Source organism: Microtus pennsylvanicus, chromosome 9 (assembly GCF_037038515.1).
Source record: "Microtus pennsylvanicus isolate mMicPen1 chromosome 9, mMicPen1.hap1, whole genome shotgun sequence".
Lineage (NCBI taxonomy): Eukaryota > Metazoa > Chordata > Mammalia > Rodentia > Cricetidae > Microtus > Microtus pennsylvanicus.
In genome coordinates, this window is record NC_134587.1 from 68,787,621 (window position 1) to 68,911,578 (window position 123,958).

A 123,958-nucleotide genomic window follows, 5' to 3' on the forward strand; every position below is an offset into this window, starting at 1 on the left:
TGCTCTTCCCATTGTTCTCAGACATGACTCGTCTTGTGCCATATCGGGGGATATTTTTAAATAATTTTTTAATTTTAGTTTTATGTGCATTGGTGTTTTGCCTGCATGTATGTCTGTGTGAGGATGTCAGATCTTGGGAGCTATTGACAGCTGTGAGCTGTCATGTGGGTGCTGGGAATTGAACCCAGGTCCTCTAGAAGAGCAGCCAGTGCTCTTAACTGCTGAGCCATCTCTCCAGCCCCAAGGCTAGAATTTTAAGAACCTAGGGAGACAGACTCCTATTTTTATGCGGCAAGTGCAGAGCTATCTCCCCAGCCCCCAGATGCCCAGCATTATTAGGTAAAATGCATCAGAGGCTAAGCTGCTCTAGCATCTCTTCATCTAATTCATTACATCCAAACCTGGTCTCAAACAGGTCACATTATGAAATACTGTCGAGTTTGGACTTGAGCATACGAAGGGAGGTGGGCATAAGACTCCTTGGGTTCCCAGAACCCACGTGGTGGAAGGAGAGAATCAAACCCTACAGGTTGTCCTCTGATCTCCACATGTATACTGTAGTGTGGGCTCATGCACACATGCACACAAACACAATTGTTTTTTAATTTTTGTTATTTTGAGACAGGGTCTTTCTGCGTAGACCAGGCTGGCCTTGAACTCACAGAGTTCAGCTTGCCTCCACCTCCTGAGTGATGGAATTAAAGTCGTGCACCACTATGCCTGGCTCATGTTCACACAATTTTTAAATGTAAAAAATAAATAAATTGACTTAAAAGGAAATTGCTTGCCCATTTTTCCCTGTCTCATGGGCTCTACCAACATGGCACTGAACAGCTTTGGCGACATGAATGCTTTAAGAGGTAGCGTTAAATGCTTTAGAGGTAGCAGAGAAATAACCGAAAGTCCCTGGGCCTCCAAGGAACTCCACAAAGCAGAACCAGCCCACTAGCCTAGACTATTGGAACTGAGCGGCAAACACACCTCTGTCTTGTCTCATCAACTGTATTTGCACCTTTTCTTTCACCTTCTTGCAGTCATCAGGGCTTAGTCTTTACCTTGCCCCACTTTTGAATATTTGCATCTTTCTCAAGAACTCATGGCTCAGTCTGCTGCGGGGAGTGATGGGTACCTGTTCTCTCAGCACTGGGGAGGCCGAGAAGGACGGTCAAGAAATTCAGCGTCATCCTTGGCTACATAGCCAATTTGAGGCTAGCCTGGTTATGTGAGACAATGTATCAAAAAACAAGATAAAAAGGAAGAAATGGAGGGAGGGAAAGAGGGAGGAAGAAAGGGAATATTGAAATGTTGCCTCTTTTCTGTTTTGTGTTACTTTGTTTGTTTTAAGATAGGGTCTCACTATGTAAGCCTTGGCAGTCCTGGAGCTTGCTGTGTAGACCAGGCTCACCTCAAACTCAAGAGATCCCCTTGCCTTTGCCTCAGAGTACTGGAATTAGACGTGTGTGCCTTCATGTTCAGCACTAGTTTCCTTCTCTGTCACTACGATGAAACACTCTGACCAAAAGCCACCCAAGGGAGGAAAGGGCTTATTTAGTTTCCAGTCACAGTGCATCGCCACGAGAAGTCAGAACAGGAACTGAATGAAGCAAAACCATGGAGGAAAGCGTTTATGGCTCAGGACCTCGCCAGACGGCTTATATGAACTCGCCCAGAGACGCTGCCACCCGCAGTGGGCGGGGCCCTCCCACATCAATCATCTGTGAAGACCTCTCTCACAGCCACAGTCATAGGCCACTCTTATCAAAGCAATTCTTCACGTGACGTTCCTTCTTCCCAGTCACTGGACTTTGTGCCCAGTTGACAATAGAGGCAGGCAGATCTGTGGCTTCATGGCCAGCCGGGTCTCCAGAATGAGTTCCAGGCCAGCCCAGGCTACAAAGTGAGACCCTGTCTCAAAAACACCATCTTAGTTGGGGTTCCTATTGCTGTGATGAAACACCATGACCAAAGCTACTTGGGAAGGAAAAGGTTTACTTAGCTTATACAACATCATGTTCATCATCAAAGAAGTCAGGACAGGAACCTGGAGGCAGGAGCTGACGCAGAGTCAATAGAGAAATGCTGTTTACTGCCTTGCTCAGCCTGCTTTCTTATAGTCTCTGGGACCACCAACCCAGGAGTAGCACCACCCACAATGCACAGGGCCCTCCCCATCAGTTACTAATTACGAAAATGCTCTACAGCTGGGTCATATGGAGGCCTTGCTTTCAATTGAGGCTCCCTTCTTTCAGAGGACTTCAACATAAAACTAGCCAGGACAATTGACCTCATGTCAACTGGACACACAGACATATCACTGTTAAACCATAACCTTCCCTTTCTTGTTCATCCCCAAGATCACACATTAATATCAACATCACACTATAAAACACTTTACAAACTTAAAAAGACCCACAGTCTTTACAAATTCAAATACTTTAAAAGTCCAAAGTCTCTTTGAAACCTAAAAATCTTTTAAAACGTCAGCCTTTCGGGCTGGATAGATGATGCAGTGGTTAAGAGCGCTGGCTGCTCTTCTAGAGGACCCGGGGTTCAATTCCCAGTACCTACACAATGGCAGCTCACAACTGTCTGACTCCAGTTCCAGGGGGTCTGACAGCTTCACACAAACATACATGCAGCCTAAACACTACTGCACATAAAATAAATAATTTTTTAAATTTAGTCTCTCAACTGTGGGCTCCTGTAAAATCAAAAATACTTTCTTACTTCAAGAGGGAAGAACCAGAGCACAAAAATTCCAGAAGTGTAAATAATTCAATATCCAATTATCTGGGATTCACTCACGATTTTCTGGGCTTCTCCCTGACTCTGCCCTCTGCAGCACACAGAGACGGTCTCCCAGGCTCAGGTCAGCTCCATGCCACACCTGCTGCTGTGGGTCTCTAACTGATCTGCACGGTCACCAACAGCCTCCCCAGGCTCTCTTCAGGGACTCCGGCCCTGCCACACAGTGCCAAGCCTCAGTGCCTTTCCACGACCCTTTCACGCCTTCAAAACCAGTACCACCTGGGAGACTCACACACTACCAAGTTCAGCTCCCAAAGGAGGTACAACCTTGGCTGCTTCTGGGACACAGCTTCTGTGTGCAGGCCCTGAAGAAACACTTTCCAGAAATTTCACCTCAGCGATGTTGGTCCCTCCTTAATCACAACTGTTTCTTCGAAAGCCCCAGCTGACCAGCTTGCATTATCCCAGGAAAGTCAAAGATTTCACCTTAGTGGTTGTAGTATCTTGTTCATCACGGCTGATTCTTCACTCCCCAGCTAACCAGAACTACAGATTCACTCAAATACCCTGGGGGAGTCTCTGCTTCCCTCTGAAACTTCACAAGCCAGGCCTCCGTTGTCTGCATTCTGCAACACTCTTACCTCCCAGGCTCCAACAGAACAGCTCACTGAGCTCTCAACACTCAAGGGCTTTTATAGTCCAAAGTTCCAAAGTCCTTCCACAATCCACCCCAAAACCAACACGGTCAGGTCTGCCACAGCAACACCCCATTATTCCAGTACCGACTTGTTAGGGTAACTATTGCTGTGATGAAACACCACGACCAAAGCAACCTGGGGAGGAAAGGGCTGATTTGGCTTCACTTCCACACTGTAGTCCAACACTGAAGGAAGTCAGGGCAGGAACTCAAGCAGGGCAGAGACCTGGAGGCGGGAACTGATGCAGAGACCATGGTGGGGTGCTGCTTAATGGCTTGCTCCTCCTAGCTTGCTCAGCCTGCTTTCTTAGAGAAAAAGAACCTCCAGCCAAGGGATGGCACCACCTACAATGGGCTTGCCCCTCCCCAACCAATAACTAATTAAGAAAATGCCCTTGTGTTTTCTCTCCCCTAAAGCAAGCTTGTTTGACCCATCTGCACCAGAAGTGCTTGATCACTGTGGGCAGGAGGTTCACGGGCAGGAAATACATCAGGACTACTCTTGCCCTTGATTGGGTGTAGGCTGGAGATTCGCTGTGACGTATGCTTGCCCCTAACTGGACCTGATAGCAAATACTTTAGCTGCTGTAAATCGTGACTCAGGGCCATTTCCTGGAAACCCAGAGATGGACCTGGTCAGAGCCCATCCACCTAACTGGTAGTTAATTAAAACTTGCTTCTAATTGGCTTTAAATTGTGGTAGTGATCTTATTCTCAGCTGGTGGGATTAACCTGATAAGTGCTCTAAACCACTCTAGTTCCTGGAGGCATTTACTCAATGGAGGGGGCCTCTTCTCAAAGGACTCTAGCTGTGTCAAGTTGACATAAAAATGAGCAACACACAGCTCCTTTACAAGAATTTAAACCAAAGAGCTTCTAGCTCATTTCCTGATCGAGTCTTTAGTCTCATTTGACATCTCATGAGCAAAGTCATGCAACACACATTACTGAAGGCATCCCTCATGGTCATCTAGCTCTGACCAGAATGCCTCATGAAGCTCAGCTTTCAGGATGCTAGGATATCTCTAGCCCACCACTCCAAAGTCTTCCATAGTCTCCTCCACATGAACCAATTCCAAAGGCCCGAGGACCACACAGAAAGATGTGTCACAACAATGCTGCTTCCCAGCGCAGTTGTCTGTATCCGTTTGCTCTTCTTGTTAATGTGACCAAGAACCTGATAAGAAGCGCCTCTGGGCAGGGAGTGTAGCTCCATGAAAGGTGCTTGCGTAGTCTGCAGGCGGCCATCAAGGAAGAAGAGCTTTGGCTCATACTTAAGGGGACATTGTCCGTCATGGTGGAGAAACAACAGCAGGTAGCTCCTCAACAGTGGGGACACGCATCTGAGAGGAAAGAGAGGCTGAGAAGGGAGAATGCTGGCTCTCAGGTGGCTGAGGGACCAGCCACCTTCCCCTGCCCGCTCCCCTTAGTGTCAATCCTCTCTGGAAATGCCCTCACAAATGAAGGGCCCTTACAGACCTGAGTGTGGCAGACACAGTCCTGACCATGGCAAATATGGCCCTGGCAGGTCTTGCCCTTCCTCATTCCCTCTGCCTTGCTAAACATTCCTAAAGCTGGTCACCAAGGTGTAGTCCCTTATTTAGCTACTTCCTCCTCCTGAGGCTGACTACCAAGATCAAGCTATCAAAGTATTGAAGCCCAGCAATCAAAAGCCCTCTTTGGCTACCCTAATTAACATGCCCAATCAAAATTAACCAACTATCCTAACACAGGGTTTTCCCTTTTCCCTTTATAAACTGCCATTCGCCTGTGGGCCACTCTGTCCCCTCTCTATCCACAGGCCCTTTGTCCCTCGGGGCAAATATCCCTTTCCCCTCTCCCTTGCCCCTCTTCTCCATTCTCCTTTGTCTCCTATCCCCTATCTTTGTCCCTCTGGGGCAAATAAATCTCCTTTGTGTTGAGAACTTGGTCTTGTGTGCTCTGACCATGCTGATCCTGTCAACAGTCATGCTTAAAGGTGTACCTCAATAATACCATGGGTGTTTCTTAATCCAGTCAAGAAGACAATCAATATTAACTATCACAGATACTGTACAAACCATTCTGAGGAAGAAGGGCCATTCGGGATGTAGTACACAGAGGGTCTCCAGTTGTATCTGTAATTCCTTTTTTTCCTCTCCTCCTCCCTCCCTCCCTCTTTCACCTCTTGCTTTGTTTTGCATAGTACTCTTTCTATGCAGACCAGATTGGCCTTAAATCTGATATACGACCCACATGGACCTTGAACTCATGATGATCCTCTTGCCTCAGCCTCCCCAGTTCTGGGATTAAAGATGTGTGCCTCCATGCCCAACTGCTTTGCCTTCTCCTTCACTTCCTTCTTCCTTCCCTTCGTTTATTTATTTTTAAACATTGATTTGCTGTGGGATAATGCTCTTATACACTGTAAAGATTCATTGTCATTCATATTGGTTTGATAAAATGCTGATTGGCCAGTAGCCAGGCAGGAAGTATAGGTGGAGTGACAAGACTAGGAGAGTTCTGGGAAGAGGAAAGGCAGAGACGCAGTTGCAAGTCAGACACAGAGGAGGCAAGATAAGAATGCCTCACTGAGGAAAGGTACCAAGCCACATGGTTAAATATAGATAAGAATTATGGGTTAATTTAAGTTATAAGAGCTAGTTAGTAATAAGCCTGAGCAATAGGCCAGACAGTTTAAAATTAATATAAACCTCTGTATGTTTATTTGGGACTGAATGGCTACAGGACCAGGCAGGACAGAAACTTCTATCTACATTTATTTATTATTTATTTGCTTGTTTATTTGACACAGGGTGTTATTGTGCATCCCTGGCTGGCCTGGGACTAGAAATATAGAGTAGGTGGGCCTTGAACTTACAGAGTTCTGCCTGCCTCTGCCTCCCTAGAGTTAGGATTAAAGGTATGGTTCCACCACACCCAGCTTCTCTTTTTTTTTTTCTATTTTTTAAAAAAACTAAATCAGTGAGGGGGATGTCTTAGTGAGTAAAGATCTGCTTGACAACTACACAGCCTGAGTTCTGATCCACAACACTCACATAAAAACCAAGCAGTTCCCAGAGTGCCTAAAACTGTGTGCAGCATTGGGGAGCGGAGACAGGGAAGTCCTGGGGGCTCATCCACCATTCAGTCTAGCTGAGACAAGCAGCTCCAGACTAACCAGTGAGAGGCCCATCTCAAAACTACAGTGGAATGTGATCAAGGAGGATACCCTGACATCAGCCTCTGGCCTCCATGTACTTACACGCACAAGCATGTACACTTGTGCATACACATGTACACTGTGTATGTACAACACACACACTTACACTTTTTAAAGATTTATTTTCATTAATGTCTTTGTGTCTATATGTGGATATGTGCATATATAAGCATACATGGCCTTGAAGGCCATGTCATTTTGTTCAGAGTTCTGAAGGTTCTGGTACACGTTCTGGTGACCCCATTGGTTGGTACTTATGGTAGCAGGAGAGGCATTGTGCCAGGATCCCATCACAGAGGAAGTGTATGGCAGAGCAAGCTGACCCATGATGAGCCAGGAAGCAAAGACAAGGAGGGGATGAGGGTCCTGTACTCCCTCTTCATGATCACATCCTCAGTGACCTGAGGACCTGCTATTAGGTCCCACCTCCTCATCATTCTCTATTCCTCTAGTACCAGTGTGGGGATCAAGCCTTTGAAGGATGGCCCTTGGAATACCACTCAACATCCAAACCATAACAAAATTCCTTATGGTTATATTTATTTATTTATTTATTTATTCATTCATTCATTCATTCATTTGTTCATTTATTTATTTATTTAGGTTTCTTGAGACAGGGTTTCTCTATGTATCTTTGACTGTCCTGGAACTCACTCTGTAGACCAGCCTGGCCTTGAACTCACTGCGATCCATTTGCCTCTGCTTCTGGAGTGCTGGGATTAAAGGCTGTGCCCCCATGTCGGTGTATATTAGTTTATTGTTATTGTTCCTTATCTTCTAAAACTCAGTTGTGGTCTCTACAATGTCCTCTTCAAATTGCTCCAAGTCTCATCCATCCACCAGGCCCAGGCAGGGAGAACAGGCATGCATCCTGGCTTTTTAACCCCACTTAACTGTGTAGCTGACCTGTTCGTCCCAACTCTCCTGTTTTCTTACTTATTTTTCTATCCCAAATGACTAACAATTATAGAATGTCAGAATCAGTATAGATAGTCAAAGATCAAACAAGAGAATGAAGAAATGGACAACCCCTTTGTACCAGTAAACCGGGGGGGGGTGGTGATTTCTCTTATTGTGTCTCCCTCCCCTGGACCCTGGACCCTACAGATTGCCCTATGTTCTTCTAACCACAGATGAAACGCAAGACAGAGCAAAGACTCAGAACAAATATTATTCTTTGGCAATAGAAGATGCTCATCTTAGGAGACAAGCTTACAATAGGATCATCTAATGGCAGATTACACACACACACACACACATACAGACACACACAGACACACACAGGGTAAAGGCTGCGGCAAGGCTAGAGCTCTGAGGAAAGGCAGTGAGTGTTCTCAGAAAAAGTTGTGCTTGAGGCGCTTTGAAAAACACAAATCATATTTTGAATGAGTAAAAGAATGTTTTTAATTTACTAGAGAAGCTAGCTTGTTTAGATCCTATTGTGTCTTATTTCTTAAGACTGGAGTAAGGAATTCTTTTGTTAAGTAAATATTCAGGCCCTTCCTTGCCAAAAGCTTTTGAAATCCCTGCTGTAATTATGCTGATGTCTTCTATGTTTATATGTTAAATGCCTAGAGCTTAATTGTTTAATGGGTAAATAAGAAGCCACTAAGGCCTTGCCAAAAGAGGCCCAATAGCTGAGCTTGGAGAACAATGGCTCTGCAGGACCCCTAGAGAGGGTGTCAGGCAATGAGAGGGAATGGCAGCCAGGGTAGGCTTTGCTTCCAGTGGTCACTGCCCCTGGAAGGGCCAAGGAAGAGGCCTAGCTGAGGTGGGGACAAAGGCTACTTGTTAGTAGAAGACCTGGGACGGGACAGAGGTGTCACGCAGACCTGTGGCCCATTTCATGGCTCTGTAGGTCATGGGTGACCACTTCCTGATAGTCTAGGAGGCTGGGAGGCTGACAACCGGAGAAAAGGGCTCTGTGGGCACTTACCAGTGGGGCCAGGCTGGGCCAAGACTAACCACCAGGGGGGCTGGAGAGATGGCATGCAGGGGCTCCACACTCGCCTCTGGGGCTGCACTGGGTCATCTGACCGTATTCCTCAGTATCCTCCACAGCAAGGCAGACACCTTTAAACCCAGAGAGATAGAGGCCAGAGGATCTCTGAGTTGGAGGCCAGCCTGATCTACAGAGTGAGTTCCAGGACAGTCAGGGCTCCACCACGGAGAAACCCTGTCTTGAAATACACATGCACACACAAAGAGTGCCTACTTCATAAGGGTTTTATGAAAACTAAGTACAGCAATATTGTAGGAAAGTGCTTAGATAGTAAGTTAGCAGAGAAGCGAGTTAAATAAACGCCGTGTTAGATTTCCATGTGTCAAGTTTATCTGGACCAGAGGTGCCAGTCCCATTTTACAAGGATAAGGGGCAGTACCGGGGGTTCCAGGCCCAGTACTGCAGGAAGCAACAGCAGAAAAGCCATCCTAGAGTTGTGGAACTTTGCCAGTTCTTTATACCTGGTATGTCTGAGATGTAAGCTGGCCTTCCTCCACATCCGCGCATATTTAAATAGAGTACGTAGCTTTTCTCATTGCTGTATCACTTCTACAAGGAGACTCAGCATGGAGGAGCTTGTGGAGAAACTGCCGCATGCTTCCAGAGAGCGCATCTTTATTCATCTGGATCAGCCTCGTCTGTCAATGTCCCCCAGACAAGGAGCCTCTCTACCTCCGGGATTGGAAGCCCCAGGGTCTTGATGGAAGCAGGATGCGTCTTGCTGAGTCTGCCAGGCAATGTCCAAGGTGCTCTGTGCTATTCTAGACAAAGCGATCTTGAACCTAAGTCAACAGCAGATCAGCTGCAGGAAGCCTTGACTGGAAATCCGCCCCCACTGTGTTGGCTGCTGACAGGGAAAGGGAGCTCCGCAAAGGCAAGATGGCTCCTTTTTGATTCTAGCTCCGCAGTGCGGCTCAAAGGTAATCAAAGATAATATTCTCCAAATGAGCGGAAGGAAGGAAGAGAGTGTGACGGAGACCTCCCAGGCTCAAAACTTTCGAGTTGAAAGGGGCATTTCAATAAGCAGCTAGCATGAGCATGCCCGTGTTTCTAGGCATAGAGCATCCATGGGGCAGACGAACCAGACTCCTGCCATGCACCACTTCCTGGCCAGGATTCCTGTGTGGCCAGCCCACTCCTGCTCCCAGGACATCACAGCCTAGCGCCGTCTGGGCTAGGGGAAGGTATCGGCAGGACTTTGGGACTCGTAGGCAAGCACATGTCCTTAGCATCTTTCCATACTTTCTCCTGTGTATTACTCTGTGTCCCACAACACAGGTCTTATCTGCTCCCATAATCACGTCCTTAAGAAAGGACAGAAAGAGATCCATGGGCATTCGATAACCAAAGGGACAGGCTCAGTTGCGTAACCGCTCAACTACAGGGGCTACAGGGTTTTTAGGTTGAGATGAGTGAAGAATGTAGTTTGGCGGTACAGTAGTAATCCAGGATTAGCACTGGTAGTAACCCAGCATGCTCTAGTACCGAATGGGGGGGGGGAGGAGCAGGGGCAGGAAAATATGGGAGAAACAGACCAAGGCCAAAGCACCTGGCCACAACTGGCCTATTCCCTCACTCCTCTCTGAGGTCACTTTTCTTTTGTGACACCCCGTGGGAGAGAAGAAAAACAGAACACCCACAGCATCAGGACTTTGACCTTCAACTGGAGCCTCCTCAAGGGTAGGGCCATGCAGGAGCTGAGGCCCCTAGCCTGTCCATCATATGCGCTCCTCTCTCTGACCTTCATAAAAATCTGGTATTGCTCAGTCTGGACCTCTGGGAAGAGAGGAGGCCCTCGGAGGCCCTCAGACCTGCTGACCACCCTCCGTCGAAATACCTAAGCTCTCTATCATCGGTGTGACCAACTCACCCTCAGTGCCCCGCCCCTTTTGAAAGGAACCACTCAAACGGCATGGATTCTGGGTGCAGACTTTCCCAGCAAGGGCTCTGGGAAGCCACGCAGAGGTCTCCAGGTCAAGGAGAGCTGAGACCCTGCGGGGGAAAGGACCCCTCATACAATGCTAAGAAGTTTCTTAGAAACAAAAGCCGCTTTGGCTGGTCCGCGGCTATGGGATTGCCTGCTAAGTTCCAAACCCAGCCAGGAAGGGGAACGAGGTAAGGAAAGGGTTGAGCCATAAACACGAGACAAAGAACAGGCAGTTCCAAGGAGCCAAGAATGCAAATCATCTGCAGGCCTCTGTGAGATGCTCAACCATGGACCCCGTGTGGGAGGTGGGAGGGCCTGCCGCCGCTGCACAGGCAGTGTGTGCGCAACCCCCCCTCCGGCAGTGAGTGTGAGCCGGCCTGTGAGGGTCCCTGCTGAGTCACCCTGTGTGTGTGCGCTGATGGATCAGCAGTGAGTCACAGAGCGTATGTCAGAGTCTGCCGGTGCCCGTGGAGGCTCCGGCGCAAAAGTGTCTAAGGTTTGCCTGTGGGAGAGTGACTGAGAGCCAGCGAGCCGGGCAGAGCGGAGCACACGGGGAGGCTGTGTTTAAAGGGCACCACACTTCGTTCACGCTGTATATCGCGCGCCACATTTCTGAACACAGTCCAGCAGAAGCCATCTGTCCCTTCTTCCTGCTGAACACTCCCCCTCCCCCGACTGTGGAGCAGCAGTGCTGAATTTCTTCAGGCAGCAGGAGATGACTCCTGGAATCCTACAATCCAGTCCCTGCCTTCTGCAAAAGGAACCCTAGCAAAAGCCACGGCCGGCCGTGGTCTAGGAGAGCGAAGGGTAGCTGAAGATGTCTGAGCATACAGCGGGTCCTTTCTCTCCCAGCAGGGACGTGATGACGTCCCTTCTAAAATGTACTCAGATCAGCCCCACGCACGAAAGTCCTGTCTTAAACGCTAGAATGGATGAATAACCTAGAAGGCAGACCCGCGTCAGGCAGCCCTAGACTACGACTCATTTAACGTCTTTCCCTAGATCCCTGCTCTTGCTCCATCCAGCTCAGAAGTCTCTGGCCGCATCGGCCCAGCCCTTTGGCAGCGCTGACCTGAGTGATTCAGATGCTGCTTCTGAGACATCGCAGACGTCTGATCTCAAGGGATTGCTGATGCGTCCCTCAGCCACCCGTCTTGGTGGCCACTTCACAGCTCAATTTCCATGAAAATGAAACCAATAAAAAAAGGGGGGTGACTTTAACAGTTCCAGGAAAAAAAGGGGGGGAGGTAAAGCGCCTGGACCTATTAATTCTTAGGATCAGATTTGAGATTGTGTACCGGTTTCGGTTGCCTGGTCCATTCATCCTCACATGGCTCAGAGCTGACCCACACTTCAGAGAGGCTTCTGGCACAGTATTGATTATTTTTATTTCATATTAACTAAGCAGTTACTACCCACACAGCCCTGCTGAGGTCATTCAATAGTCTCACACCCTTTCCCGCATCCCTGGAGAGCAGAGATTTATTATCTCACTTATCTAGAGACTTCAAAGGCTCTTCACCCCAGTAACACCTTGTCACTGATGAAGGAGGCTGCTGAGATGCTCAGGGCATCAAGGCAGAGGAAAGAGGAAGGGCAGAGCAAAGGATCCGGATCTGGAGCTAGGCTCCTTTCTGTCTATTCTGTGTTCAGTAGAGCTGTCAGAAACATGCCTTAGAGTGGGTGCCTTGCACACCTTCATTCAGGTGGCAGAGGCAGGCTGATCACTGTGAGTTCCAGGCTAGCCTGGTCTACAGAGAAAGTTCCAGAACAGCCATGGCTACACAGAGAAACTCTGTCTCAAAACAAAACAAACAAAAACAAGCCCTAGAAAGGGGTCAGGAAGATGTCTTGTGTAGCTGGAAGACCGACACAGGAGATGTTGACAGGAATTGGTCCTTTGGGTGCAGTATATGAACCACAAGAGTTGAACTACCAAATATTTCCCTGAACATAAACGGATACATTTATAGTTATTTATTTTAGTATTACATGTAATAAGCATCAAAAAAAGCTATAAACCACCTGGAAAAACTCATTGATTAATTAGAGAAAAAAGGTATGCCCACAAATAGAAGATGGTATCAATGAACAGTGACTCCAAAATGGTAATTATTAGCTTTAAAAATGTACAAGCTGGGTGTGGTGGCATTCCACAGTGCTCAGAAGGCAGTGACAAACAGATCTCTGTGAGTTCCAGGCTGGTCTGGGCTAATTCTCTTCCTCAAAAAAAAAAAATAGTATTTTTGTATTAAAAATTAAAAGGGGTAGCCTATATTTTAAAATCTTGGATAATGTGTACATGAAAAAGTATAGAAAAATACACAAATTTAGTTACATTGCTTATTGAAAAAAGCAGGCTGGAGTAGGAAAAAAACAATTTTTTATTCATCTATATTGACCGATCAGAACGATTTTCTACAAATTCAATAAAGTTAAAATGTATTGCAGAAATAAAAAGGAAGAAACAAAAAACAAGCTCATAGATGCTTCCTGGCCGCCGTCAGTACAGGCACTTGCTCCCATGCGAAACGCCTGTTATGACATTTGAAGAGTTGGCAGCCATCACCAGAGAGAACATGGCACATTTGGCCTCTGCTGCAGCATCCGGAACAAAACAAGGACTAGGGCTGTCAGCGCAAAGACAAATACTGATTTGCATAAACATGTGACATAAAGTTATTCAGTGAGTGAGATATCTCACTCTAGCAGATGAAGTCAATTAAAGCTAGGGCAAATTTCTGGCAACTCTGCCCTCTGTTATTTCTCTAGGATGCTGGAAGTTCAAAGATCCTTAAGTCACACAGAGTCAGGGAAGGGAAAAAACACGTGGGGCCAAGCTGCACAGGGTAAGTGCCTACACTAACCTTAAAGCTAAGAAAAAGAAGAACACACAAGCTCATGTACACACACACATGCACACATATGTGCACATACATGCATGCACACACTTGTACACACATATGCACAGGCACACACACATACACACACATACACAAAACAAGACAAACGTAACCAGGCAAGCTTTGGTAGACTAGTTAAAGCCCAGAAGATAAACAGCCAGGGCTCTTAGCAACCAGAGTAGCCACATCACAGTCTCTTTACACATTTGCCCACGAGGCTGGCTGCTAAGGCCCCTGCCTGGATGCACTGAGGCTCTGAAGCTCTGGGAAGTGAGGGCTAAGACGGGAAAGAAGCCAGTTTAATTAGGACCCGTCATTGCGATGACTGAACAAACCCTGAATCAAACCGGCAAGAAGAAAAATGACTTCTTTAGTTCTCAAAACTAAAACGTTCGGGAGTAGATGTGTTCTGGCTCAGGGAGATAAAGGCTAAACTGACGTCAGCCAAGACTCTGCCCCCTGTCTTCCCTTCTTCTGACAGGATCACTGAGCAGGGCAGCAAAACTCCCCAGAAATCCCACGTCACAGGATTCCCCAGAACTCGCCAGTCCAGTGAGAAGAAAATTATGCATTATTCATTTTTTTCCTTTTCCCCCCACTATTCTCACCTCTCCAGTGCTGAGGCCACAGGCAAATGCACCACACATGGCTTTTGAAGAACTAGGGATCAAGCCCAGGTCTCCGGGCAAGCTGGGCCAGTAGTCTACCAAGCGAGCTATACCTTCAGTGCAGGAAAACACTTTTCCCGAAAGTTTCAACATTGTATTGAGTTTCAGGAGCCTGACTCAGGTCAGGTGCTTATTTTTGAACTATCCTTGCAATCTCTGTGGTCAGATTGGGCCGGTCCCTTCCAGATCATGCGCGACACTAGTCAGTTTTCCATACCTCTACAAAACACCTGAGGTGATCACCTAATAAGGAAGAAAGATTCATTCTGGCTCCATTTCGGAGGTTCCATCCCAAGATTAGCATCTGGGAGTGAGGCGCCAGAGGACAAGAAGCTGGGGGGCGGGGGGGGGCGCAGTGGCACATAACCATCGGTTAGCGCACAGAGGGAGCTGAGCGGACTGGGGCTCCACAATCCTCTTCAGCGGCATCCACCCTATCCAAGTGACCTAAGGGCTCCTAGCGGGCCCACCTCTCCAAGGTTCCACCTGGGACTTAAACCTACACACACACACACACACACACACACACACACACACACACACGGCCCTCGAGGGCACATGACATTCAAACGTTAGAGAATGAGCTAGAAATGGGGGTGGACACCTCTTCCAAACTTGGAAGAAAAGTACCAAAGGAAGAAGGTTAGGGTCTAGGGTTAGGGGTCTAGGGTTAGGGTTAGGGAAGGTTGCTGAGTAAGTAGATGACAGACACCTATCACAACACTACAGAGAGACATAGAAACCAACCAACTAACTGTACACAATGAGAAACAGATCACAGAACTGTCACTGTGGAGCAACCACGAGTCCTTGGAAATTGTGCCACAGTGATAGAAGTTCTAAAGAATCCTAGGGACCTTTTCTCCCATTGTTGAAGGCAAGACCCGAAGGGAGACGTGTAAGAACTCTCTGAGAATTCTGTCAGTGAACAGCAGGTAACATCCAAGCATCCATTCCTGATTCCTGCATAAACTTTGAGAAGTACCAGCTGCCTAAAGTACTGTGATGACAGCAGGGCCTTGACGGACAGCTGGAAAAGCCTTTTTTGGGGTGGGGGGGGAGGGCAGGGTTGAGACAGGTCTTTCTCTGCATCCAGACTGTCCTGGAAAGCATTCTGTAGACCTGGTTGCCCTCAAATTCACAGAAATCTTCCTGCCTCCTGAGTTTTGAGTTTGAGATTAAGGAGATTAAGGCATGTACCATCATGCTTGGAAAATCCTTGGGAAGATCCTTCAGTACCAAAAAAAAAAAAAAAATTGTCTTGGTTGAATAACTCTCACCTTTCTTTATTCATTAAAATAAATGAACAGATGGATAAATAGCAAGCTAAAGAATAACAACACAGCTAGCAGCCAAATCTGTGATATTTTAAGAAATAAAGGATAATAGTAATGGGTTTCCTTCACCGACTTTAGAAACTACTTCTTTGGGATTCCAGCATACACAGAAGACCAGCTGAGACATCCAGTCTCATGACCTGAACAGCTACTGGATTCTTGGACATTTTGTTCACAGCCAACCATAGTCAGATTAGCAGGACCACAGCCTGTAAGCCATTCTAGTAAAGGCCTTTTTAATGTATATAGAGAGACTCATCCTATAAATTCTGTTACTCTAGATAATCCTAACTAATACAGACACACTAATGATAACAATGAAAAATTTTAAAGTAAATGCCTTTGCTAGTTTCCTGTTGTGCTATGACACCATGGCCAAAGCTACTTATTCCAAAGAGCATTTGGAGGAAAAGGGAGGGGAAATGATATGCTATAATCTCAAAAAAGAAAAGAAAAAAATAATTTTTAAAAAATAAATAAAGCATATTATTTGGGGCTTAGAATTCCAGAGGGTTAGCATCTATGACCATCGCGGCAGGGAGCATGGCTGCAGGCCAGCAAGTGTGGCATTGGAGCAGTAGCTGAGGGCTCACATCTAGGTATATAATCACAAGACAGAGAGAGCCAACTGGGAATTGCATTGGCTTTTGAAGCCTCCAAACCCACACACACAGTGGCACAATTAATCCCACAAGGCCACACCTCCTAATCCTTCGCAGAACCTTTCACAAACTGGGGCTGAAGGATTCAAATATCTGAGCCTGTGGGGGCCATTCTCATTCAAACAGCCACATTCCACTTCCTGAGGTCCCTGGGCTTTTGGCTAAAGCACACTGCAAAATCCATTTAATCCAAAGTCTCTTCTGACACCCAAAGCAGTCTCTTAACAGAACCCCCTGTAAAAGGCACGTTACATACTTCCAACATGCGGTGTCACGGGATATGCGCTACCATTCCAAAAGTGAGGAATGCGAGCATAAAGAGGAAATACTGGTCAGAAACAAGATCAAAACCCAACAAGGGAAACTCCAAATCCTATCGCTCCGTGTCAGATTTGTCAGCTGTAACACATTTCTCTCTCTTAAGCTGGTTCCACTCCCTATATGCAGACATCCCCGGCTCCCGCATCTCCAACATTCTGGGGTCCCCAACACCACCAGGCTCCACCTTCACAGCTTCACTAAATGATCTCTGGGTCTCCATACATGAAGACCTGCCACACACTGCCTGGCCTCAGCAGCTCTCTTTAATCATGGAGGAAAATTCCACAGCCCCTCTAGCCCAAACAGGATGCTCCTGTGTCCTATATGATTCCAAAGCCAGAACCATGTGGCTGAAACAGACTATCCGCCATCTTGGGATGGGACGTGGCCTCCTCCTTGAGTTATATTTGTCTAGGCTTTCCTTTGTTGAAGATTTTTTAGGAGCCGAAAATTCCTTAGTCATTTCATTCGTTGCAAGTTAGAGGCTAAGCTGGGTGGGGTCTTGCCTTATTCCTTTCAAATCATGCCTCTCCTTATTTCTTTTAACAAAAGCCTCCAAAGCCACAGAGAAACCCTATCTCAAAAAACAAAAAAAAAAACAACAAAAAAAAAAAAGCCTTGGCTCAAACATTTAATTTCCTAGTGATCATTTTGTATCTTTTTTAACCTACTTGTTCTTTCACACGGTAGACCTGAGTAAGAGTTACTACTAATAACTACATGAAACAGTCATTATTAGGCTGTCTTGATTTTTCAAATAATATTTTTACATTCATTTATTTTGTGTTTGAGCACAGGCATGATGAACACGTATGCCACAGAAGTATACAGTTGGAGGGCAGAGAACAACTTTTTTAAAAAATATGTTAGTTGTTGAAAATATTTTTTTTCTGCTGGGCATTGTGATGCACGCCTCTAATTCCAGCACAAAGGAGGCAGAGGCAAGTGGAGATCTGAGTTCAAGGCCAGCTTCCAAGTTTCAAAAGCAAGTTCCAGGACAGCCAGAGTTACCCAGAAAACCCATCTTGAAGAATACCAAGCCCCCCCCAAAATATATCCTGATCAGTTTCTACTCCCCCAATTCTTCCCAGATCCTCCCCAACTCCCTACTGTTCCATCCATGCCCTCCTCTCTCTAGAAAACAAACAGGCAAAAAAAAAAAAAAAAAGACAAGAATTTGAAAAGAAAAAAAAAACAATGAAACACACAAATACACACAAAAACCAATACCTATAAAAACAGAAACTATAATACACTAGCAAAAGACCCATAAGACAAAAAAAAATGCCCAAACAAAGCAATATGAGACAAAATCTATCAAAATAACATTGAGTTCATTTTGTGTTGGTCATCTACCACTGGCCATGAGGCCTACCCTTAAGTTTGTTTTGCATACCCAGCAAAACAACCTTGGAGAAAACTAATATTTTCTTCAAACATATGTCAATTGGAGACATCTGGCTTGACCTTATGTAGGCCTAGGCAAGCCAAGGCAAGGCCTTGACAGCTTTTCAACCAAGGAAATTAATGCAATACTTTTTAATTTAGCTTCAGATAAAGGCAGGACAAAGGCAAAAAGCAGCCATAATCTTTAAAAATATCGCAAGAGTGGTCTCGAGCCCAGTTGGTAATATTGTTCCACCCTGAAGCTTTTTGAGCTGGGCCTCCACCGTTTCTACTGCTCCCAACACTGCTGTCTTCCAAGCTCTGCTAGGATGGCCCACTAAGCCCTGACTACAGAAATAACTACTTTCCTAGTCCAAAGTCACAAAATCTTCCACATTATTCCAAAAGGCAGCATGGCCAGGCCGTCACAGCCATGTCCCAGTCCCTGGTACCAACTTCCGTCTTAGGAACTTTTCTGTTGCTGTAGTAACAAGTTGCCATGATGGGCATGGTAGCACATGACTTCATTCTCAACTCTTAGGAAGCAGAGGCAGGTGTATCTCTGAGTTCGAGGCCAATCTGGTCTACAAAGTTCCAGGACAGCCAGGGCTACACAGAAAAACTTGGTCTCAAAAAAACAAAATAAAGTAAAAAGAAAGATAAGTTGTAGTGATTTGAAAGAAGATGGCCCCCATAGGCCCATAGGGATTGGCATTGTTAGGAAGTGTGGCCTTGTTGGAGGAGGTGTGTCACTAGGGAGTGGGCTGTGTTGTCTCAGAAGCTCAAGCCTGGCCATTGTGTCACTGCCACTTCCTGCTGCTATGGATCTAGATATAGAACTTGTAGCTACCTCTCCAGCCCCATGTCTGCTTCATGCTGCTATGTTTCCCACCATGATGATGATGGACTAAACCTCTGAACTGTAAGCCACCCCAATTAAATGTTTTCTGTTATAAGAGTTGCCATGGTCATGATATCTCTTCACAGCAATAAAACCCTAAATAAGAGTTAGGGGCACGTGAAACACAGAGGAGAGCTAGGAAGCAGTCAGTCTAAAGCAGAGTAAAGAGACCTGGAGTGTGGCTCAACAGCAGAGGGCTTGACAAGGATGCTCAAGGCCCTGAGTTCTATCATCAACCCTGCAAAAATTAAAAATTATGACATGGCATAAAAACAGAGAAGTCGACCAATGGAATCAAATAGAAGACCCTGACTTTAACCCACAACCCTATGAACATCTGATTTTCGATAAAGGAGCTAAAAGTATACAATGGAAAAAAGAGAGCATCTTCAACAAATTGTGCTGGCAAAACTGGATGTCAATCTGTAGAAGAATGAAAATAGATCCATATCTATCACCATGCACAAAACTCAAGTCCAAATGGGTTAAAGACCTCAATATCAGTCCAAATACACTGAACCTGATAGAAGAGAAAGTGGGAAGTACTCTACAACACATGGGCACAGGAGACCACTTCCTACGTATAACCCCAGCAGCACAGACATTAAGGGCCTCATTGAATAAATGGGACCTCCTGAGACTGAGAAGCTTCTGTAAAGCAAAGGACACTGTCACTAAGACAAAAAGGCAACCCACTGACTGGGAGAAGATCTTCATCAACCCCGCAACTGACAAAGGTCTGATCTCCAAAATATATAAAGAACTCAAGAAACTAGATCATAAAAGGCTAATCAACCCATTTATAAAATGGGGCACTGAGCTGAACAGAGAATTTTCAACAGAAGTTCAAATGGCCAAAAGACACTTAAGGTCATGCTCAACTTCCTTAGCGATCAGGGAAATGCAAATAAAGACAACTTTAAGATACCATCTTACACCTGTCAGAATGGCTAAAATAAAAAACACCAATGATAGCCTTTGCTGGAGAGGTTGTGGAGAAAGGGGTACACTCATCCATTGCTGGTGGGAATGCAAACTTGTGCAACCACTTTGGAAAGCAGTGTGGCGGTTTCTCAGGAAATTCGGGATCAACCTACCCCTGGACCCAGCAATACCACTCTTGGGAATATACCCAAGAGAGGCCTTATCATACAACAAAAGTATATGCTCTACTATGTTCATAGCAGCATTGTTTGTAATAGCCAGAACCTGGAAACAACCTAGATGCCCTTCAATGGAAGAATGGATGAAGGAAGTATGGAATATATACATATTAGAGTACTACTCAGCAGTAAAAAACAAGGACTTCTTGAATTTTGCATACAAATGGAGGATGGAAATAGAAAACACTATCCTGAGTGAGGTAAGCCAGACCAAAAAAGAGGAACATGGGATGTACTCACTCATATTTGGTTTCTAGCCATAAATAAAGGACATTGAGCCTATAATTAGAGATCCTAGAGAAGCTAAATAAGAAGAAGAACCCAAAGAAAAACATATAGGCATCCTCCTGAATATTAACCTTCATCAGGCGATGAAAGGAGACAGAGACAGAGACCCACATTGGAGCACCGGACAGAAATCTCAAGGTTCAAATCAGGAGCAGAAGGAGAGGGAGCACGAGCAAGGAACTCAGGACCGCGAGGGGTGCACCCACACACTGAGACAATGGGGATGTTCTATCGGGAACTCACCAAGGCCAGCTGGCCTGGGTCTGAAAAAGCCTGGGATAAAACCAGACTCGCTGAACATAGTGGACAATGAGGACTACTGAGAACCCAAGAACAATGGCAATGGGTTTTGATCCTACTGCACGCACTGGCTTTGTGGGAGCCTAGGCAGTTTGGATGCTCACCTTACTAGACCTGGATGGAGGTGGGTGGTCCTTGGACTTTCCACAGGGCAGGGTGATGGAGGAAGGTCATTGGTTAAAATAAAAGAAACTGCTTGGCTCTCATTGGTTAGGAGATAGGTGGGAGGAGTAAACAGAACAGAATGCCGGGAGGAAGAGGAAGTGAGGTCAGACTCCACAGCTCTCCTCTTGGGAGCAGACGTCCGCCATGCTCCCGGCTCCTGGGCAGACACACGCGATGAAGCTCTGAAGCTCCAACCCAGGATGGACTTAGGCTAGAATCTTCCCGGTAAGACCGGTGCTACACAGATGATAAGAAATGGGCTAGTCCAGGTGGGAGAGTTAGCCTAGAAGATGCTAGGTAGAAATGGGTCAAGCAGTGTTTAAAAGAATACAGTGTCTGTGTAATTATTTCGGGCATAAGCTAGCCGAGCCGGGCAGGCGGCTGGGGATTTGGGGACGCAGCCCTGCCGCCGCCCCATATTACTACAGCAGGGAACCCTGATTGCTCTTTGAGCTGATGAGGGAGGGGGACTTGACTGGGGGAGGAGGAGGGAAATGGGAGGCGGTGGCGGGGAAGAGACAGAAAACTTTAATAAATAAATAAATAAAAATTATGACAGAAGAGAGACAATGAAGATTATATGTAGTGTGTGATCCTGGCAGTGCATTCTGAACAAGGGAAAAAAATTAGTTACCAAGGACATTGTTGGAAATGAAGGCTAGAATAAAAATGAGGGTGACATGTACAATAACAGAAGCCTGGCAGGGGCCTAAGGGGCGTGTGAGCCAAGTCTCAGCTCAGAAGCAAACTCCATAGCCTAAGGCTATGGCATCCTGCCCTCCAAAGCCGTGGAGCCCAAGACCTTCATTTCCTGTCTCTCTCTCTCTCTGAGATCTGATGCTGTCATTGCAAGGGTCTTCTGGTCTGGCCTGTCACAGCAGCCCCTTGTACCTACTTCTGTCTACTCTTCTATTCCTGTGAAGAGACGCCATGACCAAGGCAACTTATAAAAGAAAGCATTTAATGGGAAGCTTGGCTGCAGTTTCAGAGGTTAGACCATTACCATGGTGGGGAGCATGACAACATGCATGTCCAACTGGAGAATTAGTAGAGAGTTCAATACCCAGATCCACAGGCAGCAGAGACAGACAGTGAGAGACTGGGCCTGACTGGGGCTTCTGGAAATTTCAAAGCCCACCCCCAGTGACACGGGTCCTCCAATGTCACACTTCCTGCTCCTTCTCAAGGAGTAGTGCTCCTTTATGACTAAGCATTCAAACACATGACCCTACGGGGGGCCATCCTTACTCAAACCACCACGGCCCTTTGAATTTGCCATACTCAAATGAATCACATGGCAGAAAGTAGCTTGTTTCTTAGGTTTTCTGCATTTGGGGTTTTGTCATTGTTGTTGTTGCTCTAGTTGTTTTCATATGGAACACAAAAGGCCTCCGGGGCCGTTCCTAGGAGAGTCCTTTTTCTACTCTGAAACCTTGGGAGTCACCACACTTCTGTTGACATTTTGGTCTTCCATGTCCCCACCAGGATGGCCCACTAAGCTGTACTTACGGCACTACAGGGATTCTCTAGCCTACAGCTCCAAACTCCTCTACAACTCCCATACTCAGGTCCAAAAACAGTAGGAGCCACTATGGCCACTCTCAGTCCCAGGTTTTTTTTATATTATTATTATTAATAGTTACATTTCTCATGGCTGTCACCAAATACCCCACAAAGAGTAATTTAAAGGCATACCGGGTCAAATGTTTTGGCTCACAGTTTGAAAGGATCCAGTTCCTCATGGTAGAGAAGGCATGGTTCATAGCGGCAGGAGCACGTGGTTGGGACTGCTTATACCTTGGTGGGCTAGTAACCCGAGAAAGGGAATACCAACCCTGTCTGTGATATTTTTGAACTTTAATTTTTAAAAAGTATTTGCCATGCCTGGAGAGAGATGGTACAGTGGTTAAACGCCCTGGCAGCTCTTCCAGAGGACCTAGATTTGATTCCCAGCACCCACAAGGCAGCTTGCACCCATCTTTATGTAACTCAGGTTCCAGGGGATCTGATGCCCTCTTATGACTTCCATGGGCTCCAGGCACACGTGTGATGCACAGACATACATACAGGCTAACCTCCCCCCCCCCCCCCGAACTCTTAGAGACCAGCTTCCTTCTCCTCCACACTTTGAACCTGATGTATACACTTCCAGGGTCTTCTGTGTCTTAGCCACAGGGAGCCAGGGAGAGTGAGACTGGGAACACAGGAGTGTCCTCAGCACTGGCCACTGCAGATGGTGCTTAGGAAAGTCTGTGCTGGGCACAGCCACAGCTACCATAACTGGCCATTCAAGGTACCTAGTGGGGGAAGGACTGAAAGATGGCTCAGTGGTTTGAGGGACTTGTTGCTCTTACAGAGGACTTGGGTTAGCTTCCTAGCACCCATGTGGTAGCTTACAACTGTCCATACTCGACTTCGGGGAATCCAGTGCCCTCTAGTGACCTCCACAGATGCTGGACATGCATGTGGTATACAGACATGTATGTGGGCAAAACGTTTGCACAGATCAAAAAACAAATCTTAAAAAATTAAAGCAAAAGTACGCATTGGTGTACTATGACAAATTTTACTTAACAAACAGGGAGTCATTTTCAGCTTTACAGAGAGCTACCATACTGACACACAGAAATGCCAACACCCTTCCCATTAACTTTGGAGACATAAATATAGCTGTAGATGTATGTATTCAGCCCATTAGAAAAGCCAGACCTAGAAGGCGCCATTCTGAGAAGTTCTGCCATTTTCTAACCAGCAGAGGCTGGGGGACACCGAGTCTGTCCTGTATCTCAAGGAAAATGAGACCCAAAGCCACTGAGACCTACAGAGTCTGGGGGCTCCTTCAAAGACACCACAGCCCACACCAAACTCTTTTTTCTTTTATTATTATCACATTTTGATCTGCATCAAGAATTTAAAAATTAAGCCCAGCATGGTGGCACATGCCTTTAATCCCAGCACAAATCAGGAGGCAGAGGCAAGCAGAACGCTCTGAGCTCCAGAGCCAGTTCAAGGACATCCAAAACTACGTAGAGAAACCCTGTCTCAGGGGGTAAAAAAAATTTAGGAGCCGGACATTGTGGCCCACGCCTTTAATAAGAGCACTCGGGAAGCAGAGGCCTGTGGATCTCTGAGTTTGAGGCCATCCTGGTCTACAGAACAAGTTCCAGGACAGCCTGGGCTACACAGAGAAACCCTGTCTCAAAAACAAAAGCAAATTATTTAAAACACAATCACTCCCAAGAATCGTCTTCTTCTTCTTTTTTTTTTTTTTTTTTTTTTTGATACTGGAATTTCAGTGTCTGGGATGCAGGTTTGGGGGATAATTGTTGTACCCCTCTCAGCCCCTACCATCTGTTCAGCAGGCAGCATTTCCCAAAGGTTGGGGTCAGCCCTCCCTTGGGAACTCTACCTGGGCAAGAGAGGCACTCTGATGACCCAGCAGATCAAAGATAAAGCCCTAAGTGTTTACAGTATCAGCTTTCCCTCCCTAGGGGAAGGCTGTATCTCTGTGGCTGTGTGTCTTTGTGAACAACTGGCCCTGTTGGCACCTCGAGGCCCAGGAACCCAGCTGCTGCCCCAGCCCAGCCTGAAAGGAGCGAGGCTGCAGGACAGGAGGCCCTTCCTGAGAACAAAACTATCTGCCTATCTTTGAAGGTCAGCAGCCCGGCCCTCACACCTGCCAGGTGGGGCCTTCTCTATAGAGCTAGCATCTTTGTCCACCTAGTTCAGCTCCAGGCAAGCGCGAGAGACCCTCCTGTCAGGCTCCTGGCTGTTCACAGCACAGCTTTCTGAGAAATTTGCAATGAGCAGATAGCACTGGGGACCTGGGGTGGGGCTCTGGGGTTGATATCAAGGCCCCAAGTTTTATCTCCGCACTGAAAATCAAATTGAATCAAAACAACAACAAAAAGCAGATAATTAAACAGTAATAGTCGTGCAACCTCAGGGTTGTTCCCCAGGCCTAAGGTGGTGAGGAGGAGCAGAATGTGGGTGTGGTTGAAGCTGGGCGCTCTGCTCCTTAGGCCTACTTCCTTACGGAAAAATATGACCATGACTTCTCTGCTCTGTTCTCCTTACCAGCATTAGACTGGAACAGCTCCTATTTCAGGGACCGGTAGGAGGAGTAAATAAAATAATATTTTAAAGTCACAGTGCAGAACTGGCGTGTAATGAATTTCAGCCGACCCCTCCTCCACGGAAGAAGAGATAGAGAGGCAGGTGCAGTGGCTCCTGGAATCCCCACTCTCTGGAAGCTGAGGCAGGAAGATGATATGGATCCTAACGTTTGAGATCAAGCCAAATGGTGGTGGTGCACACCTTTGATCCCAGCACTCAGGAGGCAGAGCAAGGCAGACTCCTGAGTTCGAGGGCAGCCAGGTCTACACTGAGCTCCAGGACAGCTAGAGCTAGCTACACAGAGGAAAAGAAAAGACATTTGAGATCAGCCTGGGTAGCATAACCAGACCCTGTCTGTATGGTAGTGCACACTTTCAACCCCGGCTCTGTCTCAAGTGGCAGAGACAATCAATGCCAGCCTGGTCTACGCGGGAAACAAGGCTACATAGTGAGATCCTGTCTCAAACAACAAAAGAGCTTACAGTGTTGATAAGGCTGAAAAGAACCCCATGAAATGACACTAGCAAAAAACTAACCCCCCCCAAACTTCAACCACACCCGTGAGTATATGTCGGTCCTCCCGCTGTTTCTCGTGCCCTGCCACCTGTCCCGTCTTCTGCTCTTTATCATTTACTGGAGTCACCCCCCTCATCCCCCCGACACCCGTCTACCACTCGGCTACACTCTCCAGACTTGCTTTTATGGCCTTGAACCCTCCTAGCTGTTCCCCTCTCGTCTTTTCTGTCCTTTCTGCTCAGGCAAGTGGGTTCTTTCCAAGCCCAGCCTGAGCATGTTGTAAGAACTGACTAGAGGTACAAGTGTCTCCCTGCGGAAGCTCCTGGAACAGGGCTACCAGGCTAGACACCTCCCCCAACCTTGTTTCTTTGGGTGGCTCTTCCCTCTGGGAGGAATACATTCTCCTACCTTGCAGGAGAATCTCAATTTGTGACCAGCTGTGCTTTCTCTGTGTTATTTTGTTAGAAATAAAGAATTTGTACCTTTACGAGGCCAGTTTGAAACAGCCACCCTACAGGAACATGTTCTAGATGGAGTCAGATCTAGGGCCTGGAAGCCATTTCAGAAACAGAAACCAGGGATGCCAGAGGCCTTGAAAGTGGAGATAAAGTAACTCACTTGGGGGACATCTAGCACCTACTTGAAGAGTAGAAATGCTAAAAATGCCAGAACGCTTGCACGGTAATCTCAATAGTAGTTAAATACAGATTTAAATAATAAGCTTGATTATAAGCAAAATAGTCCCAGGAGATAGAACAAAAGAAAATCTAGAGAGATATACCTGAGACACTTGGAGTTTTGCCTGCATCTGTGTGTCTTGTAGAACTGAGACTTGACGGGGGCCTAACCTGTGCGAGGCAAGTACTCTAGCTCCGAGTTTTGTCTCCAGCTCTTTTGCTTTTTACCCTTTGGAACAGGGTCTTGTTAAGTAGCCGAGGCAAGCTTTGAACCTTCCATCCGGGCATGAGCCACCAGGCCCAGCTGGGAGTTCCCTTTTTAAGCTATCTCACTATATTTTATAAAAAATATCGAAGTCCTCCCATTGATGGCTGTTGTTTGCTGGTGCATAGATCATTCATTGTAAACACATTCTTAGAGTCTGCACCTCCAGGCAGACACCTCCACTCATGTTGACAAACAGTCGCTTCTTTCCAGGAAAGGGTAAAGCTCCACAGGTGTGTTTCACACAAGGTCACAAAACCAGCAGAGCAGCCCCGGGCTGGGTGGGTCCTGAGCTGGCTGGGTCCTCTACCTCCAGACCACTTCTAAGGGAATAATGCAATTGTGAAGGGCCAAGAAGCCATAAATAGAACAAAGGGAGGAAAAGAAAAATCAATAGCAATAAAGAGAAAGAGCTTTGCGGTGGTTGACATCAGAATCTTGTTCAGCCAAGGCAACATGAGGCTGAAGTGGCCGGGCCCTTATATCCCAGGCCTTGCTCCTAGCATAGATTGGGTTAAATGAACAGTACTCTCCCAAAACACTTTCAGGCAGGTCCTAGGATCCACCTTCCGCTTGTGGGGAACGGAGGGTCGGGAGAGATTACATAACTTGCACGCAAGCACATTATATATAAATAAAAACATGGAGATTTAAACCCAGAGTCCTGATCCCTTCCTGAGCCCCCACCCCCCAGCTGCGTAATCCCAAAGGGTGCTCCCTGAATGTGAGCTGAGTGGGCTTTGGAGCAAGGAGGACCACTCTACCTGTGCTCCTGAAACTGGTTCCCCAAGGCTGACTTACCTGGGAAACAGCCCCTGGGGAAACTTGACTCCCTTCTCTCCTGGCCCAGTGCAGACTGATGCCTATCTCTGCCCAGTTGCTGTGGCCTCCACAGAGCCTTGAAAAAGGCCCACCTCTCCTCTCCTTGGGATTTTCTCATAAGTAGCTCGCAGGGGACACTCCCACACACCAGGGAATGACAGCCTTGGGGCTCCTGATGAGTTCTCCCCAGAGAAGATAGGGACTCCCCTTATTGCTCCATACTCTGAGCCCCAGGGACCTGGGATCGCCCTATCCTTCCCTCCCGCTCTGGAGCGTTTTCATTGGGTACTATAAGAGAACTCGATAAATCAAAGTGGTTTCCCCAGCAACAGCAGGAGAAGCAGGTTTACTTATGCCAGGTAAATAATGCATGAGCCAAAGCTGAGAAATACAGCAACCAAGTTCATGTTACGAACAGGTTCACTGAACTGCCCAGCTGTGTCTCTGAGCTGCAGTCCCAGGGGGTTAAGGTTGCAGCTCCCCACTGGCCTCTCCTTTCCAATGGAATCCTGTCGGTATGCAGGGGTTTTGTTTGATTAGTTTTTGCTTTGTTTTGTTTTTGAGCCTCCTCTTCCTCCCCTTCCTCCTCTCCTTCTGCTCCTCTTCCTCTTCTTCCTCCCGTCCTCCTCCTTTCCCTTCCCCTTCTCCTTTTCTGGTCTCTCTGCCCGCGCATCTAGCCGGCAAATCCAGTCATCCCTGCTGTGAAGCCCATGGGTCTCGGCGCCCATCTATGCGGCTTCTCCCAGCCATTGCACACCACGTGATGAAAGGCTGTTTGGGGTTTTTTTTTGTTTTTGTTTTTTGTTTTGTTTTGTTTTTTTGCGAAGTCAGGGAACGAAGCAGAGACCCGCACCAGCCTGCTCCCTCGTCTGCCAGAAAACGGTTCACTTCCAAATCCATTAGGTAGACCTGACAGGCCAGCCAGGTCTCTGCGCTCCCCGGCAAGATGGGCCTTGCCAAAAAGAAATGTGAACTGAACCAAACTGTGCGAGAACAACCTGCGATAAAGCCTGTTGGCTCCTCCCTCACCCCTGGGAAAACCGATACAGAGTCAACATCTCCCAACCTCCCAGGAGGGGTTCACGCTCTGATCTGCACTTAAAAGTATTAGGTCCTTTTCCTTTTGGTTTTGTAAATAGCAGATTATAGTATAAAATAGAAAAATCTTTTCAAACGGCGGAGCCCCAGTTTGACACACTCTCCCTACCCCACTCTGAAGAGAATCATTTATTTCCGGAACTGAAAACGCTTCGATATAAAGAGAAGCTGAGACAATAATTGTTAAAAAACTGGAAGGTTTAACCAATCTCTCCTCTTCTCTCTCTCTCTCTCTCTCTCTCTCTCTCTCTCTCTCTCTCTCTCTCTCTGTGTGTGTGTGTGTGTGTGTGTGTGTGTGTGTGTGTGTGTGTGTGAAGATTTAGTCCCTGCCCTCAAAAGGCTTTCAACCTTATAGGCTGCCCCAGGAGAGTCACAATTCCCCAACAGTCCTTTCTCTTCAAAGGAATCTTTTCTGGGTCTTTCAGGCTCTTTTGTTGTTTGTTTTGTTTTGGAGCTAGGTTTCTAAAGCTGAGTGAGATGAAACCCTTCCAGTGCTCTATCCTTCCCCCAACACCCCCCCCACACACATACACACACACACACACACACACACACATCTCAGCAGGGGCAAAGAGAGTGTCTGGGCCTCTGTTTACCCTACCCCTCTCATGGCCCTGCACCTTGAGATGAGTAGGAGAATAAGGAGGAGCAGGGAGAACAGCAAACACCATAGGCAAGATTAAGAAGTGAAGCCAGGCATGATGGTGTGCACCTGTAATCCAGCTCTCAAAAGGCTGAGGCAGGAGAATCAAGAAGCAAGGTTAGCCTGTGAGCAACACAAGACTGAGTCTCAGGGAGAGGGGAGAGGGAGGAGGGAGAGAGGAGGGGAGAGGAGGAAAGGAGAAGAGAGTAGAGGAGAGGGGAGAAGAAAAGGAGAGGGGAGAGGGGAAGGGAGGGGAGGGAAGAGGAGAAGGGAAAGGAGGAGGGGGGAAAGGAGAGGGGAGGACAAGAGAAAGAGGAGGGGTGGGAAGGGGAGGGAAGAGGGGAGGGGAGGAAAGAGGAGAGGGGAGAGGAGGAGGGAAAGGGGAGGAGAGGAGGAGGGAAGAGGGGAGAGGAGGAAGGGAGACGGAGGGGAGGAGAGGGGAGGGGAGGGCAAGGATGTTAGGTAATGGTCACCATTTGTCATGATATCCTAACACAGTGACAATGCACAAAACGTCAGAGGGCTAAGGAACAATGATCTACACACTGCTCCTCTGAAAGCCTCCCCGGGTAGAAAGGAAATAAGTCACACTGACAACAGAGTGGTCTGTGACTGCGCAATGAGGCGGGTCTATGTGAGTGGTGAGTGAATATCCTAGCAACCTAGTTGGTCTGTAGAAATTACAGTGACCTGAAAATTGACCAGCCAGATCTGTAAGTAAAAGTATGCGGAGGGGAGCCAATAGCAAACGCAAACAGAGTGGATGAACCCTCCTGACCCTGGAGTCAGAGAGATGGCTCGGTGGATTAAAGCTCTTTTCTCACCTGAGTTCAATACCTAGGACCTGCACAAAGATGGAGGGAGGGAATTGACTCTGCAAAGTTGTCCTCTGACCTCTACATGGGCACCATGGCATGTGGGCATGCACGCACGCACGCACACACACACACACACACACACACACACACACCATATACACAATAATAATAAAACTTTAAAATACCTAAAGCATCTTAGATAGAATCATGACTAAAGAAATTGCTAGTGCCAGGAGGTGGTGGCACATGCCTTTAATCCCAGCACTCGGGAGGCAGAGGCAGGTGGGTCTCTGTGAGTTCAAGGCCAGCCTGGTCTACAAGAGCTAGTTCCAGGACAGGCTCTAAAACTACAGGAAAACCCTGTTTCAAAAAAAAACAAAAAGGAAGGAAGGAAGGAAGGAAGGAAGGAAAGAAGGAAGGAAGGAAAGAAGGAAGGAAGGAATTGCTAGCCTGTGATCTAAGAATGTGAAGTGCCTGGTCAAGACTGAACATTCCTTTGGTTGCCTTGGAATCATCTGCTCACTACTCCACATTTTAACTCCTGAGAGATGAAAACTTGCACAATTAACCACAGAACGGAAGTTGTAATCAGAGGCCAGGCCGCCCTGTCAGCTGCAGACCATACCAGACTACACAGCGGTAGTCAGGCCACATCTGGTGTAATAGGATAGGACAAACTGAAGAACACTTTGGGAAACAGCCACCCCAGAATGTCCTGGGACTGAGCTGTGGCCGCAGATCAACCCATCCTGTCTAACCGAGCAAATCGTCTGTCCGGAAAGAATGATTTCCGTTGAGGTTATTGACCGAGTCACAGACAGCAGCCCACCTGCTTACAAAATAGTCGGGTGTGGGAGAGCACACCTATAATCCAGCACTCAGAAGGCTGAGGCAGGAGGATCGCTGTGAGCTCAAGGCCAGCCTGAGCTATATAGTAAGACCCTGCCTCAAGGCACAAATACACCTGGCTGGGTTGTGGTTCAACTAGTTGAGTGCTTGCCTAGCCTGTAGGAGGGTTAACACTGAATGAAACCAGGTGTGATAATCTTGGGTGATGGTGGGAAGCAGGAAGATCAGAAACTCAAGGTCATCCTGGGGGTCAAGAGACTATCTCAAAATAGCAATAATAGCAACCCCCCCCCCCCCCGCCCAAAAAATGTCTGACACAATACAGCCCTGGCAGGATAATGCTAGAACAACCGTGAAACCTGAAGAAGACCTGGGTTGAAAGCCCCTGTCCCTCTCCAGCATCTCAAGATATATTGCTCAGGCTTGGGGACCTAGTATGATTTGGCATCAATTCAAAAGACTAGATGTTCAAAATTCAAAATTGTCTAGATGTGGACATCTATTTGCCCTATCAGTGTGACATCCTGACCCAAAGGCACATTATTGCCCAGCTACAGGACAATTACAGTAAGCTATGCACGTTCAATAACCTCTTAGACCTTCACCGGCACTTAGGACTTGCAAAACACTCCAGGAACGCGTGGTATACCTTCATTCACAGACCATCTGCTCGGTATGCAGACTCAGCCCCCAACACCTCCCCAAGAACAAGACAGAAAGTTTTTTTAAAAAAATGCATTTGCACCTTTTATATTTGTTTGTTTTATTTTGTTTTTCAAGACAGGGTTTCTCTGCGCAGCCCTGGCTCTCCTGGAACTCACTTTGTAGACAAGGATAGCCTCAACTCAGAGATCCACCTGCCTCTGCCTCCCAAGTGCTAAGATTAAAGGTGTGTGCCATCCCTGCCTGTTTGCACCTTTTATTGAACTTACATGCCTCCCATTTTGCCCTGCCCCCCCCCTCCGAAAATGATGGGACTTCGAGAAATATATAGGCAGTGGCAGTGCATGCCTTTAATTCCAGCACTCGGGTGGTAGAGGCAGGGGAACTTCTGAGTGCCAGCCTGGTCTACAAAGTCAGTTCCAAAATAGCCAGGGCTACACAGAGAAACACAACACAAAACAAAAAACAAAGAAAACTGAAGTATAGCCACACGGTCTTCTACCTGAGGTGGTTTGGCAGTGTCGGCTCTGTGGCAGCGCCTGTCTCACCAACAGCTGTAGCCATACCGGGACATCCATCCCCTCCAGATTAAGACATATTACCAAATGATGTCCTCCCTGCCTGTCCCAGCTTGCTGCACTGCTTCCCTCATGGTTGAGAGGAAAACTGGAGAACATTTAGGGTGCTAGTGTGCTAGACAGTTCACTTCTGTTAATATCATATGACATGTGCAGTCTGGAACGGGCGTACTGTCAAATGCCTGTAATCCTAGCACTCGAGAGGCTGAGGCAGGAGAATTACTGAGAGACTAAGGCCAGCCTGAGTTGCACAGTATCAGGCAACAGGATGAATCTGAGAGTTGAGAAACTAACCCTGCCCCAAGCCCTACCGTGCCATACCACCGAGGCCATGCTCATTCCGCCCCCCCCACAAGCAGCTGGGCCTCGGGCTGACTCACCTGACCACAGCCTCTGACCTCTCCACAAACGGCAGGGAGTTAGGGATGTCTGGGAGCACCAGCTGACCTGGCTACAGGATGGCCTCATAGAACCGTGACGTTTGTGTGGGACCTGAGTCAGGGCTGTGGGGAAAACAGAACACAGGAGAGAGGCCAGTGGCCAGCAAAACAGAGCTTGTGGGACTTGGGTAGAGCCCACAAAGGAGCTTGATCCTAGAGAAGAGACAGAAGGCCCCCCACAAGAACATCTTCAGCTAAGACCCAGGGACAGGTTGGGGTGCAGCTGTCTAGCATGGCTGCCTAACAAGTGCAAGGCCCTGGGTTCCATCTCCAGCGCTGCAAAGTAGAAAAAAAACAAAAAGCTGGGAATGACCTGGGTGTGGACTGTGGCCTAAGCCTCAGGTCGGAGCCAGACCCTCCTCCAGGGGATTTCATTCCACCTCCCCCATGCCTGGCTCATCTTCCAGTTTTTCCAGAATTCTTTTCTGCTCTTAAAATACCAAGAGCTCCAATTTAGCTGTACTGACCACTGCCTAGGCTCCTCCCCACCTAGACTTCTCTGTCCAGAAAGGAAACCAAAGGACACCCAGCTGAGGCCCCAGTTGGCTGCCCCAACTGCTATTGCCACCAACTTGACTGCAGGGGAAGTCTGGGGTGTGGAGGGAGGAGAAGGGCTCCTTCTTGTCTTGCCCCTCCCCTAAACATCTCTAACTACAGTCCAGAGCCAGTCCCACCTCCTAACTTAGCATTGCCTCAGGGGCTCCAAGAGACCCTCCTTGGTTTACAGCACTGTGAGGGCTCCAGGCTACAACTCCAAGCTCCTAAAGGCTCTGCGGGGCAGACAGTATTTCCTTTCCTGGTCAGAAAACGGAGGTGCAGAATGATTAGGTACATAAGCTAGACAGTGGCTGTCTTAGGGAAAAGCCGAGCCACAGTGATCCTGGTCACATGTCCCAGCTCTGAGAGGAGAACTCTACAACATAACTGGACCTATCGACCGTGTATCTCTCCACGGTCCCCAGTTGTCAGGAGAAGCCTGTGTCCTTTTCAGGTGCCATTTACATCTTTGGAAACTGAGGCACACACTATTCTCCCTATTCTTGACTTACAACAGGACCATGGATGTTCATGACAGCAGCCTTGGAAATCTGGTCTTGTCTATAACAAGCCTGGGGACACCAAACATGCTTAAAGTCACTAAAGTCACTGGAGCTTCTGAGAGGACATGAAGGGACAGCCCTGTGCCCTAAACTTGCCTCATGAGCCCAGGCACCTCTCCTTCTCTGACAGAGGCTTGAGTTGTACTTCGGGGCCTCTGAGACCTCAGCCATTTAATGGAATGCAAATTGGGATCCGCTTCCATAAAGATGTATAATGCATGGACTCTCTATTCGATTCACTTGAGAGCTCATCATCCATCACCTCGGCAGAGCCTGCGCCACCTCAGGCCTGTGTCAGCAGTTTCTTGCCATTTGGTGTCTGCTGCCAAATTCATCTCCTTGGGCCGTGGGGTCTAGGAGACACCAAACGTTTTGAGCATGGTTGGCCCTGCCCCTGGTATTAGAAGACTGGACAATGATGAAGAGGGCAGGGAGTGACCTTCCTCATGGAGCTGTCTTCGGTAGGAGCTGAAGTGCCATGACCTCTTGGCCATATGTCCAAGTGCCCACTGGACTGCAAAGGACTCATTGGTGTTTAAAGGGATAACTTTAGACGGGAGAGAGGAGAGAAAGTTCTCCCCACCCCAGGATCCAGTCCTGACTCTCCACCCAGAATTAGGCTGGAGAACTTTTGGTTTGGTTTGGTTTTCAAGATAGGGTTTCTCTGTGTAGCCCTGACTGTCCTGGAACCTGCTCTGTAGACCAGGCTGGCCTCCAATTCAGAGATGCCCTGCCTCTTTCTCCTGAGTGCTGGGATTAAAGGTATGTGCCACCATTATCCGGCCATCTTTCTTATCTCCTGTATAGACACTTGCACACACTCATACCCTGGCACACCCACACATACACGAGCAGCCATGACTCTATTCCTCTGCACAGACTCAGCTTTTACTCACATACACAAACCATACACCTACACTCACACACACACACGCATACATACACGTAACACTACAACACACAAGACACGTGGGTGTATATAGAACTCACATACATACACACTGACATCCGTTATCATCTTCACACAATATACAACGCCATATCACACCCACACACATTCAGAAAGATTCACGTCCCAATATTACCTCACAGGCCACAGACAGACTGGGGCTGTAAGCTCCCAGAGTCGCTAGGATACAGACTGTGTAGGCGTTTCGGATCTGTGATAGACAAGTTCCCAAGCTCTGTGGGAGCAGCAGTGATTGAAGAGGTGGGAGCTGTGTTCCCTTCTAAAGAATCTTTCCATCAATGGAAAGGGGGCTGGGCAAGAAAGGACGAGAGAAGACTCAGTCAGGAGTCGGAGATATGAAACCTGCCAGGCAAAGATGGAAGGCTCCAGCCTTTGAAGACCGAGGAGCCCATATGCTCACCCCTGTGGACTGGACAGACATACACTAAAGCTAGGATCGAGCTGAGGGGAAGGAGATCCAGGCTTGCTTGCCCTGGAAAAATCCCAAGCCAATTCACAAAATATAACTTACAGTCCGGGGCAGAGTACAGCCTACCAGACAAGGCTTTTAAACTAACTCACCAGTCTGGCAGCCAAAACGGCAAAGCTACCAAGGCTGCAGGGACCAGGTTCCCAGAAAGGAGGAGCAAGCAGACGGACAGAGCTGAGATCAAACAGTAAGGCAAGAAGAGCCCAGCTTCAAGACCTGCGTGTTGAGGGCCTGATCCCTGAGCTTCAGTGAATGAGGAGCCTGTTTTGCAGCTCATACTTGCCTCCTCTGAAGGGGAAAAAGATCTGTGGTTATCATTCAGAGACTCATGTAGGTTCATTTCTTCCAGGAATTCACCCATGATGTCCCCTCCTTAGAGCCCAGCCTGTTTGTTACCTTTTGAAGGTTTATCCGTTCCTTTTTATAGGCGTTTTGTCTCCATGGATGTCTACACACCAGAACAGAGCATCAACTCCTAGGGAACTATAGTTAGAGAGGGTTGGAAGCCGCTATGTAGGTGCCGGGAACTGAACTCAGGACCTCTGTGAGAGTGGCCAGTGCTCCTTAACCACTGAACCATCTCTCCAGTCCAAGACCTTGAGTTTGTGACCCCAGACTTTTAAAAACAGCAGCGGGTGTTTTCAGAAGAACTCGTCGACCAAGAGTAGCATCCCTGTACACCAGAGCAAGTCACGTATGCTTAGCATTACTAGCAAGCCATGTGGAGTGAACGGCATGCCGTGACACAGAGGGTCGAAAGGGTTCCCGGGGGACTGACCAGATACCTAGCAACAGCTTCAGGGACGAAATAGGATGTGAATGGTGCTGGGGAATAGGGGTCACTTCCCAGACGTCTTTATTCCTTGCCATGCTGGGTGTAGACCGAGGCCTTCGTTTCCCTCTTATCTGTTATCTTGTCCATTCACGCAGCCTGTCCACTTGTTTTCTTCTGTGTTCATTGATGATGCGTCTAAAAGCCTCCCCTGGGAAAAGAGGGGTCTATAGGTCTATATCCAGCCCACTCCGAACCCCGAGCTCCTGTCATTTTCAGGGAAGGTTGGAAGGACTCCCCAGTAGCCCTTTGACTGCTGTACTCCATTGGCCAGAGTGCAGTAACAAAATGCATCTGAACTGTAGAACCAGGGCCTCTGAGATGTGACTCGGTGTCCCCCTCTCATACCCAGGGAGCTAGAGATAGTAAATGGCGAGGGAAAGTCCTAACGATGACCCAGGGAGAATGAATTAGAAGCGTTCTTTCTGTTTGCCGTGGCCCACTCAGAAGGCGGAGATGGTAAACCTTCAACTCAAGCCCAGCTTGAGCTACACGATGGGACCCTGCCTCAGAACACCACCCCCCAGCAAAACCCAAAGGGCAAGTTGTTTGCTTTGTTTTGTTTTTGTCTTCTGCATGGCCTGGTAGTGGGTAACCCTAACCCGTGCTGCAGTTCATCAGCCATGTGACCCAGGTGAACACCAACATGACAAGTCTCGCTGATGCTGGGGCCTCACTTTTCTTCCTCCCCCGCCCCTTTTTTTAGACAAGGTCTCATTTTTGCCCTCAGTTGGCATGGAACTCACTATGCAACCCAGGCTAGTCTTGAACTCATGGCAATCTTTCTGCCTCAGCTTCCCAAGTGCTAGGATTACAGATATGTGCCACTATGCCTGGCTATTTCTAAACATATAAACAAATACTTTGTGTGTGTGCATGTGTGTGTGTGTACAGGGTCTCATGTAACTCAGACTGGCTTCAAACCTGCTGCTTAGACAAAGACAGTGTGTGCTATCACTGATGTTTTATGTGTTGCTAGGGATCAAACTCAGGGCTTCATGCATGCAAGGTAAGCAGTCTAAGAATTCAGTTAGATTCCCAGCCTCAAAAAATTAGTGTGTGTGTGTGTGTGTGTGTGTGTGTGTGTGTGTGTGTGTGTGCACATGCAAACAAATGCATGTAGAAGCTAGAGGTAGATGCTGGGCATTTACCCCAATCATTTTCTCCATCTTGGTTTTTTTTTCATTCTTGTGGCTTTTGTTTTATTTTTCAGTTTTATTTTTATGTGCACGAGTGTTTTGCCTGCATGTATGTATGTGTACCATGTGTGTGCATGGGGCCCGTGAAGGCCAGAAGAGAGTGATGGATGCCCAGGAGCGGGAGTTACGGATGGTTGTGAGGTACCATGTGGGTGCTGGGAACCCCGGTCCTCTGCAAGAGCAGCCAGTGTTCCTTACTGCAGCGCCATCTCTCCAGTTCCTTTGTGTCTTTCACACAGGGTGCTCACTGAACTTGGGTCCACCAGTTGTTTAGACTAGTCAATGACCCCCTGGAACTGCCTGTCTCCAGCATCACACCCCAGCATCGGATGGGGTTTCAGACAGAAGGCCACATTCTGCTTTCTAGAGGTGCAGTGTTTCCGAACTCAGGTCTACAAGCTTGCTCAGCAAGCACTTTTCTCCTGAACCATTTCTCCAGGACATGGGAAACAAACAAACAAAAAAATGTTTGAGAAAAAGTGTTGTGTGAGGACTGGAGAAATGGCTCAGTGGTAGCAGGGCTTGTTGTAGAACAATGAGAGCTGTGGTTTAGATCCCAGCATCTACTTAACAAGCCAGGTGTCCCCAATACACCTGTAACTCCAGTTCCCAGAGATTCAACACCCTCTTCTGACCTCCCAGAGTTAGTTCTCTCTCTCTCTCTCCCTTCCTCCCTCCCTCCCTCTCTCCCTCTCTCTTTCTCTCTCTCGCACACGCGCGTGCGTGCGCGCACACACACACAGAGCTAAATACGCTTTTTTTTTTTAACTCCATGGGTTTCAAAACAGAAAACCACTCTGGCAAAACTGCTTGTTGTTGACGTTAATAGCAGACTCCCCGCCCAGTGGTCATCCTGTCTTGCATGTGGCTACTCCATGAAAGATGTCTGTGCTTTTCTTGGTTCTAACAGTTTAGCCAGCATTTCTTACTGTTGACTACTGTTGGCAGTTTGGATTTGTTTTTTTTTTTTTTTTGAGACTGGATCTCTTGTTCTCCAGGCTGGCCTTGAACTCCTAACTCTCCTGTTCTACCTCCTGATTGCTGGAATTTCAGGTGTGCACCATCAACCTCCACTTGGTGTTGATTTAAAAAGAACTGGGGTCAGGTTTGACCCTCCTGTGGCATTCACAGGGGATTACTTTCAGAATGGCAAGACCTGAAGGTTTTGTGTATTTAGTTATATTTCCATAAAAACTGTCCACACTCATACCTTCTTATATTCTTTTTGTTTGTTTTGTTTTTTGTTTTTCAAGACAGGGTCCCTCTGTGTAGCCTTGGCTGTTCTGGAACCATGGAGCCCATAGATCTGAGACTACTCTGTCGTCTGGGCTAGGGAGAATGGGCCACCACCTCCCCTCTGCCATAAAAAGTCCTGTGTCAGGAACAGCTGAGGGGCCAGTGTAGGAAAAGCTGAGCTTGGAGTGAGTGTGTCATGTGTTCAGAAAACAAGCCCTAGCATCCTGGCTCTGCCTGGCTGGGATGATGCTTCTCCTAGCTCTGCCTTGTCCTGCAGGGTCACCCTCCAGGGAAGCAGAGCTGAAGAAGGGGAGAGCACTGGCTGGAGAGTAGATATTCCAGATGCTAATTCTCTGCTCACATCTACTAGAGCCAATCCAAGAACCGGGTCCTTCCTTCTCACACAAGTTCAGTGGCCCATGGGGACCAATGAGACTGTGGATGCTGGGGCCTTCGAGAAGTTGCCTTGACAACCTATTCTCTCAGGTGTGGGAGGAAAGGGAGGGCACCTGCAGGAGGACAGGATTCTGGGATGCCGAGCTGCCTCTAGGCATATTGGCATCTTTACGGTCCTCTGTACCCTCTCGTTATACAATTTCCTAGGCTTGATTCTCAGTGACCAATCTCTCCTTCCAGAACTCGGGCCTGATGCGGGGGAGGCAGCACTGGAGACTGAACTGTGTGGGCTTGACAGAGCTGGCAGGCATACTCAGCATGCTAAATGCAGTGGACCATTCAAGATGTCTAGACAGGAAGCCAGGCTGGGAGAAAAGCAAAGACACTCCCCTCAACACACACTAGAGCCCAAACCGCCTATACCACTGCCCCAAGAGCCCAGAGGATGGGTCCTTGGCGTTACGAGTGCCAGTTTATAGCATATTTTCACGGGATTAGAGGGTGTACCCTCACTGGCCTGAGTGCAAGTGGGAGCGTGCACGGTGTGGCAGACAAACCACCACCAGTTGTAGGATTAGGTTAGAGTGGCCCAGAACGACCTTAAGGCTAGGAGAATAAAACTAGCCCTGGTGGAAACAAGAAACAAACAAACAAACCTTGTTGCTGGTGGGTGCCTGACTTTAATTCAAGCGCTTGGGAGACAGAGATTGGTAGATCTCTTTGAATTCAATGCCAGCCTAATCTGCGTACTGAGTTCCAGACCATCCTGAGGGCTACATAAAGAGATCCCCGTCTACCCTCGCCCCCCCCCCCCAAAAAAAACAAAGAGACAAAAACCCCACAAGAAACAATTAGTATCAGGGCTTCAGAACCCGAACCAGTACTGGGCATGCTCACAATAACACTCAACATCCAACTGGGAGTAGAGAGAGTGGAGCCTTTGAGTCAGTTTCTTAGCTTCCACCTTCGTAAGATGGTTTAATACACACCTGCCCTACCTGCCCCATGGGTTACAATGAGACACAGTCAGGCAGGTGTGACTATAAATAATGTTTACACAGTGCAGCTCTGAGGCTGCTTGGTTCTATGGCCTGGAAGACTTGTTTCTTTTGGCAATCAGTGACTGAACTGCTTAGACTAGGAAGAGCTCCCCTGCCCCACCCTCTCCAACACGGTCTTTCTCTACCTAGCACAGCAGTAGATCCAGGCCTCTGGTCCCCACACACAGCTCTGTGCCTCCTGATCTGCTTCTGTTTCGGCCAGGACCACTTCATTGGGTTCCAGTCTTTTGGTCTCACCTGACACCAAGGGTGCTGAATTCTTCACTGGCATTCTGGTGTCTGCTCCCCACCCCCAGATTTGAGATCTTGAAGGAGATAAAAAAAAAAAAAAGACACAACAGGAGGATGAGACCCCAGCACACCGTCAGATCTGACATCGTGGGTTGTTACTTGCCTAAAACACCTGCTTATAGTCCATTCAGCAGTCTGATTCTCTCCCTCATTTAAGTGGCTCTGAAAGCCATCTCCTCCAGGAAGCCTTCCCGGATCAGCTAAGCCCCTGGCAGCTCCTTAGGCTGCATCTGAACCACACCCTTTTCCTGGATGCTGCTCACCTCCCTTCTACCTAAAGATCAGTGGTTTCAGCTGCGGAGCCTCTCCTGGCACAGGTACCAGCACACCTTTCCCTACCTCGCTGGTACGCCACGCTGTCCTGATCCCATCGTGCACTTGACATACATTTGATGTGAATACCTACTTGTCATTTGATGGATTTGCTTCCTGCTCTCGTTTGGCTTTGAGTGTGACCTCTTTTCCACAGCTTCACAGTTTGTCTGAGACATTTACAGCTCAGGTCAAAAAAGAATCGTCTGCCTCTGCCCTTCCGTTGACTCAGTGGGATGTGACTGGACTCCTGTCCTTAGAACATTAAATAGGTCCAAATTCCACGTCTCACCATCTTTGGCTCTCCAACTGAATCCACTTCTGAGGTTTTGGGGTTTTGTTTGTTTTTGTTTCTTTGTCTCCTCCAAAAAAATGGTCTTTTTATTTAAAAAGATAACAAAAGAGAAGAGGATATTGCTATGTAGCCCCAGCTGACTTTAAACTTACTATGTAGTCCAGTAGTCTAGGCTGGCTGTAAGCACATGATCCTCCTGCCTCAGCCGCCTGGGTGTTGGGATAACGGCAAGCACTGTTATATTCTGCTTTAGGTTGTTTTCATTATTGTTTTGGTTTGTTTCTTCAAACTTCTGTACAGACAGACAAATCCATTTTCTGAGACTTACTGCTGGCTCTGTCTTGACTTCCTGATGACAGTGTTGTTTAAAAACAGCCAACAGAGCTGGGAGGTGACGGGAGGCAGAGGCGGGTGGATCTCTGAGTTTGAGGCCAGCCTCGAACAGAGTGAGTTCTGGGACAGGCACAGCTACACAGAGAAACTCTGTCTCAAAAAAACAAAAAACGAAAAGCAAAACAAAACAAAACAATCCACAGAGCTAGGTGCATTAGCGAATGCCCTTAATCCCAGCACTGCAAAGGCAGAGGCAGGGTACATCTTTGTGAGTTCAAGGTCAGCCTGGGCTACTTAGTGAGACCCTGTCTCAAAAAAAAAAAAGGTTCACAGAAAAAGCAGAATAGATACAAATACATTTATTCCTCCTCTCAAGAACAGTCCATCTCTAAGGTTAGCAAGATAGTAAATGTCCCTGCCACCAAGCCTGATAACCTAAGTTCCATCCCTGAAACTCATACAGTGGAACAGAAGAATCAGCTCCTGCAAGTTTGTTCTCTGACCTCAAGCATGCATGCATACACATGTACACACACACGTACACACACACACACAAATAAATAAATGTAATTCAAAATAATGTACCTCTAACAGATATAAATATAAATTGTTCTGTAATATACACAATCCCCGAACTAACACACACAAAAATCTGAAAAATGTCATTTACCTTTGGAGAGCAATTTATGTACCTTTTCAACTTTTAAAATACTGTCAGAGCTAAAGATATAGCTGAGTTGGTAAGGTGCTGGCCTAGCTTGCAGAAAGCCCTGGGTTCAATCTGCATAATACAGATGTAGTGGATCATGCCTGTAATCCAGCAGTCTCGAGGTAGAGCCAGGAATATTGCAAGTTCAAGGTTATCCTCAGCTACACAGCAAGTTCCAAACCAACCTATGATACAGGAGCCCTTGTTCCAAAAGCAAACAAATTATGGGACTGGAGAGAAGCCTCGGGTGTTTAAGAGTACTTGTTGCTCTTTCAGAGAACCTGGGTTCAGTTCCCAGCATATACATGGTGTCTCACAACCATCCTTAACTACAATCCCAGAGGCTCTGACCTCTGAGGGCACCAGGCATGCAGGTAGTATACATACATACAAACAGGCAAAACACTCATACACATAAAGAATGAAAATTTAAAAAATCTAAAATATTCTCAGCTGTTTAAAAAAGAAAAAAATCATCCCGAGTGGTGGTAACCAGCACTCAGGAGGCAGAGGCAGATGGATCGCTGTGAGTTTGAGGCCAGCCTGGTCTGCAAGAGCTAGTTCCAGGGCATGTAGGACTGCTACACAGAGAAACCCTGTCTCAAAAAACCAAAAAGAAAAAAGAAAAAGAATCATGAAATTTGCAGGCAAACAGATGGAACCTGGAAAAAAATCATCCCGAGTGAGGTAACCCAGACCCAGAGAGATAAACATGGCGTGCATTTGCTTACACATAGAAGTTAGCCATTGAGTCTTCAATAAGCAGGCTACATTCCGTATAATCACAGAAGTTAGTTATAGAGTAAGGGACCAGAGGGGAGGAAAGGAGCTCTAGGAAGGGAAAATAGAATAGGTTGTTAAGCGTGGACGCAGGGAGTGGGGTAGGGGGATGGAGGTTGAAATAGGAGGAGCATGGAGGGAGGAGGAGGGGAAGGAAGGAAATAGGGGAAGGCACAGCTAAAACTAAGGGCCATTTGGGGAGTCATGAATACATTATACAGTAGAGGCTTGTTAAAATATCTACATATATGAAAGAAATCTAAACAGAATCACCAAATGATGGGTTGAGACAAAACCCCAACCAGACATCTCTCGCCACTAAATAAAACCTCCAGTGCTGGGAATGGGTTACATCTACTCAAACCGTTGGCCAAAGGGGCGACATGAAAACCTCTAAGCAATCACGTAGGCTGTTGGTTGCTCTCTACGAACTGATGGTTTGTCCCTATTCCTGAAGACAGCGCCTAGATAACTCATTGAACACAGAGAAGCCAAGTTGGTAAAGAGGCTTCACCCCCATGATACTCGAGGGCACTCTACATGATACCAGAGGAGAATAGACATCAACCCAGCTACAAACCCTTCACTCTACAAAGGGACCTGCCCGCAAGACATGCTGGTGCCATAGTGGCACAAAGATAATTGAATTTAAGGCTTACTCTGTGAGATGGAACCCGTGCCCAACACTGCTCCAGTGGCCACGGACTGAGGGGAAAACCAAAACCGAGTGTCTGCTAAAGGACCACAGCTATAAAGCTCCTAACGATGTTCTTCTGTATCCATAGATCAGTGTCTGACTCAGCCATCAGAGACGCATCCTCCTGCTGTGGATGGGAACAAATACAGAGACTTACAACTGGACAACGTGTAAAAGAATGGGAGACCTTGGAACGCTCAGTCCTAAGTGGAATGTCCCCATCAAATCCCTTCTCTCAAGGCTGAGAGAACTGTAGTCAGAGACTGCTCTTTCTTTCCCTGCTGCTCAGACCCGAATAATCACACAGAAACTATATCAATTACAATACTACTTGACCAATGACTCAGGCATATTTTTAGCTATCTCTTATATCTTGAATTAATCCATTTCTATTAATCTGTGTATCACCACGAGGCTATGGCCTACCAGTATGCTTCTGGTGTCTGTCTCCTCTGCAGCTATGTGGTGTTTCCTTGACTTTGCCTACTCTCTATATCTCTTCTAACCTGTCTATATTCTGCCCTGCCATAGGCCAAAGCAGATTTATTCATTAACTAATAAAAGCAACACAGATACAGAAGGACATCACACATCAGGGAGCTCTGAAGAAAAGGAGGTGGAAGGATTATAAGGGCCAGTGGGGATATAGGACGCCAAGGAAACACTGCATGATACTAGAGGGGGCCTTCTAGACACACATGAACCCACAGAGACTGCAGCAGCATGCACAGAGCCTGCTCTAAACCAGGTGGGGTACCAGTGCTGAGAGGGGAAGTAGACACAAGCCCCACTCCCTAATCCAGAAGCTACCTCCAATTTTTTCACTTGCAAAGGAAAAATTAATTTTCTCCAATGAAGTCCCATTGAGTATACAAACCACTCTATGGGCAGGCCCCACGCCCAGCAGTAGATGGCCAACACACAATGATTCAATGGTATTTTGGTAGGTTTATTTGTTTTTTGTTTGTTTGTTTGTTTATTATTTTTGTCTACTAATGCTTTGTCTGAGATTTTTTTTCATCTTTAACACTACGGGTCTTTTGCTTATATATTATTGTTTCCTATAGTGATATTTCATTTGTATTTTAATAAATGAAGCTTGCCTGAAGATCAGAGAGTAAAACAGCTGCCCTGGTTAGTCTTACAGACCAGGCAGTGGTGGCACACACCTTTAATCCCAGTAGCCACACTAGTTTGCCATAGAAACTGAGCAGTACATGCCTTTAATCCAAGCCTTAGAGAGGATTATAAAACAGGAGGAGACAGCTCTCAGACAGTATCATTCTGAGATTCCTGGAGGCAGGATCACCATTTCGGACTGAGGTAGAGGTAAGAGCCAGTGGCTGGCTGTTTTGCTTTCCTGGTCTTCAGGTTGAACCCCAATTTCTGTCTCTGGATTTTTATTAATTGTACTACCACTCCCAATTTTGTTTTTATGGGAATTTTGTGTATCAGAAGGTATGTGTCTCCACGCTTGTGTGTGTTTCTTGTGTGTGTATCAGAAGGTATGTGTCTCCACGCTTGTGTGTGTTTCTTGTGCTTTGTCTTTGACTCTTTTTTTTCTGTTTGTTCATTTTCATTTATTTTTTTAGATGCCTGATGGTTTTCTAATAGAAGAGAGAAAAGAAAGTGTGTGGATTTGGGTGGGTGGGGAAGTGAAGAAGATCTGGGAGGAATCGGATAATCAGAATAAGTTGTATGAAAAAATCTAATTTCAATAAAAATACCTAAAACCAAAAACAAATCTAACCTTTTTACAATGAATTATCTGATAGATAGAAAGACTATCTAAATAAAAATATGTATTTAAATATGATAAATCTTTCTTTTTTAATTTTTAAAATTCCCAGGGGTGTGTGTGAGAGATGTGTTGGCTCATGCCAAGGTGTGCAAGTCTGGTCAACAGAGAACTCTGAAGTTGGTCCCCATCTGCGGGTTCTGGGAATCAAACTCAGGTTATCAGGTTTGGTACCAAGCGCTTTTACATGCTGAGCCAGCCCAATAAGAATTATTTCTGCCTCTTGGAAATAGTTATCCATTGTGGGTGTTTGAACCTGAAATGTATCCCACAGGCTCATGTTACAAAGCTAACAAACTGGCGGCACTATTTTGGGAACTAGCTATAGAAAGTGAGTCTTGGGGCTGGAAAGCTGACTCAGCAGTTAAGGGCACTGACTCTTTTCCCAAAAGACCTGGTTCAAATCCCAGCACCCACATGACAGCTCACGTCTGTCTGTAACTCCAAGATCTGATGCTCTTACACAGATTTACCTGTAGACAAAACATCAATGCACATAAAATAAAAGTAATTTTAAAAAAAAGAAAAGAAAGGAAGGAAGAAGATGGGTCCTCAGGGGAAGGCCTTTGAAGGTAACTGGACCCTGATTTTACCTTTGCTCTCCATTCCCTGGCTTTGATCTAAAGGGTGTCTATCACCTCTCCATCCACCCTTAACTGAGCTGCTCTGCCCCTTGACCCAGATGGACCAAAACCCTCTGAAACCCTGAGCCCAACTAACTCTTTCCTTAAACCGCTTCTTTCAGGGACTGTACCCGCAGTTAAATTCAACCCGAAATGAACAGAGTTAACACATCACCCGTCTTCAGAAATGGAGCATCCCCTATGGTGCTGAATGTCGCTGTAGCTCTTCTTTAACACTACAGAGGGACCCACTGGCCTGGCTTAAGTCATGTTGTCCTGGGCTGGGGTGTAGAGTTTATTACAATGTATATTTCCTTGACCAACATGTTACTTCATTGTACTTGCTTTAAGGAATAGTATCACTCTGTATTTTTTTTTTGTGGCTAGCTGGTTTCTCTCCCTATACTTTTAAGATCTATGCTGATAATTTCAATTTTTTTTCATTGTTGAGCAGTATCTCATGAGTGAACGGAACTGCTTTGTTGGTCCATTTTCTTGGCAATGAGCATTGGATTATTTCCTGTTGTGGCTGCTCTAAGGCCTTCTTTGTGCTCCCTGCCCTGGCTACCATACACACAGGTCCAAGAATTCTTCAGGATTTGCTCCCATGGGAGAATAACCACAAACTTCTGGCTTTTAGGTCATTTGCCAAACAGTTTCTGATACAGTTGTGCCAATTCCTACCAGCGGCATGAAAAGCTATTTCCCTTTACACCCCAACTAACCAGTGTTTAGTTAGGCATGGTGGCTCATGTCTAGAATTCCATCTTTTGGGAAATAGAGGCAGAAGTTGTGACTTAGAGGCAAACCTGGACTGCACAGAGAATTTGAAGCTAGCCTGTGCTACATACCAAGACTGCTGTGAGGTAGTGCTCTTGTATACTATAAAGATTTGTCACTCATATTGGTTTAATAAGATACAGATTGGCCAGTAGCCAAGCAAGAAGTATAGGCAGAGTGACCAGACTAGGAGAATGCTGGAAAGAGGAAAGGCAGAGACACAGTTGCAAATCAGATACAGAGGAAGCAAGATGAGAACGCCACACTGAGAACAGGTATCAAGCCACGTGGCTAAACATAGATAAGAATCATGGGTTAATTTGATTGTGAGAGCTGGTTAATAATAAGCCTGAGCTAATAGGCCAAACAGCTTATAATTAATATAAGCCTCTGTGTGTTTATTTGGAACTGAATGGCAGCAGGACAGAAACTTCCATTTACACATTTCTTTGAGACCCTGTCTCAAAGAAAAAAATATATATATAACTGTTCTCAGAATGGCTGTCATTAAGAAAATAGATAATAACAAATATTGATGAGATATATGGGAAGGAGAACTTTAATCTACTGCTGGTGGGAATTGGTGTTACTCCAGTCACTATGGAAACCCGTACAGAAGTTTCTCAAATGGCAACAAACAATAATCTTACAGATAAAAAAGAATGATTGGACACATAAAGTGAAATTTCAAACCAAGTAAGAATAAAGCCTGTACAGTTTCATCTCAGAGCAGCTTCTCAGAATTGTCCCTTCTTGCTTCCTGCCTTGCATCTGTACTGACAGGGACATCAGACTGCCAGAAAGGGAAAGTGAGTATTTTTCTTCTCTTGTTTCAGAGGTTCCCTGAACTCCCTGTCACCAGGCTCCTGTCATTAGCTTTCACTCATCCAGCCACTCCCTCCTGCACCAAACTCTGGCAGCCTGGCATGGGAGGAATGCAAGAGGCTGCCTCCGCTTGCACTTCCTAGTGCATCCTTGACCCCTGGGGTAAAGAAGAGCTCCAGCGTCAAGTCTCCAGGGCGACCATAGACCGCAAGCATGACTCTCACCCCTGCAGCGGCAATCCCTCCCTTCTATGGGAGCAACTTCCCAGACATCTTGCTCGGTGGCTTTAGACAGTCTTCACCATGACAGTGTTTCCCTTTCTCTTCAGGTGAAATGTCTCTTCCTGGTGTTTCTCCCTATACATCCCAATCCTGTGGTTCTCGCCCTTCACCGTGAACCTGAGAGACGCAGCACAATGCATTATGCTCATTGCAGTGAGAAAATAACTATCTATTGGAATCAAACATGGAGACACAGACATATTTATATTTTATATAGAACATGAAATACATACATATATACATATATATAATTTCATGCATCTATATAAATGCACGATCTAAAAAGGATTGTGATTAAATTCTTTAATTTCAGTTTGTGAATAAAAAACTGCCAGATGCCAAAATCCATTCATGTCTTGTTGTTTATGAGGTATCTGAATATAAGAATTAAATAAATAGGGCCAGCAGGATGGTTCACCTGATAAAGGCATTTTGCAAAACCCTTGTAAAGGTGAAAGGAGACAACTGTGTGTGTGTGTATGCGCACACATGCAAAAGGTAAAGGAAAAGGAAAGCCCCTGGTTTAGTTTGACCATACCTTCAGGCTGGGACAGTAAACGCCAAGCTGGCATTTCCTCCCGACAGTGAGAATGTGGGGGAGGGGGGAAACATGGTCTCTGCTTTCACTTAGGGTCTGGAAGGCTAGGTGAATCTACTTTCCAGTTCAGTAACCCGTCTGAGAGGAAGCTGTGAAGATTCCGGAATGAGAAGGAAATGTAATCTTTCTCACCAGCTCTTCTTCACTTCAGGGTCTTCAAACACCTTCTCCCTTATCCAGGAAAGTTAGAGCCAAGGTCCTTCCCCATTGGGTCATGTCCAAGAACCGAGCTTGGGGGTTTGTGAGGGCCGGGCTTCCCTCTGCCATCTCTCAAACACAGCCTCAAGTGTCGCCCATCTGTCATCTAAACTCCTATCCTCTGTGGCCACCTCCCAGCAGCAGCCAGCAAGCCACACACTTCAGTCTACCTGACCTTTTGTGGAACAAGTAGAAACTCAACTGTATTGTTAAAAAAAAAAAAATTAAGACACAGAGAAGAAACTGTTATCCCCTCCTCCAGAAGCTTAATTTAGATCAGATGAGATTTATGTAAATCAGGTAAATACAAAATGTATGATTCAATATGAGACACAAAAAACATCTAAAGGTAAGACCTGCTGAGTCTGAACCCAGCCCACCTTTGAGAGATGAACTTGCAGAAGGTACTGGCATCTAAAGAGGAACAAGAGAAAGTGTGAGTATGTAGTTGGAGACGGGCTATATAGCACTGATTCCATGTGACAGCAGTCAGGAGGCAGAGTTATGGGCATCTTTGTGAGTTTAAGTCCAGTCTGATCTACTTATACTGAGTTCCAGGCTAGCCAGCGCTACATAGTGAGACCCTGTCTCAGAAAAAAAGAGGGTGGGAGGAGATGGCTCATGAGTTAAGAGCACATACTGCACATACAGGGGGCCAGAGTTTGGTTCTCAGGACCAAGGTCAGACAGTTGATAACTGACTGTAGCTCTAGTTCCCCGGGAACTGATACCCTTCTCTGGTCTCTCTGGGCATCTGTACACGCACGCATGCACACACACACACACACACACACACACACACACACACACACAGAGTAAAGCTGGGCAATGGTGGCATACGCCTTTAATCTCAGCACTCAGGAGGCAAAGGCAGGCAGAGCTCTGTGAGTTCCAGGCCATCCTGATCTACAAATCGAGCTCTAGGACAGCCAAAGTTGTTACATGAAGAAACCTTGTCTTTAAAAAAATCAAATTAAATAAATAAATTAAGTTTTGATAAACTAAATGCAAAGATAAAGAGACAGAAGAATTTAGCATAGAGGAGAGAAAACGTGAGAGGCCGTTTCACTACCAGAGATGTCATTGCTCACACAGCCCACAGATCCATCGCACAAATCCCCAGCATACAGAACTCTGTGGAAACAGACAGACTGCTTAACCTGCCCTGTTGCATGCCTTCAAAAGCACACAGGCTTTTCAAACAGGCTCTCGCCCACTGGAATCCTGAGATTACAGACTTGAGCCACATCCCTAACCAGAACTCACTTTTTGTTTGCTTTGTTTATTTGAGACACGGTTTTTTTTTAGTCCTGTAACTTGCTCTGTAGTTAGACTGGCCCTGAACTCAGAGACCTGCCTGCCTTTGCCTTCCAAGTGCTGAGATTAAAGATGTGTGCTACCACCACCCAGCTGGGATTAAAGGCATGCACCACCATCACCCTGTGGATTTGCAGTTTTACTAGGCCCCATGTCAAGAAGATCTATTAAATTCTAGGCTCTGGACTGTGTAGCAACAGAGCAGCTAGGAGGTAGTGGACATTCGTCCTCGGACCTGTCATTGGCTCATATAATAACGTGGGGCACAGCTCTCCATGTAGCACTAGGAGACCTGGCTACAGAAGCTGCCCAGAGTGTCGTCTGGAGACAACGCAGCCTATGTAACAGGCTCTATCCAGTCTCCTCTGGAATCCCACAACAACCCATCTCAGAGGCTCCCTGAGTAAGTATCTTTCTTCCAATAGCAACAGAGCCTTGCAGCCACCTCCTCTGACACAATTCTAGACACCTTGCATTCTCTCGTCCCCCTTTGACCTCTTCCTTCTCCACGCCCCCATCTTTTCTTCCTTCCACACAGAATTGCCCTTTTCTTTTATTATGCCTTTAGCCCATGCCTGCAGCTCGTATCTCAGCGAGTACTCCTTCCATCACGGACCGACTGTCTCTCCCTCCCCAGCTGTCTCTGCTGCTGGAGTCTGGTGCAGTGAGGAAGTCTTATGGGTGGAAAATAAAAGCCCACACGGGGTAAGTTGACTGTATATGTTGCCGTTCCCCCCAATTTACTGTGAAATTTCCCTTGAAATGGGCAAAGCATTGCTTTTTTTTTCCCACCTGTCGTGAGGATGGATTGCAGAGGTCTACTTCAGAAGATTCTTAGGGCAAAGGTCACTGGTCTTCTGGATCCCACTAGCTTTGCAGTGGCAGTACCCAACCACGACATCCCATACCTAGATTAGCTGTAGGAAGTTCGACTGTTGGGCAGAGTCAGCTTTTCTTCATTCCATCACCCCTCAACCCGCAGGTCCCACCTCCATCCTGTAGGACTCACTGGGGATGAGTGGGGATTAAGGAGCCCTGTGCTTTATAAATGTAATGCAGAAGTACTGAGCTTGGCTCTCTGACAGATTCTCTAGAGAAGACAAGGGTATTGGCAGCATTGCCTACCCTACAAGGGAGAGGCAGGACTGGGGATAGAAACCGAGATTGGGAACACTGGGGATATTCCGTTACTTCAGCTTTGCACCATTTATTGTTGAGGCTCCAGATGTTGAACCACATCATGTATGTGCCCACTGAGATGTCCAGTCCAGTCCCTACATCACCAGGCGTATGCTAGGGTTAGAGGTGGTAGGGTACTTACTTAGCTTGCTTGAAGCATTGGACTCAATCTCCCCCAAAGAAACCCCAAAATGTGAGGACAGAGATAGACAGAGAGAGAGATTACCAAGAAGGCTGTTGAGAAAAATAAATTGAGACCAGTGGTCTGCTTCTTCCCCTTGATTGCTCATTTTCTTTCCCATCTCAGTTTCTAGAACATTGTGCAGTAACTCTGGAAAGGCTGCCTGTGGCTGCAGAACCCTGTCATGTATTGGGCACCACGCAAAGGATTATAGACCGTAGTTTTGTATATCCTTGCAACCCTAGCTAGCTGCTCCACAGCTTTCTATGAGGTATCTTCTAGGGTGAAGATACCATAAGCTGAAAATGCATCAAAGGTATCTTATCTACCAAATGTCCGTCTTATACACATTACACAGTAGAGTACAGTACGGGGTGACTAGTAACGTCAGTGGCCGTGGCCGCCCACACTGCACGTCACTAACCTGAGTAAAATAATCAGAAGCCCCGCCCAGTGGTACACACCTCTAATCCCAGCATTCTGGAGGCAGAGGAGGCAGATCTCTTTGAGTTCCAGGCCAACCAAGGTTACATAGTGAAACCCTGCCTCAAAATTCAAAATTCAATATATGATTGCTACTTAACACATCTGGCGTTTGCACTACTGCAGAGCTGAGAACTCACTAAATCAAACCCCGGAGGGTCGGGGACTCCCTGTCTTACAGCTGAGGAAGTGTGACCCATGAGGGCTCACTGTTCAACCTGCCAAAGTGACAGGAGGAGGAAGACACAAAAGCACTCTGAGTGTTAGGTCGAACAATGCTTTTCCAGTCTCCAGGGGAACACTGGAAGGCCTGTGAAACAAAGGCTAGTCTTGGGTTATTCCGTGTTTTGATTAAGGCCAGTGAAAATCTCATTTGGATTTTTCCAAGGTACTTGAAAGTCAAACACAAATGGCTACCTGAAGCAGAAACTCCCAGGGTCTGGGGCAGGGACAGTGCTGCTTGCTGCCTGGATGAGACGGGGTGAGCATTTACTTTACAGTGTGTTCCATACCGGTTCTCTGCCTGTCATCAATACTCTTCCTTGCTGCCACCAACACATGATAATCTGATCTGAAAGAAAAGAATGAGCAAGGTATCTATAGAAACAAACATCATCAAATGTCCTGGCTCCCTTCCCGGGGCTTCAATAAAAATGCTGGAGAGAAGGAACTGCAGAGCTAGCTGCCTCAGCTAGTCTTCGTCAAGCTGTGAAGACTGGATTTGCTTGCTGATCTCCAGCCTGCTGCTGGAGAGGTGGCAGCCCTCCTGGTGGAAACGCGGGCTGGGCTCAGTGTCAGATACAGAGAGAAGGACGTTATTGGGCACTTGTCTTCCTGGAGTGTATGAATTCTTTCTTTACTTCCACATTTAATGTTCTGCACTAGCTAACTCACTTACTGTTTTAATGACATTTACTGCACTGAAGAGCTGGAGAGATGGCTCAGCGGTTGAAACTACATAATGTTTGCTCTTGTAGAGGGCTCACTGGTTCCCAGGACCCACATCAGGGGGCTCACAAGCACCTGTAACTCCAGTTCCAGGGGGATCTGGTTTTCAAGAGCACCTGCATTCATGTGTGTGCGTGCACACATACACACACACAAACACATAATTTAAAATTTCAAAAGAAAACTTTACTGGATGTGGTGGTGCGTACCTTCAATCCCAGCACTCAGGAGGCAGAGGCAGGAGGATCTCTATGAGTTTGAGGCTGGCCTGGTCTACATAGTGAGTTCTAGGTCAGTCAAGCGAGATTTTGGGTCAAAATAAACAAACAAACAAAACAACCTTGGCTCCTTTTCCGAGTCGCCGCCAAGATGGCCGAAGTGGAGCAGAAGAAGAAGCGGACCTTCCGCAAGTTCACCTACCGCGGGGTGGACCTGGACCAGCGGCTGGACATGTTCTATGAGCAGCTGATGCAGCTCTACTGCGCCCGGCAGAGGCGACGCCTCAACCGCAGCCTGCGGCGCAAGCAGCACTTGCCGCTCAAGCGCCTGAGAAAGGCCAAGAAGAAGGCACCGCCCATGGAGAAGCCCGAGGTGGTGAAGACCCACCTGTGGGACATGATCATCCTGCCCGAGATGGTGGGGAGCATGGTGGGCGTGTACGACGGCAAGACCTTCAACCAGGTGGAGATCAAGCCGGAGATGATTGGCCACTACCTGGGCGAGTTCTCCTCCATAACCTACAAGCCTGTGAAGCACGGCCAGCCTGGCATCGGTGCCACCCACTCCTCCCGCTTCATCCCCCTCAAGTAGCTGTGGCCAATAAAGACTCATGTTCAGTCAAAAAAAAGAAAAAGAAAAAAACAACCTTGGTCATGGTTCAACTCTAATGGTCAGCAGTGACTCACAGTCTGCTCTTAGGAAGCAAAGAGGGTGCTACCGGGCAAGGAGTCCCAACTGCCTTAGCTTCTTGGTGCCTTACAGAGAGAAGGAAACAGAGGCCAACACAGCTTCTGATAACGCGAAACTGACAATGCAATAAAAGACAGAATCATTTTTTTGTTGTTTGTTGAGACAGAGTCTCCTTGTGTAGCTGGGCTGGTGGGAGCCCACTACATAGACCAAGCTGGCCTCAAACTCACAGAGGTCTGCCTGCCTCCTGAGTACTGGCGCCACAATGTTCTGCAAGGCTCTTTATTGAGCTCGGATACTGCCTCTTACCCCTGGACTCAAAACTTTAGAAGACCAAAGTAGATGGAATTAAATGCAGGTGAAGGGGGTGGGGGTGGGGGGAGAGACAAAAATAAACTTGAAACATACATAGCAGAAAGCATACTTGATTTGGAAGAATTTTTCCATCTCAATTCTCCCCGGGGCCTATTCATAACAGAGATACGGTTTCTTAAAATACATTTTCTGCACTGGCTGGGTGAGTCTCCTTAAAAATGCCTGCCATACTTTCCCTGGCCCTGCCTCAGTGAACTCATAATTCCTGACCGGCACCTTCCGTGAGACCAGCTGAATTTGAGCAGCCGGGGTGACCCTGAAACCTGGCTAAGGGCATTCATGCCAACCCAAAGGTGTCAGATACCAGTGGGCTTTTTTTTTTTGCATATGTCTATGATCTGTATGCATGTATGAATGTGTGTGGAGGTGCTTACACACAGTGTGTGTGTGTGTGTGTGTGTGTGTAGATCTGAAGCAGGCTCAAAGTCTGGCGTTGCTAGCATTCCTCAATTGTTCTCCACCTTATTCTGATGCAGGGTCTTAACTGAACCCAGACTCAAGTCTGAGGGACTCCTGGGATCTCCTCTCTCTGTTGTTCCCACAGGGATTACAGGTGGGCCATCAGGCCTGCTCAGTGTATATGTGGATACTAGGAATCTGAACACTCTATCCACTGAGCCATCTTCTCAGCTCCTCAACATTTTTTTAAATTGATTTAGTTAATGTGCACTGGTGTTTTGCCTGCATGCATGTCTGTGTGAGGATGTCAAATCCCCTGGAACTGGCATTACAGACGGGTGTGAGCTGCCATGTGGGTGTTGGGAATTGAACCTGGGTCTTCTGGAAGAGCAGCTAGTGCTTTTAACCTCTCCGGCCCCAACATTTTTTTTCTATTACCCCACTAGTCCCCTCCTCAACACTCATGAGTTCTGTTGCACAAATGTGTAGTCCCCAACAAACATACCCTATCTCACTGATCTGACAGGACTGAGCTGCAATGGATTCAGGTTGGTTAGTACCAACTCCTCTTTAACACCTGCTCAAGCCATTCACAATTCTTTGCCCTTGTCGAAACTATTTTTTTTTTGTAATTGAAGTTTGTAGCACAAATTCTAATTCTTCTTAATAATAAAAACCTGGAATCAGATAATGGGGCAAAAGCTGAGAGATCAGAGAAGCAGAGCAACTGACCACTAGAGAGACCTTTTACCTCTCCTGAATCCCAAGACCAAAATGGTGGTCCTGTCCTCTGACTGTGTGGGTGATCCTCAAAGTGCACTGAGCTCCTGTCTCCTCCTGTGTTCTATCCCTCTCTCCACCCAACCATGCTGGAATTAAAGGCCTGGGATCCCAAGTGCTGGGATCGCCTTTGTGTGAGCTCCGTTTCTCTTAAAGACTGGTTCAATTTCATGTAGCCCAGGGTGGCCTTGAACTAACAGAGATCCATCTCGCAAGTCCTGGGGTTTAAGGTGTGTGCCACCACCGCCTGGCCTCTGGTGGTTTAGCTCTGCACCCTGATCTTCAGGAAAGCTTTATTTGTTAAAACATAAACAAAACATCACTACAGACATTTTAAAGAGAGTAGTTTTAATGCCCCATTAGGAGAGCAGCCTCTTTTCCTGTGGGGAAGGCTTTGCAGTCAAACTGGATGCGCAGGCTTGTTCGTGGGCCTTCCTTTGTATTGTTTAGCCTCTGCAAGTCTCAGTCTTCTGACCTGTGAACTAGGAGTTGCTAACAGCAACCAGCTCATCATCGTGGGGTTTAAATGAGATCGTGGGGCTTTAAATTAAGTGGCGGAAGGGTGTTTTAGTGTGTGGCCGGCACATAGTGAACGTTGTCAAATATTAGCCTCAGAAACAAACACACAAACCCCACACAGGCTCCGGCATAGGAGGGAGGTGCAGAAAGAAACCAGGGCCTGCCGGACCCCTTTCACTTCCTTCCTTTCTCCTCCCAACCTCTAAGGCATCATTGCAGAGTCTGAGCCCAAGTCATTGAAGAGAAACTTCACTCCAACCACAGCAGGTAGCCAGACCTGAGAGAAAGAACAGTAAGCAGCCACTGAAGATACTGGCGAAGCATGAAATCAAATGGACTTAAAGGAACAAGCCAGTGAGGACCATTTGAAAGCAGAAGAGAAATAAGAAGACACTCCACCAGTCATACATTCAAAAGAGGTTAGAAACTGACCACTCAAATGCCAAATTTTTAGATAATATTTTTCTGCTATCCACAAGAAATCTGTACCATGTAAGGAGGAAGGAAGATAAAGAATGACTGGATTACTTGACAGGAGTCAACGGCACAGATTTTGAAGATGTAAGCCACATCCAGGGCTGAAGAGATGGCTCAACAGTTGAGTGTCTGCTACTCTTGCAGAGGAACCAACTGAGTTCTGTCCCAGCAACTGTCAGGGAAGGGGCTATTTAGGATTGTTCTTATCCAAATTGACACCCATCTAGCAGGCCATTTTTCATGATTTTCCTTCTTGCCTAGAGACCATACCATTTATCTTAGGGTTTTTATCGCTGTAATGAAACACCAGGACCAGAAGCAAATTGGGGAGGAATGTAACAGGAGGAGGGCCCACTTGTTCATCCCGGCCACCCATTAGCTCTAACTTCTTAATGGCTAACTCTTACATCTCAGTCTAACCCATTTCTATTAATCTGTATATCGCCATGTGGCAGTGGTTTTCAGGGAAAGATGCCTTTCTTCCTCCCAGCATTCAGTTCTGTCTTCCCCGCCTACCTAAGTTTTACCCTATCAACTAGGCCAAGGCAATTTCTTTATTCATTAACCAATGAAAGCAACACACAAACAGAAGGAACTCGTACACCAATTCACCTTTCTGTTTAAACAAAAAGGAAGGCTTTAACTTTAACATAGTAAAATTACATATAACAAAACAGGTATCAAATGAGAATTACAGTTAATATATTTATATCTACTTTATCTTTTATCATAACTAAGGAAATCTATATTATTACTATCTATTCTTCAACTCCATCAAAGACTCCAGAAGGATATAATATTACTTAAGTAAACAGGAAGTGCATTGTAAACAACTTCCAAAACTCTAGAATTGACAGAGACATCTTGCTGCCTGGACAGTCACCCAAAGTTCTTCTGTACCGTTGGGGCATTCATCTTCAGCCTACAGGCCCATAGTATCCAGCAGACTTTTCCATGACAGAAACTGTATTAATTAAATCACTGCTTGACCCATTAGCTCTAACTTCTTATTGGCTAACTCTTACATTAGAGGAAAGGGTTTGTTTGGCTTCCACATCATAGTCCATCATGGAAGGAAGTCAACAGGACAGGAACCTGGAGGCAGAAGCTGATGCAGGTGCCATGGAGGGGTGCTGTTCACTGGCTCACTCACTGAGGTTTGCTCAGCTTCTTTCTTATAGAACACAGGACTACCAGCCTAGGAATGGCACCACCCACAAGGGCTTGCCTCTCCCCCAACAATCACTAATTAAGAAAAATGTCCTACAACTGGATGTTATGGAGAGGTTTTTTTGATTTTTTTTTCCTCCTTTCAGATGGCTCTAGCTTATATCAAGTTGACATAAAACTAGCCAGGACTCCAGTTAGTGTAGACTGAGGGATTTTGCTTTGTTTGTTGTGTAAATGTGTGTGTGTATGTATGTATTTGTGTATTTGAGCACGACTCTTGCAGTTGTGCATCATGGGTATATGTGCGTGTTCAGAGGCCAGAGGTTAATGTCAAGTGTACTCCTCACTAACTCTCCCCATATTTTTTATGGAAAGGCTTCTCGCTGAAGCTGGCGTTCAAGGCCCTTTTGCCCCAGGAACCCTCCCATTTTCTGCCTTCCCAACACGAGGATTGTAAGACAGCTTTCTGAGCCTGGCTTTTTTATGTGGCTGTGAATTCCAGGTCATCCAGGGCTGCACAGTGAGATTCTGCCTTTTAAAAAATTAAATTAAATTAAAAATAAAAATAATTAAAAAAAAAAAAGCCGGGCGGTGGTGGTGCATGCCTTTAATCCCAGCACTCGGGAGGCAGAGGCAGGCGGATCTCTGGGAGTTCGAGGTCAGTCCGGTCTACAAGAGCTAGTTCCGGGACAGGCACCAAAGCTACAGAGAAACCCTGTCTCGAAAAACCAAAAAAATAAAAAGATAAATAAATAAATAAAAATAATGAAGAGGCCAGGCAGTGGTTGTGCACACCTTTAATCCCAGCACTCTGGCAGAGGAAGCTGAATCTCTGAACTTAAGGCCAGCCTGGTTTGCAGAGTTCCAGGATAGGGATACGCAGGGAAAATCTGTCTCGAAAATCCAAAATAAATAAATCCAATAGATTAAAAAAAGACGTCACATCCCCAAAGATAACCATTACTAGCAGTTGTTGTGAAATATGACTTTAACTATGTGAAGATGTGTTACATTTATTTGTGCTGCAGGTGTTTTAACGATGTAAAGATGTGTTGTTTTGCCTGCCTGATTGGTCTAATAAAAGCTGAATGGCTGGCCAGTAGCTAGATAGTAGACAGATAGGCAGGGTTGGCCGGCAGAGAGAAAAAGTAGGAGAAGGAATCTAGGCTTGACAGAAAAGAGGGAGGGAGGGAGGGAGGGAGAGAGGGAGGGAGGGAGGGAGGGAGGGAGTCGCCTGAGGCCAGCCAGCCAGGCAGCTGTCAGTCAGCCAGACACAGAGTAGAACATACAGAATGAAAGAAAGGTAAAAAGCCCTGAGGCATAGGTAGATAAAGAGATACAGGTTAAATTAAGTTATAAGAGTGAGTGAGAGAAGCATAAGAAAAGGCAGAGCCTTCATAACTAATAATAAATCTCTGTGTCTGGATTTGGGAGCTGGTTGGTGGTCCAAGTAGTTTAGTTAACAGACCACCATCCTTTTATTTCAATAGAATAGGAAAAATAATAATTGGTTCAAGAGAAATTACAGGTATATAGTAAAAATTTATTTAAGTTTAAAATTAAATTCTTTTTAGCTTTATTTTATGTGTGAGTTTTGCTTTCATGTATGTATGTGTACTGGGTATGTACCTGGTGACCTTGGAGGTCAGAAGTCATCTAGGTCCCCTGGATCTAGAGTTATGGATGGTTGTAGGCGATCATGTGGGTAGTGGGAATTGAACCCAGATCCCCTCCAAGAGCAACAAATGCACTTAACCACTGAGCCATCTCTCAAGCTCTTAAAATTGTGTGGTGTGTGTGTGTGTGTGTGTGTGTGTGTGTGTGTGCGCACACGTGCATGCGTGCATTGTATATATGCCTATGCGGCATACGGGCATGTGTGTGTGTGTGTGTGTGTGTGCACGCACACATGTTATATATATGCCTATGTGGCATACGGGCACATATGTACCACAGCATTGTAGGTAGAATTTCTATTGCTATAATAAAAAAGCATGATTGTAAGTAACGTGGGTAGAAAAGGGTCTAGTTTAGCTTATACTTCCAGGTAACAGGAATCCAGCAGTGAGGGAAGTCAGGGCAGGCTTGCTCCAGTGGCTTGCCCAGTCTGCTTTCTAGAATCCAGGACTACCAGACCAGGAGAAGCAGTGCACACTGTCTGCTAGGCCCTCCAACCATCAATCAAGAAAACACACGACAGGCTTGCCTACAGGCCACTCTGGTGGAGGATTTGCCCAGCTGAGGTTCCCTCTTCCAAAATGAATAGCTTGGGTCAAGCTGACACAAAACTAGCCAGTGCGCACACCATACTTATACAGGCTAGGACATCATGGGGAGTTAGTTGCTTCTATCGTGTGGGTCCTGGGGGTTGGACTTGAGTCAGCAAGCATAGCAGCTGGTATCTTTACCTACTAAGCGGTATCATTAGCTCCCAGGGTAAAATGTCTAAAGGACACAGGCTTGCCTACAGGCCACTCTGGTGGAGGATTTGCCCAGCTGAGGTTCCCTCTTCCAAAATGAATAGCTTGGGTCAAGCTGACACAAAACTAGCCAGTGCGCACACCATACTTATACAGGCTAGGACATCATAGGGAGTTAGTTGCTTCTATCGTGTAGACATAATCTAAAGGACATAATCTAAAAACCTCTTTGTTCTCACTCGTCGCTTCGTCCATCAATTTTCCGAGTTTCTTTCCAGATAGTCTCGGTGAACCAATGTGTTCGTTTTCCATATCTAAGGGTTCAGCATCCTTGGATTCAGCCTAGAATGAAAAATATTTTTTTAAAATAGTGTCTACTAAGCATTCACAAACTTTTTTCTCTTCATTATTTCCTAAATAATATCGTATAGCAACATTCACACCACATTTGTATTATATTAAGAAGTATCAGTAGCCAGGTAGTGGTGACGCATGCCTTTAATCCCAGCACTTGGAAGCCAGAGGCAGGTAGCAGATCTCTATGAGTTTGAGCCCAGCCTGGTCTACAGAGAGAATTCCAGGACAGCCAGGACTACACTGAGAAATCCTGTCTCAAAAAAAAAAAATATCAGTAATCTAGAGATGACTTGAAGTATATGGGAAGAAGTGTACTGTTAAGTGCAAATGGTATCCATTTTATGTAAGGCACCCCAGCATCCTTGGATTTTTGATATGGACAGCTGTTGGTGTTCATGAGAAGGTAAAACCGAATTCCCTTAGACACCCATGACAATTTGTCTTATATGTATATAGTACCAACTGTCACCGCATCATTTGTGAGTGAAAAACACTGAACACAGTCACACACGCATCGTCTAACTAGTCCACATGATAAAAAATAAATCCCATTATTTCAGAACTGGGCACCCTCCTCTGGAGAATCCAAGTTCTGTTGCCAGCACCCCTGTCTGGCAGCTCCCAGCCGCCTGGAAGTCCAGATCCAAAGGATCCAACACCCTCTCCTGGCCTTTATTATTATATGAATTATTGAAGCCAAATATTTTGTTTTCTCCCCCACTTAAAGACAAGGCTTCATGTTGGTTTCAAACTCACACAGGCAGAAGGATGACCCAGGACTACTGATTTTCTCTACTGTGTGTCCTAAGTGTTGAATTACAAGCATATGCCAACACGCTCCATTTACTTGGTGTTGGGGAAATCCTGGCTTGTGTCATGCAGGGGATCGAACTCAGGGTTGGTGCATGCTAGGTAGTCATTCTACTGTTAGCTTCAGCTCCATTGCCTATTTTTAGATTCTTCTCCTCTTTAGCTCCACCCCTCACGATATCACCAAAAGTTCTTAACCACCCAACAGAAATTGTTTGCAACTGGATGGAATCCACTTCAAAGTTCAATCCCCAAGTGTCTCTGTCTAACTCTGAATCTTTGATCTTTGTCCCTAGGAAGAGAAGAAGCCTTAGAAACACACTCCCCAACCCCTCCACCCCCACCCCCACCGTGGGCCTTCTCAGAAGTGCAAAGTATTTGCTCTGCCACCTCTCTAGCCTCCTGGCCTTGGATGAGTTGTTGGCTTTAGCTGGGAAAGGTTTGTCAGTGGAGGAAGAGACACTTTGGAGTGTCCTGAAGAAAAACAGAGATCAAAAGGTCAACTTGTCTTCATTCTGAAGGGTGCCGGGAGTTAGACCAGAGACCAAGGTTGTACAGATTCGCTTGCACAGCAAGACGTCCAACAAAAGGGAAGCTGCTTGTCTTGGGGGCGCCAAAAGGAAGGGGAGGTAAGTGTGCAAAATACCCTTTTCTGAAGCTGGTGCTGGAGAAAGGAATTTCAAGCAGGGGTAGAGGTAGGTGGATAGAAAAGCCACAAGAAACCTAGAAAACCAGGCTGCAAAAGAGATGGCCTGGGCCAAAAGAAAGTTCCTGGTCTATGGTGACAACAGTGGCAGGTATTAATGCTGCACCTACAGTGTGCTGGGCCCCATTCCAGGGGCATTGTGGCAGTATCTCACTTAAATCTTTCAACAATCTTAAGAATTGCTCTTGGAATCTGCAAGGTACCATTGTAGAAAGAAAGGGGAAAAGGGAATTGGCCACAATCACCTGGGCAGACTCAGAACCCACACTCAAAACTGATCCAATGTCACCCTAACCAGTCCTTCTATGTATCTCGGGGCCTGCTATCCTCAACCATTCCAGGCGAGTCTAGGTGCCCGCTCGGTGGCGTCTATTATCTTTCATGGTTCAGGCATCTCCTTTCCTAATGTGTTCTCTTGGAGGCTATGCCCAGCCGAGCCTGACACACCAAAGTCCCTCCTTGATCAGACACGGATCTCAGAGATTGAATGTGGCAGCGCCTTTCCCCTCTCCCAGCATATAAAACGAACCCGAAGTTATTTCCAAGAACATCATGCCAAACAAGACACACACCCTCCCCTTCATTCACTCACTGATGCTGCGCTAGGAACAGCCAGGGGTCACCAAATGGCGGCCAGATGGCAACTGGCTGCTGTCCCTAACTCCAGGAGCCTGGGGCAAAAGGCACAAGCGGCCACCTGCTATCTAGGGCCTGTGAACCAGCCACTTTACAGAAGGCCAGGGGCTACCCAGGGCTTGTGAACCAACCACTTTCACGGAAGGCCAGGGCAGTTCCCTGCTCTAGCATCACCTCCTGCGACGGCTATCCCAGCTAGCCTGGCCGGTTCCCAGCCTTCCAAGGGACTCCAGCCGGCTGGGCTGTTGGGGGGGGGGGGTTGTCACGGGGGCCTGAAGCCGGAGCAAGAGGGGGTGCTCGTCCCGGTAGGCACGGTGGATTTCCGAGTTAACAGCTCTGAGAGAGCACTGCTATAGAATTCCTGCTTTCCTGCTAGAACCGCCGAGGCAGAGGGAAGGCTCTGAAGCCGTCTTCAGAAACAAAGAAGGCAGCCGGGGCTTTGGGGAGAGCTCGGTTTCCCCACTTATATTCAGCACCACTCCCCCCTCCTCCCACAGATTCCCGAGGCAGCAGGCCCCCTGGTTATCTCTGGTCCTGGAGCGCCAGGGCCTTTGTCTCCCCCTCTGCCGACCCACCGGCCAGGCGAGGGGCCTCCAAACCCTTCCTGACCCTCCCAGCTCTTTGTTATCTCAGAGGGAAGATTACGTTTCCCGGTAAAGAGACAACTGCCAGGCGCCCTCGCCCTCCGTGCAGGCCCGGAGCCGGCCGCGGTCGCTCCACCCTGTGGCCTGCGGCGTCCCAGAGCTGCCCCGGGAGCGCCGGGTCTGCGGCTCTGCTAGAGCAGGGCGGGAGTGTCGCGAGCTGCATGGGGAGGAGGGGGGAGCAGGCGCCCAGGCAGGATCTGGGGACACCACTGCCTCCTCTGGGCCTGCCACCTTCTCCAGTCCAGCCATTCTAGATGTTTCTGAGAGAGCAGGTGGGCCGACGGACAGCTATCAAGTTCACTAGTCGTTTTTCCCTATTCCCCTAAATCTATACACCTAAATCTAATAAAGGTGCGGATATACTCCACACCTCAACACCAAACAAGCATGTGGGTTTTTTTCCCCCTGGTTAAAAAGGCGTATTTTTCAACTTCTAGCTTCTATGTGCTCTTCGGATGGTCCAAAAGAAATCAAAATGGAAAGGACTGGGCAATAAAATGATTGCAATATTTATTTAATAAATTTAATTATATGAAACAGAGAGAGAGAGGAGAAGGGGGAGGAGGGGGAGGAGAAGGAGGAGGAGAGAGCATGAGCCTGAACTCTCCCTAGGCAAGCATGTCACTGAGCCAAATCCTCAGCCCAGTGCTGTATTAGAAACCTCTCGTTTTAGAAGGGCCTGGTGACACAGTCCTGAATCTCTGCATTGGGGGAGGTTAGCGTAGAAGTCATAGTAAGATCTTATCTCTAAATCAATAAAGAAGAAGGACAGAAATGAAGTGTCCTGAGGAGCAGCGCAAGTGCGGTTGGCTCTCAGTAGTCAGGTCTGCATTTTCCATGACTCATCTTCCCCATCATTACCTCAAGTGGTAGGTAGCTTTCCCCGTTAACCCTGGTTTCTCACATGCAGCCAGGCCCCAAACAACAGATGTATACATCTCAAGGAAAACGGTTTGAGCTAGGTGGGAAGCTCTGATGGGACATCTGCCCTAGAACAGTTGAGAATCTTGCTGGGAGGAAATAACCAGCAAAACCATGTTCAATATTAAATCAGCGGCTATAGCAGGAGGCTGCAGCATCTCCGGTCCCCGGGGGTGGCGGAGAAGGCTGTTTGGCAGCTTCTATGAGAGGATAAATGGGGCGCCTGACTAGGAGCTGAGGGGTTGAAGAGTGCAGGGATACGCTTATAGGAGTAATAACCCTTAAATATTGGCTGTCGTTTCTGCTTTTTATGTAGTTTTTGATGATTCATTTGTTCAGGACGTACTCACTGATTCTTTACTTTTTAGGCGCTCAGTTGACGTATCTCCCGGTACCTCCCTCTCCCCCAGTTTGAACTCATTGTTGTACAAGCGAAGCCCGGGATCTACTACTGAGCTGAACATTCAGCTTTGTCAGGCTAGCTGGTGGCTTAGCACTGGAGAGACAAAGGTGGGAGGACTGCCTGGAGTTTGAGGCTCCATCATGAGCTACAGGCTACCCTGGGGTACAGCATTAGACTATTTCTCTCGGGGCTGGAGAGATGATGGTTTAGTGGTTAAGAGCACTGGCTGCCCTTCCAGAAGACTCGGGTTCAATTCCCAGCACCTACATGGCAGCTCACAACTGTGTGTAACCCCAGTTCCAGGGGCTCTGACACCTTCACTCCAGTGCACATAAAATAAAGTTAAATAAATTATTTTAAAAAGAGAAATAAAAAAGACTACTCAAACAAACCACCAGAAAGTTTATAAATCAATAAACTCTAGTGCTTCTCCTCCTCCACCCTTCGCTGGAGGTAAACAGATGTGATAGCATCGCATAGCTTACTATTTTTGTCACCTGGTGGTCACAGAGAAAACTGTCCGGTGCGGAGGGAGTCTCAGATAGTCTGGTATGCAAGCTATCACAGCTTGCTCTGTTGACGGGTTCCTGAGGAAACAGTTCTTCTCACTGTGGCTCTTTGCTTGTGTAGTAGCCCCCCCTTTTTTGGTACACTGACCCTCATTATTTGGTCTGATTCTCATGGGAGAGACCCATAGCTATGGACATCTCTGACTTGATTTTATCAGATGCATGAAGCATCCAAAGTAAGTCTTTGAGTGGTGGAAAAGGTGGGAAGATTCTTCACACCTAGTATGGCAGCGGACTTCCCACCCTTCCGGTGGTCCCCCAATGAGACAACACCTCAGGGTCACCAGGAACTCTTAGGAAAATTTGCAGAGACCCCTCCTCTCCCCGCCCCTCATTGGTATGTAACAAGTCTACAGGCTTCTACCACCCACTCAGGTTTAGGGTGCCCTGGAATCAAAGCTCTGTCTGCCTCAGGCCATTTTTCCCTATTGTTTGAGACAGGTTCTCTAGCACAAGCTGTCTTCCCAGTCCCTATGTAGCCAATGACGACCTCGAGCCTCTGGTTCTCCTCCACGTTCAGTGTCTAATCCAGTGCTGGAAACTGAGTTCCCGCCAGCTTCAGCAAAGCCCCAACCTCTTACAATGCTTAGCATGCTTCATTAGGGTGCCGTGATTCCTCATGTCCAAGCAGAACCGAGTATTGTATTGTTCAACATTCTCAACAGGATTCATGCCCACTGGACTCATGCCCGTTGGATTAAAGAACTAGAGATTAACCACTCCGTGGATGGATCTGGCAGGAAGGGCATTTCAGCCATTTTCATTGAGTGCCATAGTAGCATACTGTGGGTTGTCTGGGTTGGTTCTGGTTAATTCCTAAGTGGGGAGGGGAATGCTCCTCTCTACACCACTCACTTCTTGCTTGCTTCCTGAATGTTCATTGAAAACTGGTGATTCCTGAGGCTACCAAGAACGGCACTGTAGAATTTGCAGGGTCCATTCCAGAGTGAACCACAAAACCTAAATTATGTGGCTGGGGAAAGTTGAGATCCAAGGAAAGAGTCTGGGGCAGGCGCGTGGGGGGAAGGGGAGATCGACTCGTCCATCAATAAAAACAGCTTGTATTTATTGTGAATCATGTGAGGGTCCTATTTATTTCTCCATTTTATGTGTGTTGTTATCTCCCGTTTACAGATGGAAAACTGAGATTTAGGGCACCGAAATCATTCCCCAAGACACACAGATAACCAAAGACTGAGCTGCCAAGTACAGCCCCAAAACTATAGTGCCAGTCCCTCGCCCCTCCCCAAACCCCTGCTTCCGTCCCCAAATTTCTGATCTATTCATGGCCTGAAATTCGGGCGCCCTTCAGGCGATGCTCAAGCCAGACCAGACTGTAAAGTGTCTGCTCCACTCCGGGCTTCTCCCGGGCTGCGGCTTTGGAACTACAAGGCCCAGCAGGCATCTGTAGGGGGAGGAGGAGGAGGTGGGACTAGCGCCGAGTGGGAGTGAGAGAGCGAGCCCTCGCGCCTCGCCGGCGCACAGCGCTCGGAGCGCTCCTGCGGGTACCGTTGCGGGGCCCTCGGCAGCGGGTGGCGCCGAGCCGGAGCCGGGACGCCGGTGCAGCCGCCGTTTGCCGAGGACCCGGGCTGCACAGGGAGCTGGGCCGCAACGTCCCGACTGGACGGACACTGTGCTTAGCGCATTGCGGCGACCTCGCCTTTCCCGGCCGCGAGCGCGCGCCGCAGCTGGAAAAGCAGCGGAGCCCGAAGACTTTTCTCCGTTCCCAGGGGCGCACCACACCAGTGCAGCAGTCAGTGCACGTCGTGGCCCCCGGAGGGGCGATGGAACCCGGGTTGCCAGAAGCTTGAGGAGCCGCTGCCGCGTTCTGGAGAGCGGGGGGGCGCACGACCTGGGGACCCCCGGCGGCGGACCCAAGCCCTCCCCCCCGCCCCGCCTCCGGGGCACCAGCTTCGGCTCCATTGTTCCCGCCCGGGCTGGAGGCGCCGGGTTCCGAGTGCCGCCGGGAGTCGTGCCTTGGCCGCCGAGCTCTCGCGACCCGGCCAGGACCTGAACGGAGCCCGGAGACGACCGACCCGAGCGCAAGACACAGACACCCGCCGCGCCACGGCGAGCTCTCCAGAGGCGGGACCGCAGCGCCAAGTGAGGTAAGAGTCGTCGGCGTCCGCAGAGCCGGCTGGCTGGGCGTCCAGAGCGGCCCCCGCGCTTCTCCCGCTGCAGCCCGCGCCTCCCTCTTCCGACCCCCCCCACTCCACCCCCGGCTCCACTCCCTCCCTGGCGCCCCTGTCCCTCCTCCCTCGGCCAACGTCGCCGCCCGCGCCCCCTCCCCTCGCGGGGCCCGCTGCTGCTGCCCGCTGCCCAACTTTTCCGCCAACTCGCGCTCTGGAGCTGGCGAGGCAGCTGCAGCGCTCCGAGTCCAGACCCCGACTCTCCCGGGAGAGAAGGCGGCGGAGGCCTCGGGTTCCCGCGGGGAGGGGGGCGGGAGTGGGCTGCGAGGTGAGTGTGTGTGTTATACACTCCATCTCTTTTGGTCCTTTGGTCCTCTTGTGAGGATTCACATCCCCCCCCCCCCCATTCAGCCGGTGGCTTTGGGCGCAACACCCCACATCTGGGATCTTTTCAAGTGTTTTTCCACGTCCGGGCAAGTCTGGGGTCCGGGTTGGGGGCTTGAGAAGGAAAGGAAGTGGCGGGGAAGGCTAGCTTGTCTTGGAATAGGTTTGAAGGAGGTGTCGTCACCAAATGGCTGAATTGGCTTTAGCGGAGAGCGAGCAAAAGATTCCCCCTTTCCGAGGGGTGGTGGTGGTGATGTTCTGTTTAAGTCTTAGACCTAGAGGGTTTCTGAAGGGGTCTGGGGAAGGGGAGGGGGGCCGCGGGGTCTGGATCGTTCTGGGAAGTGGGGGAAGGGGTGAGGGCTGGTCCGGTGCGGAGTCCTCCGTTGCCCGCTTGTTGCTTCTCTGTCCCAGACCCCCTCTCCGCGCTTCCCGCGTCTCCTCTAGTGGTGTCGCTGGCGGGATGAGACAGGCGAGTACCCATATTTTTTTGGAGGAATTTACTGACTTTTTTATGGTGGGGTTTGCATTTACCCCCTAGTGAAGCAACTGGACACCTTGGGAGTGCAGGAGGAGTTCCCTTTTTCTGGGCCTAGAAGCTATTAACTCATTTGCAAAGCATTTCGACGGCGTTTTTCTCCCCTACCCAACCCCCCATTTCCCAGATGTAGCTGCCGCATCTGGTTCCGTTTCACCCTACACGGGTACACCGCAGCCACATTATTAAACATCCCTCTTCCTCCCCTCCCCCTCCTAAATTAAAACTGAGATTCTTCCACTAGTCCTTCCTACCACCACCCCTTAATATTTCTTGAGACGTGGAGAGGAGGCTTTGGGTTAGAAGAGAAAAGAAAGTTGTGGATCGCAAGTGATTTTGGATTCCTCCACACTAGACTCTCCTGCTGGTGGCGAGCGATGGGTGGCCGGGGTTGTGCGGGAGAATCAGCTTGGGAGATGCAGCCATAATTCCCTGGACCTTCTTGGGAGCGGCTTGCTCACTAGAGGTGGCCCTTGTCGGTGGGTCTGGGCCAAGATAGGCCTTGACGTGTACTGGAACCAAAGCATCGCCTCGCCTCGCCTCGCCTCGCCTCGCCTCGCCCTTTAATTATAGTTGGAGAGTCTGTCCGGTGTGGACACTGCAAGCCCACCTATCGCGGGGTTCCGTCCTTGATGCGGGAGCAAGCGGGGTGCAGCGGCTGATGCTGTTGGAGCCAGAGGCACCTTGGGTTGCAGCACTTGGAAACTGAAAATGGAGTGTTTGGCCGTTTAAACAATGACTACAGGACTAGGGAAGGAATGTACACTTTTTTTTTTTTGCAATGCTCTTTCGTCGGGGGCGGGTGGACTGCGGGTGGACAAGCAAAGCATCCAAAGGGTCCAAAGTTGGCGTCAGGGTGGGGAGAATTGGTGCCTTTCGCCCTCTCCAGTCTTTTAAATTGAAAACACTTCTCTGGTTTCCTCCTTGGGGCGGCAGTTTTGGAGGCTATAATGAAATCGCACTTTCTCTAGACATGGTAATTAAGGTGACTGTTTCCTTCGCAGATGTACCCTGGTCTTTGCACCTCCGGACCAGTGCTTTTTTTGGAATAGTACCTAAATTGTAGAACCATCGCCCTGAGATGGTTGAGCAGAAAGTGGCTGTTTTCCTTCCTTGGCCAGGTTCCGGGTTTCTCTGAGACTTGTTTTAAAGCTAAGTAGCAGGGCCCCTGGGACTCACTGGCCATGGTCTGGCCAATTACCCCCACGCTGGGGTGATGTCCCTTCCTTTCAGTGACCTAAGGCCGGCAATCTCAACTAATACCCGCCAACTGTCCTGGTGGCTGGCCTTCCTCCCTAATGGCTTGTTTACATATTTCCCCACTTGGGACACACTTCTGAGACCCTGTTGACCCCTTAGTGCTGAGTGTTTGGGGACCGAGACGCTTTCTGGGGCTTGGCTCCAGCTGGGACAGTTATATATTTCATCAGTGACAAGTTACTTGAAATATGTTGCTTTTCCTCTTAGTCATAGCTGAGTGTCAGCTTTTCAGTGATGGGCCATGGATTGAGAGTCACGTGTACTCCCATTGCCAATTTCAAAAGTGTTTTCACGATGGGAGGATGGACAAACGTGGACATTACTTCCTTTGGTTCCAGGGTATAGCCTTAGAGTGGTGTTTTCCTTGGCCTCAGGCCATGAAGCTTGTTGGAAGGTTCAGTCCCCTTTGGTACCCTGTGAATAGCAAGCAAAGCAAAGGGACAGAAGGAACAGAGGGACGTGACAAATGTCGGCACCCTTACAAGAGAAGATGAGATTATATATATATATATATATATATATATATATATATATATATATATGCACCCTACACCAGAACTGCCTTTATCCAGGGTGGACTTCAGATGAGAAAATTGAATGGGATGTTGGGTAGGCAGACGCCAACCTTGGAGACCAAAGACAATCTTTAGACCTTGCTGTTAGTGATCTGCCTTTTGCTTATCAGTGATAGTGACCTGATGCAAGACTCTTAAAAGTTCTTTGTTCATGTGAACTTGGGGTTTAGCAGCGAGTGTCTCCAAAGGCCCTTTTCTTTCATTTTTTTATTCTTAAAATTACATTTATTTACTCATTTATTCATGTGTGTGCACAAGGGTGCCACAGTGCTCCAGTGGAGATCAGAGAATAGGTTGCAAGATGTGGTTTTCAGCCTGGAGAGATGGCTCAGCAGTTAAGAGCCCTGGCTGAAGCCGGGCAGTGGTGGTGCACACCTTTAATCCCAGCACTCAGGAAGCAGAGGCAGGCGAATCTCCCCTGAGTTCCAGGCCAGCCAAGGCTACACAGAGGAACCCTGTCTTGTTTAAAAAGGACACTGGCTGCGATTCCAGAGGATTTGGGTTCCGTTCCCAGCATGCACATCAGACAGTTCACAGGAACTCTGTGTCTCCGCAGATACTTGCACCGGCATGCACATATCCACACACGTATGTGTGATTGAAAATAAAATCTTAAAAAAAAAAGAAAAATTACTTAGTTCTCTTCTCCCATGTGGGTTCAAGGGCTTCCTCTCTTACCTGCTGAGCTATATTGCTGACCCCAACGGCCCTTTCCTTGCCCCCAAGTTTTGTAATCTCTTTCATCCAAATGGCTGTTGAGCTTCAGAAGAAATGCCGATCGCTCATCATCCCTGCATTCTGGAGGGATGCATAAAGGTCAGGAGTTCAAGGCCATCCTACATGCTGAGTTTGAAGCCAGTGTGCACCTTGTGGGGACCCCATTTCCTCCCTGGAAAGTCTGGGGCTCTGCCGCAGGAGGGAAAGGAGTGAGCCTTGACTCCGAGGTCTTGCTCTGAAAAGGGCCTCACTTTCATCACTTAGGAGCACTTTAATTTCCTCCTGGGAAATTTGGCTTGCATTTTCCTTTCCCAGGGCTCTGGAAGAGGGCTAATGAAATGTACCCAGGAGTCCAGATGTGGGTCTCTAGAGACGATGCTGGTGTTTGCACCCAGGAGTCCAGATGTGGGTCTCTAGAGATGATGCTGGTGTTTGCACCCAGGAGTCCAGATGTGGGTCTCTAGAGACGATGCTGGTGTTTGCACCCAGGAGTCCAGATGTGGGTCTCTAGAGACGATGCTGGTGTTTGCACCCAGGAGTCCAGATGTGGGTCTCTAGAGACGATGCTGGTGTTTGCACCCAGGAGTCCAGATGTGGGTCTCTAGAGATGATGCTGGTGTTTGCACCCAGGAGTCCAGATGTGGGTCTCTAGAGACGATGCTGGTGTTTGCACCCAGGAGTCCAGATGTGGGTCTCTAGAGATGATGCTGGTGTTTGCACCCAGGAGTCCAGATGTGGGTCTCTAGAGACGATGCTGGTGTTTGCACCCAGGAGTCCAGATGTGGGCTTTAGAGATGGTGCTGATGTTTGCAGAGGTCAAATACCTCCTATGGGATAGACTGTCTTTTCCCTCTCACGGCTGCGTTGCCTTTAAATAGGAACTCTACTTACTACCACCCTGGAGGAAGACACTTTATTTGTGGGCACTCCTCCACCCGCCCCCCCAACCAAGCCTGGAAATAAGTAGTGTTCACCCAGGTAAGGGATCGCACTAAGACGGCAGCCCTCCACTCCTCAAGACTCTTAAGCGACCCCTCCAGGCTGTTTGTTTGGTTTTCCAGTCTGGTTCTCATCTAGGCCCAGGCTGGCCTCAAACTTGAGATACTCCTATCTCGACCTCTTGAGTGTGAGTGAGATGATACACACACCATACCCCCATACAGCTATTACTATTCAATATAAAATATTTTAGATACTTTCCATATGTGTGAAAACACACACACACACACACACACACACACACACAGGAGTTTACTTTGTTTCAGCAGTGTTAGGAATTGTACCCAGGGCCTTTTTCCTGCTGGCAAGCAGTTTCACTACTGAGCTAACCCCTCCAGCTTTGTTGACAGTTGTTTGGATATTTTTTAACAGAGGTGCAATCTCAGCCTCTTGGTTTTAGACTACCCTCTTGGGCGTGTCTTTCTGAAAGCAGGCTTCCTTCTCTTAATCCCCATGCTTAAAATGTTTTTTAATAAACCAAACTTCATCATAAAATACACAATTAGCATTTTTTTCTTTTTATCTCTGTGTATAAGTGTGTGTCCATGTGTTTGAGTATACACACATGTCACAGGGCTTTAGCCTAACTCACTAGAATGAAGGACTGTCCTCAAACACAGCCGCAAGCTGAGTTATCTCCAGCCCCGCAAGCAGCATTTCTTTTGTACCAGTTACAATTTTGTAAACAAGACTACCCTAGCGTTTTAAAAAACGTTTATTAAAGTGATGTGCGGGATAAGTTAGCTCTGTTGTTTAGTAAGTCAGATCCCAGTCTGAAGGGATTCATACTTCTGTATCATAGTCCTTAATTCTGGGGCCTCGGTATGCTTAGAACATTTCTCTGTTGGTATCGTGGCTGGTTAGCACGGGGAACCGGCTGTGGCATCCCCCCCCCACCGCGCCCCCGATAATCTAATCTTTTTTCTTGAAGAATATCTACAGGTTGAGAAACCTGAACTCCTAGATGCTCATGTCATGTTGGCAATCAAAGAGTTTCAGGCTGTTAAACATTTGGATCTTTTCTGGCAAAGCCACTCTAAATATCCAAATATTAGAATCTGACCAACTTCTAAATCTGAAACGTGCGTGGTTGCATCCGCTCACAAAGAGGATCCCAGGCCTGGGTTTGTCTCTTTCTGGTCTCATGTGCCTTCTTTCATTCCATTTAACATATGTGCCCGCATTTCCTATGTTCATGCCGAGGACTGAGGGTATTGGGAGACGCAGCTAGGCACCGATCTTGCTCCACGGAAGCCTGCTGTTTCTCGGTGTCCAGTCAGGGTTTCTGAAACACCGTGACCAAAAGTTAACTTGGGGAGGAGAGGGTTTATTTATTTCAGTTTACACCTCCAGGAAGCTGTCCCTCACTGAGAGAAGTCGGGGAAAGAACTTGCTGCAATCAGGAGTGCCGCTTATTGGCTTGCTCCCCGAGCTTGCTCAGCCTGCTTTCTTAGAGCCCACGGGATCGCCAGCCCGGGGCTGGCACTGCCCACAGTGAGCTGGGCCCTCCATCAGTCATCAGTCAAGAAAATACACCACAGGCTTGCCGACAGGCCACCCTGGTGGGCATTTTCTCAGTTGAGGGTCCCTCTTCTTCCAAAATGACTATATCTTGTGTCAAGTTGATCTAAAACTCGCCGGCACAGTTGGGGAGAGAAGAGGGTGGGGAACATGAGTTCAGTAAGGTGATGTAAACACCATGGGGAAAGGGCTGGTAGTTTATTGGGAAATCAGAGGGACAGGGCTGAGGAGCCTGGTGGTGTGCAGAAGCAGAACTTTGTGAGATGGGGTTCACGGATTAGGTCATTCCTGGCCTTATCATGGAAGAGGGACACTCGCACAGACCTGCAAATACAACAGGAGCCTCCTTAAGTTTTGGGGTGATAGTGTTCTCATTTGAAAGTATGTGAGAAAAAAAAAACAGCCAAAACCCACTTTAAACATATTTGGTTTTAAGAATACATTGTATTCATATTATGTCTTAGTCTTTCTATTGATATTATTATTGATAATATTATTGGTATTTCTAAAATACCACCCTTAGCACGTCATCAATATAAATAATTTGAGAGTGCTGGCAGTTGAACCTGGTGCTTGAAGCATGTTAAAGTACACACTGTGCCTGGCCAAAATATATAAAATTGGTGAGATATTTTACATTTTCTTTTTCCCTGCTAAACGTTCACAGTTTCTGTTCTCACTTCCAGCATACCCCAGTTGGCAGGAGCCATATTTCAGTAGCACAACAGCTGCATGTGGCCAGGAGTCACCAGATTTGCCAGCTGAGCTGAGAGTGCTAAGGGTGTGAAGATGGGATGGGCAAAGTACCTGTGGAAAGGGGGACGTTTGAGGTTTGAGTACTCTAGGAGAGTGTCGTCAAGGAGGGGTCTGGAGAGGTGGCTCAGCGGTTAACAGCATTCAGTGACTCTCTTTTAGAGAATCTGGCCTTGGTTCCCAGCACCCCCACGTGGTGGCTCACAATCCAGTTTCAGGGGGCTCCGATGCTCTCTTCTGGCCTCTGCAGGCACACACATGGTACACAGACATACAAGCATGCAGAACGTACACATAAGATTAATAATTCTGAAAACAATTTCTTTTTTAAATGCAAGCCCACTATTGTTTCTTCTGTCAGCCCTAGTCCTGTAAAGAGCATCCTCTTCGCGGTGCTCGCTTTCCCCTCATAACCACCTTGATGTAGGAAGACAAATGTTCTGGACTCCATCAGGTCGGGGAAGCTGAAGCCCAGGGTAAATAACTGTCCCCAGGATGGCAGTGTCAAATGGAACCGTCCATTGCCATTGACTGTCTTCTCTAGAACACGGGGAGACGAAGACCTCGAGGCTAAAGACATGGCTCAGCTGTTAAGAGCTCTTGCCGTTCTTCAGGAGAACCAGAGTTCCTTTCCCGGGACCAACATCAGGTGGTTTATAACCTCGTGTTACTATAACAACAGGGGAAATGACATCCTCTCGTCTGGACTCATTGGACACCCATACACATGTGCACACGTGTGTGCAGATAAAATCCTTAAGAGGAAGATGAGGAGGAGGAAGACAACGACAAATACTTGGCCCTGAATGCACCAGCTAGTTTACTAGACAGAGAGATTTGATGTTAATAGACTCTTTATACCTTTAGAATTTGAAGTGCCGAGGGCAAGTGTTCCAGGCCCCGACTTCCCACTAGATGTATTGAAATTTCTGTTGTGTAAGTACTTTAACCGTTTAACCACCCGGATGTAGTCAGGACACATATTTTAGCCTTCCCACAAGTATGAAAACTGAGGTTGTGTGGTCTCTTCCTTGCCCTCCATTGAAGACCTCTTTGTCTAGGCAAATTGGGCTTTGAATTCTGTGAACCTCAGCTGATAGTGGAGAAACTGGTGGGGAAACTGTCATGCACGCCCGCAAGGCTACAGGTTCCATCTGTCAATCAGGGAGGGGAGGAGGTGATTCCTAAGGGCTAAGATGCCAGTCTCCAGGACTCCAAGCAGCATCTGGGTTCATGGCTTGTGCTGCTGAGTGCTCTGCAGATGTGCAGAGTGGCGCTTGTACCCAGCAACCTTTTCATTCCTGCAGTTGGTACCAGGAGGCCAAGGGTCTGTAGCATCCTTTTGTTGTGCAGTTTGAGGCCAAGAGGGTAGGAGAGGGAAATGAGTCAGAGAGAAGGTGCCTGAACTCTGAAGTACCTGAAGTGCGTTCATTATGGGGAATGAAAGGAGATAGGTTAGATACCTAAGAGAAAGTAGGTGGGCGGACATCTCAGGGGACAGGGTGACAGGTGGAAGCTGCTGTCCGCTGCACCTAATCAATCGTCGCACGATGACACCACCTCCACCGTCCACCCTTTGTTGATACACAGAGTTGGTAGTCAGGGTTACTGTGGGACGCAGGAGTGTGCCTTTCTGGAGAACAGGCCCATACTGATTAGCTGTATCTTTGGAATGTGAGATGTGGGTTTAGAGGCCTCTCTTCCGGTGAGGGTGACTTCTGCAGTTGGCCTGAGATTGTGCCTGACCCTGGGTCCTGGAGGGCCCTGAATGATTTGTTTCTAAAGGGCTTTGCCTACCAAAGAAACAGAAACAGGAACTTACAGTTTCCAGTGTTAACTTGGATTTGTCCTTAACCCCTTGGTTTCTCTAGTGTATAGGAATCCACCTCTGTCTGTATCAGATGAAGGTCTAGTTTTTTTTTTTAAACTTTCTGTGTTAGGGATGAACTTAGGGCATACCATATGCTAGGCAGTCAGTCATTCTTCCTCTGAGCTGTATCTCAGTTAGGTGTGGCCAAATTATTTGCATTCTCCCATCTTGAATTAATATCCCCCAAACCTGGACATCAACTCCTAGTGTTACTAACAGCTCCACTTACTTGGGCAAAGGACTTAAGTTCTTTTTTTATTTTAACCTTTCTCCCCCAAGACAGGGTTTCCTCTGTGTAACAGCCCTGGCTGTCCTGGAATTTGCTTTGTAGATTATGTTGGCCTAGAACTCACAGAGATCCGCCTTCCTCTGCTGGGATTAAAGGTGTGCACCACCATGGCCTAGCTTTGTACTTAAATTCCTGGACCCTCAGTTTCTGCATTTCTTAGCAGAAACTAGTCCTATTCCTTAGAAGCAGAGAGGGAGGAATAAAGTAAGTTTTACAGTTATAAATGCATTTTTACTTGTATAGAGTCCACAGAGTATTCAGTAAATATGCTTTTCATTTCTTTTTCAGCAAATCCTTTTCCTAAATTCAGGAAAGAAAGAAAGAAAGAAAGAAAGAAAGAAAGAAAGAAAGAAAGAAAGAAAGAAAGAAAGAAAGAAAGATGTACTTCGCTTTTGGTTTGAAATTATTATTATTTTTTTTATTAAGCCTTTGGAGACAGTTAATAGTAGTGAATGCCTATTCTGCTGGCCAAGAATTCGGGGGTTTTCTGCCAGCCAGGACTGACTCACCGGAGAGGGCTGAACCACCACTTTAGGGCATGTTCCGGAGACCGACTTCCTGGACAGTGTAGACGGTCTCCTGCAGCACCAGAGGACAGAGATGGCCGCCCCCACACGTGGTGCCCGGTCATGTGTCGCTTGGCCGATGTTTTGTCATTGATTATCTATTCTTTAGGGCCCTAGGAAGTTGTTTTAAATTCTGCCACCACAGAGCTAGTGAGAGGGCTCACTGGGGAACCATGCCTGCCTGCCTGCCAACCTGAGTTCAGTCCCCACAACTCATGGAAAGGTAGAAGAGAGCGGACTCCGTGGAGTTGCCCTCTGGCTTCTGCGTGTGCGCTGTGACCGACACAGTCATGCCCCCACATACACACATGCGGCCTTAGTAAAGAAAAGAAAACATTCAGCCGGGCAGTGATGGCGCACGCTTTCAATCCCAGCACTCAGGAGCAGAGGCAAGCGGATCTCTATAAGTTCAAGGCCAGCCAGGTCTACATAGTGAGTTCTAGGATAGGCTCCAAAGTTACAGAGAAACCCTGTCTCCAAAAACAAAAACCCACCATTTAAAATATTTAAAAAAAAATATCCACCATAAACACAAGAAGGGTCAAGGGCTACAGAATCCATGGCCTCTTCAAGCCTTTAACTGTGCCTGACTGTGTGCAGGGCCCTGGTCTCCCACCTCCCCTCACTCCTCCACTCAAGGCTGTCAGACATCAGCTGTCACCATCCAGCCTCAGAGGTCGCCAGATCCGCTTCCCAGTGTCCTGTTCTGTCTTCACCCTAAGCAGCAGTGAAGCTTGTTGTGTTCTCTGGGAGGGAGGCTGGTAGATCCCGAGGTGCCTGGGATCCTTAACATTTTAGAGGCACAAAGAAAGACCTGGAGGGCTGGGTGTGGATCTCTGGGGTAGAGCGCTGTGAAAGATGACCTTGGATTCCAACTCTGGTGGGGAAAAGGGGAAAAGTCTTGTGGCATCTTCTTGCATACGTCCAGGGAGATTTATCAGGGCTGCCGTATTCCTTGTGACCTTTTTGCCTCCTGTCTCTTTTTCTTTCTTCTTTCTTTTCTTATACATAGCCCTGACTGTTCTGGAACTCACTGTGTAGACCAGGCTGGCCTTGAACTCACAGAGATCTGTCTCCTGAATACTGGGATTGAAGTGTGCCGTCACCACCGCAGGTGCCTTCTGTTTCTTGACTTGTTCCCCAACTCTTTACCTCTCTGTTCCTCCCCAGACGAATTGGTTAGTCCCAGATAGAATGAAGCCTTGAGTCTGGGCGTCATCAGATTGCTGTCCTTGAAATGATTGCACAATACTTAAACTGGAGGCAGGATCGACTTTTTGTTTTGTTTTTTAAATTTGCACCAGACAGCAACCATCTACAAATAGCGCAGGGCAAGTGTGGCTGGGATTGAGGTGGGGGCGGGGGTCACACTGGTCCATCTGCTTTCACATTGAGAGATAAAGGCCTTTACTCTGGGGCCTTCTCAGGGGCCTAGACACCTTTGGGATCCTGAGCTGGAACTGAAGCCTGGGCTTGGGTGATTCTAAGCTACAGCTGCATCCTCAGCTATGGTTGGGTCTTAGCCATTGGTTGGCACAGCTGGCAACCCTTGGCCATGTAGCCACAGATTGAGTTCCCAAGCTTGAGGTAGGCAGTAGCAAGCCTGCCTACCTTGTGGCTGGGATTCTTTGGCATCTTCTGCTTTACCTCAGGCTTCAGAAGGGCCTTTGTCTCCTTAGCACGCTCTTGCCTTGCTTTGGTATTATTGGCCTGCATCTTAAGGGATTCATAGCTTTGTGACTGGAGTTTCTTTTGGGGCGGGTGTCAAGACAGGGCTTCTGTCCCTGTCTGTCCTGGAACTTTTGAGGTAGACTGGCCTTGAACTCAGAGACCCGCCCACCTCAGTCTCAAGTGCTAGGGATGCTCCCCCACACCCAGCTTTGTTTATGACTGGGGTTTCTTGATGCCGTTCCTGTGCCATTTGGGGTACTGCTTGAATGTGGCACGGTTCTTGGGCTTGGCCGTGTCTACAACAGCCCACACCACTGAATGTGCTTGTTCCCAGTATGGCTCTTGGGGACTTTCATGACCTCCTTAGCTTCTTCCCATAAGTGCATGAGATTTTTATCTTGAAGAACCTCCTGACGACAGTCCCAGCCATCGTGGCCACTTAGTCTGTACTCAGAAACATAGCTGTGTAATTGAAGGGTGGAATCCAGTTTCCCACCACTGTGACAGAATGTCTGAGGTCATCAAGTTAAGAAGAGAAAAGGTTTTGTGGGTGTCAGTCTATGGTTGGCCTCTACTTTTGAGCACACCTCATGGCGGAATGAAGATGGAGTCTTTGGAGCATGCGCGGGGCTATCCATTTACTCATGGCCAGGAACAGAAAGGGTGAGAAAGGGTGGGAGAGTAGGTTTCTGTAATCTTCTTCAAGGGTATACCCCCAACTGGTTTAAAACCTCCCATGAGGGTCTATCTCTTAAAGGGCTCATCACCTCCCCCAAAGTGCCCCATTAGGAGACAAGCCATATTATGAACTTCAGCCTTTTACCTCTGTTTCGGGGTTGGGATAGGCTCAATTTTTGCACCTTCAAAAGCATTCAGTTATTTCAAGCATCCTTCTAGACAGGTTGACCGTGGACACAATGCCCTTTCTTCTTTTCCTTGCCCCCTGCCCCCAACTTCTATGATAGATATTGTTTCTTTCCCTAGAGTCAGCTTGAGAAGGCAGATCGAGCTCAAGGTGGAGTATCCATGGAGGCGTGGAGGCTTGTCACCAACCTCTAAGTGCAGAACTGGGATGTGGAGCTGGAGGTGCCTCCTCTTCTGGGCTGTGCTGGTCACAGCCGCACTCTGCAGGGCCAGGCCAGCCCCAACCTTGCCTGAACAAGGTAAGATAGCAGGCTGAGGGTCAGCCGGACCCCAGAACTGAGGAGACAGAGTGTATGTATGTATGTGGGGGGGGGCGCTGCTGGGAAGGCTTCCTGGGAGGAGCAAAAGGTTCCTTTCCGGTTGGTGACATCCACTGGTGGGAGGTGAGGTACTTGGGATGAGTTTTTGCTTTTCTTCTGGGGAAACAATGTGATTGGGTGTTTAATTCAGGCGACCACAAAAAGGGGTGGGTGTGGCGTAGGAAAGAATGCCATGAATACAGATTTAGAGGAGACATTCTAGAACAAGAAGAACTTGATAGTTGGCCTCTGGCCTCCAGAAAGCTGTTCCAGAGACATGTCTTCTATAGGATGAACAGTCACAAACACATGCCCTTTTGGACTTTGTCTTCCATTTCTCATTTGGGGGTTTTATGGGCAGTTTGCTTTGGAGGTGGCCTGTCTGAGGGACTTGGGGGAGACTGAGAACCTGGAGGCATGATGGGGCGCGGGAGCATCATAAGGCCCTCTGGCCTGTGGTGTGTTGTTAATAAGTCCCCAGAGGTTGGTTGCTCCTGCTCCTAAGATAGCTGATGGCTTCTGAGGGACTTGGAGGATAAGTGTTGGGTTAGCCCTGCTGTCAAAAGGCAGTGTGGCCCAAGAGTCCATGGCTGGTCACAGAGAAGGCTCAGGCATGCACGTGGCAGCGGTGTCTGTGTTTACAGGACTGTCATTCTAAGTTGTCAGGGACCTGTTTGGTGACCAGTGGGTGAACCTGTGTGTGCAGATGGCAGTGAGAAAGGGGTAGGGAAGAGGGAGATTTTCTAGCTGGTGCAGAGGCGGAAATGAGAATGTTCTGTGTCGCAGTCAGTAGCAGAACCAAAGCCATCCTAATGAGTTGAGACGTGCCGGACACTCAAGGCAAGAGAGGACCTCCTGACCTCTAGGGAGGTTGTCACCAGGCAGTGGAGAGGCAATAAATATGACGTGCACTATATTTATCTACTGAAGATTTTATTTATTCTCATTTTATGTACTTGAGTGTTTTGCCTGTGTGTATGTAAGTGTGCTGCATGTGTCCTTGGTTCCTGCAGAGACCAGAAGAGGATTTGTGGGTCTCAGGAACCGGAGTTAAGAATGATTGTGAGCCACCATGTGGGTGCTGGGAAACCACTTCCCTCTGCAAGAACAGCAAGTGCTCTCCACTGCTGAGCCATCTCTGCAGCCCCTAACAGACCCATAGTTCAGCCATGCAGTGGAGCTGTAAGAGAATGTGGGACTGTCGTGCACAAAACTGAGGTCCAGTTAGGAAGTTGGGGTCCTCCCGCCCAGTGTGATACATGCCTTTAATCCCAGGACTTGGAGGCAGATGTCTGTGAGTCTGAGGCCAGTTTGGCTTGTAGAGCCAGTTGGTGCTACTCCGATTCTCTCTCAAAAGAAAGGAGAAAATAGAGGTCTATTATCTTTTTGTTTTTGACATAGGATCTTGCTGTGTAACCCTGGCTGGTCTTGTGACCCTCCTGCCACTGCCTTCTGCATGCTGGGATTACAGGTGTTTACCCTGCAATCTTACTTTAGGGTACCAAGGTGCAGGTCTCCAACGGGGTTAATAAAGGACATTCAAGGTGGAGCCGAAGGAGCGAGCCACGAGGTCAGGAGGCTTAAGAAGTATGGACAGCAAGCAGTGTTGCTCACTGAGTAAATAACTGTGGAAAGTAACACCTGGAAGAATTGGATTCAGCCGGCATTTGGAAGGCTTACGTCTTGCTAAGGAACTCAGTATATCTGAGTGGTTCTTGCTGAGAAATTGGAAGTTTACAGACGTGGTCCAGTTTTCAGAAAACTGGCTTGCATTGTGTGACAGGTTATTAAAATGGAGGCAACAATAATAAAGGATTAAATGTCTGTCGTAATTCAGGTAAAACACTTCTATGTAAAGTGTGAGGAGCTATTATTGCATCTGCCACTGTTGTCACAAAGACAAGATAGAAGGTGGTGTTGAATGTCAGTCAGGGGGAATGAGACCGGGAACCAGGGATAGTAATGGCATTCTAGAAATAGAAGCCATGGGCTTAAGTGGTTGGATGCCAACTCCTCTTCCTCCCCCTCCTTCCCTTTTCTCTGCTCTTCTCCTTTTCATATTCCTCTTCAGCCTCCACTTCTTTAGCCCTCTTTTTCTAATAAACTCTTTGCAGCCTAGGAAAGGAAAGCAGGTAGTTCAGATCTTGTCCCAGGCACTTGCAGGCAGGCAGGCAGGCAGGCAGGCAGGCAGGCAGGTAGGCAGTTAGCTTTCTGGAAGGCCCTCACATAAGGAATTTTGTTTACCCAGCATAGAAAAGGACGCAGAGGCAACGCCATAAAGGAGGTTGGAACTAGGGGACAGAAGATCGTTGTTTACTTGGTCAGTTTTTCTTTTTTTATATTTATTTTTTATATATACCTGCATGACAGAAGAGGGCACCAGATCTCATTACAGATGTTTGTGAGCCACCATGTGGTTACTAGGAATTGAACTCAGGACCTCTGGAAGAGCAGTCGGCGCTCTCAACTACTGACCCATCTCTCCAGCCTGCTTTTTTTTTTTTTCTAAGACAGGGTTTCTCTATGTTGCCCTGGCTATTCTGGAACTCACTCTGTGTAGACCAGGCTGGCCTCAAGAGATTTCGCCTGCCTCCTGGGATTAAAGGCATGCACCAGTACCGCCTGGCACAGAAATGGTTCTCAGAATAGAAGGAGTAGGAAAGGTGGGGGAGGGCTACCAGGCTGTACTGTAGTCAAGGCTGAAGTCAGTCAATTGGAATATAACTTATATGGTATACAATGTGCCAATTTTTAGACAGGTAGCTTTGTGTTTCCCTAAGTGCTAAGAGGTCAGTCTGTCATTCCAAAAGCTCGTCCCATGCTCCTTGCAGGCTCGGACCTGCTTCCTATCATCACGTCTTAGTTTTGTTTCTTCTGGGATTTCATGTAATGAATGAAATTTTATAGCGACTGTGACTCACTCTATCCACCTGCAATGCCCACAGGGGTCATTGTATTCTTTCTATTCTTTTCTTATTTTTTTGGTGACAGAGTCTCACTGTGTAGCTACGGTGCCCTGGAACTTTCTACATACACCAGGCTGGCCAGGAACTCACAGAGATCCACCTGCCTCAGCCTCCAATTGCTGGGATTGAAGGTTTATGCTACCACAACCCACTCCTGGGGGGCGCGGGGAGGGGCTTTTTGAGAGAACATGGGAGCCGCTGTAACTGTTGATGTCATAGGAATAGTCTTTCTGCGTGCTGTGTAAACTCTTGGAACCTCAGAGACATGCGGCATATTGTAGTCTTGGCACGCTGATTATTAAGTAATGCTGCTATTGTCTTTAAAAACAATTGTAGTCCATGTGAAAAAGATTGGTTCAGAAGTTGAAAACAAACCATCCCAAACCTTGCTCACACTGAGAGCTTTGGAAAGGCTTGGGGGGGCGGGTGCAGAGAGGGGGGGGCAGGCGGGAGGAGATGGCAGCCCCTCCCCTGACCGAATGCAATCCTGGCAGTCTCTGCAAACGCCCCTGGGGGACCTGGAAGGCCTGCAGTTTCTGGCTGTCCTTACAAAGTTGATTTAATAAGGGTTCCAGGAAAGCCAGTCCCCCTCCTCTCCCTCTCCTTCCTTCTCCTGTTTGCCATATTACCGAGTCTAAGTTTGTTTCAGACCAGGCCTTGAGGTCTATGGGTAAAATGAAACTGGGAGACTGGCCCAGGGGCAGAAGACCCCTCTTTCTAAAGATAAGAACCAGTGTAGGAGATCTGAGCTTGAGGAAGGCTGTTTCCATGTATTTTTCTCGGAGAACAGGACTTGAGGAACCAGTAAGTGGCCACGTCCAAAATTTTGCAAGGCCACTTGTGGTGGTTGGGAGTGGCGGCCTTTCCTTCCCTTTTTCCTGGGCACCCTCGATGGAGCAGAGAGTGTGAAACTTGTAGTCTTGAAACACTTTCCTGCATCCACAGAAACCTGCAACTCATAAGCGCTTTAATGGCTGAGGTTTTTCAGCTCCTCCCACCCTCTCAGATTTGAGGGAGTTGGTGGAAGGGAGGAGAGGTTACGTTTTAAAGGAAAAGCTGCACGTCTCTGTTGCTGGCTGCAGGCCGCCTGTGGACCACAAAGCGGGGCTTTGTCCTTGTTCTGCAGAAACCTGGGCCTATGGGGAGAGGCAGAGGCTGCCCGAATCTGGCCCTGGCTCCAGTCCTACTTCCCTGGTAGCCCTCCCACCGCCCACCCCGCCAGGGGTCCTGAGCTACCTTTGGTGCACTTTTCAGCCGAGCTGCCTGGGAGCCGAGCGAGATGTCACTAATAGCCATGCTGGAGTCCCGCTGCTTTAGCCTGTTGGTGTGACCCGAGTGACCCGAGGGACAGTGTCACATAGCTGGCCCGGAAAGCACGTGGGGGGGAATCCACACACCCCCATTCTCTCCCCACAGTAAACTTGCTTGGGAAAAGACCCTGTTTGTTTCTAACTAACACTGGATGGTAGAGGATCCCGAAGGGCGAGGGGAATTACATGAAGCAAAAAGTGCTGAGTGATACCACACACACACGCACACACACACAGACACACAACACACACACACACACACAACACCCGCTCAGTGGAGAGTGGAAGGTTTAGGTCCGTGAAATCCGAGGTGTGTCCTGCGCTGTGAGGTTTCCCTGAAGGGCCTACCTTGCCAATACCTCTGGAAGGTACTTGCTGGTGGAGGCGGGTGGGCAGCGGAAGGGCAGTGCTCAGCCTGTGAGAGAATGTGAGAGCTCTCACGTGTCCCGCTCAGCAGCAAGGCCGGGGCAGCGGAGCCGCTCAAGGCTGTGTTCTTGGCTCCAGCTTCTGCATTGCTGCGCCATTAGCCTCACTGATTTTCCACTCTGGCTTTGCCAGCCGCTCCCCAAAGTCAGGGAGGAGGAATTTCTCAGGGAAGAAAGAACAAATGGTTGTCCAGAGGACTTGCTGTGTGTGGGGGCGGGGAGGGAGCCCGGATAAAGAATCAAGCCAGGGTCCTGTCACCTGGTGTCCGGGGCTACCTGTAGGGAGGGCAGAACTGGAGGGAGCTGGATTCTGCAGGAGCATGCCTCTGCTGCACAAAGTGGGTCACCGTGGGTCAGCAGGGTCTCAGCAAGTGGTCAGGCCTGTCAACCAGAAGCAGGATGACTCTGGGCTGTTATGGGTGGCCTTGGAGACGAGAGTGCTGGGGAATCATTATCCCGGAGGTGAGGCCTGGGTCAGAACGCCTGACCAGCAGCGATGCCCTGGTTTTACAGGGCCTCATTCCTCTAGGTTATTGGAAAGTCTGGCTTCCTCTCCCTGGACAACACCTTTGCTTCCCTCTTCCAGGGAACCTGGACATGAGACAACTGTTTTTCCCCTCGCAGGGAGAGACCCAGCTGCTCTGCTCTCTCTTCCTGGGTTTTTGTTCAGCTGCCTGGGTTTTCTGCCTCTAGAAGAAGGCCATACCCAGACTCCTCTCCAACTGCTTTGTGTCTGCCTCCCCTACCCTAACCCCCTTCTCGGGGTTTCAAGTAAATTACCTGAAAGTTAACTGCCCTAAGGGCCCCAGGGGCAAACTCCAAGTAATTCCCTTAGATTTTCAACCCATGGGTCGCAACCCCTACAGGGTTTTCCTATCAGATGTTTACATTAAGATTCGTAACAGTAGTATGTAATTCATAAAATTACAGTTATGAAGTAGCAACAAAAATAATCTTATGGTTGGGGGTCACCACAGCATGAGGAACTGTATTAAAGGGTCACAGCATTAGGAAGGTTGAGAACCTGACTTAGGAGAAGCCCTTTGGAGTCTGTGCTGCCTCTGACTTTCATTTTGCGGCCCACCCGTGTTGTGACTAGTGGGGAGACGTGGTCCCCTGGACCCTGTTTGTGGCTGTGCTGCCAGCAGAGCCCTGAGCTTGGGCATCTGCCCTCCCATTGCCCCATACCAGTGCCCCCTTTCCCCTTAGCACATGGTCCCTGCCATCTTCGCACTGAGCAAGGCTGCAGAGAGGGTCCTTAACCCCCGAGTTGCTGTGCTGCTGTGCCTCCTGGGATGGCTTGTGTAAGAGAGGTGATTCAGGGGCAGTGACCCCCTTGGTTAGCCCGAATGTAACTCTTTCCCAGACTCTGAATGTGTAGGTGAAGTGGGTGAGAGGGCCTGGCCGTCCAGCAAAGTGTAGACTCGCTGTCCGGAGCCCGGGTAGAAAACATCAGTACTGAGATTTCAAATGGTTAATTAGCAAAGAAAATCGAATACAGAGCTAACCATTTCCTCAACGTTCTCTACAGTGACTGCTGCATTCTGGCTGTGACCGGCCCATTCCTTCCCTGCTTCCCATCCATCAGTCCAGATAGGTCCTTTTTTCTTCCTTGAATGTAACATGCAGCTCCTATATGACCATTGCTTATCCAGCTCCCTTAACATGAAATGCTCCCATGTCCCCCACTTTTTATAATACTTAATGGTGTATACTTAATTCTTATCTTAAGATTTAGTTTGGGTTTGCACTAGGGTTTTATTTAAAAGGCCACCTCTTTCTTGAGGTTTCTTTTGTTTCCACATCTTATTTTATTTTATGCGTATGGATTTTTACCATGTGCATGCAGTGCCTCTGCAGGCCAGAAAAGGCTGTCATCCCCTGGAACGGAAGTTAGAGGTGGTTGCACGCCACCGTGTCAGCGCTGGGAAATTGAACCGGGGTCCTCTGCAAAAGCAACAAGTGTGCTTACTGATTGAGCATCTCTCCAGCCCCGTGCCTCCACATTATTACTGAATCCGAGGCCCTCCTTTTTTCAGTAGCCGAACACTTACTTTATGCTGCTGCACAGTGTTGTCTGTTTTGTCTTTTTGGTATGTCATTGCCACCCCACCCTAGTGCCCAGGGCTTCGTGTAATACTAGGTAAGCAAATGATCCTATTTATTCCACGAGAACAAAGGTCTACGCAGTTGAGAAGAATGTCTGTACTGTTTGTTTTTTAAGGAGGGGGGGGCTCACATAACCCAGACAGATCTTGAACTGAGTATATAGGAAAAGGCTGATCCTGCTTTCACCTCCTGACGGCTGTGATTACAGATGTGTGCCACCATCAGTCTTTAAGAACCTGTTTTCGTTTGGCTTGGTTTTTCAAGCCAGGGTTTCTCTGTGTAGCAGCCCTGGCTGTCCTGAACTCTGTAGATCAGAGGCTGACTCTATGCTCATAGAGATCCACCTACCTCTGCCTCCCAGGTGCTGGGATTAAAGGCATGCACCACTATGCCTGACTAAGAGCATTGTTTTCATGGGGTGTAACACTCCTTTAATTCAGAAAGGCAGAGACAGGTGTATTTCTGTGAGTTCGAGGCCGGCCTGGTCTACATAGCAAGCTCCAGGACAGCCAGGACTACATAGAGAAACCCTGCTTCAAAAAACAAAACAAAAAAAAAATGAAATAAAAAAATAAAAAGCTGTATTTGGGCTGTAGAGGTGTACGCCTTTAATCCCAGCACTTGGGGGGCAGAGGCAGGCAGATCTCTGTGAGTTCAAGGCCAGACTGGTCTACACAGCAAGCTCCAGGACAGCCAGGACTGCACAGAGAAGCAAAAAAAAAAAAAATATTTTTTGGGGGGGGGAGTGAGTAGGGCTGAGGGAGAGTGCGGTGGACACTGTGTGCATATGCTTCTGGGTGCATGCATAGGGGGGCAGAGGCCAGAGTCTTCTCTGGGTGTTTCCCTCATTTCGAGACAGAATCTCTCCATTGAACCTGAAACTTCAGGCTAGTTCAACTAAACTGGCCAGCCAGCAAGCCCCAGGGGTCTTCCTGTCCACCTTCTCAGTGCGGGGAGCTGGGGGGGGGGGTTACACCCAGCTGTGTATATATGAATGTTGGGGATCAGGGTGTACATGGCAAGCACTTGAACTTGAGTGTCTCCCCAACCTTCGTTATTAAAAATTTCGATTGCATTACTATATGAAAACACTCCTCAGAAGTCATACCTGCAAACTTCCTTGAAAATAATATTAAATGCTGCTATGTGGCATCTTTGCACTGTGCATGCATCTTTCCATTTTTGCATCTTTATGATCCCGTTGACAATTTTTAGCCCCATAATTACAGGGGTGTATTGAGGTTTGGGAAGTCCAGTAACTTGCCTAAAGTTAGACATTTGGTGAAGGGGAGAATTAGGATTCAAAGGCAGGCCTTACTACAATCTTGCTTTTATTTATTTCAGCATTGTATTTTGTTGTATCCTCCTAGCAAACTGAAATTCAGGAACAGGAAACGTGAGTCCTCGGAAGTCTGACTTCTTTGAGATCCCCTGCCTTATGCTGGTTTTCTTGGGACATTCTGAGGTTATTCAGACTGACATGAAACTAGTAATCCCACTGCCTCAGCCTCCCCCCAATACTAGGATAACGGATACCCCTACTAGTCCAGTGGGACAGTTCATTTCATTCCTTTCTGTAAGGTTTTTCATCAATCACAGGTCCGTGAGGTGCCATAAAGAAAGTGTAGTTCCCAAGCCTACGGTCATGGGTCATCCGTAGAACAAAACTTGCCTTTTGCATACTAATGTAGGGACTTCAAACTTGGGGAAGGCAGAGCCAATTAGCACACTAGTGTTGTTTCATAGGTCATGCTTTATTAAAGATTTTTTTAAATTTTTATTTTATGTGCATTAGTATTTTTGCCTGTGTGTATGTAAGTGTACCACATGCATGCCTGGTGCCCCTAGAGACCAGACGTCAATGGATCGCTGAAACTGGAATTACAGACAGTTCCCATGTGATTTCTGGGAACAGAACCCAGGTCTTTTGCAAGAGTAGCAAGTACTCTTAACTGCTGAGCCTTCTCTCTCCAGCCGCTAACCAGTGTACAAACTGTGTTTGGAGGGGGGTGGGCAGAGAGTTACATATTAAGTTTCAGACTGGCTAGGGCCATATATCAAGACCTTGTCTCAAAAAAAAAAACAGTTGAGGTTGGGCATGGTGGGGCATGCCTTTGTCAAAAAAAAAAAAAAAAGGCCAGGAATGGGATCAAATCAAAACCAGCCCTGGCATCGCCTAACCCCAGCAGAGGCATGCAGAGTTCTAGGCCAACCTGGTCTACATTGTGATGTGCAGGTCAGCCAGGGCTAAATAGTGAGACCCTGTCTTTAAAAACCAAGAACCAAAGCAGTGGCCCACGCCTTTATTTCCTTTATTTTGGGTTGCAGAGGGAGGCAGATCTCTGTGAGTTCAAGGCCAGCCTGGTCTACAGAGCGAATTCCAGGGCAGGCTCCAAAGCTACAAAGAAACCTTGTCTCAAACAAAAAAACAAACAACAAACAAAAAAACAACCAAGGACCAGGGCTGGAAAGAGAGCTTAGAGATTAAATTGAAAAGTACTGGTAGCTCTTACCAACAGTAAGTAATAACTCCAGTTCCAGGAGACCTGATGCCTCTTCTCAGCTCCTAGAGCTCTGTACACATGTGGTGTACATACATACATACTCTCAAGCACACACATATACACATAAAATTAAATAAAAACAACAACAATAGTGCAAGGAGCCGTAACATGGCTCACCGGGTAAATACACTTGTAATTAATTAAGCCTGGTTGCCTGAATTCAGTCCCCAGGACTCAAGCAATGGAAGTAGAGAACCTCTGCCATCTACTTCTGTGTCTTGGTGGACAGACAGGTCCTTACTCCACAGTAGTGCCCTAGAAAGAGAATACAGTGTATTGCAATTTAGTAACTGTCTTTCCCACTTTTGCCACTTGGGCTGTGTAACCTTTTCAAAGGAAACATGAATAGTCTTAGGGTTCCCTCTTGAATGCTTGAGTGGATCCCTTCTGCCCTCACCAGGAGTCAGGCTTAGTTTTGGCCAGCATTAACTTTTTTGTTGTTGCTTTGTTTAGTTTGGGGTTTTTGAGACAAGGTCTCTCAATGCAGTCCTAGCTTTCCTGGAACTTGCAGTGTAGACCAGGCTGGCCTCAAACTCATAGAGATCCTCCTGCCTCTGTCCCTGGAATGCTGGGGTTAAAAGAACACACCACCACACCTAGCAGTATTAACTTTGAATAGATTTGCAGATACAATACAAAACTCATTTGGGGAATGATATTTGAAGCCCACATCAAATAAAGACATTGAACCAGGTTATTTGAGGACACCTCACACTGCATAAGACGGCCTTTTGCTCAACGTGAAGGGGTAAATTGCTTATCTGTAGGTTATATCTATTAGTGCGTATTTTAGTTGACTATATAGAGAGATTGATATTTATTGGTTGTCTTAATGATGTTCTGGGAAATGTATCATAAAGAGATTTTGTATGGAGCGTGTTCTTACAGACTTACATAGTATAGACCACCACACTCCTAGGTCAACAGAAAACTGGCTGGAGCTGGTGTTCTTCTTCTACCATTTGAGTCCCGGGGACTGAACTCAAGTAGTCAGGCCTTAGTTTCGGTCTGAGGATGTCTTAGAGGTGAGAACCGGTGGCTGGCCACTCTGCTCCTCTCATCTTTCAGTTTTCACCCCCTATTATTTGGTTTAGGGTTTTAATTATTAAGGCCAATTAAAATTCACGTTACATAAAAACATTTTATCTGTAACGGGTAACGCTCTAAATTAATGATTAAAAGTGTAGCAGATTCAGAGCTGAGGAGATGGTCCATCAGGAAGAAACGCTGGCTGCGGAAGTCTGGGGGAATCACTTGCTGTCTCAGTTCAATCCCCAGAATTTAGGTAAAAGTGGAAAGAGAGAGCCCACTCCACAAAGTTGTCCTTTGGCCTCCACAGGCACAGGGGAGCACCGTACACATACATAATGATAATAAATATTTTAAAAGCTGCTTTAGTACATCAAACCTACTCTGTCATAGTTTGGCCCATCGTAAGTGTGATCAGCATGCTTACCCTAGCCCGAAGATGGACAAAATCATCTAACTCAAGCCTGAGTTTAGCCACGGTGGAACTTATCTTTGTAGTTACCTGTAATCTATCTATTTGGGTGGGTGAGGCAGGGGGATTGAAGTTTGAGGCTATTTAAGGTAGAGGATGTAACTTAGTGGCTGGGTTGCTTACCATGCATGAGGGTCCTGGGTTCAGTTTCCAGTACCTCTTCTCCCAAGCCTGTTTTATGAGAAATCAGTTGTTTGCCCTGGTGATCCTGGGCTGCTTGGGAGCCATAGCTAATGCCCAGCGTGGCAAGAAAGCTGTATGGCAAATGAGTAGCCTGCATGTGTTTTTGCTTTCCTACCATATTATAATTGCAAGGGTCTTCTTGTTGTTGTTGTTGTTCTTTTGATTTCTGTTTGTTTTTGAGACAGGGTCTCACTGTGTAGCCTAGGCTATCTTGGAACTTACCATGTAGACCAGGCTGGCCCCAAACTCACAGAGATCAACCTCCCTCCTCTGTCTCTGGTTCCTAAGTGCTGGGGTTAAAGGCAACTGCCATCACACCTGCCTTCAACATGGCGAATCTGTAATCTCAGAACTCAGGTGAAGTATAGGCTAGAAGGGGCCTAGGCTGGAGGTTCGCCTTCATATTCCACAAGGAGACTGAGGCATAGCAGGAGATAGCCTGCCCAGAATCACAGTATATAGAGGTGGGGTCTTTTTGCTCAGGCCGTCTCTGCTGTGCTGAGCCACTGGGTCCTGGAATCTTAGACCTCTCTTTCCAGATGACATTAATTAAGATTGTTTTCCTGGGGGAAGGAATCTATACCCCCAAGAGTCCCATGGCTCTGGCTTACCTTATAGAAAAGTACAGAGACCCTGCTCTATGGAGAGGCCCCCTCCCAAGCCAGAACCCACCCCAACCCCTCCCCCCACACACACACATACACATACCATGCTCTGCTGAGTACTGAAGCAGGAGACTGCTTGTCTTTGGTGCTGTGTGTGCAAGAAATAGAGGCTGAAGGAGGAATGTTTTGTGGACAGGTGGACTATAAATGATACTCATTCTCCTTTCTGACCATCTGTGGCTTCCGGGTCTTTAGGATCTTAGGACCATTTCATTTTGTTTTTGTTGTTAGACCCAAATATATGTAACCTTCAGTGTCATAAATGCTTGCAGCCGCCACATCCACTGCTCAGCAGCTTCTAGAACTTTCACCTTCCGTAACTGACACTCTGCTTATTCACCAATTAACCAGCTTTCTACATATTATTTCATTTTAAGAAATGGTATAGTGTTTATTTTCATAATGTTAAAAATAAGCATTCTTACCATTATTATTTTAATGCCAGGCAGGCTGTTGTGCAGTCTGGCTGGCCTGCAAAATTGCTGTGCAGATTCGGTTATCTGCCTGCCTGTGCCTCTGGGTGCACACTCATGCACGAGGCTGGGATTTAAGGTGTGTGTGCCACCAATGGCCGCCGCGACCACCCCCCTTTTTTGGTATGTATAAATGACTGTGAAAGTGGGGCTTGAACTGGAGCCTCAAGGATGCCAAGGAAGTGCCCAGCTGTGGGCATTTCTCTGTGGGAAAAATGACATGCCGCTTCGTGAGAAGGCTCTTTCCCCACCCTGGGGTGGGTGGTCGACAGCAGGGGCTCTCTGACCCAAACACCCCCAGACTCATCGGCACAGTGCAGATGGACGGAGAGCATATAGCAAACTGGTCACTCCAGCGCCATCTGTGGGGGCTTGTGGGGGGGGGCAGAAGGCACATTCCGAAACAGCTGACTCTCCCGCTGAATGGATCAGCAAATTTTGGGGGACTGCAACTTTCCTGCCCAGCTGCTGGGCTTTTCCTTCTCCAAACTGGAGCTTCCGAGCCTGGGGGAGGGGCGGCCCCTAGGAGGCTCGGGGCGCTTGGGGGCAGGGCAAGTGCATTCCTTTCTTTAAGGAACCTGACCAGACTTTAAGGTCAGGGCCCAGGGAAGAACGGGACTGCTGAGTTACCTCTACCCCGCGGAGTTCTCTTGCTCCCTTTCCCTCCCCCACTCTTAATGATCTTTCCATTACAGAACCCAGACCAGGAAGTGCATGACAGGTCGCAGCTGCAGACACATGGCTGGGAGGCCTGGGCTCCCTGCCAGTAGTGGGAGGGTCCAAGCTACCTCCCTAGCAACAGGACCACCACCCTGTAACACACCCCCACCCCCACCCCGGGCCAACAACTTGGCAGAGATGTTCTTGGGCGCTCTGTCGGTTGGTTAGTGACCAATAGTCGTTTTGATGGGTATTTAGGAAGTGACTTCCGGTGAAGGAGAACCTGGCTGGGTTCACCTGCTTACCACCCCCACGTCGGTTCACAGTCTCCATCTATTTTAACCCAAAACTGAAGCTACCTAATGGGTGTGTTCGAACGTGCACGTGTGTGTTGGGGGAGGGTGTCAATAGGCCGTCTCGATGTGTCCACAAACCCTTTTCCTTTCTGATTTGGTCAGGATTCAGGCCATGTTGTATGTCGGTGCACGTATGTGTATGTGGAGTGGAGGATAGCGCCCCGGAAGCATGGGTTTTGCAAGCACCCAGGCCCAGGTTTGTGATCTGAAGCCGCTTAGGTTTTTTTTTTTTAACTCTCCGCCGGGGACGGCTCTTCCCATTTAGACTTGCTCAGGAAATGTTAGTGGACCCTCCACGGCCCTAGGACGCAGTTGTCACGGAGGAGTTTGTCTCCGCTGCCAGCTGTGCTGTTGGCTCTCTTCCCTGAATCTGCCATGGCTGCATTCTTCTGGTGCCAACTGAGACACGGTGACTCAAACTTCTGGGAGCCCTGAGCACAGCCCGCCCTTCCTTGAGCTGCAGGGCAATCCTCACCTCCCCTCTTTGGTTCTTTCTGGCCAGTGAGCTAGGAGAGAGAGAGAGGAGCAAAATGTATTAAGGAACCAGCTGGGGGAAAGGGTACAGGAAGATTTTTTTTCCCCCTGCTTGATTCAGGGTTTTTTTCAGCAGAGCCAGAAGTTTTTCTGGGAGAAGAGGAAAGACTTGATTCCTTTGTTAATCTCTTAATTGCAATCCTTCCAGCTGGACCGGGCTGCAGTGGGAATGGGGGCCACCAGGGCCCAGGTACCATATTCCCAGTGGGGAAAAAGTACAGGTAATGAATGATACTGCGAGGTAAAGTTGGAGCCCCGACTGAACACACTTGTGATGCCCGCCTTTGTCTTAAGGTTGAAACTCTTGGCCTAGGACTCCCAAGTAAGGTTCTGCCTGTTACCTCCTCCTGCCCAGCTCCTGGGGAGCTGATTTTGGGGGGTCATGTGGTGGAGGCAGAGACCCTATCTGTGGCTTTGGCCATCATGGGCAGCCCTGCACCAAATTACAGTGATGAGGTGGGACACACAAAAGGCTGAAATCTTTTCTTAATAAAAACAAAACAAAACTTCGGCCCCAAGCCCCTGGGCTCCTGAATGGCGATGGCTTCCTGTCAGGATTAGCTCGGCTGCCTGGGCATGTGTGTGCTGCCTTTCTCCTCAGGAAATACCTTTAGTAAGCCCCGGTGGAGTCCCCATGGCAACGAGAGAGGGGACCTGCTGACAGAGGCCATTCAGCCCTCCTTGTTCCTCGGCCCCTTTGTTGTCGGCTTTATTGCAGCCCCTATGGCAAGCCCCATGGTTTGCGCCATTTTTGTCAAGCCGAAAGTGGAGTTTTACATTTTAACGGGCTGTTCTGGCAGCGGGCCCCATTTGCATGCAAAATGTTCCTCCTTGCTCCTTTCCCTTTTCTATTAAAAACACAGAAACAAAACAAAACAAAACCTGTCCAAACCCTCAGGTCAGGGCCCTGGATGCTGCTGACAGGGAGACAGGCCCTGGTAATTGATTGGCGCTCCTGTTTCCCCTGCCGCACACCTATGCGCCCCCATTTTTGCAGCGTCCCTTCATGGAGGGGATTTTAGGAGTCAGATCTCTCAAGGCTCCTTCTCTAAGCCCCGTCCCTCGTAGACTAATAGTTCTCATCTGGGATTCCACTTTGCCTACTTGGTCTGTCTTGGTCTTACTAAAGTAAGTTTTCGGTTCCATTTCAAAGTCAAAATAACGTAATAAAAAGCCTCTGCTGAGGGCCCCTGGAGTCCCGCAGTGCTGTTCTTGGTCCCTTTTAAGTTGCTTTCAAAGCCACCCCGAATTCCTCCCTCATTTATCTCTGGGGGCTTATGCCAAGACCGTAAACACTGTTAGACCACCATCCCCTGCGTGCTACCCAGGTGAACACGGCTAGACCCCCCCCCCCCCGCGTGTTACCCAGATGAACACGGCTAGACCACCATCCCTGCCTGCTACCCAGGTGAACACAGCTAGACCACCATCCCCGCGTGCTACCCAGGGGAACACGGCTAGATCACCCCCCCCCCGCGCGTGTTACCCAGGTGAACACAGCTAGACCAACATCCCTGCATGCTACCCAGGTGAACACGGCTAGACCACCATCCCCGCGTGCTACCCAGGTGAACACTGCTAGACCCCCCCCCCCGCGCGTGTTACCCAGGTGAACACGGCTAGACCACCATCCCCGCATGTTACCCAGGTGAACACGGCTAGACCCCCCCCCCGCGCGTGTTACCCAGGTGAACACGGCTAGACCACCATCCCCGCATGTTACCCAGGTGAACACGGCTAGACCACCGTCCCCGCATGTTACCCAGGTGAACACGGCTAGACCCCCCCCCCCCGCGCGTGTTACCCAGGTGAACACGGCTAGACCACCATCCCCGCATGTTACCCAGGTGAACACGGCTAGACCACCATCCCCGCATGTTACCCAGGTGAACACGGCTAGACCACCCCCTCCCCCCGCGTGTGTTACCCAGGTGAACACTGCTAGACCACCCCCTCCCCCCGCGTGTGTTACCCAGGTGAACACGGCTAGACCACCATCCCCGCATGTTACCCAGGTGAACACGGCTAGACCCCCCCCCCCGCGCGTGTTACCCAGGTGAACACGGCTAGACCACCATCCCCGCATGTTACCCAGGTGAACACGGCTAGACCACCATCCCCGCATGTTACCCAGGTGAACACGGCTAGACCACCATCCCCGCATGTTACCCAGGTGAACACGGCTAGACCACCATCCCCGCATGTTACCCAGGTGAACACGGCTAGACCACCGTAACCCGCATGTTACCCAGGTGAACACGGCTAGACCACCATCCCCGCATGTTACCCAGGTGAACACGACTAGATCACCCCCCCCCCCGCGCGTGTTACCCAGGTGAACACGGCTAGACCACCATCCCCGCATGTTACCCAGGTGAACACAGCTAGACCACCATCCCCGCATGTTACCCAGGTGAACACAGCTAGACCACCGTCCCCGCATGTTACCCAGGTGAACACGGCTAAACCACCATCCCCGCATGTTACCCAGGTGAACACGACTAGATCACCCCCCCCCCGCGCGTGTTACCCAGGTGAACACGGCTAGACCACCATCCCCGCATGTTACCCAGGTGAACACAGCTAGACCACCATCCCCGCATGTTACCCAGGTGAACACAGCTAGACCACCGTCCCCGCATGTTACCCAGGTGAACACAGCTAGACCACCGTCCCCGCATGTTACCCAGGTGAACACAGCTAGACCACCGTCCCCGCATGTTACCCAGGTGAACACGGCTAGACCACCATCCCCGCATGTTACCCAGGTGAACACGGCTAGACCACCATCCCCGCATGTTACCCAGGTGAACACGGCTAAACCACCATCCCCGCATGTTACCCAGGTGAACACTGCTATACCACCACCACCACCCCACCCCCCCCCCCCCCCGCGCGTGTTACCCAGGTGAACACGGCTAGATCACCATCCCCGCCTGCTACCCAGGTGCCTTTCTCCCTTCTTTTTTTTTTAAATTTTTTGTTTGTTAGTTTTTTGAGACAGGGTTTCTCAGTGTGACAGTCCTAGCTGTCCTGGAACTAGCTCTTGTAGACCAGGTTGGCCTCGAACTCACTGCCTCCCGAATTCTGGGATTAAAGGCATGCAACTCCACTACCCGGCTCTCCCTTCATTTTCTTTCTCTCTTTCTTTCTTTCTTCCTTCCTTCCTTCCTTTCTTTCTTTCCTTTTTTCTTTCTTTCTAAGCTATTTACTTATCTTTAGTCTATATGCATTGATGTTTTGCTTGTGTGATGATGTTGGATCTCCAGGAACTGTTGTGAGCTGCCATGTAGGTGCTGGGAATTGAACCTGGGTCCTCTGGAAGAACAGCCAGTGCTCTTAACCATTGAGACATCGCTTCAGCCCTTCCTTCATTTTCTTAACCCCAAAGTCCCAACCAAAAGCAATTAACAGGGATGACCCTGAGATATCTTTCAAAGGACCTGTGTCTGGATTTTGTGGAGGGAGTCCTATGGTGCCTAAGATGTCATTACCATTCCTGACCTTTGAGAGGGGATGCGGCACTATGTAGATCAATCGTTTTAGCAGTCAGGCAACGGGGCTGATAAACAAATGAAGCCACGAACACTTTCAAGTTCATGGCGGGGGTACATTTAAAAACAAAATAAAGGCCAGGCTGAGGCAGGAGGATCTTACTTTGGATCACCTCGTGCCTCATGGGGAGGGGTGTGCAGAGCAGGGCAGGGGAAACCATCTCTAAATGAACACACCTTTAATCCCAGCACTGAGGAGGCAGAGGCAGGTGGTTGTCTGTGTGGGTGAGTTTCAGGCCAGCCAGGGATATGTAGTGAGATTCTTAGAGACCAAAAAAAGGACCACACTCAGCTGGTAATAGACTGCTCACCTAGACTTTGGGAGGTCCCGTGTTCAGTCCTTCGCGCCAGGTCAAGTGGGCATGGTGGTAAGCAGCTGGAATGCCAGCCTTCCTCCTCAGTGTTCAAGGAAGGAGCGAGGAGTAATTTGAAGTAAGGAGGCAATTTGTTGTTGTTGTTGCTGCTGCTGTTGTTAGAGAAAGACATTTAAGAGATGCAAAGTCTCTAGAAAGGCAAAAAGCTAAATATAAGGTATAATGAGGAAGTGAGGAGACCGGACCACTGAGGCAGGGGAGAGGAGATAACAGGAATGACACTGGATTTTGTTTTGTTTTTTGAGGTCGGGTTTCCCTGTATAGCCCTGGCTGTCCTGGAACCCTCTCCGCAGACCAGGCTGGCCTCGAACTCACAGAGATCCGCTTGCCCCTGTCTCCCAAGTGCTAGGGACTATGGCATGCGACACCATGCCCAGCAACTCTGGATTCCTGAGGAGGAAAGAACCTGGGGATCTCAGCATGTAAGAGGACAGGAGCCAGCATGTCATGTGTGTTCTGGAGCCTGGGCCTCTCTGACGACTCTCATCTTGGACCTGGGCCAAGGAGAAGGCTCACTGGCCCGTTTGCCTAATGTTCTTCTTCTGCAGTGGCCTGGGGGAGGGGTGATGGAAGGGTGAGGACGGGGTGGTGTGGTGGTGACATCGGAGGTTATCAGCTCCAAACTGCCAGTGAAGGGTGAGGAGACAGGTGTCTGCTGAGCCAGGGAATACAGCGTGAGAACTGGGAGTGTCTCCCTGTGACCAGGACTTTGCTGTGCACACCACCAGTGGATCATCCCACACTGCCTAGAACACGCTTGGGATGATAAGTGTAGGGGAGGGGCCTGGGACACAGTTGACCAGACGTCTCAAGCCTTTTCGTTATGTGACTTTGCAGGAAGGCTCACAGCCTCCACATCTTTCAAGTGGGGAGCAGCAGCACCAATAGCATGATCACAAACAGACATAGTTGTAGAGTATCCCGTGCAATGCCCCAAAGGGGCATCATATCAGGAGTGTGCCATGTGGAGGGTACCTCGCATCCCCAGAACTGGTCAGTCGCAGGGGGTCCTTCAAGTTAAAAGCACTGGGGTCTTTTGCTTGTTTGGTTTTGCTTTGTTTATTTTGAGATGGGGGTCTCAGTGTGTGGCCCTGGCTGCCCTTAAATACACAGAGATCTGCTTGACTCTGCCTCCTGAGTGTTGGGACTTGAGCTGTGGTTGTATATGTCTACACTCAGCAAGGTGAAAACATCCTTTTTTGTCTTGTTGCAAGACAGGGTTTCTCTGTGCAGACCAGGCTGTCCTGGACCTTGTTCTGTAGACCAGGCTGGCCTCCAACTCAGATCCTCCTGTTCCACCACCACCAGGCCATGCCTATGAGGAAATGGGGGAGGGAAGGAGAGTAAGCCCAGAGCGGCCAATTTAGAATCTCTTACAAGAAGGTTAGGGGACACCGGGGACCTTAGATGGCATCGCTGTTTTGGAACTGTAATGGCTTTACCATTCTCTAACAGTCAAAGACTAGAAAGACATGGTGAAACTAAGTTGTGTGTGGTAACTCATGCTATCCCATCGCTCCAGAGGCCAAGGCAGGAGGCTTGCCATAAATTAAGGGCACTATGAGCTTCATGGTAAATGTAAGACCAGCCTGTTCTGTCTCAGCAACAACAAAAACCCAAGGTAAACAAAAGGTGAGCTGGATCCTGGATAGATGTGTGTTCTGAAGGTCCAGGGCACTTGGGTTTGAGTCCCAGTTCTCCCGCTTACTGCCCGGGAGGATTGTCTAAATGAACCCCGTGTTTCCCGCACCTCCATTCTCCCTGACTGCAATAAGGATATACTAACAGTACCTCTTTCACAGGGTTGCTGTGGGGGCTTGATGAGGCAGCACACGATGACAACGGTACGTGGCATATGATACACTCCACAGCCATACAATAGACCGAGCACAACTGTAGTGGGATGTTTGTACACCGTGTGGAGATGTAGTACTGTGATTGGTGCAATAAAGAGCCGAATGGCCAATAACGAGGCGGGAGGTGTAGGTGGGACTTCAGGGAGAAAGGGGAAGAGAAAGAATCTGGGAGTGTGGATGTCGCTAGAGGCTTCGAAGTCGGAACGGTATGGGACAGAGGCCACCAGGCCACCTGACAAAATGTAGGTTAATAAGGACAGGTTAAATTGAGCTGTAAGAGCTAGTTGGGGAAAGGCCTAAGCTAAGGCCTGGCTTTCATAATTAAGTCTCCATGTTGTTATCAGGAAGCTGGTAGTCCTACAAAAGGAAGTCCAGCTATACACCGTGAACTCCATAAGGCTGCTTGCAGATAAAATGAGGGCCTGGAGAAAAGCGTGGCTCTGTTGTGTGGGGGCATCTTGTTTGCACAGTTGTTTAAGTATCCCGAGAGGGGAGGCTTCACACAGGGTGAACGGCGATGTGTGTTGTCCAACTTCGTGGAGTCACACGAAGACGCAGGCTTTGGGCATGCATTGCCTTTAGCCCAAGTTGGATTTTATAGAACCAAGGTTGGGGAAGGACGTGATATGTTTTTATAAGTTTCTAAAATTGCATTTACTGATTTTTAATGGGGTCTGTGTGCGCTTGTACATGTTTGCCACGGTGCATGCGTGGCGGTCAGAAGGCAGCTTGTAGGGGTCGGTTCTCTCCACCACTCAAGTCCTGGAGGGGGAGCGCAAGTCAGGCTTTGACCAAGCGAGCATCCTGCCGGCCAGGAGGTGATATTTTAACACAGAATGCTTTCCAGCTCTGTTTATTCATGTGGCGCGAGTTACTGCATTTATGGTCTCCACAGCCAGGTATGTCCCCAGGGATGTCTTTAATGGCTGTCTTCTATTGACCGCTGTACAAGCTGAAGTGTAATAAGATTTGTATGGATTTGGGCCTAGATAGGGCTCATGTCAGAAAGCAGATTTAGAGTCAAGAGATCTGATCAACATACTTAGGCCAGAATTACCTGCTACATGACTGGAACATTTCTGGTCAGCTCAGCCATAAGCAAAAATGCCACCCCTCTTTCCTTGGCTTGTTGGGAAGTTACGTAGCCAAAATATTTGGGGGACAAATAGGAAGGGGGCAATCGGGTTTCATTCACATTCATTGATGTAAAAGCCCTATGAAAAAGATCTTCCTGTGCGTAGCCAAAATATTTGGGGGACAAATAGGAAGGGGGCAATAGGGTTTCATTCACATTCATCGATGTAAAAGCCCTATGAAAAAGATCTCCTTCCGGTGCCCTTTGTGGCCAAAGATTACTGAAGCGTGGTCCTCCCTTCTGCTCGGGTCTGAGAAGCAGGATAGGGCTAGCACATCCTTTCCCTCTGTCTTAGGGAATACTGGCCCAGCCTGTTTTCGTGGGCTTTTTCATCTGCATCAAGCCTGTGTATCTCTGGCTGTCCTGGAACTCACTCTGTAGACTAAACTAGCCTCAAACTCACAGAGATCCGCCTGCCTCTGCCTCCCAAGTGCTGGGATTAACAGCTTACACCACCACCACCTGGCTTTAGAAGACCTTAGATCAGAGGACAACTTTCAGGAATTGGTTCTCTTCTGGTGGATTCTAAGGGTCAAACATGGGTCATTAGGTTTGGCAGGAAGTAAGTGCCTTTACCCGGAACCATCTGGCTGGTTGGTTAGTCCTGTACTTAATCTAAGTCACATTCTTCAGGAATTGAAATGCTGATTTCTAGTGGCTGAGCCTTCACAATAAAAGTAGCGGTTAGCTGCTCTCTCATTGGCTGATATACCTGCTCCAAGTAGCAGCTAGCTGCTCTCTCATTGGCTGATAAACCCTCTCCAAGTAGCAGTTAGCTGTTCTCTCATTGGCTGATGAACCTGCTTCCTGTAACTTTAGCCTATTGGTCCTGACTGAAAAATCCAGCTCACAGAAGCTAAAGAATGCCAAGTGTTGTTTGTCAGAGTAAGGGCCACACAATTTTTAACAACTGGGTTAGTGAACAGGGTCAAGGTTCAAGATCAGGACCCCTCTACAGGACAGTAACACAGGTAAGTATCAAGTTGGTCACCTTTCTGTCACCTCCTATGATAAATGACTTTGTCTCTGTTTTGTGAGAGCTTAACACATAAGGGCTCAGCTGTCAACTTAAAAGGCCTCCAATGCCCTACAGCCTCTTGGCTGATTTGTGAGTCCTCTAAAAGACCCATTTCTGTGTCCTGCCGTTAAGTGATATGAAAACATTGCATGAGTCACTTCTGTTCCGGGTTACTTGCTCGTTCTTAGGAGATGGTGTGGGCACTTGTCATCACCAGAGGCGGTCCTTCCCGCTGTCTTCCAGCTGTCCCTGGGATGTGACGGATTATACGCCAAAACACTATTCCACCATCACAAAGAAAGAAGTAGGCCAGGGCGGTGGTAGCACACGCCATTAATCCCATCACTCAGGAGACAGAGGCGTGCCTGGTCTACATATGAAGTTCCAGGATAGCCAGGGCTATACAGAGAAACCCTGTCCTGGAAAACAAAACAAACTAAATGAAAGGCATGGAGGAAGGGAAGAAGGAAGAAGGAAGAGAGAGACTGAGACAAATACTATGACATAGGAGGCCCAGCTTGGTCTCCGTAGAGAATGTATTTCAGGACAGCTAGGGCTATAAAAAGGCCAGGCAGGAGTCTATGGCTATGAATTTTCTTGCAGCATGGAGATAAAATCATCTAGCATTGCAATTTGGGGATGGTTTCCTAACTCTGAATATACAGTCAGTCCTCTATGTCTGTGGGTTCTGTGTTTGCTGATTCAGTAACTGTGAATGGAGAACCTTTGGACAAAGGGGTTTTTTTTTGTTGTTTTTTTTTTTTTTGTCTTTACTGAATTAAGCATGAAAACTTAAGCACTATCGTAGACTAAACGCTGCTGGGATGTTCCTGGTGAGTAGACTTTGTCTAATCTGAGTCAGGAGAACACAAGAGGTTTTGTTTGCTGTCGGCAGAAGTCCGGTTCCTGTGCAGGGAAGATGCAGCCGTACCAAGGCACAGCCAGGTTTGGGTCCAAGGCAGGGACATAGTTGGGTAGAGTGGGAAGATAGGTTGATAGGGACCATGGAGACCAAAAGGGTCTTACTTTATATCAAGGGCAAGACTTTTATGAGGACAGCTATACGAGACTATGTAAACCGGAGTGTGGGGATCGGGGAGTATGAACCCGACGTAAGAGGCTATCCCAAGATGGCTCTACGAGTGGGAGGAGGCATCCTGCAAACGAGAAAGCTGGTTCCTGAAAGTTCTGTGGAGCACAGAGATGCGTGTCTTTTCCACGCTGATCAGCACTGGCTGAAGTTTTGGCCCTGCAAACGGGCAGATTCTCTGGCTCCTTCCTTTAGGAGCAATGCCTGTTGTCTTTTTTTTCCTTTTGCCAAGTTTCTTTGGGAACTACATTTTGTCTCCGGGACCTGTGTGAGAAGGCTGTTTGATGGCTGAGCCTGAGAGTTTTTGAGTTCACTGTTGACCAATGGCTGGTGCAGCTTCTGAGCATCAGAATATTTCATCACTGTGGCCGCTCGAGGGAAATGAGATGGGATCGATAGGAGGAGCGTTTGCTGTCTTCCTTCAGGGTCAATTCCGAGCTGTTTGTCTTCTTTTGGCAACCCCGTAAACCATTAAAAATGGAAGGAACAGTTTGACACAGCTATTTTTAATCAGCCGTGTGCTCTGCTCTCCTGTGGTGTGTTCCTCAACCAGATACACAGAAATAAACACGTGTCCAGCCTTTCTGGTACCCAGGCCCTTTTAAAGGAGTCTGACTTTCTCCGTGGCCCAGTATTTAGGAGAGAGTCCTCAGGCTCATCGATGACAGTGTTTGAGCTCTTTGGGAGAAAAAAAAAACCGTGTGTAGCCCCCATGTACCTACGATTTCTAGTACAAATCAATGGAGCACTTCAGAGAGAGCCATTCAGATGAGAAGGGAGAAGCTGGACCGGTGGCTCAGAGGAGCCATCCCAGCTGGTTCCCACCACCCCGTCAGGTGACTCACAACCCTGCATGACTCCAGCTTTTGGTAATCTGATGCCTCCCATCCTCATAGGGACCCACACTCACGTGCATACGCCCGCAGACGGACACAGCCATATACTCATCAAGATGAGAAACAGTGCTGGAGCTCGGTGGCCCACGCAGAGCACTGGGTACCACCCCTAGCACTGCCAAAAAGTGTGGTTGAGGAAGTCACTCCACAGCGAGTTCGAGACTCCCTGAGACTCTGTCTCAGAAAATAAAAGCCTGGGTGTAAGCCAGGTGTGCCGATACACACCTTGAACCCCAGCACTCGGGGTGAAGAAGCAGCAGGTGAATCTCTGAGTTCCAGGCCAGCCAGGGCTACAAAGTAAGACCCTGCCTTCAAAAAAAAAGCCTGGATATAGTAGCAGGTACTCAGAATCCCCAAGTGACAGAGGCAGAAACAGGGAGATCTCGAGTTTGTAGTTAGTTGAGGATGGAGTTTAAAGGACAGAGGGGATTCAGGAAGAAAGACAGTAGGGAGACTGCCCAGTCGTTGGATCCATAAGTATTTAATAGGGCAGCTCTTAGTGGTGATCCATCACCTGCCAGTCTGAACACTGGTGAGAACCTAGAGAGAGGTAAAGGATGGGTCAGAGCAGGGGCTGAGCTGTTTCAGAGTCCCAGGGACCTACGCCCAATTCCACTTGAGCCTAGGCAGGTGGCAGGCACTTCTCCCTGGGATGCCTGGGGGGGGGGCGTGCGTGTGTCTTAGCTACTTTTCTGTTACTGTGAAGGGACACCAGAACCAAGGCAGTTGTTCATAGAAAGGAAAGCATTTAGTTTGGGACTTGCTTACAGTTTCAGGTGAGTCAATGACCATCTAGGTGGGGAGCTTGACAGGCAGGCACAGCACCAGATCAGTAGCCGAGAGCTTACATCTTAAACACAAGTTGGAGGGAGAGACAGACTGACTGGGAGAGACTGGGCCTGACTTGGGCTTTGGAAACCTCAAAGCCCACTACCAGTGACACCCCCCCCCCCCCGCCCAAGGTCATGCCTCCAAATCCTTCCCAGAACAGTTCTGCCAACTAGGGGTCAAACATTCAAATATATACGCTTTTTTTTGGGGGGGGGTGTCATTCTCATTCACACCACCACAGTGTGACCCTGTGTCTCTCGAGGAGGAAAGCGGGGTGCAGGAGAGTGTGCGTCCAGGCAGTGGATGAGAAAGGGTTTATGTGTGCCGTGTCTGCTGCCAGAGCAAATGCGCAGTTGTGGCAGCTGCAGGCCTTGGGCCTAACACCTGTTCTCTGGAGGCTCCCCTGAGCTGACCTCTCCTTGGCTGTCCCTCCCTCCCACATGAGCATCTGTGTTGCTAGAGGGCCAGGCCCCCACCCTCGCTGAGTCATGTGTACCCAGAGTCCTGGTCGAGCAAATGCCTGCTCTCATCTTGGGCGTGGGGGCTGCCGGGCGTGTGACGGGTTGGGTTTATCCACTAAGGGAAGAGTTGAAGCTGACAGGGCTGAAAAGGAATGGGGTGTTCTGGTGGGAAGTGGCTGTTCTTGGCAAAGAACTGAGCGGCATTTGGGGAAGGGGGCATTCTAGATAGAGGAAGACCTTTCCCCTTAGGATGGAGGAAGTTGAAACACTGCTTAATGCTGCTGCAGCTGCTTCCTAACTTCGACCTCTTTCTTCTTTGACTTATGGAGAAGTGGGGTGGAGGAGAAGAGCTGGGGGTCTCAGGTCGTCCATCATTTCCAACGGGTACACAGTCCAGTCCCCAGCTCTGTGGCCTCCACTGAGGCCCGGACAGTGCAGTGCCCTGTGGCTCACCTAACTCCCTTTCTCTCTCCTCCTCCTTTCCCCACTTGGCTCTTCTTCCTGGCCCCTGTGGGTGGCTGCAGCTCAGCCCTGGGGAGCCCCAGTGGAAGTGGAGTCTCTCCTGGTCCACCCTGGTGACCTGCTACAGCTTCGCTGCCGGCTGCGAGATGATGTGCAGAGCATCAACTGGCTGCGGGACGGGGTGCAGCTGGCGGAGAGCAACCGTACCCGCATCACGGGGGAGGAGGTGGAGGTGCGGGATTCCACCCCCGCTGACTCTGGCCTCTACGCTTGCGTGACCAGCAGCCCCTCTGGCAGCGACACCACCTACTTCTCCGTCAATGTCTCAGGTTGGTAGCAAAGCCCTCACCGTGTCCACTCCTCCCCACTTTATTTGCTGGTTTTAAAAGGGAGGCCAATTTCCTTCCCTTCCGTGATCTGCCCCCTACTCTGCTTCAGAGCTGCTGCCCACTAACACCGCTCCCTGCCCGCTGCGTGGCTTAGCTCTCAAGAGGTTGACCAGATAGGGCAGATGCCGGACCAGTGACCTGGGGCTGCTAAGATCCTACCTTGATGCTTTGGGCTGTTAAGACCCTGTGATTTTCCCCACCACAGCATGCCCCAGTCATGCTAAGTGGGGCCTCAGCCAGCTTCATCTTGTCAAGGCCTAGAGTTAGCAATTGGAGCCTAGGAACAGCATACGCTGTGAGGTCCCTGCTGTGCTGGGAAGGACTCGGGTACCCTGCCGTGTCCTGACTGTGTGGGAAATAACGCACCTGTTGTCTATCTCACGGAACATTATGAGTGTGACCAGGCAAGCCTAGAGCTCTGTGGTTGGGACTATGCTTCCTCTAGAATGTGATTTTGACAAAACCAGGATCTGAGAAAGAAAAGGTGGCACTTCTGATGTCAAGAGATGGCTCGGTACCTTCTCCCAGGCATCATTTAGAACGCGTCCCCAATTGGGGAACTTGGTTCCCTAAACCCCAAGAGTGGCAGGAGGAGTAGAGAGGCCTGGTAGCAAGCCCCCTCTTATTTTGAGACAGGGTCTCTCTACACAGCCCTGGCTGTCCTGGAATCCTGGAACTCACTATATAGACCAGACCAGCTACAAACTCAGAGATCTGCCTGCTTCTACCTCCCAAGTGCTGGGATTAAAAGTGTGCTCCACCATACCCGGTCTGTTTTTAAATGGGGAGCAAAGGCAGTTATAGCAGGCAATGGTGGTGCACACCTTTAATCCCAGCACTCCAGAGGATCTCTGTGACGTTGAAGCCAACTCAGTCTGCATCTCTACATGTGAGAGCTTGTCTTTATCAACGATTTTAAAAGGCAGCTCTGGGACTGGAGAGATGGCTCAGCTGTTAAGAGCCTTGATATTCTTGCAGGGGACCTGGCTTTGGTTCCTAGCACACACAGTGTGCTCACAATTGCTTATGGCTTCAGTTCCTGGGGATCCCATACCATCCAGCCCCCTTAGGCTCCTACACGCACATGGTGCATGCAGACTCACAAACATACACATAAATTACAATGAAATCTTTGCGGGAAAGAAGAGAAAGAGAAAGAAAAAGCAGGCAGCTCCCAGCCCTCAGCAGTTCTGTACTAGAGGCTCCTGACAGCAGGCTGTTCATCTTAGGGTTTTAGAAGTAGCTTCAAGGCCCAGAGTGTCTAGACCTCTATGGGTTTCTCAGCGGTTGATGTTCAAAAAATACCGATTCCTCAGCTGCTATTGTGGGTACCCAGGTGGTACTGTTAGCTGAAAGGCCTTGGTGTATAGGCTACAATTAAATAAATTTTGGGGGGGAATGTGCTGGCCTTGCTGGAGCTGTTTAGACTCTAGACAGAAGGCAGTGCATTGGGCCAAGATGAGTACTGGAACCTGCGGTTCTTAAACAGAGACTGTCACTGAGAATAAATTTGGGGACATTGGGAGTCCTTATGGGATGGGTGGGTGTGTTGTCTGTGATTTCACTGAGCTGGTCCTGATGAGGCAACTTCGGTTTGATGAGAGATGCTCAGAAGTACCTCAGGACCCACCTCCCCTTTCTTCTCACAGATGCGCTTCCCTCCTCGGAGGATGACGACGACGACGATGACTCCTCCTCAGAGGAGAAAGAAACAGACAACACCAAACCAAACCGTAGGCGTGAGACACTGTTTTCTACCTATTTACTGCCTTTGAGACATGGGATTTGAGACTTAGGGGAAAGGCCTGCCTAACTGGGAGGAGAGAGGCTCAGAGGGCCTGTGGGCCATGGTGCCTGACTCCTGCCCGTCTAGACGGCCCCAGGCATTGAGCAGATAGATGAGGTGCGTGCGATCCTGCTTGGGCCCTGGCTTCTGAGCCTGACCACTCCCGCCACCCTCATCTGTCCACCTTGGCTTTTCCTGGACAGCTGTAGCTCCATACTGGACATCCCCAGAAAAGATGGAAAAGAAGCTGCATGCGGTGCCAGCTGCCAAGACGGTGAAGTTCAAATGCCCATCCAGCGGAACACCCAATCCCACTTTGCGTTGGTTGAAAAACGGCAAAGAGTTCAAACCTGACCACCGGATTGGAGGCTATAAGGTACGTACATGTGTGTTCATAACCAAAAAAATTTCAGAAGAAGACATTGGACGGAGGGCTGGGATAGGAAACCCATATTAAATACCTTTATGAGTTTGTTTTAGTTGCCTTTGTGTGTGTGTGGCGGGGGGGTGCATTCTAGACAGGGTTTCTCTGTGTAGCCCTGACTGTCTTAGAAGTCACTCTGTTGACCAGATTGGCCTTGAACTCAGAGATCCCCCCCCCCCGCCTGCCTCTGCCTCCTGAGCCCTAAGATTAAAGGCCTGCCACCACTGCCTGACTTCCCTTTTTAAAGGTGGGATTTTTTTAAATTAAAGTTTATTTCATATGTATCTATGGTTGTTTCATCTGCATATATATATGTGCACCAGATGTATGCCCAGTACAGTGTTTTGATGATTTATTATTATTATTTTAAAAAGAGGAAAACTTGGAGGAGTCAGTTTTCTCCTTCAACTATGTGGGTCTTGAAGAACAGACTCAGGAGTCAGGCTTGGTTGCAAGTCCTTTACCCATTGAGCCACCTCACCAGCCGTCATTAGCTCCTCTCTCCCTCCCTCCTTTCTTCCTTTGGTTTTTGAGGCAGGGTCTCTCTCCTTGACCTGGAACCCACTCTGTGGGCTGCCCCCAGACTCACAGAGATCTGTCTGCCTCTGCCTCCTGAGTGTTAGGATTAAAGAAATATATGTGCCGCCCTACCTGGCTGTCTTAAAGGACCTTTCTCAGGACAGATTACTGGAAATGAAATTATCAGATAAAAGTGTGTAGGTATCTTCTAAATTGTCAGTGCCTATAATCCACGCCTCCCTTCCCTTTCCTTGTCCTTCTGCACACCAAGCATTGAGTCACATCTTCAGCCCCCAAGCCCTAAAAGGAAAAACCAGTCACCTCCCCACAAGAGAACATTAGAATAAGCTCGCTAGGCTTCTGCCAAGAAATACAGCGTGTGAAATTGTTGTGTGGCTTATTGACACCATTAGGCACTTCCTATGCTTATCAGCTTCTTCCTGTCCTTCCAGGTCAAGTCCTTATCTATAGGAAGAACAGTTCAATGAGAATCTCTCCCTGAGAGATCTGAATCTCCACAAGGTTCCCGAATAGGTCTCATCTCCTCTAGACTCTCTTCTCGTTTCTTCTTGACTCTTTGGAGACTGTTTCTTCCCCATATATCCCAAACTTGCCTGGAACGCCCATTCCCCTTGTCTTAGCATCCTAAGTGCCACCATGTATGATTTCTCATTGCTCTTGTATAAGAAAAAAAAGGCAGAGGGAGGGGCTGGCTGGAGAGACAGCTTAGTGGTTAAGCATATACCACTCTTCCAGAGGACCAGAGTCTGGGTCCCAGCACCCACATCAGGCAACTCACAACCACTTCTAACTCCAGCTCCAGGGCTTCTGTGGCACCTACACTCACGTGTGCATATGCACGTATACATACACACATTTAAAAGTAGTGATAGATCTTTTTCTTTCTTTGTATTTTTTATTATTATTTATTTGTGGGTTGTTTGTTTGATTGCTTGTTTTGAGCCAGGGTTTTCCTGTGTAGCCTTGGCTGTTCTGGAACTTGCTCTGTGTAGATCAGCCTGGAACTCAGAGATCACCCTGTTCTGCTCCAGAATGCTAGGATTAAAGCTGTGCACCACCACTTCTAGTTCTCCTCCTCTCCTCCTTCTTATTCTTTTTTTTTTTTTTTTTTTTTAGAGAAAGGCTATGGGAAAGCTTTACCTTAACTTACCAAGTACTTACTGTTTACAAGTTACTATGCTTCAGCTAGGACAAGACAGCATTCTGGCCTGTGAAGATTTTGTAGCCCAATAAGAAGGCAAATGGCAGAGGGCAGCTGGGATGAACAGCTGTTCAGTCAGTGTATTGGTAGACGGGCAGAAGGAAGGTTGAACGCAGATCTGACCAGAGTCAACTGGAAGAAGAGATAGGGTTTTTTGTTCTGTTTGGTTTTTTTTTTTTTTTTTTTTTTTTTTTAGTTTTTCGAGACAGGGTTTCCCTGTGGCTTTGGAGCCTGGCCTGGAACTAGCTCTGTAGACCAGGCTGGTCTCGAACTCACAGAGATCCGCCTGCCTCTGCCTCCCGAGTGCTGGGATTAAAGGCGTGCGCCACCACCACCCGGCTGTTCTGTTTTGTTTGAATTGCATTTTCATTTGGTTTGTGTGCAAGCGGTGCTGTGCATATGGAGATAGATCACAGGACAACGTGCAGGAACTGGTTGTCTCTTTCTACCCTGTAGGTCCTGTGAATTAAACTTGTCAGGCTTGGTGGCGAGTGAGTGCCTTTGTCCCCTGCTCCATCCTGCTAACCCTGAGGAGATAGCTTTGGAAACTCAGTGTCCAGAGTAGCAGGAGGGCCACATCAGGCCTCAGAAGGAGACTGATGGGCACAGAGAAGATTCCCAGTGAATTTAGGAGAATTTGCCAAAGGCACGTTCGTCTAGATCATGGCTGCTCCTGAGTGCTGCCGTGAAGGTGTCCAGTGTTAGTTTAGATGGCGTGGTGTGTACGAAGTGTGAATAGGCCAAGAACTAGCTCCTCTAGGCTTTGTTTTGGCTAACGATGCGGCACCAGCCCCATGCTGCCTGTTCCCATCTGCGCCTTACCCCGGATGCTCAATAAAGCCCCTGGCTTGTGTCTGTCCTACAGGTTCGTTATGCCACCTGGAGCATCATAATGGACTCTGTGGTGCCCTCTGACAAGGGCAACTACACCTGCATCGTGGAGAACGAGTACGGCAGCATCAACCACACCTACCAGCTTGATGTTGTGGGTAAGAAGGCCAAGGCTAAGGTGGCAAGAGTCAGCTGGAGGGAAGGGCAGGGTGGGAAAGGCAACCTTGGAATCTGAAGCCCTAGGGATGGAATCTGGACATTTGGCATGGTACTTCCCTCCTTAAACCTCACTTTTCCCTCCCTCATTCCTTCTCCTCCTTCCTGTCCTCTCTTCCTTCCTTCCAATTTGAGATACAAATTGGACTTCAGCTCACTCTGTTGTACAGCCTGACCTTGAACTCATGGTAATCCTCCTGTTCCAACCTCAAGTGCTAGGATTACAGGCATGGGCCTGCCTTAAGCCTCACTTTTCTTTTCATCTTTCTTTTATTTTATTCATTCACTCATTTATTTGGGACAGGGTCTCTTTATGTATCCCTGGCTGTCCTGGAACTTGTCAAGTAGACCAGACTGACCTTGAACTCACCTGAGATCTCTCTACCTGCCCTGCCTCTTGAGTGCTGGGATTAAAGGCACTACCATTCCTGACATAGCTTGATGCAGTGCTGGGAACTGTGGCATAGGAGTAGTTTTTGCTTAATGAACACCACTAACATACCAGAGTCCTTCATTCATTCATGCCCTGAACTTTGCTCTTTGTGTCCTTACAGTAGAGACACAATCTGAGTAGCTAGCTATAGGCCAGGTGCACCCACGGAGGTTCCTCTGAGTAGCTATAGGCCACACAGAGGTGCAGAGGCCAAGTGAATCCCAAGCATGTCTCCTCGTTGGCATTTCGGAAGACAAGAACAATATGTTGTTTGTCTCAGGGCTGTGATTGTAGAGGTTGTGGGTCTTCTGTTCCGGGGACTGTGTGGGCCAGAGCCTCACAACCAACACCTGCCTCGGCATTGAGGTAGTTCAGGAAGAAGATTGTGGTCTGGAAGATCTGGGGCGGGCCTAAGATACTGAAATCTGGGGTGCATCTCTATTTAGACAAGAGATTTGGTTGTGCCTGAAAATGTGGGTGCAGGACTAGAGGAAATGGCATCCCTTCCCTCAAATCAGGCTCAAGGGGCTGGAGTTTAGCAGAGCCACCGGGACGGGTATTGAAGAACCAAGGTAGACCCTGTCTCTGCCAGCATCCCACCCAGGACCAGGCCATTGACGGGTCTAACATGTCCATCCTCTCCCTTGCCCCGCAGAGCGATCCCCTCACCGGCCCATCCTTCAGGCAGGGTTACCTGCCAACAAGACAGTGGCCCTGGGCAGCAACGTGGAATTCATGTGTAAGGTGTACAGCGACCCACAGCCTCACATCCAGTGGCTGAAGCACATCGAGGTGAACGGAAGTAAGATTGGCCCGGACAACCTGCCGTACGTCCAGATCCTGAAGGTAATCTTAGCCTCATTCTTGGCCAGTATGCTGGGAAGGTGACCAGGTGTCCCCTGGGGCTCAGCGTGACCCACAAGGTGCATACACCATCTTAGTAGGGATCTAGCCACAGGCTGGTGACAGCAGAAGGTGGGGAGGATTTGGGGACAGAGGGCGGGGTGAGTGATAATAGTTGCTGCTTTCTAAAGAGCCTTGAGAGTGAGCCAGGGTCTTGGATCAATTACCTCAGGAAGGCATTGAGACTCTTGCTTGCTTGTGGCCTTAACACCACAGCCTTCCAACAACAAGTGTTTCCCAGTATTGGCCCTGCTTACTTCCTAAGTTACAGTCGTTTGGCGCCAAGGTAAACGATAAGGGTGTTGCTCGAACATCTGGAAAAGTCAGTGCCCTGTATAAATTCTGAGGCGTTTGAGGAATAATGGCATTTTCTTCCTTTTTCCTCTCACTCCCAGACTGTCATTGTCCCCGAATGCTCCATTAATCCAGGGAGGTAATTGGCTAAGTCTCCAGCGGATCTTGCGGCAGGAATAACCAGAAGTTAGATTTCATCTTTCCTCCCCTGCCTTGGTTGTCCTAGAGATTTACTGGCTGTCCCTTTTCTTTGCCCCTGATGCTGAGACTATTCTGGAAGACAGGGGGCCAGCTCTAGCTTTGGGCCTTGGAGATCCGTCTCTGATTACAAGTCCCCACCCTGGCCTGGTAGAGGAAGTTTTACACAGACAGAATATTTGCTTTGGACCGTGACCCTTCCCCTCCCCTTCCTTCCTCTTGTTTCCCCTTTCCCCCTTTTTCTTCTTTGTTTCCCTTCCCCCTCTCCCTTCCCTTTCCATCCATTCTTACCAGTGGTTTCATTTTGTCCCACTCAGAGGAGAAGGAAGATGGGAGGTCCCAGTGTCTCCCTTACCTTGGCTCCTTGGGCCTGACTGGAAGTTACCCCAGGAGCGCAGTGTGGCCACATCTCAGTGTTTACCCAACTGACTCGTGTGTCGTTGGTTTGTTCCAGCATTCGGGGATTAATAGCTCGGATGCGGAGGTGCTGACCCTGTTCAATGTGACAGAGGCCCAGAGCGGGGAATATGTGTGTAAGGTTTCCAATTATATTGGTGAAGCTAACCAGTCTGCGTGGCTCACTGTCACCAGACCTGTGGCAAAAGGTAATGTGGAGATGGACGGGACCCTATACCGGGTACTTGATTTAGGCCCCACACTGCTGGGGCAGGTTGGGAAGTCAGCACCAACTCCGCCTTTCTCCTACTATGTTCTAATGCCCAGAGCCATGGAAAAATCCCTGGCTTGGGAGGTTGGTTTGGTTTGGTACTGTGTTGGTTATCTGTGGCTCCCTTTGTGCCTCATGTGTTGTGTTCTCATTCTCTCTCTCTCTCTCTCTCTCTCTCTCTCGTGTGTGTGTGTGTGTGTGTGTGTGTGTGTGTGTGTGTACTTATGCCCATCCATGCACTTATGGGATAGTCTTTAGACTGAAGTTTTAAATGGTGGCAAAGAGAAGGGACCAGGAAGTCTCTTTCAAAGACCTGTATCTTCAGGTCGTGTGCGTGCGTGTGTGTGTATATGTGTGTGTGGCAGAGGAGACTGCCTTTCTTTCCCTGCCATCTGTCTGTCTGTACCCACTGACTCTCCTTACCTAAAACCAAACAGCCCCCCACCTGCCAGGCCCCATTTCTCCATGCTGCCCACCGCCCGCATGCTTGGCTGGGCCAGTGACTGCCAGCGTCTGGTGAAGGGTCATAACCAGCCGTCTTCTCCTCAGGTCTGCAGGAGCGCCTCCCTCAGGGCCTCACTCTTTTCCTCTAACAGGTCTCGCTGCCTGGTGGTTTCTGCTGCCTTGTTGCAAAGGAGATGCTGGGGAGCGTTCTCTTCCTCTGGTTTTGGTCCCCTTCTCTGTCCCCTCGGTGTCTCTGTCTCTCTGAGGTCTCATGTCCTATGCTTGTCCATTTTGCTTCCGTTGTCTCTTCTAGACTGCTGGAGTTAATACCACCGACAAGGAAATGGAGGTGCTTCATTTACGAAATGTCTCCTTTGAGGATGCGGGGGAGTATACGTGCTTGGCGGGTAACTCTATCGGACTCTCCCATCACTCTGCATGGTTGACCGTTCTGGAAGGTATACACTGCACTGATCCTTTCCATGTCCTGCTTTTGCAGTGGGAGCAGCGCATCCATTATAGGACCAGGGAGAGGCAGGAAGGGATGACTCCCGTCTGCTGTGTGCCCTTTTCTGCTCCAGCTCTGAGGCACATGCAGGGGGTTCCTGGATTTTTTTCAGGAAGCCATCGGGTAGCCTCCCCCGCCCATCTATATCCGGCTTTCTCCCTGGTCACTGTAATGCATGCTTGAGCTCTGGGTTTACCTTGTGACAGTGCTTTCCAGCACAGGCTCCTTCCATCCTTGCGGATAGCATCTTCCTTCGGCCGCTTGGTACTGAGGTTTTGAATTACTGGGACTTCTTTAGCCGGTCCCAAGAGTGTCAGCAAGAAAAGCCCTGGACCTCTTCTCCATGAACACAGGTTCTCTCAGCCAACTGAAGCTTACCACTTCTATTGGGTGCTGCTGGTCCACTCTCCATTTTGCTGCTCTTTGACTGGCATGCCTGGATAGCAGCAAACTTGAGCTACCTCGAGAAAGATGTGTCTTAGCCCCACGGTACTCATTTGACCTCTCTGACTCATCCCTTCCCAAGTGGGGAGATCTGTGTCCCATGTAGCAGCCAGGAAGGAAGGAGCCTGCAGCCTTGCTGGGTGGTGGGCTGGTGACACAGGACCAGTATGGTTTTGCGTGCATGTGGCCTGCCTGCTGCTGCTCTGCGGCTGCTACCTTGCGTTCCTTCTCTACTCCTCCCTTCCACCTTGCTTGCCCAGTAGCCCCACTGCGCCACTGCTTGCAGAGAAGCATCTCGTTAGTAGTGTTCTCGCCCCTGTCTCTGTTGAGTCAGTGCTTCCTGTGAGTCCTCATTTTCTGACACCGAGGGAAGAGACAAACAGCTCTTTCCCTGTCATCGACTCCGTTTCCTTGTTGGGCTGGGAGGACTCCCAGGGTGTCCTCATCGGATGGCTAAGGTTTGAAAGGGGAGGGCTGTATACATGCAGGGAAGAGGTTCCAGCAGACAGACACTATTTCTGCAACAGCAAGTGGGGATGAGTATGAGTCTTAGTCAGGGTTACTACTGCTGCCTCGAAACACCATGACCAAAAGCAGCTTGGGAAAAGGAAAGGGTTTATTCAGCTTATACTTCCATATCACACTTCCTCATCAAAGGCCGTCAGGGCAGAAGCTTAAACAGGGCAGGAACCTGGAGGCAGGAGCCAATGCAGAGGCCATGGAGGGTGCTGTTTACTGGCTTGCTCTTCATGGCTTGCTCAGCCTGCTTTCTTATTGAACCCAGAACCACCAGCTCAAAGGTGGCCCCGCCCACACTGAACTGGGCCCTCCCCCCATTAATCACTAATAAAAAAAAGTGCCATGCAGGCTTGCCCTCAGCCCGCTTTTATGGAGGCATTTTTCTCAGTTGAGCTTCCCTCCTTTCAGATGACTTTAGCTTGTGTCAAGTTGACATAAAGCTAGCCAGGACAGTATGAATTCTATTCTTTTTTTCCTTTTTTTTAAATTTATTTTTTTTATTTTTCGAGACAGAGTTTTACTGGGTAGTCCTGGCTGTCCTGGAGCTCACTCTATAGCCCAGGCTGGCCTCAAACTCCCAGAGATCCACCTACCTATCTTTGCCTCCTGTGCTGGGATTAAAGGCGTACACCAGCACCACCCAGCCTATGAGTAGATTTCTTAAGAACTGCCAAATACATGTTTTTTCATCTGGAGACATATTTACACGTTATTTTATTTTATTTTATTTTTTGCCTGTGTTTTAGCCATTTGCAGGTCTGAACGAACAGAGGTAAAAGGTATTTAGAGACACAGGATGGCTACCATGGGCATTCATTAGTCCTCACTCTGAGTGCCACTCTGGGCCTTGTACTTTGAGGACTCTCTGACCCCTTGGGCATAGCAGCCTGTCTCTATATGATAGATACATGTGTACAGCATTGGGGTTCTGCAGGGGACTCTGGGTGCCCATCTGGCCCAGTAGGGAGCTGCAAAGTGACTCTGGAGTCAAGGGGTGTTGGACTTGCATGACAGCATAGTCTAGGCTTTATCCTCTATGGTTCTGAGTTTAAGGATGTTTAAGGATGCCTCAGAGGTCCCAAGGTGTCTGGTCATTTTGATACCAGCATCCCAGCCTTTGTTGGGATTTGCCTGGATTCTCCCCCATTCCCTACAAGTTCCCAGGGGGAAAGGAGTAGGTGTTAGGTTTCTCATGGGACATACCTCTCCTGGGCAAAGCACCCTTGATCTGCTGACACCCTCTCCACACTGACTCAGCCCTGGAAGAGAGGCCAGCCGTGATGACTTCGCCACTCTACCTGGAGATCATCATCTATTGCACCGGGGCCTTCCTTATCTCCTGTATGGTGGGCTCCGTCATCATCTACAAGATGAAGAGCGGCACCAAGAAGAGTGACTTCCACAGCCAGATGGCCGTGCACAAGCTGGCCAAGAGCATCCCTCTGCGCAGACAGGTAACAGAAAGTAGATGGGGGATTTGCACGCCCACCACTGCCTGTCGTCGCCTCTTTCTGGGCCTCCAGGGCCTGCTCCCTTTCCCCAGGCCCCTGCTGTTCCTCACCCACCTTGTTGGGCTTTGTTCCGACTTCTGAACCAGTCACATTGGGACATTCTAAACCATCTCTGACTCCATGCCTGCCTACCCTGTACCCCTCTATCACATGGAGGGAGGAAATGGGTCAAAAACTGCAGGCGTGTGGACGAGTAACTACACCTCAGAACACTGCTATTCCAGAAAGGTGCCTTAGGGCACCTCTCCATAGTCTGAGGAAGAGTTTTTGCCAAGGGACAAGAAAACACCCGTTGGACAGAGGTTAAGAGCACTGGTTGTTCTTTCAGAGGTCCTGAGCTCAGTTTCCAGCACCCGCATGGTGGTTCACAACCATCATGATCTGGCGCCCTCTTCTGTCATGCAGGCATACATGCAGGCAGAACACGATGCATAGTAAATAAATAAATCTTAAAAAAACATAAGAACTGTTGTGATATTATAAAACCCCAAGTTGGAAGAGCTATATTTGGTGTACTCGTTGAATAGATGAGGAAAATGGTCACCTGTATAGCCCTGATTAGCCTGTAGACCAGGCTGGCCTCGAACTCAGAGACCTGCTTGCCTCTGCCTCCCTGGGGTTACAGGTGTGTGCCACACTGCCCGAGTGCTGGGATTCGGAAAGACTTTTTGATGGTAGAAATTACTCAGTCATATAGGAGCAAATCTGTGCTACAGCCAAAAAAAAAAAAAAAAAACTGGGGGTTTGGAAGGAGTCTTTGCTTGCCTGGCTAGAAGGGTGACCCCACTCTTTCTTACAGGTGTCAGCAGACTCCAGTGCCTCCATGAACTCTGGGGTTCTCCTGGTTCGGCCTTCACGACTCTCCTCCAGTGGGACCCCTATGTTAGCTGGAGTCTCTGAGTATGAGCTTCCTGAAGACCCCCGCTGGGAGCTGCCAAGAGATAGGTAAGGGGTTGTGGCTTTCGACCGAGGACCCCACGCTTGCCCTCTGTGTATGCTGAGGCCTTGTAGGTAGCAAACGTACAAAAGTACACGAGATGCCTCTAGAAATAGCCGTTCCCCGCTCTTGGCTGGGTGAAATGCCAGGATAAAGGGGGCAGAGCTGCCCTATGCAAGTCTGACCTTTACCAGCCCTGACTGACTGTCCGTCACTCACTGCCTGTCCAGCCCTGACTGTCACTCTCTGTTTCTGCCTCAAGATTGGTCTTAGGCAAACCTCTTGGAGAGGGCTGCTTTGGGCAAGTGGTATTGGCCGAGGCCATCGGGCTGGATAAGGACAAACCCAACCGCGTGACCAAAGTGGCTGTGAAGATGTTGAAGTGTGAGTGATGTTCCTGTTTCCTCCTGCCACGGTAGTCTCTTTCCTTTCTCAGCAAACCAGGTCTGGACCAAATAGAATACACCTTACGATGCTGTCATTGCTCATACCCGCTACACTGCCTGGGGGGCTAATCTGGGACTAGAGGGGGATAACACACCCCAAGTCTTTAAATCTTATCTTGCTTCTTAATGTCGACCTGGGTTCAGGTGCTCATCTTAGTCCTATAACTGGCTTTTTTTTTTTTTCGTGGCCTCTCCAGCCACATTCAATGCCACATGGTAGTGGCAACTCCTGGATGGGAAATGGGAGGTGAGAAGCAAGTCCTAGAGGAAAGGGGTCTCTCCAGGATCTGCTCCCCCACCCCCCAGCCCTTAGCTGTTCTTCCCACCTCCCTCACACCACTCTCTGGTTTGTATGTGAAGCCGACGCAACAGAGAAGGACCTATCAGATCTGATCTCGGAGATGGAGATGATGAAAATGATCGGGAAACACAAGAATATCATCAATCTGCTGGGGGCGTGCACACAGGACGGTAGGCAGTGCCTGGGGCAGCTCTGGGCTCCGGCATCAGCTGAGAAACTGGCTTGGCAGGGAATTTAATGTGTTTCTCAGGGGCTGGGCTGGCCCGACTGGCATCCATCCAGGAACTCTTACTGACACCTAGATTTGGTGTGTGAATAGGAACAAGGGTGTTATTGGCGTCGATAATGGGGTTCTTGCCCTCAGCTTTGCTTGGGAACTTTCTGGACTCCACTAGGAAGAATTCTTTCTCAGACTTTCTATGTGGAGAATGGCTTTCCCTGCGCCCCCAACTGGAGGAGGCAGGAAAGGGGGGGTAGATGAGGCGTGGGACACAAGCAGGCTGTAATACTAGAAGGAGGGGCCTCCATGAGGTGTAGCTGCACTTCCTGACCTCTTGCCTGACCTGTGGCCTCTGTCTTTGCGCGCTCAGGGCCTCTGTATGTCATCGTGGAATACGCCTCCAAAGGCAACCTTCGGGAGTATCTGCAGGCCCGGAGGCCTCCTGGGCTGGAATATTGCTACAACCCCAGTCATAATCCCGAGGAACAGCTGTCCTCCAAAGATCTGGTATCCTGTGCCTATCAGGTGGCCCGGGGCATGGAATATCTTGCCTCTAAGAAGGTAGGAGGCCTTCCCCAAAAAAGCAGGGCGGGACTGAAGCCGCCTAGTGCTCTGGTCTGTGACTGCACAGTCCATGCTGGCCTGTGTCAGTCCCTCTGGTGCTGGGTTGCTAACGTGCACTACTGTACCTGGCTCCAGCTTGCGACTGTTCATCCGTTAGAGTTGGGTTCACAAAGCCTGACCCCTTGTGTTTCATTAGGTTCTCAGAGAACCTGAAATGGGAAAGCCTTACACACACACACACCTCCACAGACTGAGCGTGGGCCTACACATTGTTTTGGGGGTACATTTCCAAAAGCTAGAGGTTGAGATCAAGAGAGAAGGGCATAAAGGAGAACTTGCTAAGGTGTTGAGAAGACTACAGCTGAAGGTGTCTGGAATTAAAGACTGTTTAGGGAGGTTGTCTAGAGAGTATGGGGGTGTGGGCAGACCTGTGAGGTAAAGTGGTCTGCTGCCTACTGCACAGTAATCGCCAGAGTAGAGGGGGCTAGGTGACTGTGGCGAAGCATGGTTCAAGGTTGTCACCCCTCTCTGTCACTCCTTCCCTCTGTTTAGTGCATACACCGAGACCTGGCTGCTAGAAATGTCCTGGTGACAGAGGACAATGTAATGAAGATCGCAGACTTTGGCCTAGCCCGAGACATTCACCATATCGACTACTATAAAAAAACCACCAATGTAAGTTTCTGGCTTGGCATCGCCTGGGCCCCACGCCGCCAGGGTTTTGCTGTACCCTCTGCTGTGCTCTCGTGGGAGTGTGTGATCTAAGAAAAGGGGCTGTAGAGTGGGCTGAAGATGTGCCCTCCATGCCCTGGGCCCCACCTGTCCATGCCCTGCTTCCCCTGCCGGCCCGCCACCTCCCCCCCCACACCCATCATTGTCAATGCATCCCGTGAGTCCTCTGTGTGTCATTCCCCTCCCCCACGCACACACCGCTGCCTGCAGGGCCGGCTGCCTGTGAAGTGGATGGCACCTGAGGCATTGTTTGACCGGATCTATACCCACCAGAGTGACGTGTAAGTTTGAAATACACAATTACGTGGGCTGTGTTGGGGAAAGCATACTAGCCGTCCTGCGTCTCTAGACTGATGAGACTCTCCATCATTGAGAGTTGGGGGGAGGGGGGAGGGGCATTGTCTTGTCCCGTGAACGTTTTCCAGCTTTCTTTGCATTGCCCTTACTGCCCCCCTTGTCTCCTGTGCCCTGCCCCCTGAACTCAAGGCCTGTGTTGGGGCAGGAGAGGTTCAAGATGAGCACCTGCTATACTGATTTCTCAGGAAGACATGGGAAGGGACCCCTAGGTCATCCTAGCCCAGTGCTGTGAGTCACAGTAGCACCATGCTCTCCTGTAGGTGGTCTTTTGGGGTACTCTTGTGGGAAATCTTCACTCTGGGCGGCTCCCCATACCCTGGTGTGCCTGTGGAAGAACTTTTCAAGCTGCTGAAGGAGGGTCATCGGATGGACAAGCCTACTAACTGTACCAATGAGCTGTAAGCAGGAATTGGGGGAAGGCTGGGGGAGGGGCTGTTGGTAGTCTGGTAGTCAGTGCTGTTTGAGTCCACCCTTGGCAAGCTTAGTCGGATGTTGGAGAGGATAAGGTTCCTTAGGTCGCGGCTCATGGGAGGTTCCTGAGGTCCTCAGACTCTGAAGGAAGTGGGAGCATGGCGGGCAGGTGGTGGAAGTTGTCGTTATGAGGGAGTAGCCCCCCTGACCCTCTATGCTGTTGTCCTCCCTCTCTGACCTCCCCATCCTGTGTCAGGTACATGATGATGCGGGATTGCTGGCACGCAGTGCCCTCTCAGAGGCCCACTTTCAAACAGCTGGTGGAAGACCTGGACCGCATTGTGGCCTTGACCTCCAACCAGGTAGAGCTGGACCTTGTGGCATCATGGTGTGCCTAGGCACCTAAGGGGACACGGCCATGGGAAGGTCTGTGTGCCACCAATCCTTTCCTCCCATCCTAGGAGTATCTGGACCTGTCAATGCCGCTGGACCAGTACTCTCCCAGCTTTCCCGACACACGGAGTTCTACCTGCTCTTCGGGGGAGGACTCTGTCTTCTCTCATGAGCCGTTACCTGAAGAACCCTGTCTGCCCCGACACCCGACCCAGCTTGCCAATGGTGGACTCAAACGGCGCTGACTGCCAACCCTCCCCGGCCTTTCCCCAGTTCCGTCGTGACCTGTGTCCCTCATCTGTAATCCCCTGCTGGACACACTGCCTTTCCCTTCTCCCTTGCTGCTGGCAAGAGCCAGTGTGTAACTGAGGCCTTCCCGGGTGGCCTATCCCATCATCACCCCCCAAGAGCTCTCTCTTCCTCTTCTCAACCTGCTGTGTGGGAGAGCAGCCAAGAGGCAGGTACCGGCTGGTAGTCGCTTCCTCCTTCCTAGGTGTTGGACCAAGACCCACCCTGCTGCTTGGCGCTTCTTGGAGGCCTGGGAAGCGGAAGCAAGTGGAACCGGCCTGCGAGCAAGAGCTCACTGAGTCTTCTGGTTGACCCACTACAGCCTCCTGTGTTCTGGTGGCAGCAGCCTTGGGGCTTCTGAAGCAGTGGGGTTTGTTTCTGTTGTGGCCTTCACTGAGAGCAACCTCTGCCCCAGATGGGTGGTACCAGTGGCTTCTTAATTCCAATACTAATTTGCTTTGCTGACCAAATACCTGGTACCGGAAGACGGTGAGGCAGAGATTGGGAGCAGTGATGTGGCCCTGGGGCTGAGCCCTAGACTCGGGGCTTTGTACATAGCTATGAAGAAAACACAAAGTGTATAAATCTGAGTATATATTTACATGTCTTTTTAAAAGGGTCGTTACTAGAGATTTACCCATTGGGTGAGATGCTCCTGGTGGCTGGGAGGCATCCGTTGCTATATATTAAAAACAAAAAAACAACAAAAAAAGGAAAATGTTTTTTAAAAGGTCATATATTTTTTGCTACTTTTGCTGTTTTATTTTTTTAAATTATGTTTTAAACCTATTTTCAGTTTAGGTCCCTCAATAAAAATTGCTGCTGCTTCATTTTTATCCTGGGCGTGTGAAAAGGGAGCAGATGCCCCCTGAAAAGGAGGGAGACAGGGACTAAGGGGCCATGAACTGTTGGCACTGTGTGCTTCCCTATTTCCTGTGACCTCCCAGCCAACCCATCTATCTCAGATGCTTTGGGAAAGGCGGGGGTAAGAAGACCAAAGTACTGAGGGCAGAGAACCGAGACTACGAGCTTATTTCCTAAGAGGGGGATGAGACCAGCCAACGGTAGAGCGAACCAACTAACGGTACAGAAACTCACCCCAAACCCTGTGTGGGTAGAAAAATTGTCACCCGAAGCTAATCTTGTCCTTCCCAGTCTACTCTCTATTTTTCTCTCCCATACAATCCTCCTGTCCCTGGGTCCTTGTTACTAGGTTGTGTTTGTTGGGACTGTTCCTGATCTTGGCTTCCTTATAGTTTTTTTTTTTTTCCTGTACAAACCCCACCCATCCCTCAGGAAAGGGAAACACAGTCTCTTTGGTTTGGGTCAGCTTGGCGACTTACTCCTGCCACCTGCTGGTGGCTTTTGTCCTCTTCAAGTGGTTCCTTGGCACCTTATTCAGACTGGCGGTATGCAGTGATCGTTGCTGGATCACTGCTGAATACAAACCCGTTCAGTATGCTTTCATCCTGCAGTAGGGCTGCTTCTTTAAATACATTCTGAGCGGGGCAGTTTGGTAGCTGTGGTTTTGGTCGTCGTTGTAGAGTTCTTATCATTGTTTCTCTCTGTAAACATGTAACTGTCAGAATATTACAAGTGTTTTTTGGGGGACGGAGGGGGGGTGTATTGCAGAAAGAAGGTGTAATTCGGCGAAGAGGGCCAGGGGATAAATTTCAGCTCAAACTCATTTTTCTTGTTAAAACAGTGAGCATAATTTCTGCCTCGGCTCTATTTGACTCAGTATTCTGTGACTGGGAGGGAGATTCTACAAAGGGCTTTTGGATGACTCAAGGAAAGGTGCTAGGAGCTATAAGCACTGAGGTCCTTGCTGTTACTATTCAAATTGCCCACAAATATCCCCCGAGGCAGGGATGGCTATCCAATAAAAGATAGTGAAATTGACCTGAGAGAAAATGAAATGGCTATTTTACTTCGATGACCAGATTGAGTCTCCTGGGAAAGGGAACCCAGCTTGTATAATGAAGATGTGCCGTCAAAGTATTGCATCTGTCTGGTTTCCCGAGGGTTAAAATATGGCCACGGCGTCAATCAATACTCCCTTTCCATCTTTTCTAATTGCCACAGGCTAGAGATCATCAGTCCCTTGGCTCTGCTAATGTAATATATTGATTTCAGGTAAGTAAGATTGAACACAGATGAAGTAGGAAATCTGCCTTAATAGTAATGAAGTCTCTGTTTATCAGCTGCCACTGGGTGGAGCCAGCAAGCTATAATCCTCCTTCCCCCCCCCCCCCCCCCACAGTATTAGGTCATAGGCCAGTTTGCTCTGGGAACCTTTGACCTGGGTTTAGTTAGCATTCTAAAGCTCTGGACATGACCAATATGGCGTGTGCAGAATTAGACTTGATACAAGTGCAGGGTGATACTATTAAATGCCACCAACAACTATTATGGCAGAATTCTGTGTTGATGTGAGCCGTGGCTAATGTCACTCCAGGTGCGTGTTAGAGAGGGCCTAAAATTATACCCAGTGAGATTACTAACCGCTGGTGGAGCCAGGCAACCCACATCTGCAGGAGGACAGAGAACAGTGAGGGAGAAAAAAGTCTTTGAAGCAATATGGCCTGGCCTTCCAGCCACTCAGCTGGTAGAAACCAAGACAACCGGCCAGAGCCCTGAGGTTGGCTGGTCCTGGTGGCACACACCTTTAATCCCAGCACTCAAGAGGGCAGAAGCAAGCAAATCTGAGTTCATAGGCCAGCCTGGTCTACATTGTGAGTTCAAGTCCTGCTAAGAATGCACAGTGAGACCCTGTCTAAAAGAAAATTAAACAAGAACACTGAAGTTATGAAGGGCTCTGGAACCAGTTTCCTCATTGGACATGTGACAGTGTTCAGAATCGTCTTCACCATACTGCTCCCCAGATGGATTTAAAGGCTGTACTGCGAACCAGTGATGTGCTGGAGCTGGTCCTCAGAGACTGGTTATGTGCTTCCTAGCATTGGAACTCTCTATGGGGATCCTTGGGATCTGCAACTGTGGTTACTAATCAGTGAGTGGCCAGAGCACCACCAGTGAGGTTTCAGCCTGAGGTGGCCACATACCCCAAATGCTATAAACAAAAACACTGTATCATCTGTGAAAATGGGTAGAGAGATGTGTCGAGTATATTACTAGCCTAGAAGGTAGCAAAAACAGGTAAAGCTACATAGTAAATTCCAGGCCAGTTTGGGCTACATGAAACTGTCTCAAAACAAACAAAAAATGCCCAGGTGGCACAAGCCTTTAATCCCATCACTTGGGAGGTAGAGGCATGTGAATCGCTGAGATCTAGGTCAGCCTGGTCTACAGAGAGAGTTTCAGGCAGCCAGGGTCACACAGAGAAAACTTGTCTTTTTTTTTTTTAAAGATTTATTTATTTATTATATATTCAGTGTTCTGCTTGCATGTATACTTGCACAAGAAGAAGACACCAGATCTCATTACAGATGGTTGTGAGCCACCATGTGGTTGCTGGGAATTGAACTCAGGACCTCTGGAAGAGCAGTCAGTGCTCTTAACCTCTGAGCCATCTCTCCAGCCCGAGAAAACTTGTCTTGAAAACCAAAACAAAAAACCCCACAAATGAAACAGCAAAATGACAAGAGAGCAGATCTGGTAGTGCATGCCTTTAATATCAGAACTCAAGGGCAGAGGCTATGGATCTCTTAAGTTCAAGGCCAGCCTACTCTATATAGCGAGTTCTAGGCCAAAGTGAGACCAAAAACAAAAAGCAAAACGGGGGAGGGGGAAACACACCTGGAACCCACCGTGACTAGGTGTAACTGTTCCCATTTTGCCTGCTGAGAGGCAACTACACATGAATTGGCATTTCTTATTTACTTGATGCCAGGCTGTGCTCCCCTCTAAGTTTCAATTCCATAGTAAGCAACCCTAGCTTTGCTGTGCAAGAGCTGAGAGGCCTTTCCCTTTTCACCTCTCCACA

General features: G+C 48.5%; 1 protein-coding gene and 1 pseudogene across 11 annotated transcripts; both read left to right on the forward strand.

The window, feature by feature from the left end:
- Positions 1-52,406: 52,406 nt before the first annotated feature.
- LOC142856885 (small ribosomal subunit protein uS19 pseudogene) lies at positions 52,407-52,909 on the forward strand (annotated as a pseudogene).
- A 13,050-nt stretch (positions 52,910-65,959) lies between these two features.
- Fgfr1 (fibroblast growth factor receptor 1) lies at positions 65,960-120,842 on the forward strand. 11 transcript variants are annotated; one of them, XM_075986394.1, is made up of 19 exons: positions 65,960-66,248; positions 78,394-78,572; positions 98,109-98,150; positions 104,118-104,384; positions 106,094-106,183; positions 106,434-106,606; positions 109,261-109,384; positions 110,531-110,721; positions 112,695-112,839; positions 115,110-115,312; positions 116,163-116,308; positions 116,563-116,684; positions 117,107-117,217; positions 117,638-117,828; positions 118,384-118,506; positions 118,774-118,844; positions 119,181-119,318; positions 119,588-119,693; positions 119,793-120,842. In XM_075986394.1, the coding sequence occupies exons 2-19, from the start codon at positions 78,482-78,484 to the stop codon at positions 119,967-119,969; spliced, it is 2,511 nt and encodes an 836-aa protein (XP_075842509.1). In that variant the 5' UTR covers positions 65,960-66,248; positions 78,394-78,481; the 3' UTR covers positions 119,970-120,842. The 11 variants fall into 11 exon arrangements, with proteins under 11 accessions (XP_075842509.1, XP_075842506.1, XP_075842514.1 ...); XM_075986391.1 differs by having other exon boundaries at positions 115,110-115,306; XM_075986392.1 differs by having other exon boundaries at positions 66,116-66,248; positions 106,094-106,177.
- Positions 120,843-123,958: the final 3,116 nt, after the last annotated feature.

Excerpts from the sequence above, each read along its gene's own strand:
- Fgfr1 (XM_075986394.1), top strand. The coding sequence starts at position 78,482 with ATGTGGAGCTGGAGGTGCCTCCTCTTCTGGGCTGTGCTGGTCACAGCC. Across the intron at positions 118,845-119,180 it reads TATACCCACCAGAGTGACGT|GTGGTCTTTTGGGGTACTCT; the intron begins GTAAGTTTGAAA and ends GCTCTCCTGTAG. Across the intron at positions 119,694-119,792 it reads TGGCCTTGACCTCCAACCAG|GAGTATCTGGACCTGTCAAT; the intron begins GTAGAGCTGGAC and ends CTCCCATCCTAG.